The 144,179-nt window shown below is 34.2% G+C and overlaps 6 protein-coding genes, 1 long non-coding RNA gene, 1 other non-coding gene and 1 pseudogene across 9 annotated transcripts; 3 read left to right on the plus strand and 6 right to left on the minus strand.

Annotated features, from left to right (window-relative positions):
- Positions 1-13,331: 13,331 nt before the first annotated feature.
- LOC144553798 (cysteine-rich receptor-like protein kinase 44) lies at positions 13,332-16,565 on the plus strand. Its single transcript, XM_078301992.1, has 7 exons — positions 13,332-13,689; positions 14,527-14,655; positions 14,740-14,888; positions 15,113-15,317; positions 15,426-15,735; positions 15,825-15,957; positions 16,057-16,565. Exons 1-7 carry the CDS (start codon positions 13,332-13,334, stop codon positions 16,294-16,296), a joined length of 1,524 nt encoding a protein of 507 aa, XP_078158118.1. The 3' UTR covers positions 16,297-16,565.
- A 5,367-nt stretch (positions 16,566-21,932) lies between these two features.
- On the minus strand, positions 21,933-30,154 carry LOC144553799 (putative disease resistance RPP13-like protein 3; annotated as a pseudogene). Its single transcript, XR_013511455.1, has 5 exons — positions 29,722-30,154; positions 29,096-29,180; positions 27,435-27,852; positions 26,281-27,066; positions 21,933-23,250 (listed from the first exon to the last, which is right to left on the minus strand). The product of XR_013511455.1 is annotated as a putative disease resistance RPP13-like protein 3 (transcript).
- LOC144554817 (uncharacterized) lies at positions 28,293-29,631 on the plus strand. Its single transcript, XM_078303168.1, has 2 exons — positions 28,293-28,307; positions 28,390-29,631. Exon 2 carries the CDS (start codon positions 28,405-28,407, stop codon positions 29,119-29,121), a length of 717 nt encoding a protein of 238 aa, XP_078159294.1. The 5' UTR covers positions 28,293-28,307; positions 28,390-28,404; the 3' UTR covers positions 29,122-29,631.
- Positions 30,155-38,163: 8,009 nt separating the features above from the next.
- On the plus strand, positions 38,164-38,234 carry TRNAG-CCC (transfer RNA glycine (anticodon CCC)). Its single transcript has one exon. It is a non-coding gene; the product is annotated as a tRNA-Gly (tRNA).
- Positions 38,235-39,614: 1,380 nt separating this feature from the next.
- Positions 39,615-100,997, minus strand: LOC144553800 (putative disease resistance RPP8-like protein 2). The gene is made up of 4 exons (XM_078301994.1): positions 100,208-100,997; positions 99,113-99,898; positions 94,393-95,161; positions 39,615-40,142 (listed from the first exon to the last, which is right to left on the minus strand). Exons 1-4 carry the CDS (start codon positions 100,822-100,824, stop codon positions 39,615-39,617), a joined length of 2,700 nt encoding a protein of 899 aa, XP_078158120.1. The 5' UTR covers positions 100,825-100,997.
- Positions 69,284-75,886, minus strand: LOC144554812 (disease resistance protein RPP8-like). The gene is made up of 4 exons (XM_078303163.1): positions 75,189-75,886; positions 74,030-74,815; positions 69,814-71,124; positions 69,284-69,697 (listed from the first exon to the last, which is right to left on the minus strand). The coding sequence occupies exons 1-4, from the start codon at positions 75,815-75,817 to the stop codon at positions 69,676-69,678; spliced, it is 2,748 nt and encodes a 915-aa protein (XP_078159289.1). The 5' UTR covers positions 75,818-75,886; the 3' UTR covers positions 69,284-69,675.
- Positions 100,998-118,529: 17,532 nt separating the features above from the next.
- On the minus strand, positions 118,530-125,404 carry LOC144554402 (disease resistance protein RPP13-like). The gene is made up of 3 exons (XM_078302723.1): positions 124,770-125,404; positions 123,620-124,405; positions 118,530-119,829 (listed from the first exon to the last, which is right to left on the minus strand). The coding sequence occupies exons 1-3, from the start codon at positions 125,372-125,374 to the stop codon at positions 118,530-118,532; spliced, it is 2,691 nt and encodes an 896-aa protein (XP_078158849.1). The 5' UTR covers positions 125,375-125,404.
- Positions 125,405-128,809: 3,405 nt separating this feature from the next.
- On the minus strand, positions 128,810-130,472 carry LOC144554820 (glutathione S-transferase 3-like). Its single transcript, XM_078303172.1, has 3 exons — positions 130,371-130,472; positions 129,964-130,012; positions 128,810-129,404 (listed from the first exon to the last, which is right to left on the minus strand). Exons 1-3 carry the CDS (start codon positions 130,455-130,457, stop codon positions 128,968-128,970), a joined length of 573 nt encoding a protein of 190 aa, XP_078159298.1. The 5' UTR covers positions 130,458-130,472; the 3' UTR covers positions 128,810-128,967.
- Positions 130,473-131,917: 1,445 nt separating this feature from the next.
- Positions 131,918-133,658, minus strand: LOC144554821 (uncharacterized). Its single transcript, XR_013511757.1, has 2 exons — positions 133,470-133,658; positions 131,918-132,480 (listed from the first exon to the last, which is right to left on the minus strand). It is a non-coding gene; the product is annotated as an uncharacterized LOC144554821 (long non-coding RNA).
- Positions 133,659-144,179: the final 10,521 nt, after the last annotated feature.

Consider the following 144,179-nt stretch of genomic DNA (forward strand, 5'->3'; position numbering starts at 1 on the left):
TTTATTAATATTGTTCATCGGTTTATATATATAAAAAAAAGACAGCGTCATAAAAATATATGCTCTGGTTTTAATTTAATAACCGGTGTTAATTTGTTTGAAATGAAAAATATCCAAATTGCATCTCTCTCTCTCTCTCTTTTCTTTACTATTTTGCAACTGGTTCGGGTCAAGTCGTCACCTTTTAATTTTAATTTTCTATTTATTTGGTGTTGTTATGGTGGCGGAAGATATAATTATGTGATAAAATCTTTTAATAGTTAATTAATAGTCTATATCTGGAGGGTTCTATTTCTCTTCTCTAGTGTTGGGCGACAATTAGAGTGTTTATAAATCACTAAAAATCAAATTAAAATTCTTACTTTTACACCGGAATATCAATTATAAATTATAATTAAAAAGAAAGAGATCCTACGATGTAAGACGTGTCTCAATCAATTTCGTAGAAGGTGGAAAATTAACTTCCCTCTCCACCAAATCTTTCAATTAAAAATTAGTCATTTTCATTTCATGTTAGTTAATTTTCTTGTCCCCAAACTTTCGTAGAAGCTTCCAATTAAAATATTGGTGCAGATAGAGGTCTAAAAACGTATTGTGCCATAACTAAATTTGGAAGAATGATTACAAAACATCGTGATCAAGGTACAACGTGATCACATGACCATGTTTGATCCTAATTACACACAACTTATGTGACAACGTGTCATACCGTACTCGTGACAAAATCTTTCGTATATCATACCGTGTCATGACTAGATATTTTATTATGAAATTAAAAGTGCATAAAAGAAAAGAAGAAAAAAAAAAAGACGTATACTTCCCAGAAAAGTTGCCAAGCACACGCACGTGCATTTAATTGCCACAGCAACAAATTGGAATTCAGATTTTTTTTTTCTTAATATTTAAAGGAGATTCATATTCTGGAAATTATCGTCTCCGTTTATCCGAATCCGAATTATAATTGGGAAAAATTATTCTTATTCGAATTTGTATTTTTTCTTAGTAATTAAAAAAATTCGGAACTGGATCCAGAAAATTATCCACTCTGTTTATTTGAATCAGAATTACAAGTGGATTCGGATGGATAAAACCGTATTTGATTATATGCATCTTTTTAATGTTGTTTTTTGTGTAGAAGTCTTAATTTTATTTGAATATGTATTCGCCATACGTAAGCAACATAAGCAACATAAGTAAAATTTTCACTAAAATAGTCCTCTTGGTAATAGTGATACCTTCAGATCGGGATCATATGTCATAATGGATACATATGCAACACATTTTGCCGAGTATGTTGTGTATATAATATAATTGTGTACAGGACCCTTTTTCCCCTTTTAATGAAATAGTCAGTAAGCTACTGACCTTAAAAAAAATAGATTAGAAAGCTAGTACCCAACTTAAAACATTATCAAGTTAGGATGTGACAAACTTTGAAATATTAATCGGTCTAAGTCATTTACTAATATTACCAAGTTTAGTGAAAAATGGGTTAGAATACCAATTAAACTCTGAAATATGTTAGTAGGCTATCGTTTGACAATTATGCGAGTTGTTATTCCTTTAAATATTGTTTCTGAGCATCTGTACACATTGCATATAAATTGACAAAACTGTGATACTGTAGACTAATACTTGTATATCTTAATAGGATAAATCCCCGATAAAAAGTAAATTAAATATTAAACTGAACCTTAGACCCAAAGCTGGTTTCGGTTAACCATTGTTTAGGATTAGATAATGAAACCATGAGATTTGTAGTATGCATATTTGTGCTTGTACACCTGAGTGAGATTAACGGAAACAACATCAAAATGCCAGTTCAATCCTCACAACAACTTCATTACACATTAATCTATTTTTTTTATATACCCACTTGAGTGAGATTAAATAATTGCTAATAAGTAAAAAACTACAAATATCCTTCAATCCGAGCTTAACTTTTAAATTAATTAATGTAACCGATTTAGTTTGAGCAGTAGCCAGGAAAACACAAATGTAATATATGGCTTCATGATAAGATATATATGTTTGCTTTATAGAAGAATATAAATATAAAGAATAATAAAAGAAAATTCTTGATAGTGTAAAACAGCGAACATTAAATTGATTATCTGTTGGCTGTTGCAAAACACGTAACCAATTATAATCATAGTTGAAGAATATATAATTATCTGATCTACAATATAATTAAATGGCCCATGGACTCATTCCTCAGCGTCTTTGTTTCTTCTGAGTGTTTTTATTAATATCCAATATTAAATAAAAAATAACAAAAATGCCCATGATTTCCGGAAATTTTTAAAAATGTCCGAACCGTCCAAAATCTAGGCAGTCTAGGCATTAAATCATTTTTTTGGTCAAAACATTCGGCCAAATGTTTGTTTAATTTAAAAAGATGATTTTATTCATAGACCGCCAAGATTTATGTTGGTAAAAAAAAAAAAGTGAACCACTGAAAATCTCAACGGTTTAGGCATTTTTATAATTTCCACAAAATCGTGGACAATTTAATTAATTTTTATTTAATGTTGGATATTAATAAAAATAGCGGCTGTTTCTTCATATGCTTTTAAGTTTGAACATTTTTATTTTCATTATTTCTAGAGGAGATGCTTTAATTTTATACAAGATCAGTCTTAAATGAAAAAAATAAAGTACTGGAACAGGGGGAAAGACAATGAAACATACAAAAGGACCAACAATAATGCAATTCCATTAGTGGGCTCACCTAATGTTTCAAACGAGATCAGGCTTAGAATATACGAAACATCAAATCGAGCAATCATAAATTTTAACATAGGGAAAATTTCTAGTGTGCCATTGAAACTTTTGAAATAACCAATTTTTCCATGAAAATCCCATAATATACAACATCCTCATGAAAACTTCAGATACTTTCTTTTATCCCTTTTCTATATTTAACATTTTATTTAATTTAATTCTAAAATTAAATTGACTAAGATACCCTTGCATTTTAAATGGAGATGTCATGTAATTATGTTCTTCATTTCCTCTCCTTTCCTCTGCCCAGTACTTCATTTGTACAAAGTGTTTCAGCCAGTAATGTCACAAAATGAAAGAAAAATTATAAAGTGGATTGCGATTTGCAACTATCATTATACACATATCCAACATTATTACTTAATTTCAAGTTTCAACTAAATGTTTTTGATGCATCCATTTTGCACAACAATTTGTTCTTGCTCTTTCTCTCGGGCAGAGTGACAGGGAAAAAGAAAATTAACTGACCAATAATAAGGTGTTTGTTTATCTTTTGAATAAGAGAAAAGGTATCATCCTCGACCTTCAGTCCCCCCAAAATCCCCGAACTAGTTTCTAACCGATTTTAACTGTCGGACTCCAACTGCTTCCAGCGACTTCCTTTTTAATAAAATTTTCCTATCCATCTTTCTCTCCATTTTGTTCAAAATGAACTCCCGATCTTCTTCCTCTGGAAAAACGAAAATTCTGATCTCTCCTCCCGATCTATCTGCTCCCTCCGCTTTGCTCTCTCCCCTCTCCTCTCTTCTCAACTCCGCTTTCTTTTCTTGCACCCAAGGCAAGTTTCTTCGCCAATAGCTTCGATCTCGCCTGGATCTGCTCCACCCCTCCCAGTTAACGCCACCGCTTGTCAGACCTCCACAACCTCATCTCCCATCTCCCATCTCCCATCTCCTCTCTCTCCCTATGCCGACAATCTGTGCTATCACGGACCACACAGCTTGACGCTTAACTCAAGTTTGTCAAGTATTTTGAGGTGTTGTTCAATGAGAAGATCCCTGGTTCGCAAACGAGGTGGGATATATTGTTAAGATCGGAAAAATTGACAACTCAGGAGGCCCTGGCCAGGAGAATAGTTGATCGTGTGGCTGACGGTATGGTCATTATTTATGTTACCTGGGTGATTTGAATTAATTGTCATTTTGCGATTGTCTTAGGTATTTCAATGTTAGATCTAAGCAGATTATAGAAATCATGCACCAATTGTCGTTGCCCACTAGTCCAGCACTTTAAGAGATTAGGTATCTATTAGTTTCTGCTCTTAATCTTTCTCAAATATTTATATTGCTAGACAATCGGTCAATTTGGTGCGTTTTTAGTTTACAGCGAAGTTGTTTTTAACCAGCTTGAAGGTAAAGCATGGCATATTTGGGAAACCTGAAATCTCCAATTTGGGACAAGCAAGAGAAGAAGCTGTAATATTTCTTGGTACTGAGCTCAAATTCTTGCTATACCGATGCATAGCTATTTGTTTCCTTGTTAATTAATTACCTTTGTGTTATTATGTAAAATTAGTATTGAATTTATGTAACCCTCTCACACACTGATACTAGTTGATGTTAGCATGAGCCAAAGAAGATCATAGAAGATCAGAAGGGAATCAACCGAAAAAGGCAGCAGAAGATTTAGTTTTCAATGCAGAATATTTAGTTTCCAATAAATGTAATATCTTTACAATTAATATTGAGACAATCCTTGATTAAGGAAGGAGATAACTAGAAAGGCTATATGAGAGGCTGCTGCCCATCTCAATAGATGTATCCGAAAATTATAATTCTGTAATTTTTCTCTTGAATGAAATAAAATATGAGAGGGAAGGGAGTTTCTTGGGAGTGCTGTGTTTATACTTCCTGATAATTTGACATGGTATCAGAGCCTTGTCTGTGGTTCTGTGGAAGTAGCTTAAATCAATTCCCTATGCAGTCAGATCTCTTCTTCTTTTCCTTGATTTTTTTTTATTTTCGCTGCTATGGCTGAGAAATCAGTTGATGATAAAAATGATAAACGGGATAACAACTTTCTATTGGAAAACTTAACTAATGCTCTATCTCAAATTCTCCTTCAGCAGAAACCTAATAATGCAAGTCATGATGGGTTCGCTTCCGCAATGACGATTAAACTTCATGGCAATAATTTTTATCTATGGTCACAGATGTTGAAGATGAAACTTGCCGGGAGAGACAAAATCAGTTATATTGATGAGACAAATCCTCAACCCCCTCCGACAAATGAGAACTATAGAAGATGGTTAGTAGATGATTCTATTGTCAAAGATTTCCTGATCAATTCAATGGACTCGTCACTAATAGATAACTTTCTTTCGTACTCTACCACCAAAGAGGTGTGGGATGCCGTGTGTACAACCTATTTTGATGGTAATGACTTGTCCCAAATTCTTGATCTGAAAAGAAAGATTAACCAAATAAAACAAATGGGCGGGTCGATTGAGAGTTATTATACTCAGTTGCAAGGGTTGTGGAAAGAATTAGATATCCGTAGACCAAATCCTATGGAACACTCGGGTGATATTGAAAAATATAAAAAATTAGTGCAAGAAGATCGGGTTTTAGTTTTTCTAGATGGTTTAGACAATCGTTTGGACCATGTTCGGGCAAGGGTGCTCCAGGTACAACCTTTTCCAACAGTAGAGGAAGCATTTGCACTAGTTCGAAAGGAAGATGTGTATGTCTTCTTATTTTTTTCATGAATATTAATTTTCATATCTTCTACATTTGTTTATTATGATAGTAAAATAGTTAAATTGTAAAATTTAATGTTTTTTTACAGATAGGACAAAGTACTATTGATTTGAAACGGTTAAAAATATAGGCTGAATTTCATATATATCCCTAAAAAAACTGTGAAATTACATATTTACCATCTAAAAATCCAATAACTCACATATTTATCCAATATAACTTTAGTATATATCAAATATACTAAAAACTCAGATTAATTATGTTTAATTTTCTTAAAACTATAATTAATCAAGGATTAACTTAGCACCATCTCTTTCATTCTTTAGATCCGTTCTTCTTTATACCTAATATAAAAGATTAAAAACAGATATTCCAAACTGAGCCAGTAACAAAACACAGATTCTCGAACTCAGTTACTACTTTGATAACTGATTGTGATATCAACGTCGAATTCAGTATGAGTTATTTTGTTGGAAAAGTTAGCCTTGTTTTTAGACAATCAAGCTGGAGTTAGAATTCTTAAATTCGAGTTTGCTGCCCCTTTTCTCTGAGTTTAAGCAGAAGAGACGAGATGAGGAGAGAGTTTAAGTGAAAATGGGAAGTTACATAAAAAAAGACGGGAGATAAATCTGTGCGCAAAATAGAAAGGGGTAGATAAGGAGAATAGACTAAATAACTTATTAATTATATTTCATATAATCTTAAACTAAACTAATCTCATTTCTATTAATTGGGTAAATATGTGAGTTATTAGATTTTTAGATGGTAAATATGTAATTATAGAAATTTCGATGGTATATACGTAATTTCACAGTTTTTGAGTGGTATATATGAAATTCTCCCAAAAGATATATTCTTGTTTCTTCTATCGTGTTGGTCTTATGTAGTAGTGTTGATTTCTCAAAAATATCTTTTGTTATTGTGCATATATCTGACCAACTTATATCCCGTGGTATAATCCAATATTGAAAAGAAAGAGTCTAGTAACAAAATTAAGGCATGATTGGTGGTACCAAAAACATTTAATGAATTGATTGTCCACACACCAACACACCACAGAGACAAATTTCCATTAACTCTAATTAATCAAATAATGTCCGGCAGAAAACCAATACAACCATATACCTATACAATTTCCAAGGTATGCGCATGTTACTTTCTCCTAAGCCGTATCAAATTAAATACTGATTTCGAGGTCTCAATGCATGTTACCCGGCGGTCTTAATGCACTAAACAGAAGATACAACCCATAATGAAGACTTTAATTTTAATTAAGTGTGAGATTATATTTGGTGTTATGCGTTTAGTGCGGATTGGTTGGTACTTTAATTAATATTTGTTTTTTTCAAAATTCAAACAAGAACTCTACATAAAAAAAATGTGCTTGTAAATCAAATTTTACAAATTTTACTATTTTTTTACTCTTTTTTTTTTATAGATAGGTAGTTTCACATGATATAAAATTTCTAGATCACTTGATTTTGACACCGCCCAAGATGAGTCAAAGCAGAGGAGAATATAAGAACATCCAATGGGAATCAATTATATTGACCCCATTTAATTTTCCTATTTTTTATTTACGTTTAATTTTCTATATAAGTTAGCGTAAAATGTCATGTCACGGTAAAATGGACCCTATTTTTCGCATAAAATTTGTGTATAATTGATCATCATAGTTCGAAAGTTTTTATATGATTGATCCATATGTGTTTAATCCCCATTATTAGAAAGTCTGGCTCTGCCTTTGAGTCAAAAGATGGACAGGTTCTGGCAGTAGTTGTTAAATTGTCCAAAACCACCACTGAAAGCTTCAGTAATTGTTACGTTATAATAAAAATTTAACTAATAAAAATATATAAGAGGGTTTCTATGCAAAATTCATCAACTATGTAATATTAGCAAATTGGAGGGGCTTAATTGCAAAAGAACCAAAACTTAACAAAAACCCTTCCCTTCTCTTCCGAAACCATTTTATTTCAGGGAGGGCATGAGTGTGGTTGTGTGTGCGCAAGGAAAAGAAAAGAAAGAGGGAAAGGTAGAACGTAATTGCCGCGAGATCGATCGAACTGTCCGGAGATTCGAGATCAGAACCAAGTTATCGATCCTTTCAAACTCTCAATTTGGTATATCTCTAACTCTCTTAATTCTTCTTGAAACCCTAATTTTCTCGATTTGTCGAATTTTCATTTGAAACTCGAATTAGGGTTTGATAATTGAAATTAGGGTTTAATGGAGTAAATCATAACTCGTGGAATTTATCGATTCTTGTTTAATGGATTAAAACCTTGAAATTCTGGAATTAGGGTTTTGTAATGAATTCGAGAAGTTGTGAATTTTGTCGATCTGTTGATTAGTTAACAGTATAAACTTGACACATATAAGAAAACGAGATCTGTTGATTAAACCGAATACCAATTGAATATCGATCGAATTAGGGTTAGTTGACCTAATTTAGATTTCTATAATAAAAAAAAGGGTAGTAAATGTTATTATAACGGTATAGGAAATAAGAATACATGTTCGGTTATGCGGGAAACGAATGGTTTCGAATCAAAAGGTTAGTATTATACAAACTTGAGCAAAATCTGAATCTGAGTATGGTATTGCGGGCCGCAAGAGAAAGTATTACGGGCCGCAAGAGATAAGGCAGAAAATATCTGAATCTGAGTATGGTATTGCGGGCTGCAAGAGGAATTATTACGGGCCGCAAGATATAAGACAGAGAACAGACAGACCAGAATTTCGGACTGGTTGGTTGCGGGCCAAAACAGGTTTCATTGCGGGCCGCAATAGGATACCCAGAAACGATTCTTGCTGTATAATTAAGGCAAATAAAATGGAAATCGAACCCTAATTGTATTAGCTTTAATCGTATAGCTACCGTATATATTTAAATTATATTTATGTGTATATCTTAAATAGAACCGGTAGAGCAACAAGTTACGGAATCTCTCGAGACGTCTGAGACATAAGGTGCGGGGTTTCTGGACTTGTCTGATATTTCATTTTCAGAATTAAACTGTTATTCGGTTGTCATGTTGAATACTTATTGTTGCATTAATTGAATTGTGCATTGCATTTGCATAGCCCAATCTATTTAAACTCGAATTGCTGTGATCTAATGAACTTGCATGCTGGTATGGTTTTCAGATTGTGTCGATCTATTATGATCTAATCTTAAATTGAAAGTCATCATAAATTGGAATGTGATTATGAATGTGTCACCACTGGTTGGTGAACGTGGAATTTGCAAAGTCTGCTAGCCGACTTTGATCGCAGGATCCTAAAGCTTTAGCCTACCTGGCCCTCTACAGTCCCCAGTACCGGTTGGGGTGAGGGGCGAGTGACTTTATTATGGTTGTGATTATGGATGACTATTGTGTAACGTCTCTGTGACTCTGGGGCGTTATCCGGCGTGATAATGCGTTTGGACGGTCAGTTGATATTACGATATTCTGAATGAGGTTGAATGAATTTTCTTAATATGACTTGAAACCAGAATTTAGGAAATGGTTAAGCCAAAGCATTACAGATGAGTGTCAGATAAAGGGTCCAGCTCGGTGGAACATCTGTAGGTGTCAGTAACCCTACAGATGGGGGTTTGATAAAGGGTCCAGCTTGGTTGAACACCTGTAAGTGCTACCAGTTTTAATAAGATGAGTTAAGCCCTAATATTGCGTTGGTTTGAATTTCAATTTGGCAATTCCGTATTATTGATTTCATTTGATGATCTGTTGTCAGGTATATGCATTTTTCTTATATACTGGTATAAAATTGTGATATGCTTTAGTTGTGGTTTTTTTTTGGAAATGGAACTAGATTGCAAGTCCAGCGACTCGTTGTGGCAAATTTCGCACTGAGAATTTATTCTCACCCCACTTTTGGGTTACTTTTTCAGGTTCTGGTGCAGCTGATAGTGGAGAGGCACGTCGGATCTAGGCCGTTGGTATATGCCACCTCTACCTGAGTTTTGTTTGGTATTTGACTAGAGATGTACATATATTTTTTTGGTTGTGATATATTCTCTATGTCATGTCCTCTGACTGTATCCATATGAGATACTGTTTTGTATACTATGGCCTATCTGATATTTTGATTTGAACCGTTATGTGAATTTGTGTCAGTTTTGTTTGTTTGAGATTGGTTATCAATTATATTGTACTTGCCTTGTAAGCATACAGGAAACTGTATGTTTACGGCAAGGCCCTGTCACATCCTAAGGCTGCGGGGTGTGACAGTAATGACATGGGTTCCAATGTCGAGAACCACCACTGAGTGACAAAATCGTCACTAAGTGACACACTTCAGTATTTTGACCAAAACTTCTTCATAGGAGATTCAATTGATGTCCTTCAAAGTTCTTTGGAAATCTTAGAACAAGCTATACAACTTTCTTGTTGTAAATATATTGTTGCAGAACAAGGACTCAACTTTATCAAAATGGCATGCTAATAAGGTATTTAAAAAATGAAATTATTAATATTATTTGCAGTGTCTTACAAGCTTCCAAGTCAAATGAAGCTATTGACCAGTAGGTGCCAATTGTAATATTCTTAAATGATGCTCCTAAATGGTCAGTGAAAATGAGATGATACCAGATTAACCTAACCAAGAACCCTTCCCTGGATCAATCCAAACTAATGTTTATTTTAATTGTTAGTTTATTATCATCATGTTTTGTCCGTGTACAGATTAAAGACCAAACACTGAGTCACGAAGTTGTAGATTCTTATCTCATTATATATACTTTATTTCATATATATTTCATATTTGTTCGTCTCTATTTCATTATTTTGTATATCATTCAATCTATTCTGCATTGCACTGTAACATTATTATTTGGACCTTTCTTCAAACATAACATTATTAACATTCACAGAAATCCCTAATTAATTCCTGCAAACAAAGTTACAGCATGAGAGGAAAACAAATAAGTTATTATAAATAACTAAACATGAAAGTGTTGTAATATATTAACATTTAGGGAAAAAAATGTTGACAATTGTTAATGGCAAAATAAATCTTAAATTTATTAAGAAATACGGCTCACTTACATTTATTGTTTCATATTTACTTGAGTCGAGAAAAAAATTAATTAGACATAACAATGTACCGAGAAATTTAAAATTGAAGGATTCATTTGACAGAGATATTTTCATGTTTTACTTGAGTTTTATCTTCTTAGGGTACATGATAGAGTTCTATGCAGCTTATTGGTCACTAATGTAACAGTTTGATAAAAATAACAATTTATTTTATCTATAGTTTGATCAAATAATTTTAAAATTACAGTAAAATTCAAGAAATAATTTAATTTAAAATAAATTTAAATTATAAAATGTAAAACTATAGGTACATTCTCTATCTATTAATTTGAACTGTCTGATTAGTAAAAGGTACTTTTAAATTGAAAAATGAAATTGGAGGACTGCATAACAAAATTTGCTTCATCCTCAAATTATAGGATTGTCGGTCTGGTCCTGGTTACATAGTGCAGCAGCCTGCTAAGTTAAGCTGGGTTTTGTTTGAGCTTAAACAGGCCGTGGGGCCTGAAACAATGATTTAGGCAATCTTGTACTGAAAGATCTAATAAGTAATACTATCATATGGCAAAGCTTTGATCATTCAACAAACTCATTGATTGCTGGGATGAAACTTGGCAAGAGCTTGACAACTGGATTTGAAACAATGCTTTCTTCATGGAAAAGCAGCAACAATCCATCAAAAGGGAACTACACATTTAAGATGGACATTGAAGGTGCAGAGATGGTCTTATGGGACCGTGATCAAATTAGGTTCAGAACTGGAATGTGGAACGGGAAATATTTTAGTGGGCTAAATCAACCCTGTTAAGTTATAGTGATATGTTTACTTTCTTATTTGTGCGGGGTAAAGATGAGGTGTCATATGGATTTGAGGCTAAATCAACCCTGATTTTAGCACGATTATTCCTGAATGATATTGGTATAATACAGCTGTTGGTTTGGGACCCAGATCAACGGATATGGAATGAGTTCTGGTCTGGACCAAAAGATGAATGTGATTATTTTGGGAAATGGGGTGCTTTTAGTATATGTCAGCCTGATACTATCAACACTTGTAGTTGTCTCAGAGGATTTGAGGTAGTGACACAAACCGAGTGGAACATGAGAGATTATTCTGTTGAAAGTTGATCCAAAATTAGCTTTCCACATTTAGAATTATGTTGAGAGTTGGTCTAAATTCATCTCTTTATATTTGGAGTGCTATAACTAGTCATGGAGCATGTAAGAGTTAGTGGGTTCTATAATTAGTCAAGTAGGTTCAGCTTGTAAGGAGGATAGGTAGTGGGGTACTAAATTTAGATGTTTCAGATTTAGTCTTGTTGTTGTGGTATAAATTCAGCATGTTGTAATCGAATTTAATCAAGCAATAGAAGTTATTTTCAGCAGCAAATTTCTTCTTTGTTTCATTGTATCCTTCCAAAATTTCCAACAAAATGGTATCAGAGCCGATGGTTCGGTGGGCAAGCAATTGAAGGCAAAGTCAAGTTGCAATTGATGGTAGAGTTGTTTGTTGTGCAACCTTGAAGAATTGGGGCTTTTTCAATGGCAGAAAACAGCAGCAGCTTGGTGAATGTGACGCAACCAGCAATTCCTTTCTTCAAAGGCGAGAATTATGAGTTTTGGGGTATCAAGATGTCGACCTTGTTCAAGTCACATGGTCTATGGGACTTGATAGCAAATGGAGTTCCAAATCCAGATCCTAATCCGCAAGAAAATCAGAAAAGAGATGCAAGGGCACTATTCTTCATCCAACAAGCAGTGCATGACACTATCTTCTCGAAAATTGCAGTAGCCACCAACGCAAAGGAGGCGTGGACAACCCTGAAAACAGCATTTCAAGGGAGTACTCGAGTCATGGCAATAAAGCTTCAAGGCCTACGCAGGGACTTCGAAACATTGCAGATGAACAAGGAGGAATCCGTGCAGATTTTCCTCTCAAGAGTACAAGGGGTGGTCAACCAAATTCGAGCATTTGGAGACACCATGGAAGAGAAGACGGTGGTGGCGAAAGTGTTAAGGAGCCTAACACCCAAGTTTGATCATGTAGTTGCAGCAATTGAAGAGTCCAAAGATCTAGCAACCTACACCTTCGATGAACTCATGGGATCATTGCAGACTCATGAAGCAAGGATGTCAAAGGCAGAAGACAAAGGCGATGACAAGGCGTTCTACATGCAGGGGAAGACGTCAAGAAGCAGAGGCAGAGGCAATTTCTGCAGGGGAAGAGGAAGAGGAAGAGACAGAAGCAACACTGCCGAAAATAATCAATCATATGATGAATCCAAGAAGGACATTCAGTGCTATTATTGCAACAAGTTTGGGCATTATCAATCTGAGTGCCATGAAGCCAAGAAGAACATCCAATGCTACTACTGCAATAAGTTTGGGCACTACCAATCCGAATGCTACAAGAAGCAAAGGGAGGAGAATCAAGAAAGCTATGCTGTAAAAGAAAATGAGCAACCGGCACTCTTCATGGCATACACCAAGAGCAAGATTGATGCAAGCAACAAGGGCACAGTAGCAGTGCACACAAGAGATAATGATGGCATCGTTAGAACCGAAGAGCAAGGTGCTGGTGATTGGAGCGTTGGAATACTTGGGCAAGTTCATAGCGGGCAAGAGCTTGGAGTTAGGTCATTCCACCTCAGTTATGGTGCCAAGTACTACCGATCCTGCTCAAGATCAGCTTATTCAAAAGTTTGCAAAAGGAAGGAATATTGATAAGAAGAGAGAAGTAAGAATTTCAGCACCGGATGGCAGTGGATTGACTCCAGACCTGTTAACCCAAGCAGAGGTAATCATGGAAAGAGGAGATGATATGCCAAGTCAAGTGTCTGGTTCCTTTGGAAATGAAAGAGGTTTTCTGGAGATGAAAAGTATTACAGGAGAGATTTTGAAAAAGGTGATCACAGAAGATACTGTTATCAAGCAAGAGAAAGTAACTGTCGAGGTTGGTGAAAGAAACCAAGAGCAAGTTGTTATTGACAAGAGTGAAGGATGTCATCCATCACAACAGGAGAAAGTGACAATCCTGCCTATTAGCACAGTCACCTATGTAGGGCCAAAAATGATGCCCAGTTCGTCTGATTCAAATCTGCAAACCAATAAGGATGCAAATATCAAGACTGCTGAGGAAGAAGATGATGTTGAAGCTTGGAGTAAACCAATTTTGAATCAAGGGGGAGTGTTGAAAGTTGATCCAAAATTAGCTTGCCACATTTAGAATTATGTTGAGAGTTGGTCTAAATTCAGCTCTTTATATTTGGAGTGCTATAATTAGTCATGGAGCATGTAAGAGTTAGTGGGTTCTATAATTAGTCAAGTAGGTTCAGCTTGTAAGGAGGATAGGTAGTGGGATACTAAATTTAGATGTTTCAGATTTAGTCTTGTTGTTGTGCTATAAATTCAGCATGTTGTAATCGAATTTAATCAAGCAATAGAAGTTAATTTCAGCAGAAAATTTCTTCTTTGTTTCATTGTATCCTTCCAAAATTTCCAACATATTCCGGAGGTTGCAAACGACGAACCCCAGTAGGATGTACTGGTAACAGTGATGGGTTTTATGTGCTAAAAGGGGTGAAGCTACCATATTCCCATAATACAACTGTAGAAGCTAATGTAAGTGTTGAGGAGTGCAGGAGGAGATGCTTGATGAATTGTTCATGCTTGGCTTATTCCCCTTCAGATATAATGCTTGATGAACACTGTACTGTTTGACATCAAGTATGCATGTCATTCGTGGACTAGACATCCTACATGTGAAGGTTTCAAAGTCTAAATTAGGTACAAATATCTTTATTTCTTTATTAATTTATAATCAGCAAGTAAAAAATTATTGACGAAAAGTATTTGAGGATTTGTCCATATGTAAAGCAACAACCTTAACAAGAAATGTCCAGATGTCATTATAGAATTATGAAGCAGGTAGAATTGCTAAGATTTCTTTTCATGAATTGTTTCTCTTCTTTTCATGAATTATTTCTCTATAAATGCAGGAACAAGTAACAAAAGGAATCTGGCAATAATAATCGGAACAATAACAAGCATCGTGATATCAGTGCTTCTAATAATATGCTTATTTGGATATCTACTCAAGAGGAAGAAGATAAGATATCTAAAACAAGGTAAATAGATTGTGCAAATCAAATTTACTGCGGCTTTGTGATCTCTAACCTTTATAATTTATATAGAAATCATATTTTCTACAGATAAAACAAAAAAAAAGTACCTGGCACAAAATGACTCATTGAATGGTATAGACCTCCCAGTTTTTGATATGGAGACAATTTTGCAAGCCACAGACGATTTTTCAATAACAAATGAAGTAGGACAAGGCGCTTTTGGCATTGTCTACAAGGTATACTTTTTATTTGAATCATGCTCATGTTCTGCTTAAAGAAGACTTCTGACAACCTATTTTTTTTTATTAAAAAAAAAACTGTCAAATTAAAATATTTTGGATGACGATGCGAGATAAGCATCCGAAATCAAAGATAGATGTAAAGTTTATTTCTGTTAAAGCATACTGAAAAGTTAACTAGTTATTAATCAAAATGATAACTTACTATATGTTACGGCAAGCTCACTTGTGGCCAAGAAATTGCAGTGAAACGGCTCTCCATGAATTCATCACAAGGATTGAATGAGTTCATGAATGAAGTTATGCTGATTTCTAAGCTACAACATAGGAATCTTGTTAAACTCCATGGATGCTGCATTGACAACAACGAGCGAATATTAATCTACAAGTTCATGACCAACAAAAGTTTAGATTTCTTCATATTCAGTACGTACTGTACAAATATTTACTGATTTCACAACATTATTGATTAAATGTTTCTGATATTTGATCATTTATCAATTTATAATACCCAATGCAACTATTGATTTCAAGTTTTCAACTGTAACCTACAAATCTTACCCAGTAAAATTGAAGTTGTTTATAATTCATGGGAACTTGCAACAGATACAGAGAAGCGTGCCTGCTTGAGTTGGCGAACAAGATTGGAAATAGTAACAGGGATTGCAAGAGGGCTTCTCTACCTTCATCACGATTCTAGATTCAACATAATCCATAGGGACCTCAAAGCAGCAAATGTTTTATTGGATGAAGAGATGAATCCAAAGATTTCAGATTTCGGCACAGCAAGATTGTTTGAAAGAGAACAGCCAGTAATAGGCACAGAAACAGTGATTGGGACTCGGTATGTACATTCAATTTTATGCTGCATATGGAATATTTTCAACTGTTTTGTTTATTAATTTCGTCTATTTGTATTTCCTATATATGAAGTGGATACATGTCTCCTGAGTATATCACAGAGGGAACATTTTCTATCAAATCTGATGTGTATAGCTTTGGAGTAATACTCCTTGAGATTATAAGTGGCAAGAGGAACCAGGGAAATCAAAACCTTCTTGCATATGTAGAATTAATCTCGTATATTTTTAATAATTTATATAACAAAACTGATGTGATTAAATATAATTGCTAATACATACCTCACTCATAATTCACACACAAGGCATGGAAATTTTGGGAGGAAGAAAACATTTTGAAGCTACTTGATGCAGCAGTACAAAGCACAGTTCATACAACAGAGCTATCAAGATGCATTCATGTGGGTCTTTTGTGTGTGCAAGAATGCCCCGATGATCGGCCATCTATGTCATCAGTTGTCATGATGCTATCATGTCACAACCTGGAGATACCGGCCCCAAAAAAAACCCTTATTTTGCAGAAGCATTGGAGGGTTCGCTACTGATAGAAACTTCTACAAGTGTGACTCGATTAGTGTAGACCAATTGACTATGACGACAATAGGTGGTCACTAGAGAATCTAGGAGAAAAGAAGCGAAGCTCTCACGCAAATGCTGGAACATTTGAATAGCAAATATTGTGTTATTTGGGGTTTGTTAGGAATTTACATGAATGTTAGTTGTCAAGATTGATATTACTATCTTCCTAAATTACAATTTTTTTTTCGGGCCCTAGTTAATATAGTTTAAGTAATCCGAAATGATGAACTGTGACGATTAAATTTGAGTATTACAAATCAGAAAGGTGCCCAAACTTGATAAAAGTTTGAATGTTTTAGCCACAATTGGGCACAGCTATAGCGAGTAATTAAAAATAAGAGCAAGAATATTAATTACAAGTTTAATATATAAATCCTGCAATTGGGCACAGGAAAGAATGAACAAGTCATCCATCACTGTCTGGGTCCCAATCATCAGCTCAAGGCAAAAACCATGGGTCATCCTGCAGCTTATTGTCCCGATAAGACTAGCCTATTAGACCTCATCCTCCATATTATGAAAATAAGAAAAATATCAAGACTACCAAGAATGTTAGGGAGTTGTACATTTCACATAACAAAATATCATGAATAAGTAATTTCATTTGATACATCATTGACTTAACTAATAATGAATCCACCAATTGAGCTATGAATTTTGTACCCATCTTAATAAATAGTAAAAAAATTCAGAAAAATGTAAAATTTGGTCTCCAAGCACATATTAATATGGAGAACAAGATGAATGGTTCGGATCGACTGTTTGAACTTTGAAAATAAAAATATGTTCATTTTACAAATAGGTCCTTATGTCCATAGAAGCCTTTGCCTTGTTTGTATTGACTCTCGAATTAGAGGTGTTCAAATGATCGGTTCAATTAAAAACCGAATTAAAATGATCAAAATAAAGAAAATTTCATTCAATTTTATAAAAATATATCTGAACCAAGTGAATTAAACTTGTTAACTGAATAAAAGAACTGAAATAAATTGATCAAGTATGTTTGATTGAACCGAAATAAGAGACGTCAAATTTCAAAAGGTCAAAATTCAATATATACAATTACAATTAATAATCATAAAAATAAGTATCAAGAAATATATCAGTCGAACAAAAATTAGAGATTAAACTGAATCAAATATATAAAAAAGAAACTCAAATAAATATCAAATAAATTTTGGTTTTTTTATTGGTTAAGCCAAACCAAATATTGAAAATCAAAGTAATTCAAAATTTTAACTAAACCAAACCATTTAAACAGAAAAACCGAACTATTTAATTCAAAGTTTGATACTTTAGCTGAAAACCAAATAAACCATATCAATAAACACCCTTACGTACTCCCAACCTTGCTTAAAAAAACGTTAAGAACATATATGTCATAATAAGATTCCATGAAACACTATCATCAAATTTTTTTTGCTAAATTAACAAGAATTGGTTCTTATAACACTAGCTAGAGCTTATTCCAAAGGAACAATGCCAACTAAAAGAGAAGTTAGCTTATAAGATAAGCTCAACCTTCTTTAGTTATATTACGGTTTTTAATAATAAAACGTGCATGCGCTTTGTGTGTATATATTTTATTCACAAGAGATAAGTTATTTTACGGTATGTGAAGAATTCACTAATTTATTCGGTTAATTTTATTTAATCATCTTCTAAAGTCTGGGATGGATTTTCTTTTTGTGTGTGTGTGTGTGGGGGGGGGGGGGGGGGGGGGGGGGGGGGGGTTGAGGGGTATTTATATCACCTAAGGTATATCAAAATTGTGAGTTTTGATCCTGATCGTTCGATTTGTTCTGACATGAATATTAAAAATACACCCTGTAAGTACATAACAAACAAGTTCAGATTCTAATCGGACGGTTGAGATATAACTTCAATATTTGAGGATCAATCTTTGATCTAGTGACAAAGATAATGTTGTATGTGTGGAAGGTTGCATATATATTCAAAATTCAAACAGAAAATTTTATTGTGAATATTAAATAGTTAGGTGACTTGATATCTATCATTTACTAATAGAACCTCAAATTTTGAATTAGCTTAGAGTATCACTCGAGGGAGGTGTTTTTGGGCCAATGAAAAACAATTGAAATGGATCTTTCATGCAGCTTTCATGTATCATGAATGTGAAAAAAAATATATTATCTAATGTCAAGAGTTGATAATTAACCTTTCTATAATTTTGTCAATATTATCCTCTTCTTTAGATACTCTCGAATTATACAAGCAGTGATAATATTTTTATTTTGTGACAGATAATTTATTTTAAGTATGAAATGACTAAAATATTCTTAAATGTTTACGCTATACAAACATATATATGTTTAATGGTTTATTAATTGGGAAAAAGATAGTATTTTTTTTTTAATTGTAGGCCCTTAATTTATTAAATATTCATAATACATGAGATGTTTATTTAAACTTATTTAGTTTTAATTTTTGCTTTCGTATTTTTTTTATTTTTGTAGGAAAAATATATTTGTATGAATAATTAAAATGATTTTTTCTTTGTACATGAAAGATAATGAACGTTATGATGTAAAAATTATTACTAGTTTACAATGATATTTAAAATTGTGACGTATAATTTAATCAAGGATATTATGATCATTTTCATCCGTAAAATTGAGAATTAAATAGTAATTAATTGTTATAATTAAAATATAAAAGTCAACCTTAGGACTAAAGACTTATTTGTTGTTATTTAATCGATGAGAATTATTAACGAGACAGTCAAATTGAAACATTAAAATTATTAAATATTACTTTATTTCATTATAAAAATAAAACTATATTAATTGCAGGCATTCAGATGCATGGTAGATCCAAAACAACCCAAGGCGCGTGTGTTTACACAACACACATCAACTCATTTATGCAAATTTTATGCATGATTTTACTTCTTTTTTATAGATAAGAATACTTTTATTATTCGTTATAATATCCATATGGAAAACAGAATTTGTAAATAATATAAAGGTTCTTATGTTAGTCAGACTCTCAAACTGATAATAAAGCATGCGTTATTCCTAAAATTCGTAATTATTATTTCTAGAATGTTAACAATAAAGTGCATCTGGTGTATTGCTATCATAGTACCCTCCCACGGTACTGACCAGGGTTCGATTCCCTGGATGAGCATTTTTTTTCTATTTTTTTTCCTTTATAGTATTTTTATCTGGCGTAGTGGTATCTTTGCTAATCTCGCTAAAGAGAAAGAAAAAAAAAAAATCCAGCACTGTAACATTTTTTTTTTTTTTGTTTCATCATAGAGAAGGAAATTTTTTTTTTAAAAAAAATGCTACAGTGCTGGACGGGATAATCTATCCCGTCCAAGATGTTTTTATTTTTTTTAAGTTAAATCGCTAATTAGGGTCAACATTAACGGGACGGGATAAACCATCCCGGTTTTCTTAGAGTTTGATTTTTCACCAAAACAATCCTCTTTCAAGATATTTTCTATTTGAATTTTATATTAATAAAAAAATCGGTATTCTGTAATAGTGTAATTTCATAGTCTCCAAAATAATCCAATAACCCAATATAGTTTATAAATTATATGAAGTAGAGTACAATAAAAAAAAGGGGAAAACAATTCATGAGTTTACGTACATTTAATTTAAATTTGTATACTTGTCTCTCACTCTTCACTGGAACAAATTTTTCTTAATTGATATAAACAAACCTTAAGTTAGAACCTTACATCAATTAAGAAAATTGTGTTCCAATGAAGAGAGACAAATAAAAATAGTTATACCTTATGTAATTAAGTACATGGTTGATCAAGGTTATCCGTATAACTTCTTTTTTTTTTTGATAAAAGTGCAATAATCCACCTGTTTCATTACGAAATCATAATAGTTTTTACAAAATTCGGCACTAAAATGCCTCAACAAGAATCATAAAACTAAATAGAAATCTACTACAATTATTACAACAAAAGATTGCTAAACATAAAACTACTGGTCAATACATCATCAGAATGAAGCAGTACAGGCAGATGTAGATAGAGAAGAGTCAGTGGGAGAAACAGTAGGTAGCAAACCGGCAGCCCTATCAATTTCATTATAGGCTTCCTGATCCGCTAAAAAGTCCTTCAAATCAGACCCGTCTAATCCACGTGCGGGATCCGAATCCAGAGAGTTTTGATGTTCCTGGATATCGGAGTCTGATATCTCTATCATGGAATCTGTCTGATTCAAAGGATCAGTATCAAAAGGTAGGTTATCCGTATAACTTAACCATCACTTTTATTCGTATAATATTCTTTAAATATTCTCTCTCTTTTTTATTCCTAAATCTGAGTTTAGGTGATCAGTGACTTCCATGTTATAGCAGGGAACATACTAAGTAGTATTTTGACGCACATCTCTTATTTGTACATGCAAATTATGTTTATATTAAATATGAAAATTATTTATCTAAATTGACAAGTATTTATATCAAAGTTTAAATTAAATATATTTTGAACGAGTAAAATAACAACTTGTGAATTTCAATTCTTAATTAATACATGAGGTATAATACATTTATTATCAAAATAAATATTTAAAAAAAATTATAAATATGTTACTTTGGCATTGTCAATGCACTAATCAAGTCATACTATGGATTTAGTTCTGCATTTTTGAAGTTTAAACATCGACCTCAACTATTCAACATAATCTCCATATGAAAGTGTACTTGAAAATCAAATTTTAGATTTTTTTTTGTACAAAATTTTCTATTTTTTAGACAAATAAAATCACTACTTTTGAATGGCTCAAAATCTTTGAATCAGATAATATTCTACCTACCTAAAAAATAGTAAAAATAAATTCTAAAAATGTAAAATTTAGTTCGAAATTCATTTCATATTAAGGTCAAGTTGAGTGGTTTGGATCGACTGATTAAACTTTAATCTCATTTCTGTCAGAATTCTTTTTTAGAAAAACGCAAACACCAAATTTAAATGACCATTTATTATTCTTTGGTAAACGGTTAAAAGGGTATCATTGAGTGATTCATGTGAATTTTCATTGTCCAGCAGCTTTTCTTCATATCTATTGGTTTTTTTTATAATTTATTTTGCTTTTCTTCCATCCTCTTTCGGATAATTATATACTTGGAGTCTAAACTAACAGTAATCATTATGCTTTGTCTAAAACTATGAACTTTTTTTTTTTAAAATAGAGTATTGAATATTACAACCAAAAATATAGTCACAACAATGATAAAAGAAATCATTCATAATGTTACATAAATAAAATAATTAACATCAACCCATGCAAAATAAAAGAGTACAATTAAAATTAAATAAAAATGAAAAGTACGGACTATAGAAAATTAAACATAACAAACAAGAAAGTAGGAAAATTTGAACAACCTCGGAACAACAAACTGAAAAGGGCAACTTACAATCATTGAGATTCAAAATCTAACCGTTCGTATATCTTTACTTGCATTCTTTCGTGTAGTTTCCTTTTATTGTTTTGCGTACCGACATCATCTTAATCCATGCAATAATTACGAGTAGAACAATTAATTACAATGGAAATAAAAGCAAAGTATATATGAGCAGCAATCAAGTAAAGAAATATTAATTACAGCCAAAGAAGAGCATGAGGTCTCACCTTATACGCACAAATGGGATATGCTTAATTTTGTGTAGATCTTTATCTCCTTGCATAGATTCGCGTACCTCACGTGAGGGGAAAGTTACTAATAACTCTTGAAGAGTCGGCACCTTTTGTAGTTCGGGAAGTGCGGCCAGCTCCAAACATCCATCAATTCTGAGGTGACAAAGGACGGGCATAGCTCCCTCTTTTATGTCCCAATGACATAGATTTGGCAGTTCAATGAGCCTCAGTTTTTCGAGGTTAGGAAACCCTCCGGTTGAACAAATCAGCTTATTTCCCACATATGAGTTGGAGCCTAAATTAAGTATCCTGAGGCTCAGCAGCTTCTCCAATATGGGCATTGGATCTTCCTCAAGTTGACACCATTCGAGCTTCAATTTGGTTAGGTTTGGTGGGAACATCTCAACACTTGGAACACATATATTTCTCATCCACTTTCCTTTGAGATGTAGATTTTGTATCTTCCCATGACAAGGTAAGTCCATTGTACCACCAAATGGTAGCAACCCACTTAACGGTATAATACCCAAGTAGACCAATTGTTCTGTCCTTCTCAGCACAGCCTTGAAGTTTTGCCACATTTGTAGAGCCCATTCATTATCTATACTCCCTCCAAAGTGAATCACTAATGTACGTAAGTTGATACAACATGCTAATTCCACTATTTCTGTCCCTATACGCACATACTTGAGTGTTTGTAGATTTGTATGTTGGTCCCATTTTTTAAAATACAAATCCAAAGCCCAGTAACCATATACATGTTTTAGGGTTGGATTTAGGACATCCAAAACAATACTGCCCCCCACAGAATCTGACCCCTTTAAATCAATGGTTTCTAGATTATAGAAGGAAAACTTCTTAAATAAATCATTTGGAATCGAGCAGTCTCTTAAACCCAAATACCTCAAATGTACCAAGCCCATCGGCCATTGTCTCTGGGTGAATTTGGTCATATCTACACTCTGCAAGGTTAACACTCTAAGTAGACTAAAGCCACTATAATTTAATTTGCTAAAGCCACAATCCTTTGACAAATATGGGTCAAAATCAAAACAGAGTAAAGAACGAGTGTTTTTTGAATAAACACCATTTTGTGTGAGATTGGAAAATTGCAGTGCCGCACGGCGCGGTTTTATAGCAGGCAGCTGGTTAACATCTTCGCCATCTTTTGAGAATACGGTGAAGAATTTCTCCTCTTTGGCTTTGGTGATAGCCAAATCCCGTAGAAGATCGTGCATATTGCAGTATTTACAGTAGCCGTTCCATGATATTTTAGTAACTTGAATCAAGCACCTACAACAATATTTTCCATACAAATTGACATCAAAGAAGTAGGGAAATGTTGGTTTATGAATAAGTTGGTATTTCTTTAAGTCAAATTAAAATGAAAAATTGATGAGCGCTTGGCTATATATATCCTTAATATCGTCCAAAGAAAGTTTTTATAAATGATGAATGCTCAGATATATATATATATATATATATATATATATATATATATATAAGTAGGTATTCCTTACGGAGGTCCCACTAGGATTACCGATATGCGGTGATAGAAAAATAAAATATATTTAGGCAACTGCAAATGTTGAAATTATTATTATAAAAATTCTTACTCAGCTAATATATAAGTTACATATAAATTTGGTTTGAGTTAGATATATTATGTTACATTATAAATTTGGTTTCAGTTAGATATAAGTATCACACGTGTGCCGAGGGTTGCAAATATCTACAGCAATATTCTAATACATGGATTCATAGTTTTGGAACCTGATTTATTTTCTAAAAATCAGGCTCCTAGAGAGAGAAAGGTTTAGCTTGTGATTCCTTTGTTCTATCTGGATTCATCTTCTGTATTGTGGTGTATTATATCACTCTGTATTTTCAATATATCTACATGGCACTTCTGCCAGGTTATCAATAAAAAATAAAAATAAAAATAAAAAATAAAAAATAAAAAATAAAAAATAAAAAATGAAAAATAATACAAAATAAAAAATAAAAAAATAAAAAGTTCTAGGATTATTAGTCTGTTTAAACATTTTATTTAGCAAAATATTAAAAACATAACAGTTCTGGATTCAAGTTAGCAAGAGGACAAACTCCTTTGCAAATTATCATGTGGTTATTTATTTATTTAATTTTTTTTTAAAAGCAATTGAACGAGACGAATTTTTTTACTTACCATCTTTCAAAATAAAAAAATAACCAGCGTCTTGGATTTTTTTTTTACTAAATTGCATGCTGGTTATTTGATTTATTTATTTTTTTCAAAGATGGTAAGAAAAAAAATTTGGTTGAATGAGAACTTCACACATGGCTCGCATGCAGAAATTTTTAATTTTATTATCTTTTTATGGTTTGTTTATCAAGTGTACAAGTATAACTTGTAATAACTTTAGTAAAGTTTGAGGCTTTTGTCAATAAAGATGTTTAAAGATGTTTAAGTAAAGCGTTGTTCAAAGCTTGGATTATTTGGCACTTTTTGCACTCCTTTTGTCAGCAGTAAAATAGTCAAAAAAAAAAAATAAAAAAATAAGAGCAGCCCCAGTCATTACCAGTTTACTAAGTAGACGGTCAAAAGAACCTCTGAGAAAACCCAATAATTACAACACCTAGACAAGCAAAATGACAATATATAGAAGCCAACCCATCCGTTAGAAAGTATTTTTTTTGTTTTTATATAAAATATTATAAAATAAGAGAGAAATATCAAGAGTTCCTCAACTTTTTTATGCATAGAAGGATGAAATTTAGTGATCAAAATTTTAGATTGATAAAAATTTCACCGATCCAAAGATTTTCATTTTTAGATCATTGGTTTGAGTTACAAACGAGAAGACTGAACAGAATTTTTATTTTTATAAATTATTATTAAATAATATAGAAAAATAAAAGGAATACCTTAGAATAATTGGATGTACTTGAAGATTCGGGACCAATGATCCAGATCCAAAGTTTGGATCGAGATTAATGGACCGGAATTTTTAATCAGCTTTATTATCCAAATTTTACATTTTTTTTTTAAAAAAAATACTATTTTTTTAGAAATTTCAAAACCAGGTTTTAACATGGTAAATAATATATTAAAAAATAATAAAAAAAGTATTCAAAAACATTGTTTTCAAAAATTCTTAAAAAATAGTAAAATAATTTCAAAAAAAGTAAATTTTGGCCTCCAAGCACATTCTAATATGGAGAACATGTTGAATGCTTCAAATTGATTATTTGGACATTAAAAATGCAAAAATAACATATAAACATATGCCCTCATATGCTTATATCGGTAAAGTAGTCAACCTCTCTTCAGCTTGCTTCACTCTGTAATCTTCTAAAGTTTTTATTTTTTTTACCTTCAAATTATAGTGTAACGGAAGAAGACAAGATCAATCAATTAAGAGAATAAATTACAAATTATATATCCTTGACATCCCTTTTTCTTCACCTCCGGGTTGGTGTTGTCATTGTCAATTTTATTACTTAATTTTGTAAGCCAATTAATTTATGTTAGTATGTACTCAGATCTCTTCCTCATCACTCATTGAATTTCAATTTAATTGTAGTTTCCAGTTAAATTATGAACATTATTGTAATTTTTCAAAAAAAAATCCATTTAAATTTTTTATTTTGTAAAATGTGTTGGTTTATAAGAATATTTTTTAACAAAATATTTTTCAAAAAAATCTCTAGAGAAAATTTTGCCCACCTATGAATAGTCTACAGGGTCTCAATTGATTTATTCACGGCAGTCCACAATCCGTACGTCTCTGCGTAAACTTATTGTTTTTAGACTTTGAATTGACAAATTATTACCATTTGGTGTTTCCCACTCACATTCGGCAACTGCATATGTATATTATTTATACGTACTCTTGCTAAGGACCGATAAATAACATTTGTACTTGCAACTTGCATGAGAAAATAAAAATGAAAATGGTTTAGTATCGAATTATTTTCCTGTTCAACACGGTCGTCTATTCTGCACACTAATAATTGTATAATATCTAGCTAAATGTTAATAATATCTAACTATGTATTAAGAGATATTCCAACTAATTGCTTAGCACCAACATATATAACAGAAAGAATATCTTACAAATTAAGTATTTCTATGAGGTACAATCCTTGACCTTTATGCATTAAAAGATACTAAATTTCATGCAAATATTCTTAATAACTAAAATAAAATTTGTTTGGTATTATCCTTGATCATGTATGTACAAGACAGTGATTGAATTTAGTGGAGTCGTTAGGAAAGAATAATGTTGGATGAGATCTACTGATAAGTAGCTTAAAAAATTGTACTGAAAAAGGATGTACCTTTGTACTAGCTCTTCAAGGTATTTCTCCGCTCGGTCCTCTATTGTTCTAGCACTATCTTTCGGTACGAATCCTTCAGCCATCCACATGCTTGTAATGTGCTCTCCCGAAATCTTATGATCTTCTGGAAAAGAAGCAAAATAAAGAAAACATGCTTTGAGTTGATAAGGCAAGTCTTCATAACTCATGGCTAGGACCTGCGAGCACTTCTTCCCATCTTCATCGTGCCAATCCATCGTCTCCTAAGTTGTATTCCAGGCAATGTAGTTGCGCTCTTTCCTTGAGAGAATACCGCCGAGCACAACTAATGCCAAAGGTAGCCCACCACATTTTTTTGTTAATTTTTCGGCAACATTTAAGAGATCACGAGGGTAATTCTCAGGTTGTATATGTTGTTGGAAAGCCTTTCTAAAGAGGAGAGCTATACTCTCATCATCATTTAGGTAACGGAGTTTATATGGTTGTGTATTGCAATCTGCCGCGAGAGCAACATTAACTGATCTGCTAGTAATTATCACGCGGCTGGCATTTTTTGGATCGGGTAATCCTTTTTTCAATTGCTCCCAATCACTATCCCTCCACACATCATCAAGGATAATTAGGTACTTCTTGGAGGTCAAGGATTTCTGAAGCTCGGCCTGTAAATTCTCATCAGTTACGGGTGGATTTCTATTTTCCATTCTGGGTTCGATTGAGTAAAGAATTTTTCTGGAGATATCATTTATATTGAACTTTTGAGAAATGGACACCCACGTGCGACAATCGAAATGCCATTCCAGTTCCGCACTGTGGTTAGAAAAATGAATGGTTAGAAATGGACATTCATGTGCGACAATGGATATAAGTTTTTGTTGAAGGAAAATGCTGGATTTTGTTCACAATTAAAAAAAATTGTGGCAGGTTGCTCTTGGTATAATGATTACAAGAAAGGTAAATGATTGCTGATAGGAATGAATAATTGAAGTATTTCATCACTTCTTGATCGAGAAAGGAAAAATAAATAAAATCTAAACGAAGGATTAAATTTGGACAGTTGACTTCCTAAACAACTAGTTGGTTTCGGATAAGCAACTTTCCTATTATATATTGTTCCACACAAAAATTACATTCTTTACACAAAATAAAAAAATGATTTTAGAAGAGAGAGTGTGCACCTTTTGAATACTTTTAGGGCCAAGGTTGTCTTCCCGAGGCCCCCAGTACCCACAATTGAGAGCACCATCCGCCTTGAAATGTTTGTGTTGAGCAGCTGCTTGATAATGTTGTGCTTGTCATCCTCAAGGCCCACAACTTCTGAATCATCAACATCAGTAGGTTTTGTTGGCCTAGAAGGTACCGGACCAATTTGTTCATTATGAGCACCCCGAATCGTAATTTCCAAGTTGATTCGAAGCTGATAAATATTTTTCAGATCCTGTGTGATTTCTTTGAGGTCGCCACTCAGCTTGTAAATTTTACAGGGTTTTTTTAAACACATACAAATTTTACGGTACCAGGGAGGACATTGTGGATGGTTTTCTTCAATCTCAACCAGGAAGGTGTCAATCACATCTTCTATTCTGTGGGCAATGTCTGTTGAAAATTAATTCAAATTGATTAGAGCATGTACGAATCAGTTTTTACGGGCATAAAAACTGCATGGGTTATTTTAGGCATTGGTTATTTTAAGCATAGTTATTTTAGGATTAGTTAGAGTAGTGGTTAGTTATTTTTAGCATGTTGTGTAGTGGGTGCTTAATTTAGGGAAGTTGTGGGTGCTTATTTTAGGAACATTGTATTTCTTTAAATACTGCAGAACTCTATGTAACTGAGTAAGAGAGAAAGGAAATAAAGCGTTGTTTCTATTCAGAAAAATATTCTTCTCTCTTCAATCTTTTGCATACTGGCACAAAGCAGTGCAGTATTGCTGAGTTTATCCCAACAAAATGGTATCAGAGCCGATGGTTCGGTAGGCAAGCAATTGAAGGTTGAGTCAAGTTGCAATTGATGGCAGAGTTGATTGTTGTGCAACCTTGAAGAATTGGGGCGTTTTCAATGGCAGAAAACAGCAGCAGCTTGGTGAATGTGACGCAACCAGCAATTCCTCTCTTCAAAGGCTAGAATTATGAGTTTTGGAGTATCAAGATGATGACCTTGTTCAAGTCTCATGGCCTATGGGATTTGGTTAACAACGGTCCACCAAATCGAGATCCGAACCAGCAAGAAAATCAAAAGAAAGATGCAAGGGCGCTATTCTTCATCCAACAAGCAGTGCATGACACCATCTTCTTGAAAATTGCAGCAGCCACCAATGCAAAGGAGGCATGGACATCCCTGAAAACAGCATTTCTAGGGAGTACTCGAGTCATGGCGATCAAACTTCAAGGCCTACGCAGGGACTTTGAAACATTGCAGATGAACAAGGAGGAATCCGTGCAAATTTTCCTCTCAAGAGTACAAGAGGTGGTCAACCAAATTCGAGCATTTGGAGACACCATGGAAGAGAAGACGGTGGTGGCGAAGGTGTTAAGGAGCATAACACCCAAGTTTGATCATGTAGTTGCAGCAATTGAAGAATCAAACGATCTTTCAACCTATTCCTTTGATGAACTGATGGGATCACTGCAGACCCATGAAGCCAAGTTCAGATCAAAGGAGAAAGGAGATGAAAGGGCATTCTACAGAAAGGGGGAGTCCTCTCAAGGCAGAGGTGGACGTGGCCATTGTAGATTTGGCGAGTTCTTGTTTCAGCACGACATAGAAGATGTCAAGTGCTTCCAGCAGAAAATATATGGCTGTGTGCAAGCCGATTGTTTCAGAAAACAAAGGGAAGAACAGCAAGCATGCTGTGAAGAAGAATAGAAAGAGCAGCCCATGCTTTTCATGGCGTATACAGCAGGTGGAAGGCAAAGATCCACAATCTTTGAAGAAATGACAGAAAATGAAAAACTAGCATCAAGCATTGCAAGAAGAATTGGTAGCAGCAAAATGGAGATCAAGAGTGCAAGTTCAGAAGAACAGAAGGCTGAAATTTTGATAAAGGCATTGGCAAGAGGAATGTTTGAAGAATTCAATGTAGGTTTTGGCATAATCAATTTTGAATTAAGGGGGAGTGTTGAAAATTAATTCAAATTGATTAGAGCATGTACGAATCAGTTTTTACGGGCATAAAAACTGCATGGGTTATTTTAGGCATTGGTTATTTTAAGCATAGTTATTTTAGGATTAGTTAGAGTAGTGGTTAGTTATTTTTAGCATGTTGTGTAGTGGGTGCTTAATTTAGGGAAGTTGTGGGTGCTTATTTTAGGAACATTGTATTTCTTTAAATACTGCAGAACTCTATGTAACTGAGTAAGAGAGAAAGGAAATAAAGCGTTGTTTCTATTCAGAAAAATATTCTTCTCTCTTCAATCTTTTGCATACTAGCACAAAGCAGTGCAGTATTGCTGAGTTTATCCCAACAATGTCTCTGACTTGGTTAACCCACTCTTTTACCGATTCATTTTTGTTACTCTTTGAATCGGCATCTCTTAGATAAGCTTGGATCAAGCGAATCTCCTTCTGCATCTGCTCGATCTGCCCACTCACAGCTTGCAGTTCCTGAGCTTTCTTCAGCAAGGCATCAGCAAGCTTTTGCAACACATAGCCCACAGCTGACTCTGCCATGTATTTCTGATTGTGGGGAGTGTCTTTCTCTGTTTTTTTTTTGGTTGCGTGTGTGTGTCTGTGTGTGTTGCTGGGGGGAGAGGGGTGCTTAAAAGTGAATTAGCTCTGTGCTTGCGGATGCTTGGTAGAGTTGCCTGAGATGGTTATATATAGAGAGCTTTGTTGAAGTTTAAATTAGACAAAAAGGAAAAGATAAAGAATAAGCTAGTGAACTGGCTCCGGGGCATTGTAGTTACTTGTATCTTTGAAAAAGGAACGCAAAGATAGGCATCATTCTTTGCTTGTTTTTTGTTCTTTGATGATGAGTCGATACTGGGATGACAGATATTGGTATGTGAAGAGCACAGGTTCTTTTCTTCCAAGCTCGGGACTTGTATAAAAATAAAAAGTTAAAGAATGAACTAGAGTATCTTTGAAAGAGGAATAAAGAGGTAGGCCTCTTTCTTTGCTTTTTCTTTTCTTTTTTTTTCCTTTTGAAGAGCACAGGTTCTTTTCTTCCAGGCTAGGCTCACGGTGTTTAAGCCAAGTTCAATATTAACCTCAGAATGGCTACCAAGATGAATGTTTGGCTTAGGTTGCAGATTTTCTCTGCAAAAAGTGTGATACTTAGCTTGAGAACAAACAAAGCAAATTTGTAGGGTAACCTAAGGGTTCCTTTTTAAAAAAAAATTATATAAAAAAGGTACAGATTGAATATATAACACATCACCCAATGATAGCTTAACCAAACAGTAGAACAAGACTGGACCATTAGATCAGCGATTTTCAATTTATCTTAATAAATTGTAAAAAAATTCAATAAAATATATAATTTGGTCTCCAAGCACATTTTAATATAGAGATCACATCTAACGGTTTGGATTGACTTCTTGGAGTTTGAAAATTAAAAAATGACTTAATTGCACGAGACTTCAGAAACAATCGATTTGATATTAGCCACTTGATTTAAATTCAAATCTAGGGTTTCATTTGATTTTTTTTTTTAATTGTACACGGTTCACTTTAAAAACCGCATAGGATTAAGTTTTTATACATGGTTTTACTTTAAAAACCGTATATGATGTGTTTGGCGAAAAAAAAAATGTGAAATGCATGTACTTGGCTTTTTATAAAAAATGTGATTTTTTATTTTGGTTGAAAACATAAAAACCCTAGGATTTTCTTGGTACTGAGCTCAAATTCTTGCTATACCGATGCATGGCTATTTGTTTTATTGTTAATTATGTAAAATTAGTATTGAATTTCTGTAACCCTCACACATATTGGTTATTCTTGGAACTTGCATCCAATAAAAAGGAATACAAAGGGTGAGAGTTGCAAATTAATAAGTTTGTAATTAGATAATGTCAGAAAAACTAAATTGCATAATAGTAACATTTTATCAAACAATGAAATTTGACAACATGTCTCACAGATTTATTCAAAGCCAATTTATTCCTTTAAAAAAAATAAAACAAAATGTCAGAATCCCATTTTTTGTATATTGGATTCTATCTTTGTGCGATTATTGTAACTGCAACACCATTTTATGTTAGTAATTATTTTTTTATTATTTATATATATATATATATGAGGAGGGATGCACTTACATCTTTTTTTGGTGACACCGAATTACACCATACATTTTCAAAGTCCAAACAGTCGATTCAAACCGTTCAACATAATGGATATATTAAAATGGGCTTGCAGATCGAATTTTACATTTTTTTTTATTTTTTACTAGTTATTCAGATGTGTCCAAAAATTCAATAGTCTGAAAACAACGATTTTGTAAAATACTTAACAAATAGTAAACATATTCGAAAAAAGTATATAATTTGATATGCAAGTACATTTTAATATATCCATCTTGTTGAAAGATTTGGATTGACTGTTTGAACTTTAAAAACTTTAAAAATATAACGTGTAATTCAGTGTCACCAAAAAAGTGTATAAGTGGATCCCTCCTCTCTCTCTCTCTCTGTATATATAGAGGTTACCTAATATCAAATCGATTGTTCATGAGGTCTCATACAACTAAATCGTTTTTCAATTTTCAAAGTCCAAAAAGTCAATCCAAATCATTAGATGTGATCTCTATATTGAAATGAGATTGGAGACTAAATTTTATATTTTTTTGAATTTTTTTACTATTTATTAAGCCACATTGGATCAACGATTTTTTTAATATTTTTTTTACTATTTTAGTTTTACTGTTTGGTTAAGCCAGGATCAACGATTTTCAACGTGACTTAATAAATAGTAAAAATTACACGAGAAAAATTATATTGTTTGTCATAATGATTGAATATCTGAATTATATCTGTATCTGTATTCGTATCCGTTAATATCCAATCCATATTCATATCCTTTTAATATCCAATTTGTATCGGTCTAATATGCGATCCGCAACCGTATCCAAAAAACAAATACGGATAGGGATATGAATTTACCACAATCCGATCCTTATCCAAAAACTAGCTTTTTATTATAATGCTGGGGTTCAATATAGGGTTATGCATGTCATTAGATTAGAGTTAATCAAGGTCCTATCGTCTCTCCAACCTCTATCTTCCAACTAATGGTGAAGTTTTATATCCAATATTGTTTTAGATTATTACGGCGAAGTATACTAAAATCCCAATAATTCAAAATTACCACATTCTTCAGCAATCCGCGTCTCTTTTTGATTAATTAAACTTCAAATTTACAATAAAGAGAAACAAAAGAAAAAAAAAGGTAGACAACAGAACAAAAGGAATAGAAGGAATTATTACTCTTTTCCCAGTAAAATATACTCTTTGATCTAACGAACAATATTTGTTATATTATATCAACCTTTAGCTAATATATAATTTCATAATAATAAAATTAATAGCTTTCCAAATCTTGGGGAATTACTGATCAAATATATCATAACGTTGATGTACAAAAAGACCCGGCCGAAAAAAACAATGTTAATTTGTAACAAGAAACAAATGGCTGGTCGCTCAAACAATGGAATTTCCAAGTCATCAAAGCAAAAGCAATGGAATTAAAAATGAAACTTAATGATGGGTGTCCACATAGGTCAAAGCAAAAACAATGGAACTATTAAAGATAAAACATATGGGTGTGTCCACATAGCACAAAGCAAAAGTAGTACCAGTTCATTGTTTGGCAAAAGTAATACTATACAATTTAATTAGAATACAAAATTTACAACACGGATAGAATTAATATGGTAAATACAATTAAATTGAACTAAATTATAAAATAATAACAACCAATGTTTCTACAGAATCTAAAGAAACAAAAATATTCGGATTCAAATTGATTAATTATAATTTATTGGGTTCATTTAATCATAGAATTCAATTTTTGAAAGTGGTATTTTTTTTACCCTTGGATGTACTCTGCATGAATCTCAAAGCAAACCATCTTCTTTAGAGAATCTCTTCCTCCGTCTCTCTCTTTCTTTCGGCCCCTGCAATTGGGCCCTCCGCTCCCTCCCCTCTCTTTCTTCGTGGAGAAGGAAAAATGAAATTCCCGCTCTCTCCCTGTCAGAGAACGACTCTCTCTTGCGTGATTTTCCTCTCTCCCGGGCTATTTTTGGTTTTTGCCCTCTCCCGGGCTATTTTCTTCTCTCCCGTGCATTGCAAGTAGTAACAGCCAACAGGGCAGGTCCTGCCAGGGATGGATTGGGTATTGGTATTACTTAATATTAGATGCGGTGCAGAGAAAATGAAAACTGAAAAGAGAGAAATTAAGAAAGGAAAAGAATACTTAATATTAGATGTGGTGCTTGGTGCTTGCTAAATTAATTTTTTTTGAGTAAATTGGTAAACTTTTTTTTAACCAGGATTATCATACTCCTGTATTTATTTCCGGTTGGTTTCGGTACTAAATATATGGTACGTACAGCTTCAAACAAAACCAATCTAATTTGAAAATTTAATATTACATAAATTGGTCTTTCTTTTCTATATTGTTTAATTTATACAGGAGAAAAAAATTATTACTGAATTTATATTTTGTGCATTTTACAGTAAAAAGTAAATCATTACTTTTATAATAACTAAAGTGAGACTGTCTTCAAGTACGAATACTGATAATATATATTTTTAAATATTGTTAAGTAATCATAAATCATAATTAAAGATAAATAAAGCAAAATTTATAGATAATTAAAATTTTAAAACAAACTTTAAAATTAAAGAAAACAACAATTAAACTGATGCTAATTGGATGAATTACCTTTAATGGAATGAGAGTCATATCTTTGTTGGATTTTAATCTAACGTTGAACATATATGTAATATAATTATGAATTGTATACTGCAATATATGATTGTCACGATTAAGTAATCTAATATGAAATTAAGATATTAGACAATCTATTTATTTAATAGAGTCTGATCCATAAATACGTAGAACAATTTAGACAAATTTTAATTAGATAATCAATTTATGCAGAATCAATTTATGTTTTATTTTTTGGTGTTCGCAGTCACAATTGAAAAATCAATTGTGCATAAATTATCAAGTTAATACTTCTATTTCCCTTTTGAAGTCAATAGACAACTTAATTTATTGCAAAAGTATTATCAAGTTCTACAATCATATATTTTTTTTTTATTTAATTTTATGTTCTTATCAGTTAGTCTAAAATCCTATTCAAAATTACTACCTTATAAAATCAGGTGAGATGAATTATCATTAAAACAAAAGAAAAGCAATTTAATTCAATCCAATTTAAAAGAAAAACCTAAATTGACTGGGGTTTGTCAACCCAAGGCCTAGGGAAAGGACAAAAATAGTCTTTTAGGGTAGATCGGGACCGTCCATCAGAGACAGGTGGAGGCGGTTGTATATTGTGCTGTTTTCTTCTGATTAAGTGCTCATTACCCGAAATCTTGAGAAATTCGGTGCATATTGTGTCTCTTGGCTGTGATTCGGTGCTTTCTGATTTTCGTTGCTTGTTGATTTGGGACGGTTGCGAGGCGGGGCGACATTGCTGCCTTGGTACCGGCCGTTTAAAAGAGAGACACCTAAACCTCGGGTAACCCTTCAATTGCTTGTTTTATTGTTCGATTTGTGCCTTATCGGATTTATGATGATTATGCTTGACCTCGCGGGTTGTTGATTTTCCCGGAGGCAATTTTTTGGGTTATCTTTCCTTGTGCTGTGCACTATTGAGCTTGATTTTTCCCTTGTCGCTGTTGATGTTTGGTGTTGTACGAATTACCCGAATTTGACGTTCGATATGATCATTGATGTCATGCCGGCTTGTGCCTTGTTTCGATTCTGACCTTGCCCTTGCTATTGTTTTCCTTTTTGCTGGTACAGCACCTGTGTGGTGCCTTTGCTTCATGTGGTTATGCTTGTTTGTGTTGGTTGGCCGAATTCTCTGTCTGAATGCTGTGATTGCGATCCTGAGTGTTGCTGTGTTATAATTGACTTGTAGATTTATCAGAACTTGAACTGGCAGGGGCCTATAAGTAATTTATTTAAGGCTTGGAGTTGATTGTCTTGAGTGGTTTGGATCCATTGATTAAATTTTAATTTTTTTTTAGAAAAACGCAAACATCAAATTTAAGTGACCATTTATTATTCATTGACAATATTATTCATTGATAATTAACCTTTCTATAATTTTGACAATATTATTCTCTTCCTTTTCTCTAGCTACTCTCGAATTATACAAGCAATGATAATATTTTTATTTTGTGACAGATAATTTTGTGACAGATATTTTTAAGTATGAAATGACTAAAATATTCTTAAATGTTTACAGTATACAAACTTATATATGTTTAATGGTTTATTAATTGGGAAAAAGATAGTAATTTTTTTAATTAATGTAGAGCTTTATTAAATATTTGTAATATATGAGATGTTTATTTAAACTTATTTAGTTTAATTTTTGCTTTCGTATATTTTATTATTTTGATACGAAAAATATATTTGTACGAATAATTAAAATTAATTTTAATTTGTACATGAAAGACAACGAAAGTTATGATGTAAAAATTATTACAATTAAATTTACAACTGATATTTAAAATTGTGATGTATAAATTAATCAAGGATATTATGATCATTTCATACATAAAATTGAGAATTAAACAGTGATTAATTGTTATAATTAAATTTAAAATTCAAACCTATTGCAAATTAAATGCTTAAAAATCTTCCATAATTATACCGAGTTTTTTAAAAATACCCAAATTTATTAATATTTTATTATAAATAACCAGATGTTTGGCAAACTAATATTTTTACCCAAACCGTAAGGAAATTTTACGGTTTGGATTAAAAATTCAAACCGTAAGATTTCCATACGGTTTGGGATTTTTTTTTTTGCTTTTTTTTTTTTAGCCCAAATTTGCACTTCTGGTTAACATATCAAAACACCTTCAAAAATCACGAAAATTTACCGACATGCATTGTTGACTTCATAGAATAATACTGTGAAGTTTCATAGAAAATCTCAAAACAGATCATTAGATATCAGCTTTCAAAAATTGCCCGAAATGCTGAAAGAGTGCTTCTGAGCCCAAATTTGCACCTCTGATTAATATATCAAAACACCTTCAAAAATTATGAAAATTTACCGACATACATTCTCGATTTCATAGAACAAGACTACGAAGTGTCATACAAAATAACAAAACAGATCGTGAGATATCGGCTCTCAAAAATTGCCCGAACTGTTGAAAGAATGCTTTTGAGTCCAAATTTGCACCTCTGATTAACATATCAAAACACCTTCAAATATTATAAAAATTTACCGACATGCACTCTTGACTTCATAAAACAAGACTGTGAAGTTTCATATAAAATCACAAAACAGATCGTGAGATATCGGCTCTCAAAAATTGCTCAAACTGCTGAAGGAGTGCTTTTGAGCCCAAATTTGCACCTCTGATTAACATAACAAAACACCTTCAAAGATATTGAAAATTTACTGACATGCATTCTTGACTTCATAGAATAATACTGTGAAGTTTCATACAAAATCTCAAAACAGATCGTGAGATATCAGCTCTCAAAAATTGCTCGAACTCCTGAAGGAGTGCTTCTGAGCCCAAATTTGCACCTCTGATTAACATATGAAAACACCTTCAAAAATCATGAAAATTTACCGACATGCATTCTTGATTCCAAAAATTCATGTCGGTAAATTTTCATGATTTTTGAAGGTGTTTTGATATGTTAATCAGAGGTGCAAATTTGGGCTCAGAAGCACTCTTTCAGCAGTTCGAGTAATTTTTGAGAGCCGATATCTGACGAACTGTTTTGTGATTTTGTATGAAACTTCACAGTATTATTCTATGAAGTCAAGAATATATGTTAGTAAATTTTCATGATTTTTGAAGGTGTTTTGATATGTTAATCAGAGGTGCAAATTTGGGCTCAGAAGCACTCTTTTAGCAGTTCGGGCAATTTTTGAGAGCCAATATCTCACGATCTGTTTTGAGATTTTGTATGAAACTTCACAGTCTTGTTTTATGAAGTCAAGAGTGCATGTTGATAAATTTCCATGATTTTTGAAGGTGTTTTGATATGTTAATCAGAGGTGCAAAGTTGGGCTAAAAAAAAAATAAAAAAAAATTCCAAACCGTAAGAAAATCTTACGGTTTGAATTTTTAATCCAAACCGTAAAATTTCATTACGGTTTCGGTAAAAATATAATTTTGCCAAACATCTGGTTATTTATAATAAAATATTAATAAATTTGAGTATTTTTAAAAAACTCGGATAATTATATCAGAAATAATACTCTTGTAGAACATATATTGCCTAATGTTGCTATGGAAACTGAAACGTTTTTTGTTATCAAAATTTTATGATTTCACTAAAATAATAATTTTAAATAGCTCCATGAACACGTGAAGGCAGTATATTCAAGAGAATTCCTATGAAATTCAATTTTCTTTAAGTAAAGGTTGGAGGTCAACCCATTCAACTATATATATATTTAATATTTATAAATAATTTTTTCATTTGGTTTTTGAACGTGCAATCTCCCAAACAGAAAGAATTACCTTTGCTATTAGATCAAAGGCTGGTTCACAAAATTCAAATATGTTAAAAGTTAGTTTGTTCCAACTCTAAAATTTAATTTATACTTCATGTCTTCTATTTATACAACACTCACCAACTCATTTATAAATAATATAAAGGTTCTCAAGTTAGTCAGACTCTGAAACTGATAATAAAGCATACGATATTCCTAAAATTTAGAATTATTATTTCTACAATATTAACAACAAAGCGCATCTGGTGTAGTGGTATCATAGTACCCTCCCACGGTACTGACCAGGGTTAAATTCCCTGGATGCGCATTTTTAAATTTTATTTGCTTTACTTTCAAGTCTTTTTGTGTTATGGCCCATTATAGTTTATAAATTGTTTGGACTCCAATCGAAATATAAAAGGGGAAAACAATTCATGAGTTTACATTTAATTTAAATTTGTATACTTGTCTCTTCATTGGAACAAAATTTTCTTAATTGATATAACAAACTTTATTATATGAATTAATAAAATTTTGTTCCAATGAAGATCAGAGATAAATAAAAATAGTTATATATACCTTATGTAATTAAGTGCATGTTTGATCAAGGTTATCCGTATAACTTAACCATCACTTTTATTCGTATAATATTCTTTAAATATTCTCTCTTTTTTATTATTCGTAAATCTGAATTTAGGTGAGTGGCTTTCATGTTATATCAAAGTTTAGGGAAACATACTATTCAACACAATCTCCATATGAAAGTGTACTTGAAAATCAAATTTTAGATTTTTTTTTTTTTTAGAAAATTTGCTATTTTTTAGATAAATAAAATCACTACTTTTGAATGGGTCAAAATCTTTAAATCAGGTTATAATCTACGTTTTGATTTTCAGATTTTTTTTTCTTTTAGAAAATTTCTAGTTTTTACATAAATAAAATCACTACTTTTGAATGGGTCAAAATCTTTAAATCAGGTGATAATCTACGTACCTACCTAAAAAAGAGTAATTTTTTTTAAAAAAAATATAAAATTTGGTTCGAAGTTCATTTCATATGAAAATCATGTTGAGTGGTTTGGATCGACTAATTAAACTTTAATCTCATTTCTGTCAGAATTATATTTTAAAAAAAAAAAACGCAAACACCAAATTTAAATGACCATTTATTAATTTATTATGTTTTTCTTCCACCCTCTTTCGGATAATTATATACTTGGAGTCTAGGCTAACAGTAATCATTATGTTTTGTCTAAAACTGTGAACTTTTTAATTTTTTTTTTAAATAGAGTATTTAATATTACAACCAAAAATATACTCACAACAATGATATATAAAAGAAATCATTCATAATGTTACATAAATAAAATAAATAACATCAACCCATGCAAAATAAAAGAGTACAATTAAAATTAAATAAAAATGAAACGTATCGTACGGACTATAGAAAATTAAACATAAGGAAAATTTGAACAACCTCGGAACAACAAACTAAAAAGGGGAACTTACAATCATTGAGACTCAAAATCTAACCGTTCGTCTCTACTTGCATTCTTTCGTGTAGTCTCCTTTTATTGTTATGCTAACCAACCCCTGCAATAATTAAGAGAAGAACAATTAATTACAATGAAAACAATAGCAAAGTGTATATATATGAGCAGCAATCAAGTAAAGAAATGTTAATTACAACCAAAGAAGAGCATGAGGTCTCACTTTTCTTTACGCACAAATGGGATGTGGTGAATTTTGTGTAGATCTTCATCTCCTTGCATAGATTCACGTAGCTCATGTGAGGGCCAATTTACTACTAACTCTTGAAGAGTCAGCACCTTTTGTAGTTCGGGAAGTGCGTTCAGCCTCTCACAGTTATGAATTATGAGGTGACGAAGGACAGGCATAGCTCCCTCTTTTATGTCCCAATGACATAGATCTGCCAGTACAGAGAGCTCCAGTTTTTCAAGGTTAGGAAACCCTCCGGTTGAACAAATCAGCTTAGTTCCCAAATATGAGTCTATGCCTAAATGAAGTATCCTGAGGCTCAGCAGCTTCTCCAATATGGGCATTGGATCTTCCTCAAGTTTAGACCATTGGAGCGTCAATTTGGTTAGGTTTGGTGGGAACATCTCAACACTTGGAACACATATATATCTCATCCACTCTCCTTCGAGATTTAGATTTTGTATCTTCCCATGACAAGGTAAGTCCGTTGTACCACCAAATGGTAGCATCCCACCTCCCTGTAGAATATCCAAGTAGACCAACTGTTCGGTCCTTCTCAGCACAGCCTTGAAGTTTTGCCACATTTGTAGAGCCCTTTCATTATCTCTACTCCCTTGAAAGTGAATCACTAATGTACGTAAGTTGATACAACATGCTAATTCCCCTATTCCTGTCTCTATATTCACATGCTTGAGTGTTTGTAGATTTGTATGTTGATCCCATTTTAAACGGAAATCGAAACCCCAGTTACCATATACATGTTTTAGGGTTGGAATTAGGACATCCAAAACAATAAATCGTTCAGAAATTGACCCCTTTAAATCAATGGTTTCTAGATTATAGAAGGAAAACTTCTTAAATAAATCGTTTGGAATTTGACAGTTTCTTAAACCCAAATACCTCAAATGTACCAAGCCCTTCGGCCACTGTCTCTGGGTGAATTGTCTCATATCTACACTCTGCAAGGTTAACACTCTAAGTACACTAAAGCCACTATAATTTAATTTGCTAAAGCCACAATCCTTTGATGAATATCGGCCAAAACCAAAACAGAGTAAAGAACGAGTGTTTTCTGAATAAACACCATCCTGTGTGAGAGTGGAAAATTGCAGTGCCGCACGGCGTGGTTTTATAGCAGGCAGTTGGTTAACATCTTCGCCTTCTTTTGAGAATACGGTGAAGAAGTTCTCCTCTTTGGCTTTAGTGATAGCCAAATCCCGTAGAAGATCGTGCATATTGCAGTATTTACAGTAGCCGTTCCATGATTTTTTAGTAACTTGAATCAAGCACCTACAATAATATTTTTCATACAAATTGACATCAAAGAAGTAGGAAAATATTTGTTTTTGAATAAGTTGGTATTTCTTCAAGTCAAATTAAAATCAAAAATTGATAAACGCTTGGCTATATCTTTCGTCCAAAGAAAGTTTTTATAAATGATGAATGCTGAGATATATATATATATTTAAGTAGGTATTCCTTACGGTGGTCCCACTAGGATTACCGAAATGAGGTGATAGAAATATAAAATATATTTAGGAAACTGCAAATGCTGAATTTATTATTATAAAAATTCTTACTCAGCCAATATGTAAGTTACATATAAATTTGGTTTGAGTTAGATATATTTTGTTACATTATATATTTTTCTATATGGATAAAATTAAAAATTTTGGTATTGTTTGACGGTGAAGCAATTAATTAAGAATATGGCTGTCCTCTTTTATTTAGGTCTAAAAACTACATCTAATACTCATAGTATTAATTTATTATTTAGATAGTTGTATCACTTGTATGAAAATATTTATCAGTAACGCACTCTTAACTGCTAACTAATATATCAACAAAAAGGCTGTTTTTCTATTAGTGACGGGAGTATCCGCGAGAGTATACATATGGTATCTTTTGTGAATATTGTCTCATTCTTGTACTCTTAACTGCTAACTTAGGTTGTTGGCCGGTATACCGTAGCATACGTGTGCCGATCGAGGGTTTCAGATATCTACAACAATATTCTGAACCGTTCAAACTTTTTATGCACGAATCTCAAAGCCAATATTCTGAACAGGCATTGAAAAATATTTGATCCGGCTTTATAACTAACTGAAAGTTTGAGGTATTAAAACCTACGGGCTTCCACTTCCATTGAAAAATATTTGATACGGACTATGTTGAGGTGAGAGAAATTTCTAAAAGTAACTGTTTTGACCTACTTTAATCAAAAAAAGGAAGCATCTTCAAAAAAACTGACGCAATTCTTACCTTCAAGTTACTGTTTACCGAACAAATTTTTAGTTTTCCAACTAGATAAAGTTCTTGGATTATTAGTCTGTTAGAACATTTCATCTTTTAGCAAAATATTAAAAACACAACAGTTCTATATTAAAGCTAGCAGGATGACAAACTCCTGTCATGTGGTTATTTTTTAAAAGCAATTTGCCATTTATTTGAACGAGACGATAAAAAAAAAAACTAAATAGCCAGCATTTTGAGAAAAAAAAATCCAAATCGTTTCTAATTAAAATACTTGGCCAAATTGCAGAATCTTTTATTAATTTAATTATCTTTTTCTGATTTGTTTATCAAGTGTACAGGTATAACTTTCAATAACTTTAGTCAAGTTTGAGGCTTTTGTCAGTAAAGATGTTTAAGTAAAGCGTTGTTAAAAGTTTGGATTTGACACCTATTTCCACTCCTTTTGTCAGCAGGAAAATAGTAAAAAAAAACAACAAAAAAACAAAAAAAAACCTAGTCATTACCAGTTTACTAAGTAGACGGTCAAAAGAACCTCTGAGAAAACCCAATAATTACAACACCTAGACAAGCAAAAAGACAATATATAGAAGCCAACCCATCCGTTAGAAAGGATTTTTTTTATTTATAAAAAATATTATAAAATAAGAGAGAAAAACCAAGAGTTCCTCAACTTTTTTATGCATATATAGAAGGATGAAATTTTACCGATCAAAATTTTAGATTGGTAAAAAATTCCCCGATCCAAAGGTTTTCATTTTTAGATCATTGGTTTGAGTTACAAACGAGAAGAGTGAATAGAATTTTTATTTTTAGAAATTATTATCAAATAATATAGAAAATAGATGGAATACCTTAGAATTTTGATGTACTAGAATAATCAGGACCAATGATCTAGATCCAAAGTTTGGACCGAGATTAGTGGATCGGAATTTTTAATCAACTTTATTATCCAAACATATTTCTCTTTGCCTCAAAATTTCTCCATATCAGATTGTGTTTGGAGATCAAATTTTACATTTTTTTTGAAAAAATTTCACTATTTTTTTAGAAATTTCAAAACCGGATTTTAACATGGTAAAAAATATAATAAAAAATAATAAAAAGTATTCAAAAACACAATTTTGAAAAATTCTTAAGAAATAGTAAAATAATTCCAAAAAATGTAAATTTTGGCCTCCATGCACATGCTAATATAGAGAACATGTTGAGCGCTTCAAATTAATTATTTGGACATTAAAAATGTAAAAATAACATATAAACATATGCCCTCATATGCTTATACAAGTAAAGTAGCGAACCTCTCTATCAGCTTGCTTCACTCTTTTAAAATAAAATTTTGTCAGTTATGGATTTTTAGATCTACTATTATGTCTTGTTTAATTGGATGAAGGGCAGAAGAAAAGTGGTAAGACGAGAGAAAATTTCATAAAAAGTTTTTATTTGATTGAAAATTTAATAGACAAAGACGTTATTCTTTTGATTTACTGTAATCTTCTAAAGTTTTTATTTTTTTACCCTTCAAATTATAGTGTAACGGAAGAAGACAAGATCAATCAAATAAGAGAATAAAATACAAATTATATCCTTGACCTCCCTTTTTCTTCACCTCCGGGTGGGTGTTGTCATTGTCAATTTTATTACTTAATTTGGGTAAGCCAATTAATTAATTTATGTTAGTATGTACTCAAATCTCTTCCTCGTCACTCATCGGTTCAATTTATGTTTGTACCCGACCGATACCGTTCTAACTCGGCCGAGTCAACTTGGACTCGCCGGATTGGACTCGGCCAATTTTCCAATCCATGTATATATCTACAACAATATTTTGAGTCGAGCAATGTTGAGGTGAGAGAAATATTTAAAATAACTGGTTTGATCTTCTTTAATTGATACCTCATTAACTGTGTACAGTCTCATTGCAGTAAACTTAATCTTGAAGTAAAAGATAAAAAACCCTGGTTGGCCTTTAGGCTGTGCTCCAGAACGCGGAAGGTAACGCTCATTAAAGGGAAGGGAGGGGAGACGCGCTCAGACCGCTGCTGCCCGTCTCGTTTACTCGCTCCATAAAGAAGGAGATCGGAGAGGAGAGGAGAGGAGAGGAGAGGAGGGGAGACGGCACTGTGGCAGGGGGAAATCAAGTGTACAAAGCTGCGAAATTCGTACCCCCCGATTCGGGGTGTAGACGAAGTAACACGAGCGCGTTCCTCTTCCTTCCTCTCCCGTCCCCTTCCTCTGTGCGACAGGCTTCTGGAGCACAGCCTTACGACTCAACACAGAAAATTGTTTGGAACTTTGTGCATATCTTGTCTCTTTGATATTAATCAAATTAATCAAGATTAGGTTCGAACTCAATAAAGATAAATTAAATTTTTTTAATCAGTTTAATTAATCAAATTATTTCTCTTAGTTTCAAAATTTCTCTCTATTTAATTGTGTATGAAGGTTTTATTTTTAATGAAGTTTTGCAGGGAATAAATAGGCTGAATAGTCAAAATTTGCGAAATCAGACTATTAGAGAAACTGGAGAAGGCAGTGGTTGGGTTGATTAAATGAAAGACACACAACTGGTACTGCTGGAAGAAGATATATGGAGACAAAGGGCAAAAATCTTGGAGTTCATTAATGGGCACGACATCACCAGAAATTCCAAGGATCCACCGGTTAAAGCTATATGGCCAACAAATTGATCTCACACATGTACAAAGGCCATTGACAGTGGAGAAAATCAAAGGAGTCATAAGAGAATGGTCTAATGATAAAAGCCCCGGACCTGACAGGTTCCCGGGGGAATTCTACAAGGCATTTGATGACTCCTTACTCCCAGATATACACGCTGTACTTCAGACAAAATTACTTGAATTGTTGGACATGAGAGAATTTCTAACAAATTATTTCTATGAGGTACAATCCTTGACCTTTATGCATTAAAAGATACTAAATTTCGTGCAAATATTCTTATGTAAAATAAAATTTATTTGATATTATCATTGAAAATTAAATTTGGAAGGTAAAAAGGAGGAATGGTTAGAGAGGTAAAAAGGAGATCATGTACATATACTGGGTATTGATTGAATATCGGGGGAGTCCCTGGAGAGGACATCTTTTATACGTGATAAGTACCTTAAAAAATAGAACTGAAAAGAGATGTACCTTTCCACTAGCTCTTCAAGGCATTTCTCAGATTTGTCATCTACTGTTCCAGCTCCATTTTTCGGTATGAATCCTTCAGCCATCCACATTCTTGTAACGTGCACTCCTGAAATCTTATAATCTTCGGGAAATGCAGCAAAATAAAGAAAACAATCTTTGAGATATCGAGGTAAGTCTTCATAACTCCTGGCAAGGACCTGCGAGCACTGTATCCCATCTTTGTCGTGCCAATCTATGGTCTCGTACAACATGTTCCAGGCAGTGTAGTTGCGGTCCCTCCTTGTGAGGATACCACCTAGAACAACCAATGCCAAAGGTAGCCCACCACATCTTTTCGTTAATCCATTGGCCACATCTAAGAGATGAGCTGGGTAATTCTCAGGTTGTACATGTTGTTGAAAAGCATTTCTGAACAGGAGAGCTAGACCCTCATCTTGTCTTAGGTAACGGAGCTTATACGGTTTTGTGTTGCAATCTGCTGCTTTGGCAACATCAAGCGATCTGGTGGTAATGATCACGCGGCTCGCATTGTACATCTCGGGTAATGCCTTTTTTAACTGCCCCCAAAGATTAATGTCCCACACATCATCTAAAATAATCAAGTATCTCTTGCCGTTCAAGAAATAGTTCTTTAGCTTCACTGGTAAATCCTTATCTGCTACGGGTGGATCTTTTCTTTTCATGTCAGGTCTAACTTTGTAAAGAATTTCTCTCAAGAGTTCATTTAAATTGTACGTTTGAGAAATGGACTGCCATGCGCGAAAATCGAATTGTCCCTCCAATTTATCACTGTTTTTACAAAAAAAAAATGTTTTACATCAAGGAAAAATAAGGAAGATAACGAGAGAAATTTATTGTTAAGAGAAGACTCTTTCAAGTTTGAACCATGTATGTGTGCCTAATTTACCATGCATGGAGCTAAGAACATTTGGAGTCATTATTACCATCTTGTAAATTTTATTAACCAAAATAGAGAGGCTAATTTTGATTAAGCGTACATATTACGGTGATTATCTATGGAACAAATTATCAGAACTACATATATTGGGTGTAGTTGAGTAAGATTTATATTCATGTATGCAAATCATCATAATTTAACTCATACATCAGGCTGGATTACATGTATGAAAAACGTGCAGGTTTGCACTAGGTAAGAATTTCATGCAAAGTAATTGATTACTAATAATTATTCATAACAGTATCTTTCTTTTCCTGATTAGATCGAAGAATAGAATATCATCACTTCTTGAGAAAGGACAACAATTTAAATTTGGACAGTTGAGTTCTTCAGAACTAGTTGGTTTGGAATGTACCAATTTTCTCGTTATAGATTAATCGTTCCACAAAAATTTACCAGATTTATATATTAAAAATAAAAGTTTAAAAGAAAGGACACGTACCTGTTGTATAGTTTTTGGGCGAGCGTTGTCTTCCCGAGGCCGCCAGTACCCACAATCGAGAGCATCGTGCGCCTTGATTGTGCTTACTGCTGGTATGCTATATATATTGGTTGTTTTAGGGACTTGCGTCCAACAAAAAGGAATACAAAGGGTGAGAGTTGCAAATTTATTAGTTCGTAATTAGATAATGTCAGAAAGACTAAATTGCATTATAGTAACATTTTATCAAACAATGAAATTTGACAACATGTCTCACAGATTTATTCAAAGCCAATTTATTCCTTTAAAAAAAATAAAACAAAATGTCGGAATCCTATTTTTTTGTATATTGGATTCTATCTTTGAGCGATTATTGTAACTGCAACACCATTTTATGTTAGCAATTAATTTTTGTAATTATATATATATATATATATAGAGTACGGCTAACGCGCTTCCTCTAGCATATGGGCTGAAATGCTTCCGCTGAAAAGTTGAAATTTCAAAATCCAAAAAGTCGATTTGAACCGTTCATCTTCTTCTCCATATTAATATCTGCTTGGAGACCAAATTTTACATTTTTATGAAATTTTTTACTATTTATTAAGCCATTTTGAAAATCGTTGATCCAACGGTAGCTTCTGATTTTTACTGTTTGGTAAGCCACCGTTGGATCAGCAATTTTCAAAGTGGCTTAATAAATAGTAAAAAATTTCAGAAAAATGTAAAATTTGGTCTCCAAGCAGATATTAATATGGAGAAGAAGATGAACGGTTCAGATCGACTTTTTGGATTTTGAAATTTCAACTTTCCACCGGAAGCATTTCGGCCCATATGCTAGAGGAAGCGCGTTAGCCGTACTCTATATATATATATAGAGATGGGCTATGGTGCATTGCAATGCATAGGCCATGGTGTGCATTGGACCATAAATCACCGATTCAAAGTCCAAATGACCGATCCAAACCGTTCATCTTGTTATCCATATTAATACGTGCTTGGAGACCAAATTTTATATTTTTTGGAATTTTTTTACTATTTATTAAGCCACTTTGAAAATCGCTGATCCAACGGTGGCTTCTGATTTTACTGTTCCAAACAGTCACCGTTGGATCAGCGATTTTCAAAGTGGCTTAATAAATAGTAAACAAATTCCAAAAAATATAAAATTTGGTCTCCAAGCACATATTAATATGGAGAACAAGATAAACGGTTTGGATCGGTCATTTGGACTTTGAATCGGTGATTTATGGTCCAATGCACACCATGGCCTATGCATTGCAATGCACCATAGCCCATCTCTCTATATATATATATATATATATATATATATAGAGATGGGCTATGGTGCATTGCAATGCACCAACCCTCTTATGCATTGCACTATAATCACGGATTTAAAGTCCAAATGACCGATCCGAACCGTTAGATGTTTAATCCATATTGAAATGTGCTTGGAGACCAAATTTTACATTTTTTGGAATTTTTTTACTATTTATTAAGTATTTTTGAAAATTGCTGTTTTGCTGTGAACAGTAAAAACAGTAAAATTTTCTGGACCATCAGATCAGCGACTTTCAAAATTACTTAATAAATAGTAAAAAAATTTCAAAAAATGTAAAATTTGGTCCCCAAGCACATATTAATATGAAGAACAAGATGAACGGTTCAGATTAGTCGTTTGGACTTTAAATCCATGATTAATAGTGCAATGCATAAGAGGGTTGGTGCATTGCAATGCACCATAGCCCATCTCTATATATATATATATATATGAGTTAGGCTGGGGTGCTATGGATAGCATAGTGGTCTCTATGCTATGGCTCAATATTCGAGTTTTCAAAATCCAAACGGTCGATCTGAACCGTTCATCTTATTCTCCATATTAATATCTGCTTGGAGACCAAATTTTATAATTTTCTGAATTTTTTTACTATTTATTAAGCCACTTTGAAAATCGCTAATCCAACGGTTTTACTGTTTTGTGCAGCCACCGTTGGGTCAACAATTTTGTAAAATACTTAATAAATAGTAAAAAAATTCATAAAAATGTAAAATTTGGTCTCCAAGCAGATATTAATATGGAGAATAAGATGAACGGTTCGGATCGACCGTTTGGATTTTGAAAACTCGAATATTGAGCCGTAGCATAGAGGCCTCTATGCTATCCATAGCACCCCAGCCTAACTCTATATATATATTAATATCTGCTTGGAGACCAAATTTTACATTTTTATGAATTTTTTTACTATTTATTAAGCCACTTTGAAAATCGCTAATCCAACGGTTTTACTGTTTTGTGCAGCCACCGTTGGATCAACAATTTTGTAAAATACTTAATAAATAGTAAAAAAATTCAGAAAAATGTAAAATTTGGTCTCCAAGCAGATATTAATATGGAGAATAAGATGAACGGTTCGGATCGACCGTTTGGGTTTCGAAAACTCGAATATTGAGCCGTAGCATAGAGGCCTCTATGCTATCCATAGCACCCCAGCCTAACTCTATATATATATATATATAGAGAGAGAGAGAGAGAGAGAGAGAGGGGCTACCATACATTGCAATTAATGCATAGGTTTTTTTGTATATTGGATTCTATCTTTAAGTGTGTGTATATAAATATATGAGGAGAGATCCACTTATACCTTTTTTTAGTGACACCGGATTACATCATACATTTTCAAAGTCCAAATAGTTGATCTAAACCATTCAACATAATGGATATATTAAAATGGGCTTGCAAATGAAATTTTACATTTTTTAAAATTTTTTTACTATTTTTAAGATGGGTACAAAAATTCAATGTCCTGAAAACAGAGATTTTATAAAACACTTAACAAATAGTAAACAAATTCAAAAATATGTAAAATTTGATCTGCAAGTACATTTTAATATATCCATCATGTTGAACGGTTTAGATTTGACTGTTTGAACTTTGAAAAGTTTAAAAATGTAGGGTGTAATTCGATGTCACCAAAAAAGAATGCAAGTGGATCCCTCCTCTCTCTCTCTCTCTCTTTATATATATAAAGGTTAGCTAATATCAAATCGATTGTCCATAAGGTCCCATGCAACTAAATCATTTTTCAATTTTCAAAGTCCAATAATTTGATCCAAACAATTAGATATGCTCTCTATATGAAAATATGCTTGGAGATCAAATTTTACATTTTTTTTAATTTTTTTGCTATTTATTAAGCCACATTGAAAATCATTGATCCAATGGTCCATTCTAGTTTTAATGTTTGGTTAACCCACTGTCGAAACACCGATTTTCAATGTGACTTAATATATAGTAAAATTTACACGAGAAAAATTATATTGTTTGCCATAATGATTGAATATCCAAATTATATATGTATCCATATTCGTATCCGTTAATACCTGATTCGTATTCATATTCGTTTAATATCCAATCCGTATCGGTCTAACTTCATGTTTATTTTCGATTAAAATGTTTCTACCTCTTCATGCCGATCGTGATGGACATGTAGACAGACTGTCATGCACTATCATGGATCTAGCTATCTCATTATTTTACCCAATAATAGTCCTTTTATCATTTTGGCTTATTTGATATATATTTCACCGGTGTGAATGAATATAATACGATTTATTTATATGGAGGCAGAAGAATGAATAATATCGTAGTTGCTGGCTATGTAAAATATTGTTCACAGTTATTGTTGTAGGAAGAGAGTTCATGCGCCTCATTTACATCTTTTATTCCTCATATCATTTATTTATGTCTTGATCAGTCCAAACAGTTGATTCGAACTGCTCAACATAATATTCAAATTAAAATATGCTTGTAGATCATCAAATTTTTTATTTTTATTTTATTTTTTTAAATAGATACAAAATCATTATTGTTTGTGGACCATTATCCAGTAGTTCACATTCTCCATTTTACTTGGAATAGGACAAATGAACTGATAGCTGAATCAAAAATTTGTAGAAGAGGCCAAATGATTGTATTGTCAGTTCCAGATATGAAGATGGACAATGAAGAATGATTGGTTTCAACACGAAAATCAGAGCAGTATATATCATGAACTACAGGTTATGGTGAGCTATCTATTTTTTTTTTTTTTTTTGATAAAAGGCATATGCCCGTTTCATTCAAGAAACAAAGTTCATTACATTCCTACATAAACAGTACCATGTCAGAAGCAAGTAAAATACCAAAATACCAAAGTGGCAATACCAGGCAGATTCTAACAAAACTTAACAGGAAAGAAAATGTTTTTATCTAGCTAGACTAATTAGATAAAGTAGCATAAAGACTAAGTCGTGGTGCTGGAACTGCGATCTTCCTCCCCCGGGGGTTGATATATCACCAATTGCGTATCTTCTGGTTTCCAGATCCACAGCGGAATATCTTCTATCACTGCCAGCAGCCAAGTGGGGATGATGTCTCGAGTTTGCCTCTTGACTATATCTGTCCAATAATGCACCAAAGCAACAATCATTAGTACAATGGTTCTAAAATTCTTAATAGCTACATGTTGAAAACATAGATCATTTCGAATTTTTCAAATGGTCCAACAAACGTACTAAACATTATCAGAAAAGCAGTTTGGTAATTTGAGGGTAAAGAACTAGCAAAAGTAATTATATCTTGTAGTTTGGTCCGAAATTTATAATGATTATGGCTTAAGCCCATCCAAAACCATAATTGTTGGGTGTCATGATGAGCTATCACCAAGCACTACAGGTTATGGGGATGATTAGGGGACTTGAAAAGGTGATGATTATATCAAGTTACACATGTAAGTAATAATATCTTATTTTGCAAGTATTAATTTGTTATGTTCCAAGTTTATACCTATGAAAGCGAACAGGGAGACGATTGCAGGGATTGAGAAATGAGGACCATATATTTAGTGACAATCAGAGTACAACATTTTGTCTATTGTTGCTGCGGGTACAATACGAATACGGATACTAGAGTGGAAGGATTGAAATAATTATTCCTTATATTAGCATGATCTCCCTCACCTTCTTTTGTATACATTTGTCCGTTATTAATTGTATCATGTGTGGGTTCTCTTCTGGATTCTTCTTATTACTTATTGAATGTTTTACTAAAATGAAATTGTCAAGTATCATATTATTTTTTATTATATATATATTTTACTTTTTTATCGTGACATTTTACAAAAGATGTTTAGGTTAATTCTATATTCAAATTTTAGTTCCGTCCTGCTGAATAAATTTTCAAAAGTTTCTCTTGAAAATTGCACCCATCCATACGTTATATGGAGAGCATGCACAATGCGCGGCAGTTAAGAGTTAAGACTCAAGATGGTGTGATTAATACAACTACATAGCAAGTCAGATCCGAGATGCATTCATTTTATTTTGTAATGAATTGAGTTGACAATTCGTTTTTAATTCATTATTCAAACTCAGTGACAGATCTCGAGGTCTACCCAATTTATAAACCGCACTGCCAACTGCTTAATTATTTCTATTTGTTGCTCCTATTTAATTCATTATTCAAACTGAATGGCACATATCGAGGTGTTCCCATTTCATTTACTTAATTCCGTTGATTCGGTCTAGTTCAGATCTAAAATTTTTACTCATATCCTCAGAGAGAAAAATAAAAAATAAAAAAATTCCAGAGTTCCTCTCCATTTTTCAAAAATTGTAAAAATGCCCCTACTACTTAAACTACTACTTGACATTTTATAAAGAGGTCAGGTATATCCGAAATTTTGAATCTCATTTCAAATATTCACTCTCTCGAATTTTCTCTCATTCTCTCTCTCGAATTTTCTCTTTGGAGCAAAGTAGGTCCAATGAGCTCCAACACCGTCCGATCCGTATTAAAATCCGTGTGCTTAGAAATTAAAACAAATACGCATGGTTTTTAAAACAGATCGCACACATCTTAATACTAATAGAATAGTAATTGAGCACATGAAACCAAAGTAGATCTGATGGGTATTAGACCTACTCTGAATTCCTTAATAAACTCTCTCTCTCTCTCTCCATATATATATATATATATTAATCAGCGGGGTCTCAATTAATGTGATTTCAATGCTGGCTCTGATCTGATCTGCGTGGATCAACTTAAATAATTATAATATTGAATTATTTGGATACGGATATAATTATTTGTTAACAATTACTGAATCATGCATGCATGATCGATGCTTGGGATCATACCGGATCGACAGCATCTTTTTTTTTATATCTTATAATTATATATTAATAATGGATATGCATGGGGTTTAATTTTTCTTATTAATTACTTTATCACATATATTTACAATTTTCAAGATAATCGGGGATAATATAAAAGTTACATATATTTACAATTTTCAAGATAATCGGGGATAATATAAAAGTTACATTAATTGGTGTTAAAACTTAAATTTGAACAACTCAAAATTATCTATTTATAATGTGAAAATTCTTCTCTCTATTGTTATTTCTGTTTTTTCTTTTTCTTTTAGCGCTAATACATCGATTGGAATAAAAATAATAATTAAATGACTAAGTCAAAAAAGCAAGATTTGTAGGAGATAGCCATCTCTAATCCTTTATATTTAGAATGTATTCTCTGGTGAATCGTGATTAGCAAATTTTATTTCTAACAAATAGTGCCATTAACTCTCTCCTTTATTCACCTCTCTTGATCAAACTAAGTTATTTAATTAGATCTCCAATTAATACACTGCTCTCTAAGAAGAACAAATCTTTACGTGGAAAGACTTTGTTGCCATAACCTCGTGCTGCTCATGCTGCTTCTGCTCGAGATTTTGAAGAGGTTGCAAAGACTTGGTCGAGGGGATGGCCGGTACTTTGACTTGATCTTAAACTTTGTAATTGAGCTAAAAAGTCTTATCTATGCAAGTGTTATTAACAATGTTTTTTTTTTTTTTTTGTTTCCTAGCTCCAACATCTTATTATTCCGGGTTTTGGGTGGTTCCAAAGGTTTTCTAAAAACCGGCCAGTTTTTCATATTATTCCGGTTTATATACTTATTTTGTTTTTTATCTGAACCGGAACCGGATTAGAATTCAGGTCCGTTTTTTCCAGTCTAGTCGTCCAGTCCGATATAATTTTTTCTGGTGTAGCCGTCCGATTCGGTCCGATTTTAATACAAACATCTTGATATGCATAGTACCGAAACCCTAAATTTGGTCTAACATAGTATTATAGACACATCTTTTGTAAACTTCAGCCAATGGTACTATATATACATATCACGATTTGGTTCTTAATACAGATCAATATTTTTATTTTCAAAATCTTATCGTTCGATCCAAACCGTTCAGTATGATCTCTATATTCAGTATAATTATTAACTTTTTTCTAAATTTTATTTCTCTTGTTTTTCCAAAAGCTTGTCATTTTTACAAATGACGAACCATCGGAACAACCTATTCCTCTTAGCACCCATTACTTATTTCAATCTCAAATAACAATTTTCAACGCAACACATGGTATATATAATCCAATATTCACAAAAAAGGTACACACTAGGAAAACACCATATACACCAAATCCAGGTGGTGCATGTTACTTTCTGACAAACAGTCAATCCGAACCGCTTAATATGATATACATATTAAAATGTGCTTGGAGACCAAATTTTATATTTTTTAAAATTTTTACTATTTTTTAGATAGGTACAAAATCACTGTTTTTTTATGGTCCAAATGCAGTGATTTTGTATTTATCTAAAAAAACAGTAAAAAAAGTTCCAAAAAAAAAAAAATGGTCTCTAAGCACATTTTAATATGTATATCATGTTGAGCGGTTCGAATCGACTATTTGAACTTTGTAAATAGAGATAGAGACGTGAGATATAATTGAGGCACAAAATTAATGGTGCATTACAACCCTACTCTTAATCAAATAATAATGCCCGGCAGCAAGCATGTGATGCATGTTAATTTCTATGTGATGCATGTAACTTTCTATGTTACTTCGTATTTTCAATACAACCATGGATATAGCTAGATAAATTTTCATGTGATGCATGTTACTTTCTCATTATTACTTGTGTGTAATTAAAAACTGATTTCGAGGTTAATGCATGATACCCGGCATTATTATGCAAGTGTCCAAAAGTCATTCGTCTCTTGAAGTACACAAAAGTTTCAAGAGCAAAAAAAAACAAAGCCGAAACAATAGAAAATCACTTGATCTGAGAATTCTATACCATTTAGATCAAGTGATTTTCTATCTATCTAAAAAAATAGTAAAAAAATTCTAAAAAAATTAAAATTTAGTTTGTAAGTACATATTTATATGAAGATCATGTTGAATGGTTCAGATTGTTCGTTAGAATTTTAAAAACTCAAATATTGAGGCGTTGCACGGAGGCCCTCTATATATGCTACGCCGTAGCACCGTAGCCAACTCCTATATATATATATATATATATATATATATATATAACACGTTACATATAAGGGCAAAAATGTTAGTACAACTGTTCTCCCTAATTCGCGGTTCGAACTACATGAATAAAAAATAATTGAATATGAAGTACTTGTCCCTTCGTTGTTGATCTTGTTTAACATAAATCCATACCAGTTTGTTATTTCATATTTAAATTCCTTCAACATCAATTGGGTTGTATAATTAATTTTCTTTCTGAAAATTCATCAATATCAATCTTGAATAGCTGACCCATGATTTTTTTTCCCATAAAAGCGATTTTGGTTGCACGTTTTAATTTATTATAAAATTATCAGAGATTTACATAAAATATAGCGGATTAAAATAACTGTTACGGACGCTTGCACTACTACAAAACTGCGGTCTTTTATCAGGTTAAAACTGGAAGTGATAACAAATTGCCTATCAATGGAGACCAACATGACAGGAGGTACAATAATTCATCTAGCAGTACCACACCTATAGTAGGTAATTAACTAAATTCCATCGGTACAAAACACATTACAAAACACCTATAGTAGTACATTATGTACTGATATAAGAAATGTGATCCTTCTATCGGTACTGTGTATCGTGTATCGATACAAATGATATAATATTTATTGCGAATTTCATTTATAATATTAGCGAGACCCCCAATTTGCGAAGATGCGTATGTCTTCTTATTTTGTTCATGAATATTTGCATATCTTCTACATTTGTTTATGAAGATTCATGCGTATGTTTTATGCTAGTAAAATAGTTAAATTGTAAAATTTAATATTGTTGAATGTTTCTGATGATGGTCTATGTTATTTAACGTATTATTTTTTGTCTATGATTAATATTGCTAGCAAATTGAGCGGTTGGCTATTTTTGTAAATGAAATATAAAAAAATACTAATCTTGTATCAGTACATGATACAACACCGATAGGAGTATCACATTCCTTCTTTCAGTACATAATATATTACCGATGGAGAAAATTCTCCTGTCGGTAATGTTTTTTTTACAGATAGGACAAAGTACTATTGGTTTGAAACGGTTAAAAATATAGGAAGAATTTCATATATACCACTAAAAAACTGTGACCATCCAAATTTTTGTAATTACATATTTACCATCTAAAAATTCAATAACTCACATATTTATCCAATATAACTTTAGTATATATCAAATACACCCAAAATTCAGATTAATTATTTTAATGTTCTTAAAACTATTATTAATCAAGGATTAACTTAGCACCATCTCTTTCATTCTTTAGAACCGTTCTTCTTTATACCTAATATAAAAGATTAAAAACAGATATTCCAAACTGAGCCAATAACAAAACACAGATCCTCAAAATCAGTTACTACTTTGATAACTGATTGTGATATCAACGTCGAATTCAATATGAGTTATTTTGTTGGAAAAGTTAAAGTGGTTACCTTGTTTTTAGACGATCAAGCTGGAGTTAGAACTTAAATTGGAGTTTGCTGCCCCTGTTCTCTGAATTTAAGCAGGATAGACGAGATGAGGAGAGAGTTTAAGTAAAATGGGAAATTGCATAAAAAAAGATGGGAGATAAATCTGTGCCCAAAAGAGAAAGGGGTAGGTAAGGAGAATAGACTAAATAACATATTAATTATATTTCATATAATCTTAAACTAAACTAATCTCATTTTTTATTAATTGGATAAATATGTGAGTTATTAGATTTTTAGATAGTAAATATGTAATTATAAAAATTTGGATCGTATATACGTAATTTCATAGTTTTTGAGTGGTATATATGAAATTTTCCCAAAAAATATATTCTTGTTTCTTCTATCGTGTTGGTCTTATGTAGTAGTGTTGATTTCTCGAAAATATTTTTTGTCATTCTCTGTGCATCTGACCAACTTATATCCCGTGGTATAATCTAATATTGACAAGAAAGAGTCTAGTAACAAAATTAAGGCATGATTGGTGGTACCAAAAACATCTAATGAATTGATTATCCACACACCAACACACCACATAATTAATCAAATAATGTCCGGCAGAAAACCAATACAACCATATATATATACAATTTCCAAGGTATGCGCATGTTACTTTCTCGTAAGCCGTATCAAATTAAATACTGATTTGGAGGTCTCAATGCATGTTACCCGGCGGTCTTAATGCACTAAACAGAAGATGCAACCCATAATGAAAACTTTAATTTTAATTAAGAGTGAGGTATATATTTGGTGTTATGCATTTAGTGGGGATTGGTTGGTACTATATATGAATTAATATTTGTTTTTTCAAATTCAAACAATTACTCTGAATCATTCAACATGATCTACATATAAAAAAATGTGCTTATAAATCAAATTTTACAAATTTTACTATTTTTTTACTCTCTTTTTTATAGATAGGTAGTTTCACATGATATAAAATTTCTAGATCACTTGATTTTGACACCGCCCAAGATGAGTCAAAGCAGAGGAGAATCTAAGCTCTCCTGTTCACATGATATTGACCCCATTTAATTTTCCTATTTTTTATTTACGTTTAATTTTCTATATAATTTAGCGTAAAATGTCATGTCACGGTAAAATGGACCCATTTTTCGCATAAAGTTTGTGTATAATTGACCATCATAGTTCAAAGTTTTTTATATGATTGATTCATATGTGTTTAACCTTGTTTTTTTTTGAAAAAAAGGCAATATTGCCCATCCATTAAAAAGAAAGAGTTCACCACTAGGACTTTAAAGAAACAAAAACAAAAAAACCTGCTACCCAACCCGATACTGCACTCAACAAGAGTGGTATCAATGTTTCAGCTACTTTATTTGTGATATCCTCTTTGACCCACAGAAAAACGTAAGAACACTAGCTAGCACTCAAGCCAACAACAAAGAACACATGGTAACAAACCAAGATTATTACCGACAAGCAAATAAACAGACAAAATCGCAACTTTTTTGCATGTATATTGTCATGGCAGTAGTGAGAGCCCATCAATCTGCTTAATTGGCAAGCAACAGTGATACCATTGGAGAGATGTCCTCACTGTACAACTCAAGAAAATGTGGAGGCAGGGGAGGCATGCTTTGAATGGGAATCATATCCATATCCTCCGGAGCCAGAGGTTGGTCTGCACCTTGCTTTGTTTTGCCCCTGTCCAATAGTTCAATAAAGAGCAAATTAGTAAAATGATTTGTCTAATAAAGGGTACCCGTTGATTATCAAAGCAAATAGAATTTCTCACTCTCCATATAGTCCAACAAATAGCACAAACAACCATGAGCATGCCTTCTCTCTGTGGGAGAGGTAAGGACAAGGCAAAAATCTGAATATCTTCTAAAGAGGTCCAATTAGAGTAGTATTGTTGGAATTGTCCCATCCAAAACCAAATGGGGGATAAGTAAGGGCATTTAAGAAAGAGATGTAAAGCAGATTCATCGCCTAGATGACAAAAGTGACACAGAGAGTCCCCTTGCCAGTTCTTTTTCCTCAAAACAGTTTTGGTAAGTACTTTGTTGCGAAACAATAACCACATAAACACTTGCACTTTAAGAGGAACTAAGTATTGCCACCACAACATTGCATATGGATCTTGTACCCCTCGAAAAGAGAGAAATTTATAAAGAGAAGCAGTAGTAAAGAGGTGTTTAGAATCCCATTTCCACAACAAGAAATCTGGTTGGTATGTAAGCGAATACTCATGGATAATTGCAAGTAAGGCAAGCCATTCAGAAAGGAGAATGCCATGAAGAGATCGACGAAATCTCACCATGGCACCCTTGGATTCAATCACATCCTGTACACAGATAGTAGGGTTAGCGCAAATAGCAAATAAATGAGAATATACTTTTGAGAGGGGACATTTGGCATGCCATATATCAGTCCAAAATTTCACAGTTTTTCCATTTCCAATTTGATAAGAACAGCTCAGCTGACCAATATATTGCAATTTAAATATCTCTCTCCAGAAGTGAGACATGTGAGATAGTGCAGTGTGGGGTCCATATTTAACAAGAATGATTTGTTTCCACAACCCTGTGAATTGGGGACTATGTAATTTCCACCACCATTTTACTAATAACGAAATGTTCATAATTTGCAAATTTTTGACCCCTAAGCCTCCATAATCTTTGGGATAACAAACGAAGGACCAATGAACCAATGAATATTTTTTATGGTGTTGAGCATTACCTTGCCATAAAAAGCGGCGACGGATCCTGTCAATTTGTTGTCTAATCTTAACAGGTATCTTATATAAGGACAACATGTATAAGGGAACAGCAGAAAGAACCGCATTGACTAGTGTTAATCGGCCCCCTATGGAGAGTAACATACCCTTCCATCCCTACAATTTCTTATTGACTTTATCTACTATACATCCCCAATCGACTAGTGTCAATTTTTTATCAGTAAGAGGAACTCCTAAGTATTTCAAGGGTAACTTAGCAACTTTGCACCCAAACAGATCAGCAAGTCTGTTCCCTTCTACGTTGGTCATATGTAAAGGAACTAATTCAGTTTTTTGAAAATTAAGTCTTATACCGGACAATGCTTCAAAACTAAACAGTGTCCATAATGCATACTCTATATTATTAGGAGTTGGAGCCAGGAACAAGATTGAATCATCGGCGTAATGACAGTTAGTGACACTATTGCCATCCGCCAGGGGGGGACCGATTCCTTGGAGTCTACCCGCGAATCTGCCCTTATTAAACATTTTACATAGTACATCACTTACTAATAAAAACAAAAATGGAGATAAAGGATCACCCTGTCGGACACCATGCTGACAGGGGAAATAAGATGACAGTTTACCATTAACATTAATGCTAGTAGTACTGCTAGAAAGTAATTGAGAAATCCAATAAATCCATTTTCTATCAAAACCTCTAGTGTGCAAAACCTCGAGTAAAAATGCCCAATTAACTTTATCATAAGCTTTTTCTAGATCAAGTTTAATCACAACCCCGGGAGTTTTCGATTGCCTACAGGAATGAAGAATTTCATGACTAAGTACAACATTATCTAATATGTAACGCCCTTTGACAAAGGCTGCTTGAGTGGGATCAATAAGTCTAGACATTAGAGGGTCAAGACGCAGAGTCAACAACTTTGAAATTATTTTCATGCTACAGTTAACTAGGCTTATAGGTCGATATTGTTTAATAGAGGTAGCCTCCCTTTCTTTAGGCAGCAAGCAAACTACAGCTTGATTAAGGTAAGCTAATGACAGTCTATTATCAGTAAAAGCTGTTACCAGTGTACAAATATCTGATTTAACTATGTCCCAAAAATGTTGGTAAAAACCAAAAGGGATACCATCAGGACCAGAGGCACCAGCCCTATCAGAGGAGAATACGGCAATTCTAATTTCGTCTTCAGAAAATGGCAATGTTAGACAGGAGTTTTCAGCATAAGACACTTTATCACTAGGGTTCCAAAATTCAGCCTATAAGGATGCCCCTTTAATCCCTCTAACCCCAAATATTTCTTTATAGTAGTCTATTATGTGTTGCTCAATCACAGGTAAGAGATCTGTCATTTGCCCTTGGACTTCCATGTGCCTAATGGTTTGCTTTTTAAATCGATTGGTGGCACATCTATGAAAATACTTAGTGTTGGCATCCCCCTCATTCAACCATTTTTCTTTGGATCTTTCTTTCCAATAAGTTTCTTCTTCATCATAAATGGTATTAAGAGTGAGTTGGCACTGTTGCCATTGAAGGCATTCCTCAATTATGAATTCTCTCATTTCTTTTATCACTTCTAATTTTTCTAATTGTTCAAGGGTTTGCTTTTTTATTCTTTTTTTCTGACCCTCATGGTTTTTATACCAACCCTCAATTTTTTGTGTAAGGAATTTAATTTTTTTGTGCCAACTCCATCCAATATCACCTTTTAACTCAAATTCTGCCCACCACTTTTTGATAAGTCTATTGAATTCAGGGTCAGCCAGCCATAAGTTGTCAAATCGAAAGGTTTTTTTAACAACAGGGGGTTTGTGCTTTGTATTCAAGAGCAAGGGACAATGATCAGACCCAAACTGGGAGAGATCTTGGACAGAACAAAATTCATAAGTGTTACCCAGTCTTGACCCAAAAAATCTATCCAGAAGGGCAAAATGAGTGCCATTTGTCCAAGTAAACTGTCTTTGGTGTAATTTATACTCAACTAGATGAGAGTCATGTACAAAGTCATTAAAATTTCTACTCAATCTGACATTAAAATTGTGACCCAGTTTTTCGCTATGAGAGCGAATGCTATTGAAGTCCCCACTTACTAACCACAAGCCAGTCTAGCTAAGTCTAATTTGTCTTAATTCTGCCCAAAATGCAGATTTCAAAGTAGAAATTACAGGACCATACACTATAGTATACATCCAAACTAGGTTATCAGTTCGATTTTTCAACATCACACTAAGGGAAAATTGGCGCTTAACTACAGAAATTACAGCTACTATGTCATTATCACACCCAAATAAGATCCCACCTGAGGAACCAATCGATGGCAGCCAATGCCAAGTATCAATTTTAATGGAAATAGCTTTAAGAATTCTAGGAGAAAAATCAGTTTTTTTGGTTTCTTGAACAGCCAAAATATCAACTGAATGTTGTCGTATCAAGTCAGCTAAAATACTACGTTTTCTACAGGCATTCATGCCTCGAATATTCCAATTCAAGATATTCATTTAACCAAGCATGTAATACCCATATTAGTGTCTAACAGAACAGAATGAGTAGTATCCTTAGTTAATTCTAAAGCTTGAGTAAGCACAACCTCAAAAGAGGATCGAGGACTATTGCGCATAGTCTCAATAATAAAGTCCCTTTGTGTTTCAGACGTACCCAGAGTAATCTTATATACATCAAACAGAGTAGCAATATCAACATTAGTCAATCTATTGAAAGGAAAAGCATCCAACAAAGAATTACCTTTAGTCGGCACCTCCTCGAGATGTTTCTCTCTAGCTCTCTTCATGGCCATACTCAGGACAGAGGTGTTGAGTCCTTGAATCTTCAAGAGGCGCATGCTCTTCCTGACTTGAGTGGGGCTAGGCACCGAGAGAACTGGCACAGAGGGAGGAGGGCTAGAGACTCCTACTAGAGGCTTGTTGGTGGTGCGCTGATCTTCTATTTCTTGTAACACCTCCTCAAAGGATTCCCCTTCACTGTACAGCTCATCTGCACCAAGTGTCTCAATCACGACCTCCTCGGCTGATACCCGTGGTTTGGAAAGCAAGTCCGGCCCTACTGGTTCCAAAGGCTGCACCACAGGGGGGGACGTAGTAGCTGTGACCGTGATGGGAGGGTCGGTCAGAGGGGAAGAGGGTATCAGTGGCGGTGCGACATCAGGGGAAAGATTGTCTTTGGGAAACATGGGTGAGATCACGGCGACCAGGGGAGGTTGTTGTGGGAGCACCACCGGAGGTGGAGGAACTGGATAGGGAAGGCGGGATGGGATCGCGAGTATTCTCAGAATGAGAAGAGGGAGGCTGACCAGATGAGGCAGAGCCAGGACTAGATCGGGAAGGTGGCTGGCCACCAGATCCAGAGGGTCATGGTTTCCAAGCACCGCCTTCTGAGCGGGACCGTTTTGGATTGAAGTATGAGCCCTCTCCTGCACGCTCAATCTCAAACAAAATGTCATATCGAGAGACATGTCCGCTAGCATCTTTGTACATAATCCAATGAGACTCTGGCAGCAATTTCGGGTCAAAAATCCCAATTTTCAGACGAGCAGCGCGCCAGTCACGGTAGTGTTCAGTGGCAGGATCTTGAGCTAACAGAATCGCTCCAAAGTCTTCAACTAGCTTTTCAAATTCATGAGTCTGCCAAAGCATCATCGGAAAACCTCGGACTTTGATCCAGATCGGGATCATACGCATACCTTGGGCATAGCTCGGATCCCATTCTTGGATTGGGATATCACGATTCTCCAATCGGAGGGTGTGCTGTGGGAGAACCGAGTCCAGCCAATACTGAGAGGGGGCAAGAATAAGGTAGCGATAGTCATCGAACACCCTGACTATCCATTCATGTTGTGATTGGGGACCGCTCATCTTGTATAAGGCGGCAGTCACCCTCTCCAGCCCCCAGCGTTCTACATCGGACAACAGGAAGCTCATCTTAAATGCCGCCTCAAGGTTGTCGCTAGCAGCGGTGGCGTGAAAGGTACGAACAGCGGGTCGAACTGAGGTGTATGAATGCATCTTAGCTGAATCAGGCGTATCTGAAGAAGGATCGGTAGAGGTGGTATGAAAAGGGGGAATATTGTAAGAAGGAGTAGGAAGGAGGGGAGGTGGAGTCGGCACAGTGTCAGTGGTAGTTAAGGAAGGTGAAATCAGAGGCGGAGCAGTGGTCACCGCGATCGGAGGTTGCGGAGCAGCAGAAGGAGCAGGCCGCGTCGATCGGATAGATCGACACTGAGATGATCGGTGACCTAAGCGGTGGCACGCAAAGCATACCACTGCGTTACGACAAGCGGGGGCAAGGTGTCCCTTAGATCCACAACGAAAGCACCAGGGAGAGGATGGAGAAGAGAGTCGGCGTAATTCTGCCATTTTTAACCTAGCGGCGTCAGCGCCGATGGGCCGGCCCGCTCGATCCATAGCCATGGATGGCGCACCGCTTGCAACAGGAGGTGTTTGAATCGCTGAGAGAACGGCCTGCCTATACGGCCCAGATCCAAATCCAGATCCAGAAGCCATGAAGGCTTGTAAAGCTGTAGTGAGGGCCTGGATGGAAGGGGCGAGCTCGCGCGTGAGGTGTGCGTGATCCATCTTCCCTCTTCACCTCCGTCACTCGTTATCAAATTTCTTTCCCCCTTTTCCTCTCTTCTCATATGTGTTTAACCTCCATTGTTCGAAAGTATGGCTCTGCCCCTGAGTCAAAAGATGGACATGTTATGGCAGTGGTTGTTAAATTGTCCAAAACCACCACTGGAAGCTTCAGTAATGACATGAGTTCCAATGCCGAGAACCACCACTGAGTGACAAAATCGTCACTAAGTGACACACTTCATTATTTTGACCAAAACTTCTTCATAGGAGATTCAATTGATGTCCTTCAAAGTTCTTTGGAAATCTTACAACAAGCTATACAACTTTCTTGTTATAAATATATTGTTGCAGGTCAAGGACTCAACATGATCAAAATGGCATGCTAATAAGGTATTTAAAAATGAAATTATTAATATTATTTGGAGTGTCTTACAAGCTTCCAAGTCAAATTAAGCTATTGACCAGTAGGTGCCAATTGTAATATTCTTAAATGATGCTCCTATATGGTCAGTGAAAATGAGATGATACCAGATTAACCCAACCAAGAACCCTTCCCTGGATCAATACAAACTAATGTTTATTTTAATTGTTAGTATATATAATGACTGTATTGCTCCTGTGCTGTATGAAGCCAAATCAGCCCTGCTAATATCGTTGCCTGGTCGCTCTACAATTATTTGTAATTTCGATCGGCCTTTGATTCCCAACAAGTTAACGGAAGCTCAACAATGTAAAATCTAAAACCTAATAGCCCCAAGTCCCATTTAAAATGTTTTTTCAAAGAAAATGACCTCTCTTTTGCACAAGTACAAATGACAAAAATGTCCTTGTTCTTTCAATTAAATTACAAGATTAATCCAATAGATAGATGCCCTGCAGAATTTTCAACATGATCAGATGGCCTGTCATGGCACATCAATACTTCACCAGTCATCTCAATTGTACCAGTCATGGCACATTTATGAATAAATTATGAATGAGTACCAATTTACCCCTAGAGATCAATAAATTATTAAAAGGCCCATAGTTGTTAGAAATATATGGAATTCTAAATGATGGTTTTCACTTTTCCGTATATGTCAGATATCAATTTACAAGATTACAGCAAGTGGTAATAAGAGAGGAGAATAATTATGTAATTCAATGCCATTGCTGGATAAGGAAAAAGAAAAAGAAAAATTTAGGCTTGCTCTGTATTTGTCTGGAAAACCCATGAAAGAGCGAAGAGAATGATGGGTTCAATTTTGGGCCCAGAAATGAGACCTAATATTTTTATTTAACTAATAAAGCAAACTAAAATTAGGAAATGACAACTGCGTGGTAAAGTCTTTATATTTTGTCTGTTCGCATATAAATCAAGGCCTCAGATTTATGCGTCTGCTTGTATTCGTTCAGCTGAATAACGCCATTCTTATTGAACTGCCAAACACCTGCCATTGTTCCTCTCTCTCTCTCTCTCTCTCTCTAAAGATAATATGGCAGGTGTAAGAGAGTACTTGGTGGTGGTGGCACGGATTGCTCAATTTGGGGGTACATAGCCCAAGGGTGCTAAGCCACCTCATAATTTTGAAAGTTTTAATTACGCAAGTTGAAATTTAATTGAATTTCTTTTTTTTTTACTTTGTATATACTTCAGCCCCTCATAAAAGTATTAAATGTGTGTTTGTTGTTTAGTGGTTTAGGCTCTATTTTATACGTCTTGGGTTCAAATCCTATGAACTACAAATTAATAATTATGCATATTAAGTTCTCAGTCCCTCTATATATGTAGATTTTCTAGTTCAAATAGGGAGATGGAATGATTAAATGCATGACAATGATGCATGTTGTGTAGGATTGGAACAAATTTTTTATATGTTTGGTATATATATGCTTCAAGTTTAGTGAAGGTAAATTATGTTTGCTCAATTGGACAAGCTTGCCAAACTCGCCTACATTTTAAAAACATTTTCTTATGTTTTTCATGTGAGAGATTACATATTCAAAATTCTAACTGAAGAATTTTTTTTTGTAAATTAATATAAGAGTATTGTTTGAATTGACTCTCCAATTAGAGGTGTTCAAATGACCGGTTCAGTTAAAACCCGAATTAAAATGACAAAAACAAAAATTTCATTCGGTTTTATAAAATCTATCTGAACTAGCTGAATTAATCTTGTTAACCGAATAAAAGAACTGAAATAAATTGGTATGTTTGATTGAACCGAAATAAGAGAGGTTAAAACTCAATAAATACAAGTACATTTAATAATCATAAAAATAAATATCAAGATATATATCAGTCGAGCTAAAATTAGAGAGATTAAACTGATTCCAATATATAAAAAAGAAGTAACTCAAATTAATATAAAATAAATTCCGGTTTGTTTATTAGTTAAACCAAATAAAATATAAAAAATCAAAGTAATTCAAAATTTTAATTGAACCAAACCATTTAAACCGCAAAACCGAACTATTTAATTCAAAGTTTGATAGTTGAATTGAAAATCAAATAAATCATATCCAATAAACACCCTTACTCCCACCCCTCTCCTTAAAAAAAGCACGAGGACATATATGTCATACTAATATTCCATGAAACACTATCATCATTTTTTTTTTGATAAATTAACAAGAATTGGTTCTTAGCTTATAACACTAGCTAGAGCTTATTCCAAAGGAACAATGCCAACTAAAAGAGAAGTTAGCTTATAAGATATGCTCAACCTTCTTTAGTTATATTACGGTTTTTAATAATAAAACGTGCATGCGCTTTGTGTGTATATATTTTATTCACAAGAGATAGGTTATTTTACGGTAGGTGAAGAATTCGTTTAATTTTATTTAATCATCTTCTAAAAGTCTGGGATTGCCTTTTCTTTTTGTGTGTGTGTGTGTCTGGGTGGGGGGGGGGGGGGTGAGTATCTAAGGTACATCAAAATTGTGAGTTTTGATCCTGACCGTTCAATTTGTTTTGACACGAATATTAAAAAAAACACCCCGAACGATCATACCAATTGAGTTCAGATTCTAATCAAACGGTTGAGATCTAACATCAAAATTTAATTGAGGGTCAACCTTTGATCTACTCACGAAAATAATGTTCTCTGTATGAAAAGTTGCATATTTGAAATCCAAACAGAAATTTCTTGTGAATATTAAATAGTTGGATCAATTGATATTTATCCTTTACTAAAAAAACCTCAAATTCTGAATTAATTCAGAGAATCACTCGAGGTAGGTGTTTTTGGGGCAATGAAAAACAATTGAAATGGATCTTTCATGCGGCTTTCATGTATCACCAATGTGAAAAAAAATTATTATCTAATGTCAAGAGTTGATAATTCACTCTAGCTAGTTACTCTCGAATTATACATGGCAGTGATAATATTTTTATTTTGTGACAAATAATTTATTTTAAGTATGAAATGACTAAAATATTATTAAATGTTTACGGTATACAAACATATATATGTTTAATGGTTTATTAATTGGGAAAAATAGTATTTTTTTTTTAATTGTAGGTGCTTTATTAAATATTCATAATACATGAGATGTTTCATTTAAACTTATTTAGTTTTAATTTTTGCTTTCGTGTGTGTGTGTGTGTATATATATATATATATATATATATATATATATATATATATATATATATTTGTAGGAAAAATATATTTGTATGATTTTTTCTTTGTACATGAAAGATAACGAACGTTATATAGGGCTGAAAACGGGATCCGAATTATCCGCTATGAATCCGATCCGTATTCGGATGAAATTTGAATTCGGATAAACGGATCCGGATATATTTATAATGTGAAGAAAACATCCAAATTCAGATACTGAGTGATAAACGGAGTGGATATCCGGTTCTATTCGGATCCGAAAGCTACTTACCAGCGCTGCTGCAGCTGAAGCGGTAATATCCGTGAACCCGTTTTCTTTTGAGGCATTTTGCTTTTTGCTCGTAGATATCCTGTTTCTGTGTTCACGTGGGATGTCAGATGAAGGACAGAGCAGGGGTCCTTGGCCTATTAAGGCCTCAATATATACTTTAATTTAAATTGTGGGACTAATTTTATCTTGGAACAGGAGCAATTTCTATTGCACACAATGGAGAAAATGAATGGATTATCTCCAATCTAGTTGTAAGGTTTTGTCCTATGATTTTGTAATTTAATAAATTTAGTCTGGGCCATGAAAGTTTATATTTTCCCTTTTTTTTTTTGCATTACAAAACAAAAGTCGGTTTTGAATATATATAATATTTGATTGAATTATTCATATAAGTCAATTATCCGACAATTATTTGTTTCGTATTTGTATTCAAATCCGTATTCGTAGATTATCCGCTCCGTATCCGTATCCGTATTCGTTTAAGGCGAATTTGATTTTAAATTTTGACATATGTTTACTATTCGTATCCGCTCATTGAAAAATGGATACAGATTTTGTATCAACATTATCCGCTCCGAATCCACTCCGTTTTCACCCCTAACGTTATGATGTAAAAATTATTATTACTAGTTTAAAATGATATTTAAAATTGTGATGTATAAATTAATCAAGGATATTATGATCATTTTCATCCCTAAAATTGAGAATTAAATAGTAATTAATTGTTATAATTAAAATTTAAAAGTCAACCTTATTAGGACTAAAGACTTAGTTATTGTTATTTAATCTATGTAGACGCATCACTCATAAAGTAGACAGGTTTCAATGGTTCAGATTTGTCATTTCAAACCAATTTAATGTGTTTTTGACTTGAGTTCACCAAGGAACTTGGTGAAATTAAGAACACCCTAGTTCTACTCATTTTACTTCTTCTTTTTTATAGATAATATTTTATTATTCGTTATAATATTCAGATGGAAAAAATAATTTGTAAATAATATAAAGGTTCTCATGTTAGACATACGCTGAAACAGATAATAAAACATAAAATATTCCTAAAATTCGCAAATATTATTTCTATAGAAAATGCTTTGTTTAATTGTCTCCCACGATACTGACCAGGGTTCGATTCCCTGGATGCGCATTTTTATTTCTATTTTCTTTGCTTTATAGTCTTTTTGTGTTAAAATTGCAGGTATTCTATTAATAAAAAATAAAATAAAAAAATATCGGGAAAGAGTATGTTTTGCTGGAAAATCAAAATCTAGGAAAAACGGGATGGTAATTTATCCCATCTAGCTACAATGTTTGGATGAGATAAATCATCCCGTCCAGATTAGTCATGCTCTGCTAATTTCACTAAACAGAAAAATTTATCCCGTCCAAGATATTTTTATTTTTTTAAGTTAAATCGCTAACTAGGATCAAGAAGACACTGTAGCTGGACGGAATAAACTATCATTTTTTAGATAAATAAAATCACTACTTTTGAATGGGTCAAAATCTTTAAATCAGGTGATAATCTACATACCTACCTAGAAAAAGAGTAAATTTTTTTAAAATGTAAATTTTGGTTCGATGTTCATTTCATATGAAAATCATGTTGAGTGATTTGGATCGACTCATTAAACTTTAATCTCATTTTTGTCAGAACACTTTTTTAGAAAAACACAAACACCAAATTTAAAAGACCATTTATTATTTTTGGTAAACGGTTAAAAGGGTATCATTGACACCCCTACATGTGTATGAGTGATTCATGTCAATTTTCATTTTGTCCAGCATCTTTTCTTCATCTATTTTTTTTTTTTTATAATTTATTATGCTTTTCTTCTATCCTCTTTCGGATAATTATATACTTGGAGTCTAAACTAACAGTAATCATTATGTTTTGTCTAAAACTATGAACTTTTTAATTTTTTTTTTAAAATAGAGTATTTAATATTACAACCAGAAATATACTCAGAACAATGATAAAAGAAATCATTCATCATGTTACATAAAAAAAAATAACATCAATCCATGGAAAATAAAAAGAGTACAATTAAAATTAAATAAAAATGAAAAGTACGGACTATAGAAAATAAAACATAACAAACAAGAAAATAGGAAAATTTGAACAACCTCGGAACAACAAACTGAAAAGGGCAACTTCCAATCATTGAGACTCAAAATCTAACCGTTCGTCTTTACTTGCATTCTCTCGTGTAGTCTCCTTTTATTGTTCTGCGTACTGAACCCTGCAATAATTACGAGTAGAACAATTAATTACAATGAAAATAATAGAAAAGTATATATGAGCAGCAATCAAGTAAAGAAATGTTAATTACAACCAAAGATCAGCATGAGGTCTCACTTTTCTATACGCACAAATGGGATATGGTGAATTTTGTGTAGATCTTTATCTCCTTGCATAGATTCGCGTAGCTCACGTGAGGGTTTAATTACTACTAACTCTTGAAGAGTCGACACCTTTTGTAGTTCGGGAAGTGCGTTAAGTCTCTTACATTCATTAATTCTGAGGTGACGAAGGACAGGCATAGCTCCCTCTTTTATGTCCCAATGACATAGATATAACAGCAAATTGATCCTCAGTTTTTCGAGGTTACGAAACCCTCCGGTTGAACAAATCAACTTAGTTCCCACATATGAATATTCGCCTAAATGAAGTATCCTGAGGCTCAGCAGCTTCTCCAATATGGGCATTGGATCTTCCTTAAGCTTAGACCATTGGAGCGTCAATTTGGTTAGGTTCGGTGGGAACATCTCAACACTTGGAACACATATATCTCTCATCCACTCTCCTTGGAGATATAGATTTTGTATCTTCCCATGACAAGGTAAGTCTATTGTACCACCAAATGGTAGCAACCCACTTCCCAACCCACTTCCCGCTAGAATACCGAAGTAGACCAACCGTTCGGTCTTTCTCAGCACAGCCTCGATGTTTTGCCACATTTGTAGAGCCCTTTCATTATCTATACTCCCTTGAAAGCAAATCACTAATGTACGTAAGTTGATACAACATGCTAATTCCACTATTTTTGTCTCTATACGCACATACTTGAGTGTTTGTAGATTTGTATGTTGATCCCATTTTAAATGGAAATCGAAACCCCAGTTACCATATACATGTTTTAAGGTTGGAATTAGGACATCCAAAACAATAGTGCCTTCCTCAGGATATGACCCCTTTAAATCAATGGTTTCTAGATTATAGAAGGAAAACTTCTTAAATAAATCCTTTGGAATCTGACAGTCTCTTAAACCCAAATACCTCAAATGTACCAAGCCCTTCGGCCACTGTCTCTGGGTGAATTTTCTCATATCTACACTCTGCAAGGTTAACACTCTAAGTAGACTAAAACCACAATAATTTAATTTGTTGAAGCCACAATCCTTTGATGAATATCGTCCAAAATCAAAACTGAGTAAAGAACGAGTGTTTTCTGAATAAACACCATCCTGCGTGAGAGTGCAAAATTGCAGTGCTGCACGACGTGGCTTTATAGCAAGTAGCTGGTTAACATCTTCACCTTCTTTTGAAAATACGGTGAAGAAGTTCTCCTCTTTGGCTTTGGCGATAGCCAAATCTCGTAGAAGATCGTGCATACTACAGTATTTACAGTAGCCGTTCCATGATTTTTTAGTAACTTGGATCAAGCACCTACAACAATTTTTTTCATACGAATTGACATCAAAGAAGTTGGAAAATATTTGTTTATAAATAAGTTGGTATTTCTTTAAGTCAAATTAAAATGAAAAATCATGACTATATTTTTCGTCCAAAGAAAGTTTTTATAATTGATGAATGCTCAGATATATATATAAAATTAGGTATTCCTTACGGAGGTCCCACTAGGATTACCGATATGCGGTGATAGAAATATAAAATATATTTAGGAAACTGCAAATGCTGAAATAATTATTATAAAAATTCATACTCAGCTAATATATAAGTTACATATAAATTTGGTTTGAGTTAGATATATTATATATGTTACATTATAAACAGGCATTGAAAAATATTTGATCGGGTTTTATATTAACTGAAAGTTTGAGGTATTAAAGCCTACGGGCATCCCCTTCAAAAAAAAAAAAACAAAAAGTTTGAGGTATGTCAGATGATACGGACTACGTTGATGTGAGAGAAATTTCTAAAAGTAACTGTTTTGACCTTCTTTAATCAAAAAAAGAAGGAAGCAATAGTAAGGAGACATGGCATCACAATCACACATGCGATGCATCTCATCTTCAAAAAAATTGTGACGCAATTCTTACCTTCAAAATACTGTTTACCGAACAAAAATATTGGTTATTTATTTATTGAACTTTTTTTAGAAGCAACTTGCCATTTATTTGAACGAGACGATAAAAAAAAAATTAAATAGCCAGCGTAATTTTGAGAAAAAAAAAATCAAAATCGTTTCTAAAATACTTGGCCTACTTTCAGAAATTTTTTTAATTTAATATCTTTTTCTGATTTTGTTTATCAAGTGTGAACAGGTATACCTTGCAATAACTTTACTAAAGTTTGAGGCTTTTGTCAGTAAAGATGTTTAAGTAAAGCGTTCTTGAAAGCTTGGATTTGGCAATAAAATAGTAAAAAAAAAAAAAAAGTAGTCATTACCAGTTTACTAAGTAAGCGGTCAAAAGAACCTTTGAGAAAACCCAATAATTAATTACAACACCTAGACAAGCAAAAAGACAATATATATATAAGCCAACCCATCCGTTAGAAAGGATTTTTTTTTATTTATAGAAAATATTATGAAATAAGAGAGAAAGATCAAGAGTTTCTCAGCTTTTTCATGCATATATAGAAGGATGAAATTTACCGATCAAAATTTTAGATTGATAAAAATTTCACCGATCCAAAGATTTTCATTTTTAGATCATTGGTTTGAGTTACAAATGAGAAGAGTGAATAAAATTTTATTTTTATAAATTATTATTAAATAATATAGAAAAATATATGAAATACCTTGGAATTTGGATGTACTAGAAGAATCGGGATCAATGATCCAGATCCAAAGTTTGGACCAAGATTAATGGACCGGAATTTTTAATCAGCTTTATTATCCAAACATATTTCTCTTTGCTTCAAAATTTCTCCATATCAGATTGTGTTTGGAGATCAAATTTTACATTTTTTTAAAAAAAATTCACTATTTGTTTAGAAATTTCAAAACCGGATTTTAACATGGTAAAAAATATAATAAAAAACAATAAAAAGTATTCAAAAACACTATTTTGAAAAATTCTTAAAAAATAGTAAAATAATTCAAAAAAATGTAAATTTTGGCCTCCAAGCACATTCTAATATGGAGAATATGTTGAGTGCTTCAAATTGATTATTTAGACATTAAAAATGCAAAAATAACATATAAACATATGCCCTTATATGCTAATACAAGTAAAGTAGTCAACCTCTCTATCAGCTTGCTTCACTCTTTTAAAATAAAATTTTGTCGGTTATAGATTTCTAGATCTACTATTATGTCTTGTTTAATTGGATGAAGGGGCAGAGGAAAAGCGGTAAGACGAGAGAAAATTTCATAAAAAGTTTTTATTTGATTGAAAATTTAATAGACAAAGACTTTATTCTTTTGAGTTACTGTAATCTTCTAAAGTTTTTTTATTTTTCTACCCTTCAAATTATAGTGTAACAGAAGAAAGCAAGATCATCAAATATGAGAATAAAATACAAACTATATCGATCCTTGACCTCCCGTTTTCTTCACCTCCGGGTGGGTGTTGTCATTGTCAATTTTATTACTTAATTTTCTAAGCCATTAATTTATGTTAGTATGTATTCAGATCTCTTCCTCGTTATTCATTGAATTTCAATTTAATTGTAGTTTCCAGTTAAATTATGAATATTATTGTAATTTTTCAAAAATAATCCCATTAAAAATATTTTATAAAATATGTTGGTTCATAAGAATATTTTTTAACAAAATATTTTTCAAAAAAATCTCTAGAGAAAATTTTATCTACCTATGAATAGTCTACAATCTGAATTGATTTATTTACGGCAGTCCACAACCCGCTAATCATACCAATAAATTAAAATTCAGCTATATACGTCCCTGCGTAAGCTTATTATTTTTAGCCTTTGAATTCACTAATTATTACCATTTGGAGTTTTCCACACACATTCGGAAACTGCATTTGTATATTATATATACGTAGTATCGAATTATTTTCCTTTCAACACGGTCGTCTATTCTGCACACTAATAATTGTATAATATCTAGCTAAATGTTAAAAATATCTATGTATTAAGAGATTCCAACTAATTGCTTAGCACCAACATATATAACAGAAATAATATCTTACAAATTAAGTATTTGTATGAGGTACAATCCTTGACCTTTATGCATTAAAAGATACCAAATTTCATGCAAATATTCTTAATAATACTAAAATAAAATTTGTTTGGTATTATATATCCTTGATCAGGTGTGTACAAGACAGTGATTGAATTTAGTGGAGTCGTTAGAAAAGAATAATGTTGGATTAAATCTACTGATAAGTAGCTTAAAAAATTGAACTGAAAAAGGATATACCTTTGTACTAGCTCTTCAAGGCATTTCTCCGCTCGGTCCTTTATTGTTCTAGCACTATCTTTCGATATGAACCCTTCAGCCATCCACATGCTTGTAACGTGCTCTCCCGAAATTTTATGATCTTCTGGAAAAGAAGCAAAATAAAGAAAACATGATTTGAGTTGATAAGGCAAGTCTTCATAACTCATGGCTAGAACCTGCGAGCACTTCTTCCCATCTTCGTCGTGCCAATTCATGGTCTCCTCAGTTGTACTCCAGGCAGTATAGTTGCCATCTCTCCTTGACAGGATACCGCCTAGCACTACTAATGCTAAGGGTAGCCCCCCACATTTCTTTGTTAATCTTTTGGCAACTTCCAAGAGATCAGAAGGGTAATTCTCAGGTTGTATATGTTGTTGGAAAGCCTTTCTGAAGAGGAGAGCTAGACTCTCATCGTCATTTAGGTAACGGAGTTCGTACGGATCTGTATTGCGATCTGCTGCTTTAGCAACATCAACAGATCTGCTAGTAATGATTATGCGGCTCGCATTGTTCGGATCGGGTAATCCTATTTTCAATTGCTCCCAATCATGAACCCTCCACACATCATCAAGGATAATTAGGTACTTCTTGGAGGTCAAGGATTTCTGAAGCTCGGCCGGTAAATTCTCATCAGTTACGGGTGGATTTTTATTTTCCATTGTGGGTTCGATTGAGTAAAGAATTTTTCTGAAGATCTCATTTACATTGAACTTTTGAGAAATGGACACCCATGTGCGACAATTGAAATGCCGTCCCAGTTCCGCACTGTGGTTAGAAAAATGAATGGTTAGAAATGGACATTCATGTGTGACAATCGATATAAGTTTCTATTGAATGAAAATGCTGGATTTTGTTCACAATTAAAAAAATTTGTGGCAGGTTGCTCTTGGTATAACGATTACAAGCAAGGTAAATGATTGCTAATAGGAATGAATACTTGAAGTATTTCATCACTTCATGATCGAGAAAGGTAAAATAAAACCTAAACGAAGGATTAAATTTGGACAGTTGACTTCCTAAACAACTAGTTGGTTTCGGACTTAGCAATTTTCTTGTTTTAGATTCTTCCACACAAAAGTTACGCACTTTACACACAACAACAAAAAAAAAAAAAGATTTTAGAAGAGAGAATGTGCACCTTTTGAACACTTTTTGGGCCAAGGTTGTCTTCCCGAGGCCACCAGTACCCACAATTGAGAGCACCATCCGCCTTGAAATTTTTGTTTCGCGCAGCTGCTCGATAATGTTGCGCTTGTCATCCTCAAGGCCCACAACTTCTGAATCATCAACATCAGTAGGTTTTGTTGGCCTAAAAGGTACCGGACTAATTTGTTCATTATCAGCACCCAGAATCGTAATTCCCAAGTCGATTAGAAGCTGAGAAATCTTTTTGAGATTCTCTGTGATTCCTTCGATCTCGCCACTCAGCTTCAGCTTCAGCTTGTTAATTTTGTAGGGTTTTTTTAACCACATACAAATTTTACGGTACCAGGGAGAACTTTTTGGATGGTTTTCTTCATTCTCAACCAGGAAGGTGTCAATCACATCTTCTATTCTGTGGGCAATGTCTCTGACTTGCTTAACCCACTCTTTTACCAATTCATTTTTGTTACTCTTTGAATCAGCATCTCTTAGATAAGCTTGGATCAAGCGAAGCTCCTTCTGCATCTGCTCGATCTGGCCACGCACAGCTTGCAGTTCCTGAGCTTTCTTCAGCAAGGCATCAGCAAGCTTTTGCAACACATAGCCCACAGCTGACTCTGCCATGTATTTCTGATTGTCGAGAGTGTCTTTCTCTTTTCTTTTTTTTTTTGGTTGCGTGTGTGTGTTGTGGGGGGGAGGGTGGGTGATTAAAAGTGAATTAGCTATGTGCTTGAGGTTGCTTGGTAGAGTTGCCTGAGTTGGTTATATATAGAGAGCTTTGTTGAAGTTTAAATTAGACAAAAAGGAAAAGATAAAGAATAAGCTAGTGAACTGGCTCCGGGGCATTGTAGTTACTTGTATCTTTGGAATTAAAAGGAATGAAGAGATAGGCATCATTCTTTGCTTGTTTTAAATGATTGTTTTTCTTTTTCTTTGATTGATTCGTTGATACTGGAATAACAGATATTGGCATGTGAAGAGCACAGGTTCTTTTCTTCCAAGCTTGGGACTTGTATAAAAATAAAAAGATAAAGAAGAAACTAGCGTATTGGCTGCGTTGCATGTTAGTGTATCTTTGAAAGAGGAATAAAGAGGTAGGCCTCTTTCTTTCCTTTTTTTTTCTTTTGAAGAGCACAGGTTCTTTTCTTCCATGCTTGGCTCACGGTGTTTAAGCCAAGTTCAATATTAACCTCAGAATGGCTACCAAGATGAATGTTTGGCTTAGGTTGCAGGTTTTCTCTGCAAAATGTGTGATACTTGGTTTGAGAATAAACAAAAGAAACTTGTAGAGAAACCTAAGGGTTCCTTTTAAAAAAAATATATGTCGAAAAGGTATAGATTGAATAACACATGACTCAATGGTGGCTTAACCAAACAGTAAAATCAGACTAAACCATTAGATCATCGATTTTCAATGTTTCTTAAGTACATTAGAGATTGCATCTAACGGTTTGGATTGACTTCTTAAACTTTGAAAATTAAAAAACGACTTAGTTACATAGGACCTCAGGAACAATTAATTTGATATTAGCCACTTGATTTAAATTTAGACCTACAACCTGATTTGAATTCAAATCTAGGGTTTCATTTGATTTTTTTTATTTATATTTTTGAATTGTACACGGTTCACTTTAAAAACCGCATAGGATTAAGTTTTTATACATGGTTTTACTTTAAAAACCGTATATGATGTATTTGGCGAAAAAAAAATGTGAAGTGTACTTGGCTTTTTATAAAAAATGTGATTTTTTATTTTGGTTGAAAACATAAAAACCCTAGGATTTTCTTGGTTCTGAGCTCAAATTATTTGTTTTATTGTTAATTACCTTTGTGTTATTATGTAAAATTAGTATTGAATTTCTGTAACCCTCACATATATTGGTTGTTCTAGGGACTTGCATCCAATAAAAAGGAATACAAAGGGTGAGAGTTGCAAATTAATAAGTTCGTAATTAGATAATGTCAGAAAGACTAAATTGCATAATAGTAACATTTTATCAAACAATGAAGTTTGACAACATGTCTCACAGATTTATTCAAAGCCAATTTATTCCTTTAAAAAAAATAAAACAAAATGTCAGAATCCCATTTTTTGTATATTGGATTCTATATTTGTGCGATTATTGTAACTACAACACCATTTTATGTTAATAATTAATTTTTTTATTATATATATATATATGAGGAGGTATCCACTTACATCTTTTTTTGGTGACACCGAATTACACCATACATTTTTAAAGTCCAAACAGACAATCCAAACCGTTCAACATAATGGATATATTAAAAGGGCTTGCAGATCAAATTTTACATTTTTTTTTTGAATTTTTTTATTATTTCTTCAGATGTCTACAAAAATTCAATGGTCTGAAAACAACGATTTTGTATAATACTTAACAAATAGTAAACAAATTCGAAAAAATATAAAATTTGATCTGCAAGTACATTTTAATATATTTATGATGTTGAACAATTTGGCTTGACTGTTTGAACTTTGAAAACTTTAAAAATATAACGTGTAATTCGATGTCACCAAAAAAATATATAAGTGGATCCCTCCTCTCTCTCTCTCTCTCTCTCTATATATATATATATATATATATATATATATATATATATAGAGGTTACCTAATATCAAATCGATTGTTCATGAGGTCTCACACAACTAAATTGTTTTTCAATTTTCATAGTCCAAAAAGTCGATCCAAACCGTTAGATGTGATCTCTATATTGAAATGTGATTGGAGACCAAATTTTATATTTTTTTTGAATTTTTTTTACTATTTATTAAGCCACATTGGATCAACAATTCTTTTACCATTTTTTTTCTATTTTAGTTTTACTGTTTGGTTAAGCCAGGATCAACGATTTTCAACGTTACTTAATAAATAGTAAAAATTACACGAAAAAAATTATATTGTTTGTCATAATGATTGAATATCCGAATTATATCCGTATCTGTATTCATATCTGTTAATATCTGATCCATATTCGTATCATTTTAATATCCAATTTGTATCGGTGTAATATGCGATCAGCAACCGTATCCAAAAAATAAATACGGATAGCGATATGAATTTACCACAATCCGATCTGTATCCAAAAACTAGCTTTTTATTATAACGCAGGGGTTCAATTGAAAACTAGCTTCTCTGATTTCTTAAGGCTCGATAATTAGGTCATGCATGTCATTAGATTAGAGTTAATCAAGGTCCTATCGTCTCTCCAACCTCTATATATCTTCCAACTAATGGTGAAGTTTTATATCCAATATTGTTTTAGATTATTACGGTGAAGTATACTAAAATCCCAATAATTCAAAATTACCACATTCTTCAACAATCCCCGTCTCTTTTGATTAATTAAACTTCAAATTTACAATAAAGAGAAACAAAAGAAAAAAGGTAGACAACAGAACAAAAGGAATATATAGAAGGAATAATTACTCTTTTCCCAGTAAAATATACTCTTTGAACTCACGAACAATATTTGTTATATTATATCAACCTTTAGCTAATATATAATTTCCTTTAGCTAATATATAATTTCATAATAATAAAATTAATAGCTTTCCAAATCTTGGGGAATTACTGAGCAAATATATCATAACGTTGATGTACAAAAAGACCTAGCCAAAAAAACTATGTTTGTAACAAGTAACAAATGGCTGGTTGCTCAAGCAATGAATTTTCAAGTCATCAAAGCAAAAGCAATGGAATTAAAGATGAAACTTAATGATGGTTATCCACATAGCTCAAAGCAAAAAAACAATGGAATTATTAAAGATAAAGCTTCAAATTTACAAAAGAGAAAAGAAAACGGTACATCAGAAAGAAAGGAATAATTACTCTTTGATTCTAGCAAAATATACTCTTTTAACTAACAAACATTATTTGTATAAGTTATAACAATTAACCTGGGCTACTTTAATATATAATTTCATAATAATCAAAAGTATAGGTCTGGAAATCTTACGGAATTAGTCATCAAATATTATCATAACATTACTGTACTAAAAAATCTAAATAATTAATACCTTATGCAAAGTTTTCCATGTCGGTTTTCATGCCAAGAAATGGCTTGATGAGGATCTCAAAGTTTATATATTCCGTGGATCGCAAAGTTAATTAGTTCGTAATTGTTATAACCCGTATGATTTAATTATTGTTAAATAATTATAAAACATGATTAATAGTAAATTCAAACAAATTATTGATAATAAAATACAGACTGATTTAAATCTTTGTAAATTTTGAAAGATAATTTTATACTAAGATCTAACAAATAAAATTTATTAACGAATTACAAATTGCAACTAATAAAAATATTATTTTTTAAATTAATGATCATTAAAATATGAAGATAATTATAAGACCAACTTAAAATTTTTGAATCCCTAGTTAAATTTTAATTAAAAGTTAATTTGAAACTGTTCGGTCCGAGATAAATACTATGCAATTTAATTAGAATACAAAATTTACAACACGGATAGAATTAATATGGTAAATACAATTAAATTGAACTAAATTATAAAATAATAACAACGAATGTTTGTACAGAATCTAAAGAAACAAAAATATTGGGATTCAAATTGATTAATTAGAATTTATTGGGTTCATTTAATCATAGAATTCAATTTTTGAAACTGGAATTTTTATTATTTATTTGACTACTGCGCTTAATTGTTCGGCCTTTGCCACTACATTTTCCATGTCGGTTTTCATGCCAAGAAATGACTTGATGAGGATCTGAAAGTTTATTCCGTGGATCTCAAAGTTAATAAGTTCGTAATTGTTATAACCCGTATGATTTAATTATTGTTAAATAATTATAAAACATGATTAATAGTAAATTCAAACAAATTATTGATAATAAAATACAGACTGATTTAAATCTTTGTAAATTTTGAAAGATAATTTTATACTAAGATCTAACAAATAAAATTTATTAACGAATTACAAATTGCAACTAATAAAAATATTATTTTTTAAATTAATGATGATTAAAATATGAAGATAATTATAAGACCAACTTAAAATTTTTGAATCCCTAGTTAAATTTTAATTAAAAGTTAATTTGAAACTGTTCGGTTCGACATAGATACTATGCAATTTAATTAGAATACAAAATTTACAACACGGATAGAATTAATATGGTAAATACAATTAAATTGAACTAAATTATAAAATAATAACAACCAATGTTTCTACAGAATCTAAAGAAACAAAAATATTCCGATTCAAATTGATTAATCAGAATTTATTGGGTTCAATTTGTTACATTCCGAAATTTTAAAACATGATTAATTTGTTAAATCGATCAATTGGCTTAAATAAAAAGTTTTAATTAACTTAACGATCGTTCAGAAATTTTCTGACCGACTAAAAAGAACCTAAAATTTCGAGATATAAACGAATTATGAAATTATGTACATAAAAATTTAGAGTTTAAAAATAGAATAAAATATAACACTATATATTAAATTATAACTATTCGGTAAATTCATAACTTAGAAAAATTCGTTACAAGTTCGTTTGAATTTTAGAAAAGAAGAAATTGATTTAATTAGATTAGTGGGAATAATAATTCAATCGAATTTTAAATCGAGAAGTAAATGTTTGAGATATACATACGAATTTAATTATGAAATTATTACGAACCTTCGATTCGAATTTATAAAAGAAACGTAATTTTTAGATCAAACGCTCAAGTCATATAACTTCTGAAATTTATAACCCTTTGATCTAATTTTGCACGAATCCTGAAACTATTCATTGATTTGATTTTGAATATAATTGAAAATGAGAACTTAACCACATTTAATTAAATTTTCGGGTCCATGGAATTCACACCATCTGACTTATCTCATATTTGCGTGACTTTTTGGGAAAATCTCAAACCGTTTAGATATGTTCAGCACGAATCTTAAAGCAGTACAAATAATAAAACCATTCTCTCTTTCACTTCTCTCCCTCCCTGTCTGTGCGTGAAACCCACGCCAAGCCCCAGCGCCCCCCCCCCCCTCTGTTACGCCAAGCCCCAAACCCCAGCGGCTCCGCCCCTCCCCTTTCCCGTCGCCGGCGAACCCACCGAAACCGCTCCCCTTGCTCTCCTCTCTTCTCTGGCCGTGAGAGTTGCAGCCCCCGCCCCCTCTCCTCCCTTCTCCGCCAAAAACAGGGCTCTGCCCCTCCCTTTCCGCCGCTGCCACGGCCAGCCGCCGCCGCCGCCCCACTCCCTCTTCTCTTTCCTTCTCGGTCCGACCCACCAGACCCGGCCGAAACCCCTGCCCCTCCTCTTTTCCCGCCTCCCCTCCCCTCCCGTGAAACCCTAGAAATTGGGGGTCCGTCCTTATTGCTTGCGGGTGCTAATCGGGTGTCTCTTGGTGCTAATATGGTGGTTGGAGACGCTAAATCTGTGGTGGTTGATTCAATTTTGGTGGCCACAAGGCGAGACGAAATCCTCGGAACCGATCACTTTCTTTCGACATTTTCTCTTTCGGTTAATTTCTAAAATTCTTGATTTGTGTTTTGATGAATTGATTAATGTCGTAGGATGTGAAATTGTTAGTTTCGAGTACGGGTTGTTGATTTTCCCGACTCGATCGAATTGCTCGAATAAATTAAGTATAAGGGGTTATTGCAAAAATGATTTTTTTTTATAAATGATCGGAATTGTAAAATATATGATCATAGTGATTTGTATGAATTAAAGGGACTGAAATGTAAGAAATGATTTGTTTGAAATGGTATTGTCTGTTATTGTGACTGGGCGTTTGATTTCTGTGATGACTTGCGTGGTGCTGGTACTAGTGTACCTGTCCAGTGTAGATACTAGTATGGTTCTGAATTGATTTACCAGACACTTACTTGACAGGGACCATATTGCAAATTAATTATATTTAGGGGTATGAATTATAAAATATAAGGCCTATGTGAGTTGTATAAATATAAGGGACCAAATTGTAAGATGTAAATTGTTTGAGGCTATGGCCGGTCATGCATGTGAAGTATTATAATTTGAGCCATATGTGAATTTAAATAATTGTAAAGAGGACTGAAATTCAAATGTTATAAATGGACTTTGAGTAAATGGTGAATTGTTAATTAGAGGCGTAAACCGTTGCCAAATTATGGGTCTTTAATTAAGTTGAATTGGAATAAGATAATTGATACGTAAATGGGCCAAAGTGAAATAATTGAGTAAATTGGGCCTTTGAATGTTTAATTGGATAAATAAGGTGAATTGGATTTGAAATTTCATAAGCCTTGTAATATTGAAATGAATATGACATGATGTGTATATGTAAATTTGGAATTGGATGTGAATTAAATGATTATACATGAGCTGAAAGGTATAAAAGAATTGACGAATTAAAAGACGGCTTTTGGAATTTAAGTTTTGATAATGTAACCGAACTAAACCAAGTAAACGTATAATATAGGTGTAGGCTCAGTCGAGCCAGATTTCGGGAGGCAATTCGAGACGCCTGATCTTTAAATTAAGCGGTACGCTCGTCATAATAAGGTGCGGGATTCTTGGACTTGTTTGATACTTTATTTTCAGGAATTAAACTGTGTTTTCGTTTGTCATGTTGAATATCATTGATTGCATCATTGAATTGTGTATAACATTTGCATAGCCCAATCAAATTAGACTCGAATTGATGTGACTTGAGTGATTTGCATGCTGGTATGGTTGTAGGTTGTGTCGATCGATTATGATCTGATTTGATTGAAAGTCACCACGATTTGATTTGATTTGATTTGATTTGATTTGATTTGATTTGATATGTATGTGAATGAATTTACGAAGTTAAGCACTTGGATCCAATGAATTTGCCAAGTCGGGCTGTATGCTGACTTGGATTCCCAGGATCCTAATGGCCTTAGGTGAACGGCCCTCGATATTCCCAGTACCAGTTGGGACGAGGGAGGGTGATTATGTGATGATATGTGATATGTTATGATATGTGATTTGAGGTCGTGGGTGACAATTGTAACGTCTATGGCTCGGTGGCATTTTCCTACGTGTTAATGCATTTGGAAAGGTCAATTGAATGTTACGACTATTGGAATGATTCCAAAGTGGATTTTCTTTATATGATTCGAACCAGACCTTAATAAACTGTTAAGCCAAGCGATTGCAGATGGGTGTCAGATAAAGGGTCCAGCGGTTGGCCATCTGTAGGTGTCAGTAACCCTACAGATGTGGGTTTGATAAAGGTTCAGCTCGAAAGAACATCTGTAATTGCTACAAGCCCTAATGAACTGAGTTATGAATCAAGTTAAGCCAAAATATATGTTGTGTTTGAAATTAATCTTGGAAATTCCGTAAACTGTGTTTCAGGTTGATTAAACTGTTGTCGAGCATTGGCATTCTGTTATTTATAATTATATATATATCTGTTTGAACTGTTATTGTTTGGGTTTCATTTTTGAATATTTCTGATTGCAAGTCCAATAATCTAAACTGTGGCAAATTTCGCACTGAGAATTTATTCTCACCCCCTCTTCCCGATTATTTTCAGGTTTATATTTCGGACGCAGCAAATGAGGATATTGGTAATGCATATAAAAGATCCACTGCTTTGCGTGTATATGTGACGCTTGATTTATACACGCGGCAGGCTGTCAGACCCGGTGGATTTGGGTGTGACACAATTAATCATAGAATTCAATTTTTGAAAGTGGAATTTTTTTGACCCTTGATATACTCTGCATGAATCTCAAAGCAAACCATCTTCTTTAGAGAATCTCTTCCTCCGTCTCTCTCTTTCTTTCGGCCCCTGCAATTGGGCCCTCCGCTCCCTCCCCTCTCTTTCTTCGTGGAGAAGGAAAAATGAAATTCCCGCTCTCTCCCTGTCAGAGAACGACTCTCTCTTGCGTGATTATCAAGTTCTACAATCATATATATTTTTTATTTAATTTTATGTTCATATCAGTTAGTCTAAAATCCTATTCAAAATTACTACCTTATAAAATCAGGTGAGATGAATTATCATTAAAACAAAAGAAAAGCAATTTAATTCAATCCAATTTAAAAGAAAAACCTAAAATGACGGGGGTTTGTCAACCCAAGGCCTAGGGAAAGGAAAAAAATAGTCTTTTAGGGTAGATCAGGACCGTCCATCAGAGACAGGTGGAGGCGCGTTGAGGAAAGGAGGACACGTGTCAGTTCACAGTTTGAAAAGAGGCTTCATAACTCTTTTATTATAATATCTCTTTGTTTGTTTGCATTTTTGAAAAACAAATGCTCAATTAATACTGCCCCCATTCTGCTATTTCCGAATAAAAAGCTTCCCTCAGAGAAAAAAGATGAAAAAAAACAAACAAAACCCTCAAAACTCTCCCTCTCTTGCAATGAGCGGACAGGGGCAATGCATGGGAGAGAGGAAAATAGTCTCTCTCTCTCTCTCGCTCTTTTTTATTTTTGCCCTGTTTTCTTCTGATTAAGTGCTAATTACCTGAAATCTTGAGAAATTCGGTGCATATTGTGTCTCTTGGCTGTGATTCGGTGCTTTCTGATTTTCGTTGCTTGTTGATTTGGGACGGTTGCGAGGCGGGGCGACGTTGCTGCCTTGGTACCGGCCGTTTAAAAGAGAGACACCTAAACCTCGGGTAACCCTTCAATTGCTTGTTTTATTGTTCGATTTGTGCCTTATCTGATGATTATGATTGACCGCACGGGTTGTTGATTTTTCTGGAGGCAATTTGTTAGGTTATCTTTCCTTGTGCCGTGCACTATTGTGCTTGATTTTTACCTTGTCGCTGTTGATGTTTGGTGCTGTACAAATTACCCGAATTTGACGTTCGATATGATCATTGATGTCATGCCGGCTTGTGCCTTGTTTCGATTCCGACCTTGTCCTTGCTATTGTTTTCCTTTTTGCTGGTACAGCACCTGTGTGGTGCCCTTGCTTCATGTAGTTATGCTTGTTTGTGTTGGTTGACCGAATTCTCTGTCTGAATGCTGTGATTGCGATCCTGAGTGTTGCTGTGCTATAACTGACTTGTAGATTTACCAGAACTTGAACTGGCAGGGTCCTATAAGTAATTTAATTAAGGCTTGGGGTTGATTGTCTTGAGTGGTTTTGATTGACTGATTAAATTTTAAATTTTTGTTTAGAAAAACGTAAACACCAAATTTAAGTGACCATTTATTATTCTTTGGCAAACGGTTATAAGAGTATCATTGAAACCCCCTACATGTGTATGAGGGATTCATGTGACTTTTAATTTTGCCCAGCAGCTTTTCTTCATGTATTGGTTTTTTTTATAATTTATTATGCTTTTCTTCCATCCTCTTTCAGATGATTATATTCTTAGAAGAGTCTAAACTAACAGTAATCATTGAGTAAAGAATTTTTCTGAAGTTATCATTTATATTGAACTTTTGAGAAATGGACACCCATGTGCGACAATTGAAATGCCGTTCCAGTTCCGCACTGTGGTTAGAAAAATGAATGGTTAGAAATGGACATTCATGTACTGCGACAATCGATATAAGTTTTTGTTGAATGAAAATGCTGGATTTTGTTCACAATTAAAAACAATTGTGGCAGGTTGCTCTTGGTATAACGATTACAAGCAAGGTAAATGATTGCTAATAGCAATGAATAATTGAAGTATTTCATCACTTCTTGGTCGAGAAAGGAAAAATAATAAAATCTAAACAAAGGATTCAATTTGGACAGTTGACTTCCTAACAACTAGTTGGTTTCGGATTTAGCAATTTTCTTGTAAATCACATCACAAACATTGATAAAAGATACTAACAACAATGATAAAAGAAATCATTCATCACGTTACATAAATAAATAAATAACATCAACCCATTGAAAATAAAAGAGTACAATTAAAATTAAATAAAAATGAAAAGTACGGACTATAGAAAATGGGGAGGGATCAAGTTACAACAATTATTTTCTACATTTTCAAAGTCAAAATCGTCGATCCAAACCATTAAATGCGATATCTATAATAAAATGTGCTTGGAGACCAAATTTTACATTTCTTGTAATTTTTTTACTATTTATTAAGATGAGTACAAAATTCAATAGTCTGAATTTGACTAATTTTTGTATTCATCTTAATAAATAGTAAAAAAATTCCAAAAAATGTAAAATTTGATCTCCAAGCACATTTTATTGTAGAGATCACATTTAACGGTTTGGATTAATGATTTGGAGTTTGAAAATGTAAAAAATAGTTGTTGTAACTTGTTGTAACTCAAAAATTATTGTAACTTGATCCCTCTTCATAGAAAATTAAACATAACTAACAAGAAAGTAGGAAAATTTGAACCACCTCGGAACTACAAACTGAAAAGGGGAACTTACAATCATTGAGACTCAAAATATAACCGTTAATTCGTCTTTACTTGCATTCTTTAATTTGTGTTGTCTCCTTTTATTGTTTTGCGTACCATGCAATAATTAAGAGTAGAACAATTAATTACAATGAAAATAATAGCAAGGTATATATGAGCAGGAATCAAGTAAAGAAATGTTACTTACAACCAAAGAAGAGCATGAGGTTTCACGGCCGTATATGCACAAATGGGATATGCTTAATTTTGTGGAGATCGTTATCTCCTCGCATAGATTCGCGTAGCTCACCTGAGGGGAAATTTACTACTAACTCTTGAAGAGTCGGCACCTTTTGTAGTTCGGGAAGTGCGTTCAGCCTCAGACATGCATCAATTATGAGGTGACGAAGGACGGGCATAGCTCCCTCTTCTATGTCCCAATGACATAGACTTGGCAGCCACTGAAGCCTCAGTATTTCGAGGTTAGGAAACCCTCCGGTTGAACAAATCAACTTAGTTCCCACATATGATGCAGTACCTAAATGAAGTATCCTGAGGCTCAGCAGCTTCTCCAATATGGGCATTGGATCTTCCTCAAGTTTAGACGATGTGAGCTTCAATTTGATTAGGTTTGGTGGGAACATCTCAACACTTGGAACACATATATCTCTTATCCACTTTCCTTTGAGATATAGATTTTGTATCTTCCCATGACAAGGTAAGTCTGTTGTACCACCAAATGGTAGCAACCTCCTTCTCATTATATTACCGAACTGTTCAATACCTGTTAATTAACGGATAGAACTTACAAAATACTCCGTTAATCTTCGTGCGGAAGCGGATCTTGCGAGCGTAGCAGTATCACTGGTTCTGCAAGGAATCACAAGCCGAAGCCGGAAGCCCTGCGTTTTCCACGACCTAAAACCTTCAATCCTTAACAGAGTGCTTCTTGGTGCTCTCTATCTTTACTCTCTAATTTTTTGGCTGTTACTATTCACGTTTTTCTGATTATATTAGAGAGAGAGATATGAATGGTTTATATAAAACCAATGCACCTATTCATAAAGGGTTGGCATCTTTTCATAACGGGTCGGATATTGAATTTGGGTTTCCCATAACGGGCGTACCATTAATTAAATCCAACATCTCCCACTCGCACAAAATGGGATACCCGCTATAAACTAAGAGAACGTAATCTCTAATCTCTGTTAAAATTCATACAAGGAAATAGGCCGTGACCAGCATATCTTAATTTGAGAGTCTATGTTGTTATCCAACTGTTAGGTATGTATAACAACATCTAAGTAGAGCAAATATGCAGTACCCCAGATCATTAAATTACATTTTTAAGTATTACAGGATCTCTTTTATTTATTGATACAACCATACTTATATATTCACAATTATGTTACATAAACATAATTGGTGCACCAGTGAATATAACCTAATGTAACACTCAAATGATCTTTTTCTTTTATCTAGAATCTCTTAATTCCAAATCAATTTTCTATTCAGATATGTTCCATTAGATCGCATCATACATGATCATTGGTAACATTCCAAAATAACTAATTGAAAAGAAACTTCAAGTATTTAGTAAAAAATCGAAGAGTACTATGAGATCCTTTTTATCTCGCGGGTCTCACACAACAAAGAAGAAGAGATCATATCTTCTGTTACCCTGTTGGTCAATTGCACATATGGTATGAAACATATGTTACGGTATTATTCTCCATTTCTTATGGAGCGTATGTCTAATTTAAAATCCAAAACCGTACAAGTGATAGTTCAGATATACATAATATCTAACTTGAGTCCACAACTCTACTTATCATATAAATTCACTAACAGGACTCCCACTTGGCATAAGACAGTTAAGGTGAATAGTGGGTATTTCACCTTCGGTCATAATAATATATTTATATGACCTCATCTTGATTCTTTATCAAGGCGATGTATATTTTAAGCACTTGCTCTCACATTTTGTATCATGTCTAGCTTAAAATCAATCTTATTTCTATGTCCTACCAAGACATAGAAGCGATTGCCTGTGTGAGAAGGCCAATCAACTGTCTGACATACCTTTCATTTTATATCTCATGTGTTATGCTAAATATATTGGTATTAAATAATTTGTAACAATTATAACATAAATGTATAAGTAAATATCATTCATTGCATTTATCCCACAAATACAAATATACATAATATATACTGTTCAATCAAAATATATATATAACTACAATCTACGTAACCCTAGAGATTTCACATGGCCAATAAACACATCTCTAGGTATTGCCTTTGTAAAAGGATCTGCCACCATTTTGTGTGTAGATATGTACTGCATGCAAACTTGCTTTCTCGCCACCATGTCTCTAACGAAGTTATACTTAGTATCAATGTGTTTGGTCTTTGAGTGATACTTGGGATCTTTTGTATAAGCGATTGCTGCTTGGCTATCGCTGTATACCAACACTGAGTTAGTTTCATTCTCACCAAAACCCAAGTGATTCAAAAATCTTTTAAGCCAAACTGCTTCTTGTACTGCTGCTGAAAATGCTACAAATTCAGCTTCCATTGTGGATAAGGATATGCAACTCTGTTTCTTACTACTCCAAGAGATAGCTCCATTACTAAGTAAGAAAACATAGCCTGAGGTAGATTTTCTTTCATCTAAATCTCCTCCCCAATCAGCATCTGCGTAACCCATGAGTTGCAGATTTTCTCCTTGAAAACACAATGAATAATCCGCAGTACCTTTCAGATATCTAAGTATTCTTTTTACTGCTTTCCAATGGGACTGTCCTGGATTGGCTTGATATCTACTCACCATCCCAACGGCGAAACTGATATCTGGCCTAGTACACATCATAGCATACATGAGGCTGCCAACAGCACTTGAGTAAGGAACTTTTTCCATTTGTGCTTTTTCATCTGGAGTCTTTGGACACATTCTTAAACTAAGACCTTCGCCTTTTGCTATAGGAGTATCAATGGGTTTACAGTCTTGCATATGAAACTTTTCAAGTACTTTCTTGATGTAATGCTCTTGTGATAGAGCTAACATCTTCTTGGAACGATCTCTTTCAATCTTCACTCCAAGAATGTATGCTGCTTCACCCATATCCTTCATATCAAAATTGGAGGATAACCATTCTTTAATAATTTGTACATACTCTTTATTGTTACTAGCCAACAGTATGTCATCCACATAAAGTGATAGAATCACAAATTTGTCTTTGGATCTTTTGACATACACACAATGGTCTTCATCAATCATTTCGAAATCAAATGATATGATTGCTTGATGAAACCGAATGTACCATTGTCTGGAAGATTGCTTGAGACCATAAATGGATCTCAACAATTTGCACACTTTGTGCTCTTGTCCTTCGGCAACAAAACCGATAGGTTGTTCCATATATATTTCTTCTTCCAGATTGCCATTTAGAAATGCAGTTTTAACATCCATCTGATGCAATTCCAAATCTAAACTGGCAACGATAGCTAGTATCAACCGTATGGAAGTAAATCTTACAACAGGAGAGAAAGTCTCTTCGTAGTCTATCCCTTCTTGCTGTGTATACCCCTTAGCAACAAGACGTGCCTTATACCTCTCAATTGAGCCGTCAGCTAGACGTTTAATCTTGAGAACCCATTTGTTCCCAATTGCCTTGCGTCCTTCAGGGAGATCAACTAATTCCCAAACACTATTTGATCTCATTGACTCCATTTCTTCTTCCATTGCTTTCATCCATTTCTCTTTAGCAGGACAAGTGAGAGCCTCTCGAATATTTCTTGGCTCTTCTTCATCTTGCATGACAATCATGTAAGATTCATTTTCGATTGGAAAATGACGTTTAGGGACTCTAGCACGATTGCTATGCCTAATTTGTGATTGTGCTGAACTTGGCTCAGCATCATCTACAGACTTGCTCCCACTTGGATGAGATACTGTTGGAGGTTCAGGAATATGCACCAAACGATTTGCAACAATCAAATCATCTTGCTCCTCCTCTACTTCATATAGAGAAAATTCCTGACCTATCTCACCCTTTGTTGGAAATTCATTTTCTAAGAAAATGACATCTCGGGACTCAAATTCTGTTACACTCCCACTGGATTGTTCACCAATGAACACATAACCTTTGGAATGTTCAGAGTATCGTATAAATATACTCTTTTTACCTCTTGGACCCAATTTACCATGTTGATGAGACGAATCATGAACAAAGGCAGCGCATCCCCAAGGTCTCAGATTACTAAGATCTGGTTTTCTATTAGTCCAAAGTTCGTAAGGAGTTGAAGAAACAGATTTAGAAGGTACACGATTTAGAATATAGGCAGCAGTCAATAATGCATCACCCCAAAAATTAATTGGCAGATTTGCTTGAGCCATCATTGACCTAACCATTTCCAAAAGAGTCCGATTTCTCCTTTCAGCCACTCCGTTTTGCTGTGGAGTATATGGCATGGTTAGTTGCCTTAGTATTCCTTTTTCTTCGCACATTTGTTTGAACTCATCAGACAAATATTCGCGACCGCGATCCGTTCTTAAGGCCTTAACCTTTCTGTCTAATTGATTTTCACATAAAGTTATAAATTTCGTGAAACAAGCAAGAGCGTCAGATTTATGAGATATCAAATAGACGTGACCATATCGCGTATAATCATCAATGAAGGTGATAAAGTATCTACCTCCATGTCGTGCCCTCACATTCATTGGTCCACAAATGTCAGAATGAATTAATTGCAATGGAAATTCAGACCTGGTTCCTGTTCCAAATGGTTTTCTTGCCATTTTTCCTTTTAAACAATTTTCACATGTTGGTAGACTAACCCTTTCAATTTGGTTTAACATGCCTTCCTTGGCTAATCTATCCATTTGTTGCTGTCCAATATGGCCTAATCTCATGTGCCATACATTCACATCAACATTTTCATCAGCATATGATGTAAATAAAGAAAAATGGGTATTATAAGAAGTCATCACATTAATAACATCCAGAATAATAAAACCATTCGATACATATCCATAACCATAACACACATCATCCAGATACAACTTAATACTAGTACCACACATGTTCAAAGTAAATCCAAATCTAAGAAGAACTACTACAGATACAAGATTTCGTCGAATGTCAGGTGCAAAGAGAACATCATGTAAGAGGAGGGTTCGACCATCACGCATATCCAACTTGCATGTGCCTATACCCTTGACTGGTACACGAGAGTTGTTTCCTACATAAAGTCATTTTGAACCTTGCGGAATTCGACGAAAATCCACAAACAAATCACGGTCTTTGGCTACATGGTATGTTGCCCCTGAGTCTACAGTCCACAAAGGATGAGAATCAGCAATAAAAACAGAACTGGAAACATATGAAAAATATGAAAGTTTTTCTATAATTTGTACCTTGCGGGGCTCTTTGCATTCACGAGCATAGTGACCCTTCTTGCCACAATTGAAACACTTGATCTTGGCCTTATTATGCTTCTTAAAATTCTGAGAAGCCTTTCCCTTGCCACGATCTTGCCCCTTATGCTTTTTCTCTTGTTTGCCCTTCTGACCATAATTTGACTTACGCTTCTGGCCTTGCCCTCCATGAGAGCTTGAACCAGCCAAATGCACAGCAGATTCAGTTTCTTGAGGCTTGGATGCCTCAATACGATCTTCCTCAAGTTCCAGATGCCTGGCTGCATCGTTGAGAGTTTTAATACTCTCATTGTGGGTCAGATTCACCTTCATGTGTTCCCAAGTATGAGGAAGTGAACGAATCACTGCTTGAAGTTGTTGCTCTTCAGTCAAAACATGGCCAGCGTCCTTCAACTCACTAATCATATTTGACATCTCCCTGAGATGTTGCCGCATGCTATGATTAGGACGCTTCTTGTAAGTGTCAAACTTGATGGTGAGTTGTCTCAGTTTTGTAACAGAAGTTCCACCAAACTTCTGCTTCAAAGCAAGCCACATCTCTTTTGCAATCTCATGTTGCCTAAACTCACGCATCACATCATTATCCATACTGCTCAGCAATGTAATACGAGCAATGGAGTTCTTCTTTTTCCAGGACTCATATGCAGCACTATCAGCAATGTGCTTTGTAGTTGTACCTTTTTCTGGTTCGGTTAGAATATGATCCAGGACCGAAAGAACCTCTTGTTCTTCCAGGACATACTGAATTTTCATGGCCCAAATTTCATAATTATCGCCATTCAGTTTTTCACCCTTATTGAGTTCTGCCACAATATTCCTAGATGCAGATGCCATTTCACTAAGAATTTATAATTAAACTAAGTTAGGACATATCACAGTTTTGATGGCTTAATACAAATTATTTAATACCTAGCATAACAATTCTAGTTTTACAACAACTGTGAAATAATTTAATAATAATAATACTTATAGATTAAAATCGAAAGATCACTAAGTTTCACAATCATCATTTAATTCTATAAATTTTATTACTTATTAATTATTCACTGTGCAAAACTCCCACTGAAAATTATACATTTAATATATAATTTTAACAAAACAAAAAAAAAAAATTGTATAAACAAAAAAAAAAATCCGTACTGCCATAAAAAAAATTTCATGGCTAATAGAAAAAATATATAATATAATATAATATATATATAATATATATATAATATATATATAATATATATATAAACAAATATTCCAGTTGCAAAGAAAAATTTTATCAACTTCGGTTTTATAGTATATATAATCTATAGAATGAATAATAGAACAAGAAAAAGCATGTGGCATAGTGGTAAGATCATTGTTTCCCAAGTGACCCAACAGGGTTCAAGCCCCAGCGGCTTCAAAATGGAATATTTTTTCGCGGTTCACCATCCCGGAATGGACCAAGTCTATTTAGTTTGAACCGATGCATACAACCTCTCCATTGCAAACAGTAATGGACCCATCCATTGGCGCTGCTTGAACCAGAAATGGATGCTGTACAATCCAGAAGTATAAAAATTGTACACACCGATCATGAACCATCAAATCAGAAAAAAATGGTTCTTTGGACGGTTGTGATTCATTTGGACCAAAAAATTGTCCAACCAGTTGTATAAGATCCATAAACAACTAAAAATGCATGGTTTTGCTTTGCATCTCCCATTTCCACTATACAACATCACTGTTTTGCAATGCATCTCCAAAAGATACATTTAAAAAATCTCCAAAAACAGTGAATACAATTAAATACGTTTTTAAAAAATAAAATTCGTATTTAAATTGATCAAATTTACAAAAAAAATAATTGTAAATTAAATCTGAAAATTCGTTATAATTTTTAAACAAAATCATAATTTCAAATTATTTCGTTTTTCCTGAAACATGAAATTAATTTTCGGAAATTCTCAAAAAAAAATCTGAAAATTGCTATACAAAATTTTCAGAAAAATAATTTCGAAAAAAAAAATAATAATTTTATAATTTCAAATTAGGCGAATTTTCGGAACAATCCGTGTTATATATTAAAACCAGAATACATGCTATAAAAGCTCTGATACCAATGTTAATTAACGGATAGAACTTACAAAATACTCCGTTAATCTTCGTGCGGAAGCGGATCTTGCGAGCGTAGCAGTATCACTGGTTCTGCAAGGAATCACAAGCCGAAGCCGGAAGCCCTGCGTTTTCCACGACCTAAAACCTTCAATCCTTAACAGAGTGCTTCTTGGTGCTCTCTATCTTTACTCTCTAATTTTTTGGCTGTTACTATTCACGTTTTTCTGATTATATTAGAGAGAGAGATATGAATGGTTTATATAAAACCAATGCACCTATTCATAAAGGGTTGGCATCTTTTCATAACGGGTCGGATATTGAATTTGGGTTTCCCATAACGGGCGTACCATTAATTAAATCCAACAATACCGAAGTAGACCAACTGTTCTGTCCTTCTCAGCACAACCTTGAGGTTTTGCCACATTTGTAGAGCCCTTTCATTATCTTTTATCCCTCGAAAGTTAATCACTAACGTACGCAAGTTGATACAACAGGCTAATTCCACTATTTCTGTCTCTATATGCACATAATTAAGTGTTTGTAGATTTGTATGATGATCCCATTGTAAACGCAAATAGAAATTCCAGAAACCATATACATGTTTTAGAGTTGGAATTAGGACATCCAAAACAATAATGCCTTCCTCAGAAACTGACCCCTTTAAATCAATGGTTTCTAGATTATAAAAGGAAAAGTTCTTAAGTAAATCCTTTGGAATCCGACAGTCTCTTAAACCCAAATACCTCAAATGTACCAAGCCCTTCGGCCACTGTCTCTGGGTGAATTTGGTCATGTCAACACTCTGCAAGGTTAACACTCTAAGTAGACTAAAGCCACTATAATTTAATTTGCTAAAGCCACAATCATTTGATGAAGATCGGCCAAAACCAAAACAGAGTAAAGAACGAGTGTTTTCTGAATAAACACCATCCTGTGTGAGAGTGGAAAATTGCAGTGCCGCACGGCGTGGTTTTATAGCAGGTAGTTGGTCAACATCTTCGCCTTCTTTTGAGAATACGGTGAAGAAGTTCTCCTCTTTGGCTTTGGTGATAGCCAAAACCCGTAGAAGATCGTGCATATTGCAGTATTCACAGTAGCCGTTCCATGATTTTCCGGTAACTTGAATCAAGCACCTACAATAATATTTTTCATACAAATTGACATTAAAGAAGTAGGGAAATATTAGTTTATGAATAAGCTGGTATTTCTTTTAAGTCAAATTAAAATAAAAAATGATAAACGCTTCGCTATCTTTGGTCCAAAGAAAGTTTTTATAAATGATGAATGCTCAATATATATAAGTAGGTATTTCTTACGGAGGTCCCACTAGCATTTCCGATATGCAGTGATAGAAATATAAAATATATTTAGGCAACTGCAAATGCTGAAGTTATTATTATAAAAATTCTTACTCAGCTAATATATAAGTTGAATAAAAATTCTTACTCAGCTAATATATTATATATGTTACATTATATATTTTTTTATATGGATAAAATTAAAAATGCTGTTTATATATGGCTGTCCTCTTTTATTTAGGTCTAAAAACCATGGTTCTGAAACTCGGAATCGGAATCAGATTCTTGATCATGGAATTGGAATCGGATGAATCAGCCAGAATACACTACAACAATGTAGATACTTTTTGCGAGAGAAAAAGCAAATTTATGACGGTACTCCCTCGCGAAAAGTACCGTCGCAAAAAGAAAAAGCTGAAGAATGAGAGTAGTCCGTCGCAAAAAGTCACTTTTTTATCCTCGCGAAAGGTGTCTCATTCTTGTTGTGATAGGAAGAATCATATCAGAAGGTCAGATTTTTTTTGACAGAAGCTTGATTTGTAGTCAAAATATAAGAAAAAATTGATAAAAAAAATAATTTGTAAGAAAACTATGTCAAAACAAAAGATTATACTAAAATAATCCACTAATTATATAATATAATATAAGAATTATAGAACACACTTTTTATGCAAGCTAGTTATAATTTATGCATAGAAAAACATAATTATATTGGCAGCATAAATTTAGTACTGGATTATCTTGACAAGTTATGTGTTAAGTTTTTTTTCTAGTTTAAATTTTGTTTGCATAATTTGATTTTTTTTTTTTGTGATTTGAAATCGTAGACCAACAATTGCCAGAAAAAAAAGTAAAATAATCAAAGAACTTGCCCTGACTCGGGCTTGACTCGACCTGAAAATCGGATAACTCGGCCAAATCAAACACCATTTAACTAAATTTTGATGAAAAAATATCATAGGCGCGAGACTTGGGTGAAACTCGGATTGGACCTAACATATACCAAGTTGACTCGGCCGAATCAACTCAGAATCGGCCGAATTTCCAAACCATGCTAAAAACTACATCTAATACTCATGGTATTAATTTGTTATTTAGATAGTAGTACGAAAATTTTGTTTCCCAACTAGATAAAGTTCTTGCATTATTAGTTTGTTAAAACATTTCATTTTTTAGCAAAATAGTGAAAGCATAACAGTTTTGGATTCAAGTTAGCAGGAGGACAAACTCCTGTACATGTGCAAATTATCATGTGGTTATTTATTTATTTAATTTTTTTAAAAGCAACTTGCAATGTATTTGAACGAGTCAATTTTTTTTTCTTACCATCTTTCAAATAAAAGAAAAAGAAAATTAAATAACCAGCGTTTTGAGAAAACAAAATCCCAAACTACGAACGTTGTCTATGGAACTAGTAGTTTTGGATTTTTTTTTTTTTTTTTTCTAAAATGCTGGTTATTTTTTGTTAAAGATGGTAAGAAAAAAAATTCGGTTGAATGAGAACTTAACAATTGGCTCACTTGCAGAATTTTTTTAATTTTTTTTTTTCTGATTTGTTTATCAAATGTACAAGTATAATTTGTAATAATTTTAGTAAAGTTTGAGGCTTTTGTCAGATGTTAAGTAAAGCGTTGTTCAAAGCTTGGATTTGGCACTATTTCCACCCCTTTTGTCAGCAGCAAAATAGTAAAAAAACACATTAAAAAAAAATTAGTCATTACCAGTTACCAAGTAGACGGTCAAAATTAAGAACCTATGAGAAAACTCAATAATTACAACACCTAGATCGACAAGCAAAAAGACAATCCAACCCAACCCAACCCATTCGTTACAAAGGAATTTCTTTTTATTTATAGAAAATATTATAAAATAAGAGAGAAAGTTCAAGAGTTTCTCAACTTTTTGATGCATAAAAGGATGAAATTTTAGCTATCAAAATTTTAGATCGATAAAATTAAGTTTCACCGATCCAAACTTTTTCATTTTTAGATCATTGGTTGGAGTTATAAACGAGAAGAGAGAATAATTTTTTTTATTTTTAGAGATTATTATTAAACAATATAGAAAAATAGATGGAATACCTTAGAATTTGAATGCACTAGAAGAATCAGGATCAATGATCCAGATCCAAAGTTTGGACCAGGATTAATGGACCGGAATTTTAATCAGTTTTATTATCCAAACATGTTTCTCTTTGCTTCAAAATTTATCTATATTAGAATGTGCTTGGAGACCAAATTTTACATTTTTTTTGAAATTTTTTTACTATTTTTTTAAAATTGTACAAAACAGGGTTTTAACATGGTAATTAAAAAAGATCTAAAAAAATAATAAAAAGTTTTCAAAAACACTGTTTTGAAAAATTCTTAAAAAATAGTAAAAAAATTCCAAAAAATGTAAATCTTGGTCTCCTAGCATACTCTAATATGGAGAACATGTTGAACGCTTCGAATTGATAATTTGGACATTCAAAACGCAAAAATAACTTATAAGCATATTCCCTCATATGCTTATATAAGTAGAGTAGCCAACCTATGTATAGGCTATCTTAGTGCTTCACTCGTTTAAAATAAAATTTTGTTGGTTATGGATTTCTAGATCTACTATTATGTCTTGTTTAATTGGATGAAGGGCAGAGGAAAAGTGGCAAGTCAAGAGAGAAAATTTCATAAATAGTTTTTATTTGATTGAAAATTTAATAGACAAACGTTATTCTTTTGACTTACTGTAATCTTCTATAATTTTTATTTTTTACTCTTCAAATTATAGTGTAACGGAAGAGGACAAGATCAATCAAATATAAGAATAAAAAAAAAAAATAGTAACTCACTGTTCTCTTTATTTCTATTTCCTCATATATCCTTCACCTCCCTTTTTCGTCACCTCCTGTGAACTACATAGGTTATTAGTTGCACGGGTGGGTGTTGTCATTGTCAATTTAATTACTTAATTTTGTCAGCCAATTAATTTATGTTAGTATATATGTATTCAGATCTCTTCCTCGTTATTCATTGAATTTTAATTTAATTGTAGTTTCCAACTAAATTATGAATATTATTGTAATTTTTCTAAAAAAGAATCCCATTAATTTTTTTTTTTTACAAAATATGTTGGTTTATAGGAATATTTTTTAATAAAATATTTTTCAAAAAAATCTCTAGAGAAAATTTTGCCTACCTATGAATAGTCTACAGTCTGAATTAATTTATTCACGACAATCCACAACCCGCTAATCATACCAATAAAATCCAAGTATACGTCTCTGCTTAAGCTTATTGTTTTTAGCATTTGAATTCACTAGTTATTATCATTTGGTGTTTCCCTCGCACATTCGGAAACTGCATTTGTATATTATATATACGTACTCTTGCTAAGGACCAATAAATGACATTTGTACTTGCAACATGCAAGAGAAAAAAAAAATGAAAATGGTTTAGTATCGAATTATTTTCCTGTTCAACACGGTCATCTATTCTGCACACTAATAATTGTATAATATCTAGCTAAATGTTAATAATATCTAACTATGTATTAAGAGATACCAACTAATTCCTTAGCACCAATATATATAACAGAAAGAAAATCGTACAAATTAAGTATTTCTGTGAGGTACAATCCTTGACCTTTATGCATTAAACGATACTAAATTTCATGCAAATATTCTTATATATATAAAATAAAATTTGTTTGGTATTATCCTTGACCATGTGTGTACGGGACACCAATTGAATTAAGCGGAGATCTACTGATAAGTAGCTTAAAAAATAGAACTGAAAAAGGATGTACCTTTGCACTAGCTCTTCAAGGCATTTCTCCGCTCGGTCCTCTATTGTTCTAGCACCATCTTTCGGTATGAATCCTTCAGCCATCCACATTCTCGTAACGTGCTCTCCCGAAATCTTATAATCTTCTGGAAAAGAAGCAAAATAAAGAAAACATGGTTTGAGTTGATAAGGCAAGTCTTCATAACTCATGGCTAGGACCTGCGAGCACTTCTTCCCAGCTTCATCGTGCCAATCCATGGTCTCCTCAGTTGTATTCCAGGCAGTGTAGTTGCGCTCTTTCCTTGAGAGGATACCGCCAAGCACAACTAATGCCAAAGGTAGGCCACCACATTTCTTTGTTAATTTTTCGGCAACTTGTAAGAGATCATGAGGGTATTTCTTAGGTTGTATATGTTGTTGGAAAGCCTTTATGAAGAGGAGCGCTATACTCTCATCAGCATTTAGGTAACGGAGTTTATATGGTTGTGTATTGCAATCTGCCACGAGAGCAACATCAACTGATCTGCTAGTAATTATCACACGGCTGGCATTTTTTGGGTCAGGTAATCCTTTTTTCAATTGTTCCCAATCACTATCCCTCCACACATCATCAAGGATAATTAGGTACCTCTTGGAGGTCAAGGATTTCTGAAGCTCGGCCTGTAAATTCTCATCAGTTACGGGTGGATTTTGTTTTTCCATTGTGGGTTCGATTGAGTAAAGAATTTTTCGGAAGATATCATTTATATTGAACTTTTGAGAAATGGACACCCATGTGCGACAATCGAAATGCCGTTCCAATTCCGCACTGCGATTAGAAAAATGAATGGTTAGATATAAGTTTTTCTTGAACGAAAATGCTGGATTTTGTTCACCATTAAAATAATACGTGGCAGGTTGTTCTTGGTATAACGATTATATGCAAGGTAAATGATTGCTATTAGGAATGAAGAATTGAAGTATTTCATCACTTCTTGAGAAAGGAAAAATAAAAACTAAACGAAGGAATAAATTTGGTTTTGGATTTAGCAATTTTCTTGTGTTAGATTCTTCCACACAAAAATTACGCTCTTTACACACTAAAATAAAACATGATTTTAGAAGAGAGAATGTGCACCTTTTGAACACTTTTTGGGCCAAGGTTGTCTTCCCGAGGCCGCCAGGACCCACAATTGAGAGCACCATCTGCCTTGAAATGTTCGTGTCGAGCAGCTGCTTGATAATGTTGCGCTTGTCATCCTCAAGGCCCACAACTTCTGAATCATCAACATCAGTAGGTTTTGTTGGCCTAAAAGGTACCGGACCAATTTGTTCATTATCAGCACCCCGAATCGTAATTTCCAAGTTGATTCGAAGCTGATAAATATTTTTGAGAGCCTGTGTGATTTCTTCGAGGTCACCACTCAGCTTCAGCTTCAGCTTGTTAATTTTTAACCACATACAAATTTTACGGTACCAGGGCGAACTTTTTGGATGGTTTTCTTCAATCTCAACCAGGAAGGTGTCAATCACATCTTCTATTCTGTGGGCAATGTCTCTGACTTGCTTAACCCACACTTTTACCGATTGATTTTTGTTACTCTTTGAATCGGCATCTCTTAGATAGGCTTGGATCAAGAGAAGCTCCTTCTGCATCTGCTCAATCTGGCGACTCACAGCTTGCAGTTCCTGAGCTTTCTTCAGCAAGGTATCAGCAAGCTTTTGCAACAAATAGCCCACAGCTGACTCTGCCATGTGTTTCTGATTGTGGGGAGTGTCTTTCTCTTTTTTTTTTTTTTTTGGTTGCGTGTGTGTCTGTGTGTGTTGCGGGGGGGAGAGGGGTGATTAAAAGTGAATTAGCTCTGTGCTTGAGGATGCTTGGTAGAGTTGCCTGAGATGGTTATATATAGAGAGCATTGTTGAAGTTTAAATTAAAAAAAAAGGAAAGGAAAAATAATAAGCATCATTGAAAAAGGAATGAAGAGACAGGCATCATTCTTTGCTTGTTTTTCTTTTTCTTTGATTGATGCGTCGATACTGGGATGACAGATATTGGTATGTGAAGAGCACAGGTTCTTTCTTCCAAGCTTGGGACTTGTATAAATATAAAAAGATAAAGAATAAACTAGCGTATTGGCTCCGTTGCACTGTTGTTAGTGTATCTTTGAAAGAGGAATAGAGAGGTAGGCCTCTTTCTTTGCTTTTTTTTATTCTTTTGAAGAGCACAGGTTCTTCTCTTCCAGGCTTGGCTCACGGTGTTTAAGCCAAGTTCAATATTAACGTCCGAATGGTTACCAAGATGAATGTTTGGCTTAGGTTGCAGATTTTTTCTGCAAAAAGTGTGATACTTAGCTTGAGAATAAACAGAGCAAACTTGTAGGGAAACCTAAGGGTTCCTTTGAAAATAAATTATATTGAAAAGGTACAGATTGAATAACACATGACCCAACAAGGCTATTTGCCAAGAATAGATCATTAAACTTTTCTTGAGAAAGAATTATTATAACAACTTTAAGTTTGTATGATTTTATTCTAATCCTATAATCAATAACTAATTAGACTAGTAACATATGACATTCATACACCAACAGAATTATTTTTTATTTTATTTAACCATTGTTGTAAAAAAAAAAAAAAGTATGCTTGACGAAGATTATCCAAAGTTAATTTATGGCTCTTTTGAGTCTCAGATAACTCTGCAATTCAAAATCTTCAAATTCATCACATATATATAGATTATATATCTAGCTATCATTCTCGTACTTTTATTGTATTATTAATGTTTCTGTTGGATCTGAACAGAAATACTAACACTGCGGACTTGTCTGGACGTGATACTCTATCACGTCCATTAATTTTTTTTTTAGTTAATTAATAAGTGCGGCAATTAGTTTATCGCTAATCAGGCTGTGATAGTCTATAACGTCCAGAGGACATTATAAACTATCACGTTTTATCTATATCTCGAAAAAACTCAAATTCATTCTCCATTATCAATATTCATTTAATTAATTTTCTATTAATTAAAATTTCGGGAAGTTTTATATCCAATATTGTTTTGGATTATTACGGTAAAGTATACTAAAATCCCAATAATTCAAAATTACCACATTCTTCAACAATCCCAATCTCTTTCCATTAAATAAAGAGAAACAAAAAAGAAAAAAGGTAAATGACAGAACGAAAGGAATAATTACTCTTTTCCTAGCAAAATATACTCTTTGATCTAACGAACAATATTTGTTAAATTATATCAACCTTAGCTCAGATAAAATATAATTTCATAATAATAAAATAAATACCTTTCCAAATCTTGGGGAATTACTGATCAAATATATCATAACGTTCATGTACAAAAAGACCTGGCCAAAAAAAAAACTATGTTTGTAACAAGTAACCAATGGCTGGTCGCTCAAGCAATGGATTGTTCAAGTCATCAAAGCAAAAGGAATGGAACTAATTAAAGATGACACTTAATTAAGGGTGTCCACATAGCTCAAAGCAAAAACAATGGAATTATTAAAGATAAAACATATGGGTGTCCACATCGCACAAAGCAAAAGCAGTGCCATTCATTGTCTGGCCATTATTCTCCACCTCTTTTGAATAATTAATAAAGCTTCAAATTTACAAAAGAGAAATGAAAATAAAAAGAAAACGGTACAACAAAAAGAAAGGAATAATTACTTTTTTATTCTAGCAAAATATACTCTTCTAACTAACGCCCATTATTTGTATAAATTATAACAATTAACCTGGGCTACTTTAATATATAATTTGATAATCATCAAAATTATAGCTCTGGAAATCTTACGGAATTAATGATCAAATATTATCATAACATTACTGTACTAAAAATTCTAAATAATTAATACCAATGCAAAGTTTTCCTCCCTTTTATTTCTAAATAATTATAAGAAAGTTCATTTCTGTCACACCCCGCGGCCACGGGTCGTAACAGTCCCCCGCCGTAAGCATACAACGCCGTGTATGCTTACAAGGCAATTACACAATTCAAACACAACAACAAGCAATAGAAACAAGTTTCTAATATAAAATCAGAGTACACAGTCTGGACAGTAAATAATACAACAAAAGTATCACATCCAGATACCAACCATGAGGCCTACCCTAAATCTATAAAACAAAATATATCTAGGGTTATCAAGTGGTAAGCTACTAAGGCCTACTACTCTCGTGCCTCTCCGGAATCAGTCGCACCAGTACCTGTAAAGTAACCCAAAGGGTGGGGGTGAGAATAAATTCCCAGTGCGAAATTTGCCACAGTTTAGATTATTAGACTTGCAATCAAACTCTATATTCAACAATGAAACCCAAACCAAAACAGTTCAAACAGATATATATTCATAAATAATAGAATGCCAATGCTCGACAACAATTAATCAAATGAATCACAGTTTACGGAATTTCCAAGATGAATTTCAAACACAACAGATATTTTGGCTTAACTCAATTCATTAGGGCTTGTAGCAATTACAGATGTTCTTTCGAGCTGGACCCTTTATCAAACCCACATCTGTAGGGTTACTGACACCTACAGATGGCCAACCGAGCTGGACCCTTTATCTGACACCATCTGTAATCGCTTGGCTTAACCGTTTATTAAGGTCTGCTTCAAATCATATAAAGAAAATTCTCTTTAGAATCGTTTCCAATATTCGCAATATTCAATTGACCTTCCAAATGCATTAACACGTAGGAGAATGCCACCGAGCCACAGACGTTAGACATGTCACCCACGATTCCAATTCACACCTCATAACATAATCACCCTCCCTCGTCCCAACCGGTACTGGGAAACATCGAGGGCCGTTCACCTAAGGCCATTTAGGATCCTGAGAATCAAAGTCAGCATACAGCCCGACTTTGCAAATTCATTGGATCAAAGTGCTTAACTTCGTAAATCCATTCACATACATAGTTCGTGGTGACTTTCAATCAAAATCAGATCATAATAGATCAACACAACCTATAACCATACCATCATGCAAATCATTCAAGTCACATCAATTCGAGTTTAATTTGATTGGGCTATGCAAATGCTTTACACAATTCAATGATGCAATCAATCAGATATTCAACATGACAAACGAATAAACAGTTTAATTCCTGAAAATAAAGTATCAAACAAGTCCAAGAATCCCGCACCTGAATACGATGAGCGTACCGCTTAATTTATGGTTCAGGCGTCTCGAAATGCCTCGCAACGTCTTGCTCGACCGAGCCTACACCTATATTACACGTATACTAGGTTTAACATTGGTTCACGATCGAGAGGTTTACTCGATTTACTTCTAGGGCTTATACCTTCTTTAATCAATTTCTATGCTTTTGGTATCAATTCGTTCGGTTCATTATTTCTTACCAAAATCCTCTAAAACCGCACACAATCTCATCTAGGTCCTCTGGACCATACAAACTCTTCATTTGGTAACAATTTAGGTACCAGTTCTCTATTTTGGTTCTCGTAACAGTTCGATTTACCGTTTGGTTAAACCCTAATTTGGTCAAATCTCAAATCAGTCGTTAAATGTTCTAGAAATTCAAGATCAGGAGGCAACCCTACCGATTACAAGTCTAATTGGTTGGGTTAAGCAAATCAATTCACGATTATGCCCAGTTTCAATTTTGGCACGAAACCCTAGAAATCCAAAATCAACAAATCGGAAGAAATCGGGAAAAAAATTGACAAATAAATAAGCAAGGAGTGTAGAGGAACTAATCCGCGAGCAATTCGAACACAAATCTCGAGTTTAAAATGAGAATCTGAGAAATCGAGAAAATTCGAGGTTTAGAAAGAGAAAAGGAGAGAAAAGAATACCAAATCAGGGAGTTGGGAGAGATTCACGGGCGCTTACTCGGTTCCAGTTTCGATTTCTCGCAACAATCGGGGGTTTGAGAGGAACGGGAAACTCTCTCGCTCTTTTTCTCTCTCTCGGGTGAAAAACACTTGAAAATGGAGAAATGAATGAAGTGGAAGAGAGAGAGCAAAGGATTTATGCAAATAACCCCTCAGAATCATCCAGTGCGGATGGTTTCATCCGCAGTGCGGGTCCGGTCACCCGCACTCGGGATTTTGGAAAATAAAAATTAACACAGAAAAATCGCTGAGTGCGGACGCACTCATCCGCAGTGCGGGTCACTCACCCGCACTCGGGACTTAGGCAAGAGTTCAGGAAAAAGTCCGAGCCTATTGCGGATGCAATCCACCCACAGTGCGGGTCCATCCATCCGCATTCAGTACTTGAAAGAATTTAACACAGAATTTCATGAGTGCGGACACACCCACCCGCACTCAGTACTTAGAAGATTTTAGAAAATTCATTTCAACACAGAAACTCATGAGTGCGGACACACGTACCCACCCGCAGTGCGGGTCAATCCCATCCGCACTCAGCCTATAAAGTTTCAAAATCTCAAAATTTCAACGCGGTTTTGATTCACACTTAACTTACTTACTTAGATGAACCTTAATTAAGGTTTTAAACTCCTATTTTGTTAGCACGATTTTCGATTCTTGCTTTTAATTCATTTGAAATTAATTATAAAAATTTCGTAACGTAACAATTTCTATCAGAATTCTTTCTGAAAAAACGCAAACTCCAAATTTAAATGGCCATTTATTATTGATTAATTAGTAAAGTCTACACTCAAAGACACTTCACAACACAATGCTGTGATGCATCCTCAATAATTCTTTGTTCAAGGTTATCCGTATAACTTAACCATCACTTTTATTCGCTTTATTTTCTTTAAATATTCTCTCTTTCTATATATTATTCGTAAATCTGAGCTTGGGAATGATTTCCATGTTATAGCAGGGAACAAACTAAGTAGTAACTGGATAGTGGAGAACAATGCATTTTAATTAGTAATTTAAAAAAGATAGTATTTTTACGCACATATCTTATATGTACATGTATTTATATCTACAATGCAAAGTGTTTATCACATTTATTTTTAAATAGTTACAGGAAAGTTTAAATCAAATACTTTTTTAAACGAGGAAAATTACAACTCAGAAATTTAATTCTTAATTACATAAAAGGTATTATAACAATTTTTATTATCAAATATAAATATTTAAAAATATATATACACTACTAGAATCTGAGTTTATTGCATGAGTAACACCGGTTTGTTGCAAGGCAAGGATGGCCCTTGCAACAGAAATGACGTTTCTGAATTCTTCAAACTTGTTGCAAGGGTAGTCCCTTACAACACCTCTCGCATGCAAATGTGTGATGTGCAACCATGCAACTGTTTTCTATATACCCTTGCAATTACATTTTGAAGGTCAGATATTGTAATTAATTGGAGATCCTTGCAACAACTGAACCCCTTGCCTATGCAACTACTCAAATACATGGTAGATATTATATTTTATTAACCGGCCTTGCAACTACTTTACTTTACCCCCCTTGTTTATATTATATTTTCATGAAGCTCCTGTTTATATTATTTTCTCATGCAATTGCATAAGACTACCCTTGCAACTGTTTAGTTTCTGGAGACAGATATGTTTCTGTTTATTCTGCATCTCCTTTTCAATGAAATTTTTTATTATAAATCACAACAACATGAATAATATTAGTTTATAAGAATTCAATACTTTGATAACTTAAATTTTGGAAGTTAGAACAAACACTCATTAAATTTTTCTTTTTTCTCATCACCATGGAATATTATTCTAAATATATACCCATACATGGGCAACAGAAATATTCAAGAGCACAAAATAACAGATATATATTCATAATAATTTGTTCAATATCACTTCAATACAAGAACTATCTTCTGACGAGATTGTAACATTCACCTATCCATGTAAAATAAATTAATAAATTAAACAATTAATTATATTGATATCTTCAACTTGAAAGTAGACAATTCTTACAAGAGTTAAACGAAAATTTGTAATTACTGGTACAACATTTTCAAAAAACAATACAAGATGGTTATTGTCTTATAACATAAACAAACTTTTCTATTTTTGGAATTTTCTACGATTTATAATGAATTCTCAAAGTTTAGCTTCTGGAAATGCAAATACAGGTACAATAGTGCTGCTGTTGCAGAACTTCCTTATACAGAAACCCCAAATTCGACTCAGTTACAAAATCCATAAAAATGTTAAATAAATCATGGTGAAAGATCTTAATATCCTAAGAATTTTGGTACCAAGAACACTCAATTTGGAGTTGTAATTTGTCTTGTACAAATTATACAATACTGTTTGTCAGAAAATAAAATCTGGTACAGAACTGATCTTGAGAAAAACTTAAGTTTGGCCTAGCTCTTGGTAATACAATAAGTTGAAATTAATTGTGGGTGTAGATCATGACTTCCTGAAATTTTAGACACAAAACACATCCAATTTGGATCTATGGTTTGTTCTATACAAAAATAATAAAACAACATGTCAGAATGATCCAAACTGCACCTCACAAACTGAAAAGTGATGAAATAAATTGTTAAAAATATTGCAAAAATAAGGAAACATGCACAAAGGTTGTATGAAGGTCTTTGGGTAAGTTGTGCATACATTTTTGTGATAAAATCATCAAATTGAGAATTAAGGAGACTACAAACTAACTTATAGTACATGTTGCTTTTGCGCTATGCATTGATATGAACTTAATATGAGTCTCACACTCAATCCAGTAGCATAGATGCAAATGTATTAGTTATTTATTCTTGAATTTTTTTTAAAAGATATAAATAATCAACTATATCTTATTGCCTATTTTCTTAAAATGCCCTACAACCAACAGAGAAATTTTTTGTTTTTTTCTAAAACATATCTGAAGATGGACAGTGGATGAAGGAATACTCATGATTTATTTTGTAAAACATAGGCAGAACCAAATCCAACTCGTGATATGGAAATAATATTTGTGTCTAAATCTATCTGTCAAAGAATTCAGAGTTTTGTGAACTTCCCTCCCGAGTCCCATCTCTAAATCGATTACCGACCTTGTTGCATAAGCAGTAAACTAACCCATCAGCAATCAATCATGGTGCCAATTGGTGAGCTGCGAATTGAAAATAGTTACTTAAGTTAGAGAAGATAAAAAAATAAATCCTACTTTTTTTTGGATTTGTAGGCACTGGCACAAAAGGTTAAAAAATAAATAATTTCATTGTGGCAATTTGTCGAACACCTTGTAAGCATCAAGGATATATACATATGCACCTCTCTCTCTTCTCTCTTTGTGCATCTCTGTTGGAATTTGCGAGAGGCGAAGTACAGAAGGGAGAAAAAGAGAGAACAGTAAAATGGATTTTACAAATACTAGCTTAAGCTTGCCGGGTCCATGGGGCAAGATGCATGTAGAAGCCAATAGTGATTCAGCCGGGCATTTCAGCAAACACCTCGTGAGCATAGGGCATTTTTGTTTAGGAGGCGAAGAAGGAGGCCGCTGAGCATGAACGCTGGTGCTTTTACGAAAGAGATGAAGGAAATGTGGAGGGAAGTTCTAAAAAAATAGGTGGGAGTCAAAAATTAGTTTGCCAAAATGTGGAGGGAAATGTGTATAATTCAACCCAACACTAGTCGCTGAATTCAAGGTAGAAAATTGGTTTGGCGGCAATCAAAATATGTGGAGGGAAATTGCCAAAAAAAAAAAGGAAGGGAGATCAAAATTAGGAGAAAGTCTGAGAAGGGAGTCAACTAGTGAATTCGTATCCTCTAAGATATCTCATATGTTGCGTGACTTTTTGCAAAATCTCAACTGTTCAAATACATTATGCACGAATCTAAGAGCTTAAATATTACTAGCCCCTGTGCCATCTTAAATGGGAACCTGAAACGTGGTCACTCAAATTATGAGATATCTTAGAGGGAACGCACTCTCTTTCGTAAAATAGCATATGAAACGGTTACAGTGAATGGACACAAAAGATTACAGTGAAAATAGCACATGAAACGGAGAATCCATTGATAATATACACACTTCATCACAGATCAGACGGCTCGTATTTACAGCCCTAATCTGACTCTAAACACATGTACAGAATTAAATATGAAAAAAATCTAAAAAAAAAAAAAAGTTTTTAACATCTTATATTTACAAATCATAACAAATATTGACAATTTTATAGAATTTCATTATTTTTAGCCTCTTCAAACTGAGCCAAAGATTGTGGACCGTTGATTTCCGCATGAGCATTCAACAGTCGATCTACAATAAAATGACGCCTAATTTATTTTAAAATGATCAAGTTAGTACCAGGAACCTTAATGACCAAAAAAATTTAGAGTTCCAACAATTATAAGTTTCGATCTAAAGTAAACTATTTATAGCCGTAAGATGTTGCTATATTGTGTCGCTTGGATGGATGTGTAAATAACCATCAAATTAAATCAAACTGATCAACAATGAAATTAATGGAACACTCTTTGATTTGAACGGTTCCGATCGACCAACAGACGACGTTTGGCTTTGTTCCTTCATTAACTCACCCAACAAGAGTTGATGTTCTATGGTCATGCATGTTTGACATAAGTCATTGATGCAACATGCATTACAACTATACAATTTAATTTGTCAAAATTATTTAATAATGCAATAAAAATGTTCTAACATTATATTTTGGTATAAATTCTATCAATATCATTTTAAATTATTGTCATTTTAATAATTACCATTTTATTAATCCGATAATAAAAAATTGAACTAGTTAAATTTATAATAAATAAAACCAATATCAATTATTACTTGTAAACATTTAAACATATATGTACCATCAATTATTCTACTAATTTGGCCATAATAACCGTAAAAAAATATATTTTTTAGAATTATTTTCATGTTAATTGTTATGAATACATTACTTAATTTTATTTTGTTTCATTTTCACTTTCCTCTAAATTTTCCCTCACGGGATTTTGAAATTTGAGATGATTTTATTAGCAGAGTAGTTTTAATTTTATGTAACGCACAACCTATATATTTTAAAGTATACAATATATTTAACACACTGATTGAAGCTAAATGTGCTCTGTTAATATCTGTACTTGAAGAAATTTTTGTTCCCATCGCATCCAGAGGATTTAGGAGCCGACATCTCTCTTGTACTCATTTCACCCTAAGATATTTTCATTTCCCTCTCTCTCTCTCTCTAAGGGTTTTCAAAATTGATCTCCCTACCGCTCACCTCAAATCCGGCTCTCCCCTTTGTCCACAGCTCAGCAACTTCAGCCCCTCTCGCCTTCCGCCGTTACCTTCGCCGCACAGCGCAACGCCTAGGCATAGCTCCGTTGATTGGAAGCCGTCCGCCGAGCCAAGCGGCAGCCGTGCTAGGGTTCAGAGTTAATAATATTTGTTTTGATTTGTTGTACCGACTTGTGCATACTGGTAGTTTGATTTGATTTGTTGAATTTGTTTTGTTGTCGACATACATTTAATAATATTTGTTTTGTAGGTATAGAAGTATAATTGAAAGGCTTTCAAAAGCTAGGCTAATTTATGAGAGCTCAAACATGAATAGATCAGTGAGCTTTGAGTATATGAACCACCAAAAGGGTAAAAAATGTGGTCGATGTGGTAGTGGCACAGCACTGGCATTTCATACTGGCACAACACAACACTGGCAATATAAATAAACAAAGCGTCATGTACTTCTAAATTCCTGTTATTCTCTTTTTAGATCCACAAATTAGCTTTTTGAATCCAACACCATTACATATCGAAGTCCTAGTTTTGGACTTTTGAAGGATGAAGTTATTGGTAGAATTGAGGAGAGGATTGCAACTTGGACTTTGCAAGTGGCACTGAAAATAGAGGAATCTTGGTAAAGACTAAAGACAATTGGGGCTTATTCAATCAATTGGGGCTTATTGGGTTAATTAATCACAAGTGCATAAAAGATATATTGCTTGAGGTTCAATTTGAACTATTCAAAATAATATTGATCAAACTAGGAGTAATTCAGTCTTGGTAAAGACTAAAGACACCATTATGTAGTTGATGTTACATTGAGATGCAACTAAGGTGTACTTTGCACAATTATAATTTATTTATGTTTTTATGTCATTAAATACAAAGATGTAAAAAATTCTGTTTAATGTTCCTACTAATTCTGATTCTCCTTTGTTTTAATTTTTGGTTATACCTTTTTGAAATTTTTAATGTGCAGCGGTGTCGAAGTTTAAGTTGAAACAAAAAATAGTTGCTGCTAGTATTGTGCTGACTCTTCACACAAATAATTGCCAGGTCCAAGTTAGCCAATTTTATTCTTCTACTCCAATTTATCCAATGTCTAATTATTGATTGGATTGCATTTATAAAAACTAAAAAATGATTGGGTTTGCATAGATGAGACTCAGGAAAAATTGCTTCCAGTAAAACAACACAAAGAAAAGAGAGAACACTGTCTCATTTTCAACACTTACAGTTTTAAAAAATTGTTATCTAAAATTTTCTCTTAGATGTTGTGTTCTTATAATAAAAGAACCAAAGTTAGGCATATCTCCTTATTTCCTTTAAGTTAATCCTTATTATATCTCAATTTCTTTTTGACAAATATGCATCTGACAACATCTCTTAGATTGAGCAAAATCTGGGTTATTTTAGGCTTTTAAAATAATAGGGTTCTTGTGTTCATGGATTCTCACATATACATTTTTTTCTTAGGAACTAGCTAGCAGTGCTGAACTACCACAAGACGATACAGCAGGGATGGGTTCTTTACAGGTAACATTTTAAGATAAAAATCTATGGGATGTAGCTGTTACAAGTTTGAACCAGCCATGTTGTGCTCTCCATATTCTAACATTGCACTTCCACTTATAATTCTTAGGTTCAAGGTACCCCCTCTCAACCATCTCAGGAACTACCTTCAAATCTGCAAATGGAATTCAATACGGTTAGTACATTTACAATGTTGGTTGAATATTACACCGTTTGATAAGTGATTTTATCTCAGTTCGGTAATAATATTTTTTTTTTGTAATTTTGGCTTGTTGTAACTCAATTCAGGTTGTATTCCATGCATTAAATCTATAATTGACAAATCATAACAATGATTTCAGCCCAAGATGATTCACATCACAATAGAAGCTTCAAAAAAAAAACACACACACACGCACATTGAATCCTAAAATCACAGATTTAAGTCTCAACCTAGTTGTATATCAAGATTTGGTCCAATTGTCAACCTAGTTGTATATCAAATTGGTCCGATTGTAAATTACAATTACAATTAAGAGTGGCTGTCAAACTAATTGTATATCACAGATTTACAATTACAATAAAGAGTGACTGTCGACCTAGTTGTATATCAGTATAGTTAGATCTGATTTTTAGTTTTCTAAGTTTTCTTTTGATGAAAGTAGTACTAGACTATCTATCGACCCCTATCCCATACTGAACATTAGTACTTGTATCTAACCCTACCAACTTAACCTTGCTATCCCAACTCCCAAGAATACATAAGCAATTTGTATTTGTAGCTCACACAGTTTCGCCATCCGTACCAGTACAGTAATGGATCGTTGGATGGTTGAGTTTGTAGCTCACACAGTTTGTGCACAATCTAAAGAATAGATTTTATTTGCCCAAACAATATCACATTATTAATTTGCCCAAACTTGAGTCCACAACTAATTAAACTCAACAATTCTGACCTCAGGATCAAAATATTGATTTAACTGATTGCACCTTGTGTTAACATGTACCATGTAGGAAGATTTTGAGAATTTCTGGTCGGAGTGCCCATGGGATGAAGACCTCAAGTATGCAACACCTGTTTGTGATTCTGTATGTCCAACACAAAATCCCTTATTTTGACAACAAGAAAGTCCACAGAACTCTCTTTCATATTTTCTAACTTCATATAATTTTTTTTTTACTTCAGGTTAAAAGATGTTGGGCGGGAGAGTTAAGCTGATTTGTGTTGAACTTTGATCCCTTCTTAAAACTTCATTACTTACAAGCTCTATCAACTTCTATTTTAATTTCAACTCTAGTTGTTCAGCACTATAAGATGTAGGCTCATGTTGTTATACTGTTGTTGTAATACTTTTTGGTATTTTGATGCAATATATTATGTTGATTGTTGCTAATTACATGTTTTATCTCTATATTTCAATGTGTTTATGTAAATCTGGTTCAATGGGAAATGAGAAATTTAAAAATTATTAGGTTGGTACCGGATTACTACCAGATTGGTATAGGGAATATGGTACAGGGAGAGGATTAGTACCAACATGTGTTAGCCTTGCATATAGTCAGGTGGGACTCACGAGTGTTAGCCTTGCAAATACTAGAAACGAGGTCAACTGGGAAAGTATTAGCATGCGTCGTGATTGCAAGGCTAGGCGCTTGCAACAAGTCAGAAAATAGTTGTTGCAAGGGTGTCCTTGCAAATACTTAGCAGTTGTAAGGAAAGCAGTTGCAAGGTTATTGTTGCAAGAGTAAGCGCATGCAACAAGCCTTTTCGGACTTGTTGCAAGGCTAGGCGCTTGCAACAAGTCATTTTCAGATGCATGCAATAAACTCGGATTCTAGTAGTGATACATCAATATAGCGTAAACAAGGTGTATATAATAGACAATGATTGACTGACACACTGAAAAGCGCCAATGAATTGGAGACATCAAATTGAAATGAGCACATATTATTGATTAACTAGTAAAGTCTATACTCAAAGACACATCACAAAACAGTGCTGTGATGCATTCTCAATATCCCAAACAGATAATTTCTGAAAGCAAAACATGCAACAAAACCACAAATTGACGCAAACCAACCCAAACTAACAACAACTACAGAGGCATAGAAGCAGCGGTCTTCTTCCAAGCATCACGAGCCGAGATATTCTCCCACCATGCCTTAACATGCGGCCTAGAATTGATCAAATTGGCCTTGGGTGTCTTCAGAAATAGGTATATCTCAGGCATATGGTTCAAATACGCAAGGGTAAATTCGTCTCCGGCAATGTATTTGTTCTTTGACAGGTGGGCCTCGTACACATCTAGTACTGCGCTTAATTGTTTGGCCTTTGCCTCTACATTTTCCATGTCGGTTTTCATGCCAAGAAATGGCTTCATGAGGATCTGAAAGTTTATTCCGTGGATCTCAAAGTTAATAAGTTCGTAACTGTTATAACCCGTATGATTTAATTATTATTAAATAATTATAAAACATGATTAATAGTAAATTCAAACAAATTATTGATAATAAAATACAGACTAATTTAAATCTTTGTAAATTTTGAAAGATAATTTTATACTAAGATCTAATGAATAAAATTTACTAACGAATTACAAATTGCGACTAATAAAAATATTATTTTGTAATATCATGATGATTAAAATATGAAGATAATTATAAGACCAACTTAAAATTTTTGAATCCCTAGTTAAATTTTAATTAAAAGTTAATTTGAAACTGTTCGGTTCGAGATAAATACTATGCAATTTAATTAGAATACAAAATTTACAACACGGATAGAATTAATATGGTAAGTACAATTAAATTGAACTAAATTATAAAATAATAACAACGAATGTTTGTACAGAATCTAAAGAAACAAAAGTATTCGGATTCAAATTTATTAATTAGAATTTATTGGGTTCATTTAATCATAGAATTCAATTTTTGAAACTGGAATTTTTTTGACCCTTGGATGTACTCTGCATGAATCTCAAAGCAAACCATCTTCTTTAGAGAATCTCTTCCTCCGTCTCTCTCTTTCTTTCAGCCCCTGCAATTGGGCCTTCCGCTCCCCTATCCCGCTGAGTTTTTCCCCCACTCTCTCCCCTCTCTTTCTTCGTGGAGAAGGAAAAATGAAATTCCCGCTCTCTCCCTGTTAAAGAACAACTCTCTGATGCCCTTGACACTCTCTTGCGTGATTTTCCTCTTCCCCGTGCATTGCAAGTAGCAACAGCCAACAGGGCAGGTCCTACCAGGGATGGATTGGGTATTGGTATTACTTAATATTAGATGCGGTGCGGAGAAAATGTAAACTGAAAAGAGAGAAATTAAGAAAGGAAAAGAATACTGACTGTTCGTGTGGTGCTTGGTGCAGCAGGAGACTGACATGTGGAGTTTACATGTCAGCGACTCTGTTTGTAAATTAATTTCTTTTGAGTAAATTGGTAAACTTTTTTTAACTAGGATTATCATACTCCTGTATTTACTTCCGGTTGGTTTCGGTACTAAATATATGGTACAGCTTCAAACAAAACCAATCTACTTTGAAAATTTAATATTACATAAATTGGTCTTTCTTTTGTATATTGTTTAATTTATACAGTTGAAAAAACATATTACTGAATTTATATTTTGTGCATTTTATAGTAAAAATTAGTCTTCAAGTACGAATACTAATAATATATATTTTTAAATATTGTTAAGTAATCATAAATCATAATTAAAGATAAGTAAAGCAAAATTTATAGATAATTAAAATTTCAAAACAAACTTTAAAATTAAAGATAACAACAATTAAACTGATGCTAATTGGATGAATTACCTTTAATGGAATGAGAGTCATGTCTTTGTTGGATTTTAATCTAAAGTTTAACATATATGTAATATAATTATAAATTGTATACTGTAATATATGATTGTCACAATTAAGTAATCTAATATGAAATTAAGATATTAGACAATCTATTTATTTAATAGAGTCTGATCCATAAATATGTCGAATAATTTAGACAAATATTAAATAGATAATCAATTTATGCAGAATCAATTTATGTTTTATTTTTTGGTGTTCGCAGTCGCAATTGAAAAATCAATTGGGCATAAATTATCAAGTTAATACTTCTATTTCCCTTTTGAAATCACTAGACAACTTAATTTATTGCAAAAGTACTATCAAGTTCTACAATCATATTTTTCTTTTTTATTTAATTTTATGTTCTTATCAGTTAGTCTAAAATCCTATTCAAAATTACTACCTTATAAAATCAGGTGAGATGAATTATCATTAAAACAAAAGAAAAGCAATTTAAAAGAAAAACCTAAAATGACCGGGGTTTGTCAACCCAAGGGCTAGGGAAAGGACAAAAATAGTCTTTTAGGGTAGATCGGGACCGTCCATCAGAGACAGGTGGAGGCGCGTTGAGAAAAGGAGGGCACGTGTTAGTTCACCGTTTGAAAAGAGTCTTCGTAACTCTTTTTTTTTTTGAAAAGAAAAAATTTAACTATTTGAAAAGAGTCTTCGTAACTCTTCTATTATAATATCTCTTTGTTTGTTTGCATTTTTGAAAAACAAATGCTCAATTAATACTGCTCCCATTCTGCTATCTCCGAATAAAAGCTTCCCTCAGAGAAAAAAGAAGAAAAAAAAAAATAAACAAAACCCTCAAAACCCTCCCTCTTGCAATGCGCGCACAGGGGCAATGCACGGGAGAGAGGAAAATAGTTAGGGGTGTCAATGGGTACGGTACGGGTCGGGTGGAGACATTTTCATACCCATACCCATTAAAATTGATCTTACCCATACCCTACCCATACCCATTAAAAATTGATCTTACCCTACCCTACCCTTACCCGTTAATATTATTGGGTAACGAAACGGTAGCGGGTGAATAACGGATAATACTAGTATAATAATTAGTTTTATTATATTTTACAAATTAAACATCAAAAACTCATTCATTTTAACACATATATAATTGCATTTCTAATAAAAAATAAAATAAATGTGCAATCAATTCCAACTAAATTATTTTTTATAAAGAATAAAAATTCAAAAATACGAATATACATTTAAGCGGGTTAGAAATTGAATTAAATATACATTTAAGTGGGTTGGAAATTGAATTGAATATATATTTGGATTTTATAATTACCCTATAGGGTAACGGGTACGAAATAGTCATTACCCATACCCTTACCCTTTTATTTAACGAAAAAAAATTCTTACCCGTACCCATACCCAATAAGCTAACGAAAAAAAAATCTTACCCATACCCGCCTTATCGAATACGATACGGGTCGGATAAACGGCTAAAAAGGTACCATTGACACCCCTAAAAACAGTCTCTCTCTCTCTCTCTCGCTCTTTTTTATTTTTGCCCTCCTTTCACTCATGTGTTGAGAAGTTTCCCCCTCTTTCTGTTTTCTTGTGATTAAGTGCTAATTACCCGAAATCTTGAGAAATTCGGTGCATATTGTGTCTCTTGGCTGTGATTTGGTGCTTTCTGATTTTCGTTGCTTGTTGATTTGGGACGGTTGCGAGGCGGGGCGACGTTGCTGCCTTGGTACCGGCCATTTAAAAGAGAGACACCTAAACCTCGGGTAACCCTTCAATTGCTTGTTTTATTGTTCGATCTGTGCCTTATCGGGTTTATGATGATTATGATCGACCTCGTGGGTTGTTGATTTTCCTGGAGGCAATTTGTTGGGTTATCTTTCCTTGTGCCGTGCACTATTGTGCTTGATTTTTCCCTTGTCGCTGTTGATGTTTGGTGTTGTACGAATTACCCGAATTTGACGTTCGATATGATCATTGATGTCATGCCGGTTTGTGCCTTGTTTCAATTCTGACCTTGCCCTTGCTATTGTTTTCCTTTTTGCTGGTACAGTACCTATGTTGCGCCTTTGCTTCATGTGGTTATGCTTGTTTGTGTTGGTTGGCCGAATTCTCTGTCTGAATGCTGTCATTGCGATCCTAAGTGTTGCTGTGTTATAACTGACTTGTAGATTTACCAGAACTTGAACTGGCAGGGGCCTATAAGTAATTTAATTAAGGCTTGGGGTTGATTTTCTTGAGTGGTTTTGATCGACTGATTAAATTTTAAATTTTTGTTTAGAAAAACGCAAACACCAAATTTAAGTGACCATTTATTATTCTTTGGCAAAGGGTTAAAAGGGTATCATTGACACCCCTACATGTGTATGAGCTTTTCTTCATCTATTGTTTTTTTTAATAATTTATTATGCTTTTCTTCCATCCTCTTTCGAATAATTATATACTTGAAGTCTAAACTAACAGTAATCATTATGTTTTGTCTAAAACTATAAACTTTTTTTTTTTTTTTTTAAATAGAGTATTTAATATTACAACCAAAAATATACTCACAACAAAGATATATAAAAGAAATCATTCATAATGTTACATAAATAAAATAAATAACATCAACCCATTCAAAATAAAAGAGTACAATTAAAATTAAATAAAAATGAAATGTACGGACTATAGAAAATTAAACATAACAAACAAGAAAATAGAAAAATTTGAACAACCTCGGAACAACAAACTAAAAAGGAGAACTTACAATAATTGAGACTCAAAATCTAACCGTTCGTCTTTACTTGCATTCTTTCGTGTAGTCTCCTTTTATTGTTTTGCTTACCAACCACTGCAATAATTAAGAGAAGAACAATTAATTACAATGAAAACAATAGCAAAGTATATATGAGCAGCAATCAAGTAAAGAAATGTTAATTACAACCAAAGAAGCGCATGAGGTCTCACTATTCTTTACGCACAAATGGGACATGCTTAATCTTGTGTAGATCTTTATCTCCTTGCATAGATTCGCGTAGCTCATCCGAGGGGTAATTTACTTCTAACTCTTGAAGAGTCGGCACCTTCTGTAGTTCAGGAAGTGCGTTCAGCCTCTCACATCCATCAATTCCGAGGTGACGAAGGACAGGCATAGCTCCCTCTTCTATGTCCCAATGACATAGATTTGGCAGTTCAATGAGCCTCAGTTTTTCGAGGTTAGGAAACCCTCCGGTTGAACAAATCAGCTTAATTCCCACATATGAGACTGTGCCTAAACGAAGTATCCTGAGGCTCAGCAGCTTCTCCAATATGGGCATTGGATCTTCCTCAAGCTTAGAGCAATAGAGCGTCAATTTGGTTAGGTTTGGTGGGAACATCTCACTTGGAACACATATATCTCTTATCCACTCTCCATTGAGATATAGATTTTGTATCTTCCCATGACAAGGTAAGTCCGTTGTACCACCAAATGGTAGAAGCCCAATTCCGCGCTGTACAATACCGAAGTAGACCAACTGTTCGGTCCTTCTCAGCACAGCCTCGAAACATCGCCACATTTGTTGAACCCTTTCATTATCTATACTCCCTTCAAAGCGAATCACTAATGTACGTAAGTTGATACAACATGCTAATTCCACTATTTCTGTCTCTGTACTCACATACTCGAGTGTTTGTAGATTTGTATGTTGATTCCATTTTAAACGGAAATCGAAACGCCAGCTACCATATACATGTTTTAGGGTTGGAATTAGGACATCCAAAACAATAGTGTCTTCCGCAGAAAATGACCCATCTAAATCAATGGTTTCTAGATTATAGAAGGAAAACTTCTTAAATAAATCCTTTGGAATATAACAGTATCTTAAACCCAAATACCTCAAATGTACCAAGCCCTTCGGCCACTGTCTCTGGGTGAATTCGGTCATATCTACATTCTGCAAGGTTAACACTCTAAGTAGACTAAAGCTACTATAATTTAATTTGCTAAAGCCACAATCCTTTGATGAAAATAGGTCAAAACCAAAACAGAGTAAAGAACGAGTGTTTTCTGAATAAACACCATCCTGTGTGAGAGTGGAAAATTGCAGTGCCGCACGGCGCGGTTTTATAGCAGGTAGCTGGTTAACATCTTTGCCTTCTTTTGAGAATACGGTGAAGAAGTTCTCCTCTTTGGCTTTGGTGATAGCCAAATCTCGTAGAAGATCGTGCATAGTGCAGTATTTACAGTAGCCGTTCCATGATTTTTTAGTAACTTGAATCAAGCACCTACAACAATTTTTTTCATACGAATTGACATCAAAGAAGTAGGGAAATATTTGTTTATAAATAAGTTGGTATTTCTTTAAGTCAATTTAAAATGAAAAATGATGAACGTTTGGCTATATCTTTCGTCCAAAGAAATTTTTTATAAATGATGAAGGCTCAGATATATATAAAAAATGAGGTATTCCTTACGGAGGTCCCACTAGGATTACCGATAGGCGGTGATAGAAATATAAAATATATTAGGAAACTGTAATGCTGAAACTATTATTATAAAAATTCTTACTGATCAGCTAATATATAAGTTACATATAAATTTGGTTTGAGTTAGATATAAGTATCACACGTGTGCCGAGGGTTGCAGATATCTACAGCAATATTGTGAACCGTTCAAACTTTTTATGCACGAAAAGAATTTGATCCGGTTTTATATTAACTGAAAGTTTGACGTATTAAAGCCTACGGGCATCCACTTCAAAAAAATAAAAAATAAAATTTGAGGTATGTCAGATGATACGGACTACGTTGAGAAGAGAGAAAGGTAACCAATTGATATCTAAAACCGGAAAAAATTGATATCTAAAACCGGAAAAAAAAATTTACCAGTTTTTAGTTCCAAAACCAGAAAAAAAATTTCTGGAAATATACATATATTATATTATATATACATATATTATAAAAAAATATGAGTTTATATAAAAAAGAAAAAACGACGTTTATAAATAAAATACCCATTGTTGTATGTCTACCATTGAATGAAAACTTAAACTAAATTTTTGAGACACCAAATTTTTCCGGTAATTAGTGTTAAGTCTGGAAAATTTTAAAAAAAAATTTGGATATAAATACAAAATTTATATGTATAATATATGTATATGTACATCAAATTTGACCTCTACTGGTAAATCAGCAAGTCTGGTCTGATATAGGGACCAAACTGCAAAAATGATTACACCAACATGTAGAGCATTAAAAAATACACAGAATTGACATAAATTTCAATTTATTTGGAGTTTCCTACAGTTAGTTATGAATTTTCAAAGTTCAGCTTTCGAAAAAACTTTAAATAGCCATAACTTTTGATAGGAAAGTCAGATTTGGGGGTATGACTATTTTTCGGAAAGGGGGGGACGAGACAGATCCGATTTTGCCCAGGAGAACCCCGAGCATCGTTGCATCCAAAGCATCAGAATTTCAAAAAAATGTCGCTTAGTGCCTCTAAAATTCAGTTTAAGTTTTCGTTCAATAGTAGGCATACAACGATAGATATTTTATTTATAAACATCGTTTGTTTTTTTTTTTATAAACTCATTTTTATGATATATGTATATATAATATAATATATGTATATGTATATATGTAAATGAGTTTTATTAAAAAAAAAACTGAAAAATCTAATTTCCGGTTTTGGGACTAAAAATAGGAAAAAAAAATTCCGGAATTGGATACCAGAATTTTTTTTTCCGGTTTTAGATATCAATTTCCAGAAAAAAAAATTTCCGGTAGTTGGTGTTAAAACCGGAAAAAAAAATTCCGGTTTGGTTAGTTTTGAAAATACACCCGACGTTTGGTTATTTTTTATAAAATATATATTATTTTTGGATATAAATAAAAAAATCAGAAAAAGTTCGGTTGAATGAGAACTTCACACATGGCTCACTTGCAGAATATTTTTAATTTGATTATCTTTTTTCTGGTTTGTTTATCAAGTGTACAAGTATAACTTGCAATAACTTTAGTAAAGTTTGAGGCTTTACTTTTGTCAGTAAAGATGTTTAAGTAAAGCATTGTTCAAAGCTTGGATTTGGCACTATTTTCATTCCTTTTGTCAACAGTAAAATAGTAAAAAAAAAACAAAAAAACAAAAAAACATAAAAACAAAAAAAAACAGAAAAACAGAAGAGCAGCCCTAGTCATTACCAGTTTACTAAGTAGACCGTCAAAAGAACCTCTGAGAAAACCCAATAATTACAACACCTAGACAAGGAAAAAGACAATCCAACCTACGTACCCAGCCGTTACAAAGGAATTTTTTTTTATTTATATAAAATATTATCAAATAAGAGAGAAAGATCAAGAGTTTCTCAATTTGTTGATGCATAGAAGGATGATATTTCACCGATCAAAATTTTAGATCGATAAAAATTTCACCAATCCAAAGTTTTTCATTTTTAGATCATTGGTTTGAGTTACATACGAGAAGAGTGAATAGAATTTTTATTTTTATAAATTATTATTAATAATTTAGGAAAATATTTGAAATACATTAAAATTTGAATGTACTAGAAGAATCGGGACCAATGATCCAGATCCAAAGTTTGGACCGGGCTTAATTAATGGACCAGAATTTTTAATTAGTTTTATTATCCAAACATGTTTCTCTCTGTTTCAAAATTTCTCCATATTAGAATTTGATTGGAGATCAACTTTGACATTTTTTTGCAACTTTTTCACTTTTTTTTAGAGTTGTTCAAAATAGGGTTTTAACTTGGTAAAAAAAATCTTAAAAAATAATAAAAAGTTTTCAAAAACACTGTTTTGAAAAATTCTTAATAGTAAAATAATTCAAAAAAAATGTAAATTTTTGCGTCCAAGCACATTCTAATATGGAGAACAAGTTGAGTGCTTCAAATTGATTATTTAGATATTAAAAATGCAAAGATAACTTATAAACATATGCCATCATATGTTTATATAAGTAAAATAGCAAACCTAATTCTATATATATATGGCTATCAGATTGCTTCACTGTTCTAAAATAAAATTTTGTCGGTTATGGATTTCTTGATCTACTATTATGCATGTCTTGTTTAATTGGATTTCTAGATCTACTATTTCTTAAAAAGTTTTTATTTGATTGAAAATTTAATAGACAAAGATGACTTACTGTAATCTTGTAAAGTTTTTTGTTTTTTTACCTTTCAAATTATAGTGTAACGGAAGAAGACAAGCTATATCCTTGACCTCCCGTTTTCTTCACCTCCGGGTGGGTGTTGTGATTGTCAATTTTATTACTTAATTTGGGTAAGCCAATTAATTAATTTATGTTAGTATGTACTCAAATCTCTTCCTCGTCGGTCATTGAATTTCAATTTAATTGTAGTTTCCAGTTAAATTATGAATATTATTGTAATTTTTCAAACAAAAATTCGGTTAAAAATATTTTTTAATAAAATATATTGGTTTATAAGAATATTTTTCAAAAAAATCTCTAGAGAAAATTTTGCCTACCTATGAATAGTCTACAGTCTGAAATGATTTATTCATGGCAATCCACAACCCGCTAATCATACCAATAAAATCCAGGTACGTCTCTGCTTAAGCTTATTGTTTTTAGCCTTTGAATCCACTAGTTATTATAATTTGGTGTTTCCCTCACACATTCGGAAACTGCATTTGTATATTATATATACGTACTCTTGCTAAGGACCAATAAATAACATTTGTACTTGCAACATGCAAGAGAAAAAAAAATGAAAATGGTTTAGTATCGAATTATTTTCCTTTCAACACGGTCCTCTATTCTGCACACTAATAATTGTATAATATCTAACTAAATGTTAATAATATTTAACTATGTGTTAAGAGATACAATTCTTGAACTTTATGCATTAAAAGATACTAAATTTCATGCAAATATTATTATATATATAAAATAAAATTTGTTTGGTATTATCCTTAATCATGTGTGTACAAGACAGTGATTGAATTTAGTTGAGTCGTTAGAAAGGAATAATGTTGGATTAGATCTACTGATAAGTAGCTTAAAAAATTGAACTGAAGAAGGATGTACCTTTGCACTAACTCTTGAAGGTATCTCTCGGCTCGGTCCTCCATTGTTCTTGCACTATCTTTCGGCACGAACCCTTCAGCCATCCACATGCTTGTAACGTGCACTCCCGAAATCTTATGGTCTTCTGGAAAAGAAGCAAAATAAAGGAAACATGGTTTGAGTTCATAAGGCAAGTCTTCATAACTCATGGCTAGGACCTGCGAGCACTTCTTCCCAGCTTCATCGTGCCAATCTAAGGTCTCCTCAGTTGTATTCCAAGCAGTGTAGTTGCGCTCTTTCCTTGAGAGGATACCGCCTAGCACAACTAATGCCAAAGGTAACCCACCACATTTTTTTGATAATTTTTCGGCAACATTTAAGAGATCACGAGGGTAATTCTCAGGTTGTATATGTTGTTGGAAAGCTTTTCTGAAGAGGAGAGCTATACTCTCATCATCATTTAGGTAACGGAGTTTATATGGTGGTGTATTGCAATCTGCTGCGCGAGCAACATCACCTGATCTACTAGTAATTATCACGCGGCTCGCATTTTTTGGATCAGGTAATCCATTTTTCAATTGCTCCCAATCACTATCCCTCCACACATCATCAAGGATAATTAGGTACCTCTTGGAGGTCAAGGATTTCTGAAGCTCGGCAGGTAAATTCTCATCAGTTATGGGTGGATTTCTATTTTCCATTGTGGGTTCGATTGAGTAAAGAATTTTTCTGAAGATATCATTTATATTGAACTTTTGAGAAATGGACACCCATGTGCGACAATTGAAATGCCGTTCCAGTTCCGCACTGTGGTTAGAAAAATGAATGGTTAGAAATGGACATTCATGTGCGACAATCGATATAAGTTTTTGTTGAATGAAAATGCTGGATTTTGTGCAGAATTAAAAAAAATTGTGGCAGGTTGCTCTTGGTATAACGATTACAAGCAAGGTAAATGATTGCTAATATATAGGAATGAATAATTGAAGTATTTCATCACTTTTTGAGAGAGGAAAAATAAAAATCTAAACGAAGGATTAAATTTGGACAGTTGACTTCCTAAACAACTAGTTGGTTTCAGATAAGCAATTTTCCTATTATATATTGTTCCACACAAATATTACTTTCTTTACACAAACAAAAAAATGATTTTAGAAGAGAGAGTGTGCACCTTTTGAATACTTTTAGAGCCAAGGTTGTCTTCCCGAGGCCGCCAGTACCCACAATTGAGAGCACCATCCGCCTTGAAATGTTCGTGTCGAGCAGCTGCTTGATAATGTTTTGCTTGTCATTCTCAAGGCCCACAACTTCTGATTCATCAACATCAGTAGGTTTTGTTGGCCTATAAGGTACCAGACCAATTTGTTCATTATCAGCACCCAGAATCGTAATTCCCAAGTCGATTCGACGCTGATAAATCTTTTTCAGATCCTGTGTGATTTCGTTGAGGTCGCCACTCAGCTTGTAAATTTTACAGGGTTTTTTTAACCACATATAAATTTTACGGTACCAGGGATGGTTTTCTTCAATCACAACCAGGAAGGTATCAATCACATCTTCTATTCTATGGGCAATGTCTCTGACTTGCTTAACCCACTCTTTTACCGATTCATTTTTGTGGCTCTTTGAATCGGCATCTCTTAGATAAGCTTGGATCAAGCGAAGCTCCTTCTGCATCTGCTCGATCTGGCCACTCACAGCTTGCAGTTCCTGAGCTTTCTTCAGCAAGGTATCAGCAAGCTTTTGCAACACATAGCCCACAGCTGACTCTGCCATCTATATCTGATTGTGGGTAGTGTCTTTCTCTTTTTTTTTTGGTTGCGTGTGTGTGTCTGTGTGTGTTGCGGGGGGAAGAGGGTTGATTAAAAGTGAATTAGCTCTGTGCTTGGGGATCCTTGGTAGAGTTGCCTGAGATGGTTATATATAGAGAGCTTTGTTGAAGTTTAAATTAGACAAAAAGGAAAAGATAAAGAATAAGCTAGTGAACTGGCTCCGGGGCATTGTAGTTACTTGTATCTTTGGAAAAGGAATGCAAAGATAGGCATCATTCTTTGCTTGTTTTTTGTTCTTTGATTGATGAGTCGATACTGGGATGACAGATATTGGTATGTGAAGAGCACAGGTTCTTTTCTTCCAAGCTCGGGACTTATATAAAAATAAAAAGATAAAGAATGAACTAGCGCGCGTATCTTTGAAAGAGGAGTAAAGAAGTAGGCCTCTTTCTTTGCTTTTTTTTTTTTGTTTTGAAGAGCACAGGTTCTTTTCTTCCAGGCTTGGCTCACGGTGTTTAAGCCAAGTTGAGTATTAACCTCAGAATGGCTACCAAGATGAATGTTTGGCTTAGGTTGCAGATTTTCTCAGCAAAAAGTGTGATACTTAGCTTGAGAACAAACAAAGCAAACTTGTAGGGTAACCCAAGGGTTTCATTTAAAAAAACAATTTATAAAAAAGGTACAGATTGAATAACACATGACCCAATGATAGTTTATCCAAAAAGTAGAACAAGACTGAACCATTAGATTAGCAATTTTCAATTTATCTTAATAAAATATAAAATTTGGTCTCCAAGCACATTTTAATATAGAGATCACATCTAACGGTTTGGATCGACTTCTTGGACTTTGAAAATTAAAAACTGACTTAATTGCACAAGACTTCAGGAACAATCGATTTGATATTAGCCACTTGATTTAAATTCAGATCTAGGGTTTCATTTGATTTTTTTATTTTTATTTTTGAATTGTTCACGGTTCACTTTAAAAACCGCATAGGATTAAGTTTTTATACATGGTTTTACTTTAAAAACCGTATATGATGTGTTTGGCGAAAAAAAATGTGAAATGTACTTGGCTTTTTATAAAAAATGTGATTTTATATTTTAGTTGAAAACATAAAAACCCTAGGATTTTCTTGGTACTGAGCTCAAATTCTTGCTATACCGATGCATGGCTATTTGTTTTATTGTTAATTACCTTTGTGTTATTATGTAAAATTAGTATTGAATTTCTGTAACCCTCACACATATTGGTTGTTCTAGGGACTTGCATCCAATAAAAAGGAATACAAAGGGTGAGAGTTGCAAATTAATTAGTTCGTAATTAGATAATGTCAGAAAGTCTAAATTGCATAATAGTAACATTTTATCAAACAATGAAATTTGACAACATGTCTCACAGATTTATTCAAAGCCAATTTATTCCTTTAAAAAAAATAAAACAAAATGTCAGAATCCCGTTTTTTGTATATTGGATTCTATCTTTGTGCGATTATTGTAACTGCAACACCATTTTATGTTAGTAATTAATTTTTTTATTATATATATATATGAGGAGAGATCCACTTACATTTTTTTTTTGTGACACCGAATTACAACATATATTTTCAAAGTCCAAACAGTCAATTCAAAACGTTCAACATAACAGATATATTAAAATGGGCTTGCAGATCAAATTTTACAATTTTTTTTTAATTTTTTTATTATTTATTCACATGTGTACAAAAATCCAATGGTCTGAAAACAACGATTTCGTAAAATACTTATTAAATAGTAAACAAATTCAAAAAATATAAAATTTGATCTGCAAGTACATTTTAATATATCCATCATGTTGAACGATTTGGATTGACTGTTTGAACTTTGAAAACTTTAAAAATATAACGTTTAATTCGATGTCACCAAAAAAATATATAAGTGGATCCCCCTCTCTCTCTCTGTATATATAGAGGTTACCTAATATCAAATCGATTGTTCATGAGGTCTCCTACAAATAAATCGTTTTTCAATTTTCATAGTCCAAAAAGTCGATCCAAACTGTTAGATGTGATCTCTATATTGAAATGTAATTGGAGACCAAATTTTATTTTTTAAAATTTTTTTTTACTATTTTTTTACTATTCTAGTTTTACTGTTTAGTTAAGCCAGGATCAACGATTTTCAACGTGACTTAATAAATAATAAAAATTACACGAGAAAAATTATATTGTTTGTCATAATGATTGAATATCCGAATTATATCCGTATCTGTATTCGTATCCGTTAATATCCAATCCATATTCATATCCTTTTCATATCCAATTTGTATCAATCTAATATGCGATCCGCAACCATATCCGAAAAACAAATACGGATAGGGATATGAATTTACCACAATACAATCCGTATCCAAAAACTAGTTTTTTATTATAATGCAGGGGTTCAATTGAAAACTAGCTTCTCTGATTTCTTAAGGCTCGATAATTAGGTCATGCATGTCATGAGATTAGAGTTAATCAAGGTCCTATCGTCTCTCCAACCTCTATCTTCCAACTAATGGTGAAGTTTTATATCTAATATTGTTTTAGATTATTACGGTAAAGTATACTAAAATCCCAATAATTCAAAATTACCACATTCTTCAACAATCCCCGTCTCTTTCGATTAATTAAACTTCAAATTTACAATAAAGAGAAAAAAAAAAAAAAAAAGGTAGACAACAGAACAAAAGGAATAGAAGGAATAATTACTCTTTTCCTAGCGAAATATACTCTTTGAACTAACGAACAATATTTGTTATATTATATCAACCTTTAGCTTATATATATTTTCATAATAATAAAATTAATAGCTTTTCAAATCTTGGGGAATTACTGAGCAAATATATCATAACGTTGATGTACAAAAAGACCCGACCAAAAAAACAAGTAATTACAAATGGCTGGTTGTTCAAGCAATGGATTTTTGAAGTCATCAAAGCAAAAGCAATGGAATTAAAGATGAAATTTAAGGGTGTCCACATAGCACAAAGCAAAAGCAGTATCATTTCATTGTCTGGCCATCATGTTCCACCTCTTTTGAATAATAAAGCTTCAAATTTACAAAAGAAATCTGAAAATAAAAAGAAAACGGTACAACAGAAAGAAAGGAATAATTAAATACTCTTTGATTCTAGCAATTAAATACTCTTCTAACTAACGAACATTATTTGTATAAATTATAACAATTAACCTCGGCTACTTTAATATATAATTTCATAATCATCAAAATTATAACTCTGGAAATCTTACGGAATTAATGATCAAATATTAATTATCATAACATTACTGTACTAAAAATTCTAAATGATTAATACCATGCAAAGTTTTCCTCCCTTTTATTTCTAAATAACTATAAGAAAGTTCATTTCTATCAGAATTCTTTTTGAAAAAACGCAAACCCCAATTAAACGTCCATTTATTAATGATTAATAATTAAAGTCTACACTCAAAGACACTTCACAACGCAATGCTGTGATGCATCCTCAATATCCCAAACAGAGAATTTCTGAAAGCAAAACATGCAACAAAACACAAATTGACACAAACCAAACCAAACCAACCCAAACTAACAATAATTACAGAGGTATAGAAGCAGCGGTCTTCTTCCAAGCGTCACGAGCCGAGATATTCTCCCACCATGCCTTAACATGCGGCCTAGAATTGATCAAATCGGCCTTGGGTGTCTTGAGAAATAGGTATATCTCGGGCATATGGTTCAAATCCGCAAGGGTAAATTCGTCTCCGGCCATGTATTTGTTCTTTGACAGGTGGGCCTCGTACACATCTAGTACTGCGCTTAATTGTTTGGCCTTTGCCTCTACATTTTCCATGTCAGTTTTCATGCCAAGCAACGGCTTGATGAGGATCTCAAAGTTTATTCCGTGGATTAAAGGGTTGAATTGGGAGGATTCAACTTGAAGCCATGTCTCGAACTTTGCTAAGCTGGCAGGGATGAGGTTGGTCCCACTCTCCTTGTACTTGGTTGCAATGTAGCGAGTGATTGCACGAGATTCTATGAAAAATAAATTACACAAGTTTTAGGTGGAAACTATATAGCTAATTTATTATAAATCTCTGTCTTGATATGGTTATATGAGAAGTTCTAATATTGAAGAGTTGTGCATGATGTCACAATTTGCAGGGAACACAAAAAAAAAAATTGACCAACTTTTAAGGGACTTGCTTGTGAAATATACATATGTTGAAATTTGGAGCAGAACGGAGTAGCTCCGATGGGCATCGGACCTACTTTTGGGTCCAATAAGCTCCAACACCGTCCGGTCTACATTAAGATATGTGTGGACGGAAATTGAAACAGACGCACGGATTTTAAGTAGAGTACACACATCTAAATGCAGGTCGGACGGTGATTGAGCCCATCAATCCAAAGTAGGTCCGATGGGCATCAAACCTACTCTGAATTCAATTTGGAAATGTTGCACACATTATAAGATCGAAAACTTTCTACATTATATATGATTAAGGTTAGTATAATTTGAGCAATAATGAAAATGCATTTCATCTATTTCAAGGACTGAAAGATGCCAAAGAAAAATTTGATCAGAACTTACCGAACAAGGCCTCATCGCCATCTTCAAGTGCTGGGACCTGACTGAATGGCTGAAAAAGATTCACAAAAAAAAAATATTAAGAACAACATATAGTTATATCAAAAAGAGTTGACCTTGACAATAATTTAATTAGGAACGAAATCTAATTTTACAGAGAACAAAATTATCAAAAAAATGCATTTTATCAATTTCAGTAGAAATCATTACCAAATTACTATACGACTAATAAATTCAAACACTTTTAGATCATGATTTCAACTCTAGCTTAATTTTTCAAAAATAGAGTATACTTTGACTTGATCTAATTCATCGATTAATACTGTGAAATTAAGATCTGATCACACATCAGATTAGATCTAAACAAAATCAATCAGATCAAAAGAGATAGAGAGAGATTAGAATGATACATTGAGAGCGAGGAATTCAGGCTTTTTGTGAGCATCGGTGGAGAGATCGACGGTAATAAACTCAAACTCCAATTCCTTCTTGTTCATAATACATGAGATGTTTATTTAAGCTTATTTAGTTTTAATTTTTTCGTACGGATATTTTTTTATTTTTGTAGGAAAATATATTTGTATGAATAATTAAAATTATTTTTTTCTTTGTAAATGAAAGATAACGAACGTTATGATTTAAAAATTACTACTAATTTACAATGATATTTAAAATTGTGATGTATAAATTAATCAAGGATATTATGATCATTTCATCCTTAAAATTGAGAAGTAAATGGTAATTAATTGCTATTAATTAAAATTTAAAAGTCGACCTTATTAGGACTAAAGACTAAATCAAATATAATAATATCCCGACCCGACCCGATATCACCTCTACACACATCAACTCATTTATGCAAATTTTATGCACTATTTTACTTCTTCTTTTTTTATAGATAAGAATACTTTTATTATTCGTTATAATATCCAGATGGAAAAAAGAATTTGTAAATAATATAAAGGTTCTCTTGTTAGCCATACTCTGAAACTGATAATAAAGTATACGATATTTCTAAAAGAGGAGGGTTCCACTGCACCCAAAATTTTGCACCATCCGATCTCCGCCAAAATTCGTGTTGATCTAAACGCTGATCAGATTAAAAAATCAAGATTCTGGAACTGGACGCCTCCAGTTCTCCCTCTGTCTCTCTCTCCGATCAGAGCCAGTGCAAAAATGATAAAAGGAAAAAGAACCTCAACCCTAACCCTCGCCTCTCAGATCAACGCTCTGATCGCCCCGTCATCTTATTTAGTTGACGGTGAGGTCCAATTTATGATATTTTTCTTTGTGAACACAATGATTCAATCGACCTTGATTAGACAAGTGTTAAGTTTGTGATTTTCTAGTTAAATTGTTCGGACTTGATTATAACACAATTGTATATTAAATTGTGATACAGGAAATGTATTGAAGTTGATTGCGACTTAAATAAGACCAAGAAATGAAGAGGTTTGGATGGGCAAGCTATCAAATTGGTATTTATGGAAGCTTCTGTTTTGAATATGATGTGAAGTTATTATTTTGTGAAACACTGTAGCTATATTTAGTTGGAAAAAACAAATGGTCTCATAGTCATAGTATAATGTATTCATTGAAATTGATGAGTGAGATTAAATTTTGTAACAGTTAGTGTACTTATATTTTGTTGTTATGTTATTGGTTTGTATTGCTGCTTTGCATTGTTGTTTCTAAAATACAACTTATTGAATTTATTAGAAAGTTAAGTGATATCAATTTGTGATATTTCATTAGTTGTTGTCTTGAATTTACAATATATGGCATAAATTGCAATGACATGAGAAATAAGATCTGTTTAACTAGTTCTGAATGATATTTGTAGTTTAACTTTCAAGTCCCATGTCAATGCATAGATAAAATCAGACACAATCAGTAATTGCAACAAACACAATCAATGCATAGATAAAAGCATCATAAATTCATAACTTCAAAAAAAAAAAAAAAAAGCATTATGCTTACCAAAAAAGATAAGTATCAACATAACTAAAAAAGTTTACAATTGAAACAACTCTATTCAACTCATTGTGCCTTGATACACTACAAATTCTTTGTTACTAATTACACCAATATAAATTAAAGAACTAGAACCCTATTCACCTCATGCCATCCATCTCGGAGTCTTTTGTGTTTTTGTTTCATCATCCCAGCTCTAAGACCAACTATGTTCCTTTCAACTTTGTCATAATAATTAATGTTAAACAAATCTATCGTGTGTAAGAGCTGTAAACAGATTTAAGGTCTCTTTTGCATAAGATAGCCTGAAAGAAAGGTCAAACAAACTTCTTTCATGTTCTTTTACATAAGAACAAAATTACATAAGAGTAGGTACAATGTAGACAAAATTTTTATCTAAGATTACCTCAAAAGAACCTATTTCCCCATAATTATAAAATGTCATCACACATCGCTGGGTTTTGACCTGAACCATCAGGTTTGATCCAATTCGGACCATCCAAGTTCATTCAAGCTACTGCCATCCTAACTCTGTGTCAGATTGGTCTTTAAAGAATAAATAGAGAATTTGCTAGATGTATGGTGCATACATCCATTTCAATAAAAATAAATCTAGATAATGCAAATCCATGATATTCTTTTAGTGAAGCTCATACAGGGTGCCTAATCAGGTTTGATTCTACAGGTTTAATCCAGTATGTTTGAATCATCAAATTTGAACCATCAGGTTTTATCGATCCTTCAGATATTCTTTTCTTTTTCTAATTTAGTCGACAGTTTTTTTATATAAGATAGCTTGCCAATAATATAAAGATAATGCAAATACTTCCCTAAAGTCAAGCTCATACAGGGTGCCTAATAATTAATTTTAAACATTTTAAAAGAATCTTAACAATGGATATTTTAGATTATCCATAACTGATATGTTGTGAAAACAAAGGGAAATCCATGAAATATGCAAGGCAATAGAAAAAAAGAGAGAATTGGCAGCATCTGTCTAGGGTTTAAAAAAAACAAAAAACAGAGAGAGAGAGAGAGAGAGGATGAAACTAGAAAATAAACTTGCAGCCGAGCTTGCAATTAAAATTTGTGGTGATCAGATTTAAACTTGGCCAGTACCAGTAATAGGCAAAATGGTTTCTTTTGAAAATCACCTATGCTTTAATTGGCAAGGGGACATGGAAATTACAACCACACAAAAAATTGAAGCCAATGTGAAAATTTCTGAACAAATTTCGAGCTAAATGATCCAATCTAGTTTAGCATTAGTCAAATTTCTTTTGAGTCTCAAAACCAGTTTAAATAAATGTCGGTAAAAATTTGAGTTATATGTCAAAACTAATGGTAGATATTTTGGAAAATAATAACTTTAGCAAGGGTCATAGAGCCTTTACTTCCCAAAAGGTGAATGATCTCACAACGGATATTTAATCAGATAAAGGGTTAAGAACAAGCAAAATTCTGTGCAAATTGAAGAACCATCACATATTCATTGAATTGGTTGAAAAATAGCATAAGGGTGGACTGAGCCTTACCTGTATTGAGTGGGAATACATCGAGTCGAATGTGAGAGCGGCGAGAGGGTTCGGGTTCGGTTGTGTGCGAGGGAGGACCAAGCACCGAAAATAGAGAAGGAGAGAGTGGTGATGCGAGAAAGGAGAGAGCGACGACAGGGAGATCAGAGCGCTGATCTGAGAGGCGACAGTTAGGGTTGAGGATTTTTTTTTTCTTGTATCGCTTTAGCAATGGCTCTCATTGTCATGAGAGATAGATGGTGGACTGGAGGCGTCCAGTTCAAGAATCTTGATTTTTTAATGTGATCAGCGTTTAGATCAACACGAATATTGGCGGAGATCGGATGGTGAAAAATATTGGGTGCAGTGCTCCCACCCCGCGGCCACGGATCGTAACAGTCTCCCGCCGTAAGCATACAATGCCGTGTATGCTTACAAGGCAATTAACAATTCAATCCAAACAATTAAATATAACAACAAGTTTCTAATATATAATCAGAGTACACAGTCTGGTCAGCATATAAAACAACAAAAGTATCTCATCCGGATACCAACCACGAGGCCTACCCTAAATCTATACAGCAAAAGATATCTAGGGTCCTGAGATGGTAAGCTACTATGGCCCACTACTCGCGTGCCTCTCCGGAACCAGTCGTACCTGTACCTGTAAAATAACGGGGAAGGTGGGGGTGAGAATAAATTCTCAGTGCGAATTTGCCACAGTTTAGATTATTGGACTTGCAATCAAACTCTATATTCAATAATGAAACCCAAACAATAACAATGCAACAGAACTATAATAAAACATAATTAACAGAATGCCACTACTCGACAACAGTTATTCAACCTGAAACACAGCTTACGGAGTTTTCAATATGGATTTCAAAACACAACATATATTTTGGCTTAACTCGATTCCTAACTCAGTTCGTTAGGGCTGGTAGCAATTACAGATGTTCTTTCAAGCCGAGCCGTTATCAAACCCACATCTGTAGGGTTACAGACGCCTACAGATGGCCAACCAAGCTGAACCTTTATCAGACACCCATCTGCAATTGCTGTTTGGCTTAACCATTTCCTAAGGTTCGGTTACAAGTCACCAATACAGGTCGACTTGACACAAATGCAAACACACGGAATCAAAGTTACCCATACAGGTCAACTTTGCTAAATCTCAAGCAAATATATCTCAAAGCCACACATACCGGTCAGTCTCACAAAATCATAACACATGGTCAACGGATAGCTCACCGTCACCTTATCCAGCCACCTTAACAGGTCGGTCTGGCAAATCCATAACAGGTCAAACGCATAAGTCAGCAGCGTCACCCTATCCAGCCACCTAAACAGGTCGGTCTGGCAAATTCTAACAGGTCAAACGCATAAGTCAGCAGCGTCACCCTATCCAGCCACCTAAACAGGTCGGCCTGGCAAATTCATAAACACAGGTCAACGGATAGGTCACCATTACCTTATCCAGCCACCTAAACAGGTCAGCCTGGCAGATTCATTCACAACAAGCGCAATTCATAGAACTAAACAATTAATAACCGTACCAACATGCCAATCAACCTTAACTAAAACAATTCAATCATTCTCATTTATGCAAGAATAATTATGCAGCATGAATTCCAAAATATGCAACAATTAATCATTCAACATGACAAACGAATAAACAGTTTAATTCCTGAAAATAAAGTATCAAACAAGTCCAAGAATCCCGCACCTGTTTGACGAGCGTACCGCTTAAGCTAAGGATCGGACGTCTCGTATGGTCTCGCAAGTTCTTGCTCGACCGAGCCTACACCTATATTATACGTATACTAGGTTTAACATTGATTCAGGATCGAGGAGTTTAATCGAGTGGTGCTAGGGCTTATACCTTCCCTATTCAATTTCTATGTTTTTGGTATCAATTCGTTCGGTTCATTATTTCTTACCAAAATCCTCTAAAACCACACATAATTCATCTAGGTCCTCGGGACCATACCACTCTCTATTTGAGGACCATCAATCACCGGTTCACTACTTTGGTTCTCGGTTCATTTCAATTTACCGTTTGGTTAACCCTAATTTGGTCAAAACCTCAAATAGGCCGTTAAATGTTCTAAAAATTCACGATCAGGAGGCAACCCTACCGATTACAAGTCTAATTGGTCGGGTTAAGCAAATCAAATCACGATTATGCCAACTTTAAAATTTGGCACGAAACCCTAGAAATCAGATTTCATAAATCGGAAGAAATCGGGAAAAAGAATGACAAACAACCTAGTAAGAAGTGTAGAGGAACTAGTCCTCGAGCAATTCAAACACAAATCTCGGGTTTAAAACGAGAATCCGAGAAATCGAGAAAATTCGAGGTTTCGAAAGCAAAAAGGAGAGAAAGAAATACCAAATAGAAGGGTTCTGAGAGATCCTCGGCTGCTTTCTCGGTTCCAAACTCGATTTCTCGCAACAATCAGGAGTCTGGAAGAAACGGAAACTCACGGGATCTTTTCCTTCTCTCTTAACCGAAAATAACTTAGAAATGGGGATAATGGTGAAGTGAGAGAGAGAGAAGGTTTAATTTGGGTTTTAGGGTTAAAATTACCCTGAATGCGGATTAGCCAATCCGCACTGCGGGTTACCTAATCCGCACTCGAGACTTAGTCGGTTGTCAGCCGAATCCAGGAAAAGTCCGAGCCTACTGCGGATGAACCTGATCCGCACTGCGGTTCAACCTCATCCGCACTCACTACTTAGCCGATTTCAGGAAAATTCAGTGCAATACAGAAATTCATGAGTGCGGCTAAACTCATCCGCACTGCGGATCCCTCACCCGCACTCACTACTTAGTCATTTTTTTAGCAAAATTCCAGAAAAAGCCTGAGCCACTGCGGATGGCTTCCACCCGCACTGCGGTCAACCTAATCCGCACTGGGGCTATAAAATTCCGAAATCTCGAAATTTCGACGCGGTTTCAATTCACAATTAACTTACTTATTTAGGGAAACCTTAATTAAGGTTTAAACCTCCATTTTATTAACCCAATTTACTTGATTCTTTCTCTTAATTCATTTCAATTTAATTGTAAAAATTTCGTAACGTAACATTTCTCCCCCCCTTAGAATAAAGTTCAGTCCTCTGAACTAAATTGCGTACCTGATTCGTTGAATAGTTCCGGGTACTTCTCACGAATGGTTTCCTCATGTTCCCATGTTGCTTCCTTAGTCGAATGGCGTCCCCACTTGACCAGGACAAGCTTAATCGTCTTGCTCCGAAGTTGCTGTTCCTTTCGGTCCAATATCTGCATTGGTTCTTCTTGATAGGACAGGTCACCTTGGACACGCAGGTCCGAGTGATCAATGCAATGAGACGGATCTCGCACGTATCGGCGCAATTGTGACACATGAAACACCGGATGAACCCGGTCCAATGCTGGTGGCAATGCAAGCTCATATGCCACCGGTCCCATTCGCCTCAAAATCTGAAACGGTCCAATGTATCTAGGACTTAACTTGCCTGATACGCCAAATCGGTGCACACCCCTGACGGGTGAAACTCGAAGCCACACGTGATCCCCTTCTTGAAACTCCAACGGTCTTCTATGCACATCCGCATATTTCTTTTGTCGCTCTTGGGCCGACTTAAGCCGACTCAAAACGACTTTCGTCGTTTCAGCAATCTCTTCTAACATCTGAGGCCCGGTAGGTGAATACGTACCTGCGGGTCCCCACCACAGCGGTGTGCGACACTGCTGTCCCGTGAGTGCCTCTTGGGGTGACATTCCAATACTCGAATGGTAGCTATTGTTGTACGCAAACTCTACCAAGTACAAGTGGTTGATCCAAGATTCTCGGAAACTTAAAGCACAGGATCGAAGCATGTCCTCCAATGTGTGGATTGTTCGTTCGGATTGACCGTCGGTTTGCGGATGATGGGCTGTACTGAATCTCAGTTTCGTGCCCATGGCTTCTTGAAAGCTTCCCCAAAAGTGAGATGTAAATCGAGTGTCTCGGTCGGAGACAATGTGCCTCGAACATCCGTGGTACTTAAACTGGTATTGCAAGAACAAATCGGCTAGCTCTCTTCCGGATGTCTCGATCCGGAGTGGAATGAAGTGTGCAATCTTCGTCAGCCGATCCACTATCACCCATATGGCATCATATCGTCCAACGGTTCTCGGAAATCCAGTCACGAAGTCCATAGTGATCGACTCGAATTTCCGCATGGGTATCTCCAAAGGTCTGAGCAGTCCCGCCCTCTTTCGTCTATCCGCTTTGACTTGCTGACAGATCTGACATTTCTCAACATAGCCTTGCACGTTCCTTTTCATCTTTGGCTACCAAAAATACCGCTTTAAATCTTGATACATCTTGACTTCACCAGGGTGAATGGTATACCCCGAGTCATGTGCTTCTGACAGAATCAGATTCTTCAGTTCTGAGTCCTTCGGAACGCATATGCGGTCATGGAACCGCAGAATACCATCCTCGTGGAGTTGAAATGGTGAGTCTGCATTTGACTCGAAATGTTGTCGGAATTTCTGGCACTTGGGGTCCTCTTGTTGTGCTGCTCGAATCTGCTCATGTAACTCTGGTCGAACCTCGACCGCAGCCAAGATAATCGAGGCAACTGTAGCTGTACCTGCCCTATTGCTCGCTCCAATCAATCGAGATGAGGTTTCCAATGCGAACTCACGGGATGCGCCCACGTGCAGATTCATTCTTCTCATTTCTTCGAGAAGGTGTGTCTCGCTGGTGATAATCGATGCCAGATTGATCTGACTCTTCCGGCTTAGCGCATCTGCTACCACGTTTGCCTTTCCGGCATGATACTGGATATCCAGATCGTAGTCCTTCATCAGCTCCAACCATCTCCTCTGTCTCAAATTCAACTCCCTTTGAGTGAAGATATACTTCAAGCTTTGGTGATCCGTGAAGATACGGCACTTCACTCCATATAAGTAATGCCGCCAAATCTTTAAAGCGAAGATCACTGCAGCTAGCTCCAGATCATGGGTCGGATAATTCTGTTCGTGCGATCGCAACTGCCGAGAAGCGTATGCTATAACATGGTCCTTCTGCATCAGTACACATCCCAAACCAGATCCGGATGCATCGGTGTAGACGGTATACTCCTCGTCGGTGATGGGCATGGCAAGAACCGGTGCAGTTACTAACCGATTCTTCAACTCCTCAAAGCTTTGATCTTGAGTGGCACCCCATTCGAACTTCACACCTTTATGCAAAAGCTTCGTAAGGGGAGCAGCTAACTGTGAGAATCCCAGTACGAACCTTCTATAATATCCGGCTAGCCCCAGAAAACTGCGAATCTCCGTAACCGTCTCTGGCCTCTTCCAATCGGTCACCGCCCGAATCTTTTCTGAATCCACGGCCAACCCTTCACCCGATATCACGTGCCCAAGGAAGGCCACTTTCTCTAGCCAGAACTCACACTTTGAAAACTTTGCGAATAGTTGATGATCTCTCAATCTCTGCAACACTATCCGCAGATGTACCTCATGCTCCTCACGGGACCTTGAATATATAAGGATGTCATCGATGAACACCACCACAGTTGAATCCAATAGGTCGTGAAACACTCGCTGCATCATGTCCATGAATGCAACCGGAGCGTTCGTTAGCCCGAACGGCATCACCATATATTCGTAATGCCCATAGCGCGTGCGGAAGGCTGTCTTTTCCACATCAGTCGGACGTATTCTCAGCTGATGGTACCCCGTTCTCAAGTCTATCTTGGAGTAGATCGAAGATCCTTGCAGCTGATCAAACAAGTCATCGATTCGGGGTAACGGGTATCTATTCTTGACGGTCACCTTGTTCAATTCACGGTAGTCGATACATAACCGCAAGGTACCATCCTTCTTCTTCACAAACAGCACCGGAGCACCCCATGGAGATGTGCTCGGTCTAATAAACCCGCTTTCCAGCATCTCTTCTAATTGGGCCTTGAGTTCCTTCAATTCTGCAGGAGCCATACGGTACGGACTCTTTGAAATTGGTGTCGTACCCGGTACCACTTCTATGCCGAACTCCACTTCTCGTTCCGGTGGTAATCCGACTATTTCTTCCGGAAACACATCCACGAACTCCGACACCACTGGAATCGTATTCATCTCAGGAACTTCCGTATCAGTGTATACTATTGCTGCCAGATATGCAGTGCACCCTGAATCGATCAGGTGCCTAACTTCCACAGCCGAGATGCACGGTATCAACCCTCCAACCTTCCTACAGTTCAGCATGCACGACATACCACCTTTCGCGGTCACAAAACAAATCCTGCGGTGCGGACAGTCGATCGTCGCGGCATGTCTTGTTAACCAATCCATCCCCAATAGAACGTCGTAACCCGTGATCTCCATAACCAACAGGTCTATCTCGAAATCCCTTCCATCAACTCTAACTTTTCGGTTTCGGCATATGGTTATTTTTCGGTCAGTCGAACCGAAAGGGGTTTGGACACTCAGGACTTGGTTATTGGTTTCAGTTGACCAGTTATACTTTTCTACCCAAGCCTTCGATACAATGGAATGGCTACACCCAGTATCTATCAAACAATAGGCACTCTCATCCGAGATAGAAAGTATACCTGTCATCACATCAGCTCGAGAATCAGATGGTTGCGAGCCTTCACCTTCCTCCAGAGCCCTCGTTGCGTCATGTGCAACCTCTGCTATACCGAGTGCGTGGGCAGCCACTCGACCTCCAATCCTGCCTCCACTGGTTTGGGAAGCACCCCGACCACGGAATGGTGGTCTACCAGATCCACGCCCCATGGGCCCTCTGCCACCGCTGTCTCTCTGGAACCTTAGTGCCGCATTCGGGCACTCTCTTGCCCAATGCCCCATGCTGCCGCAGGTGTAACACGCTTGGTTGCGGCGTCTGCAGTCGATCTCAGAGTGTGCCTGGTTGCACGAATGGCACCACACAGAAACGAAGCCCGGCCGGAGTACCGGTGCTGCTATCTGCCTCGGAGGGGGTCTAGGTGCCATGAACTGTCTCGGGGTTGGTCTAGCTGTCGACGGTCCTCCCCTTGACCTAAATTGTCGGTTTTGGTCCTCCCTCTGCTTGACATTCCTCTCTGTCATCTCCGACCTCCTTCTCTTGCTGTGCAACTCCACTTGCTCAGCGTGATCCATCATGGCCTGCAACTCAGTAGCCATAGGGGTATCCACAATCATCGATATCCCTCCATCCAGTCCATCCAGGTACTGCCTATGGTATCTCACCACATCAGTCTGCACATCAATCGCGTACCTGGACAAGGCAAGGAACTCATTGTTATACTCCGCCACTGCTCGCCCACTCTGCTTTAAGTCTAGGAACTTCCTCCTCAGCGCCTCTCGCTGGATATTACTCAGAAACCGTCGAGTGAACTGTAATTCGAACCACTCCCACGGAATCTTGGCCTCCTCCCCGACATAACTACGTCGGGCTCCGTCCCACCAGAACCTTGCACCTCCCTCCAACTGTTGCTCTGCCAGCTCCACCATATCTTGTTTTGGTGCTCGACACAGAACCAACTTCGCACTTATGCTCGCGAGCCACTCTTCAGCAACCGCATACTCGCCCGTGCCATTAAACCGAGGTGGATTAAGGCGCATGAAGGAGTCGTACAACCTCCTAAAATCTTCCGGACCTCCTCGGGGAGCCTCCGGTGCCACCTCACGTCTTTCTGCTTGGCGACCCCTCTCGTAGGCCGCGATCAGCCTCTCGTCTAAATCTCGATCCCGGTTCTGCGCACCTACAGGTCCAAGATCAACTCTTTGGACCTCAGGCCCTGCAGATCCGGCCTCGCTCGCATTAACGATCGGTTCGTTCAGTGGGTTCCTAGTTCTAGGTCGTCCCCTACCTCGGCGTCCTTCCATAGTTCTTAAATAAGAAGAAAATAGTCATTATATTTGCATATACTTATCTCATAAAACGAGCAAGTCGTTAGCCGCAACGACCCCAAGTATAACGTACCCCACTCACGTATCCTATCAGTCTGGTTAGGTTTTAAACCTTGAGCTCTGATACCACCGAAGAGAGCTGTCACACCCCGCGGCCACGGGTCGTAACAGTCTCCCGCCGTAAGCATACAATGCCGTGTATGCTTACAAGGCAATTAACAATTCAATCCAAACAATTAAATATAACAACAAGTTTCTAATATATAATCAGAGTACACAGTCTGGTCAGCATATAAAACAACAAAAGTATCTCATCCGGATACCAACCACGAGGCCTACCCTAAATCTATACAGCAAAAGATATCTAGGGTCCTGAGATGGTAAGCTACTATGGCCCACTACTCGCGTGCCTCTCCGGAACCAGTCGTACCTGTACCTGTAAAATAACGGGGAAGGTGGGGGTGAGAATAAATTCTCAGTGCGAATTTGCCACAGTTTAGATTATTGGACTTGCAATCAAACTCTATATTCAATAATGAAACCCAAACAATAACAATGCAACAGAACTATAATAAAACATAATTAACAGAATGCCACTACTCGACAACAGTTATTCAACCTGAAACACAGCTTACGGAGTTTTCAATATGGATTTCAAAACACAACATATATTTTGGCTTAACTCGATTCCTAACTCAGTTCGTTAGGGCTGGTAGCAATTATAGATGTTCTTTCAAGCCGAGCCGTTATCAAACCCACATCTGTAGGGTTACAGACGCCTACAGATGGCCAACCAAGCTGAACCTTTATCAGACACCCATCTGCAATTGCTGTTTGGCTTAACCATTTCCTAAGGTTCGGTTACAAGTCACCAATACAGGTCGACTTGACACAAATGCAAACACACGGAATCAAAGTTACCCATACAGGTCAACTTTGCTAAATCTCAAGCAAATATATCTCAAAGCCACACATACCGGTCAGTCTCACAAAATCATAACACATGGTCAACGGATAGCTCACCGTCACCTTATCCAGCCACCTTAACAGGTCGGTCTGGCAAATCCATAACAGGTCAAACGCATAAGTCAGCAGCGTCACCCTATCCAGCCACCTAAACAGGTCGGTCTGGCAAATTCTAACAGGTCAAACGCATAAGTCAGCAGCGTCACCCTATCCAGCCACCTAAACAGGTCGGCCTGGCAAATTCATAAACACAGGTCAACGGATAGGTCACCGTTACCTTATCCAGCCACCTAAACAGGTCGGCCTGGCAGATTCATTCACAACAAGCGCAATTCATAGAACTAAACAATTAATAACCGTACCAACATGCCAATCAACCTTAACTAAAACAATTCAATCATTCTCATTTATGCAAGAATAATTATGCAGCATGAATTCCAAAATATGCAACAATTAATCATTCAACATGACAAACGAATAAACAGTTTAATTCCTGAAAATAAAGTATCAAACAAGTCCAAGAATCCCGCACCTGTTTGACGAGCGTACCGCTTAAGCTAAGGATCGGACGTCTCGTATGGTCTCGCAAGTTCTTGCTCGACCGAGCCTACACCTATATTATACGTATACTAGGTTTAACATTGATTCAGGATCGAGGAGTTTAATCGAGTGGTGCTAGGGCTTATACCTTCCCTATTCAATTTCTATGTTTTTGGTATCAATTCGTTCGGTTCATTATTTCTTACCAAAATCCTCTAAAACCACACATAATTCATCTAGGTCCTCGGGACCATACCACTCTCCATTTGAGGACCATCAATCACCGGTTCACTACTTTGGTTCTCGGTTCATTTCAATTTACCGTTTGGTTAACCCTAATTTGGTCAAAACCTCAAATAGGCCGTTAAATGTTCTAAAAATTCACGATCAGGAGGCAACCCTACCGATTACAAGTCTAATTGGTCGGGTTAAGCAAATCAAATCACGATTATGCCAACTTTAAATTTTGGCACGAAACCCTAGAAATCAGATTTCATAAATCGGAAGAAATCGGGAAAAAGAATGACAAACAACCTAGTAAGAAGTGTAGAGGAACTAGTCCTCGAGCAATTCAAACACAAATCTCGGGTTTAAAACGAGAATCCGAGAAATCGAGAAAATTCGAGGTTTCGAAAGCAAAAAGGAGAGAAAGAAATACCAAATAGAAGGGTTCTGAGAGATCCTCGGCTGCTTTCTCGGTTCCAAACTCGATTTCTCGCAACAATCGGGAGTCTGGAAGAAACGGAAACTCACGGGATCTTTTCCTTCTCTCTTAACCGAAAATAACTTAGAAATGGGGATAATGGTGAAGTGAGAGAGAGAGAAGGTTTAATTTGGGTTTTAGGGTTAAAATTACCCTGAATGCGGATTAGCCAATCCGCACTGCGGGTTACCTAATCCACACTCGAGACTTAGTCGGTTGTCAGCCGAATCCAGGAAAAGTCCGAGCCTACTGCGGATGAACCTGATCCGCACTGCGGTTCAACCTCATCCGCACTCACTACTTAGCCGATTTCAGGAAAATTCAGTGCAATACAGAAATTCATGAGTGCGGCTAAACTCATCCGCACTGCGGATCCCTCACCCGCACTCACTACTTAGTCATTTTTTTAGCAAAATTCCAGAAAAAGCCTGAGCCACTGCGGATGGCTTCCACCCGCACTGCGGTCAACCTAATCCGCACTGGGGCTATAAAATTCCGAAATCTCGAAATTTCGACGCGGTTTCAATTCACAATTAACTTACTTATTTAGGGAAACCTTAATTAAGGTTTAAACCTCCATTTTATTAACCCAATTTACTTGATTCTTTCTCTTAATTCATTTCAA

This window comes from Carex rostrata, chromosome 5, assembly GCF_964058835.1.
Source record: "Carex rostrata chromosome 5, lpCarRost1.2, whole genome shotgun sequence".
In the NCBI taxonomy this organism is placed as follows: domain Eukaryota; kingdom Viridiplantae; phylum Streptophyta; class Magnoliopsida; order Poales; family Cyperaceae; genus Carex; species Carex rostrata.

Excerpts from the sequence above, each read along its gene's own strand:
- LOC144554812 (XM_078303163.1), bottom strand. The coding sequence starts at position 75,817 with ATGGCAGAGTCAGCTGTGGGCTATGTGTTGCAAAAGCTTGCTGATGCC. Across the intron at positions 74,816-75,188 it reads GCCCAAAAAGTGTTCAAAAG|TGCGGAACTGGGACGGCATT; the intron begins GTGCACATTCTC and ends TTCTAACCACAG. Across the intron at positions 71,125-74,029 it reads CTTGAAGAGCTAGTACAAAG|GTGCTTGATCCAAGTTACTA; the intron begins GTATATCCTTTT and ends AAATTGTTGTAG.
- LOC144553798 (XM_078301992.1), top strand. The coding sequence starts at position 13,332 with ATGGAAAGAGGAGATGATATGCCAAGTCAAGTGTCTGGTTCCTTTGGA. Across the intron at positions 13,690-14,526 it reads AGATGATGTTGAAGCTTGGA|GAACAAGTAACAAAAGGAAT; the intron begins GTAAACCAATTT and ends CTATAAATGCAG. Across the intron at positions 15,958-16,056 it reads ATCAAAACCTTCTTGCATAT|GCATGGAAATTTTGGGAGGA; the intron begins GTAGAATTAATC and ends TTCACACACAAG.
- LOC144553800 (XM_078301994.1), bottom strand. The coding sequence starts at position 100,824 with ATGGCAGAGTCAGCTGTGGGCTATTTGTTGCAAAAGCTTGCTGATACC. Across the intron at positions 99,899-100,207 it reads GCCCAAAAAGTGTTCAAAAG|TGCGGAATTGGAACGGCATT; the intron begins GTGCACATTCTC and ends TTCTAATCGCAG. Across the intron at positions 95,162-99,112 it reads CTTGAAGAGCTAGTGCAAAG|GTGCTTGATTCAAGTTACCG; the intron begins GTACATCCTTTT and ends ATATTATTGTAG.
- LOC144554820 (XM_078303172.1), bottom strand. The coding sequence starts at position 130,457 with ATGAACAAGAAGGAATTGGAGTTTGAGTTTATTACCGTCGATCTCTCC. Across the intron at positions 130,013-130,370 it reads CTGAATTCCTCGCTCTCAAT|CCATTCAGTCAGGTCCCAGC; the intron begins GTATCATTCTAA and ends AATCTTTTTCAG. Across the intron at positions 129,405-129,963 it reads TGGCGATGAGGCCTTGTTCG|AATCTCGTGCAATCACTCGC; the intron begins GTAAGTTCTGAT and ends TATTTTTCATAG.
- LOC144554402 (XM_078302723.1), bottom strand. The coding sequence starts at position 125,374 with ATGGCAGAGTCAGCTGTGGGCTATGTGTTGCAAAAGCTTGCTGATACC. Across the intron at positions 124,406-124,769 it reads GCTCTAAAAGTATTCAAAAG|TGCGGAACTGGAACGGCATT; the intron begins GTGCACACTCTC and ends TTCTAACCACAG. Across the intron at positions 119,830-123,619 it reads CTTCAAGAGTTAGTGCAAAG|GTGCTTGATTCAAGTTACTA; the intron begins GTACATCCTTCT and ends AAATTGTTGTAG.
- LOC144554817 (XM_078303168.1), top strand. The coding sequence starts at position 28,405 with ATGATGACCTTGTTCAAGTCTCATGGCCTATGGGATTTGGTTAACAAC.